The following is a 144,179-nucleotide window of genomic DNA, read 5'->3' on the forward strand; positions in this document are numbered from 1 at the left end:
GTATCTGTAGCTTAGGTCTGTCATCCTGCCCACTCAGAAAGCTGAGACCTGACGATCTGGGTTCCAAACTATCCCAGACACAAAATGTCCTAAGAGACTACTATTTCCTATTCACGACTTAAAAACATGAAGTGGAAGCTGGGTGCCAGTGACTTCCACCTGTCATTCTCACTACTCAGGAGCCTGAGAGCTGATGATCACAGCCCAAAGCCAGGCTGGGCAGGAAATTCCTTGAAAGGCTTCCCTCCAGTGAAGTACCAAAAACCTGCAGGGGTGCTGTAGCTCAAGTGATAGAGGACTTAGCTTTAGCTGAAGAGCTCAAGGACAGCACCCAGGCCTAGACATCAATTCCTCCAACTTCCAAGAGAAGAAAGAAATAAACCTGAAGTTGAGGGCCGAGAATGTGTCTGTGGGGTAGAGTGCTTTGCATGTATGAATCCCTGGGTTTGATTCCTTAGTACCACATTACCAGGAAAAAGTCTGAAGTGGCTGTGTGGCTTAAGTGGTAGAGTGCTATCCTTGTATCAGAGAAACTCAGGTACAGTGCTCAGGTCTTGAGTTCAAGTTCCAGGACAAGTGTTTGCGCGCGCACACACACACACACACACACACAGAGAGAGAGAGAGAGAGAGAGAGAGAGAGAGAGAGATACCAGAAGTGAAGCTGTGAAACCAACTGTTAAAGGACTGAGCTCCTGTTCTGAGCTCATGGTCAACCCAGACCCCGTGTTCAACCCTGAAACCTAGCCACCCAGGGCCTAACTAGGAGAGGTCAAAGGTTTCAAAACCTGATGAGTTTCACCAGGCCTAAATAACAGGAAACATTTTTATATTAAACATGTGCTTAGATTTAGCAAGCTTCCAGAAACCTAGGAATACACCATTGCAAATACTGAATCATTTTATTAGGTTCAGCACCCTTGTTGTCTGCCAGAAGACCCTTGAATGAATTGTAGCATGTTATTTCAACACTGGAACATAGTCTAACAAAAAGACAGGATGAGTGCAGGGAACTTGGCCTGCCATGGGAGGTGGCAAAAATGAAGGCTTCCTGTCAAAACAGCACTGGGGAGAAGAGATAGCTTGCGGTACAAAGAAGCCTTTTTCTCCTGGCCTTCAGAGCCCGCCCACACTCCTCCTCACTAATTAGCCTCCATGGAGTTGCTTGTTACACAACTGTACAAGAGTGAGGCCTTTTGTCTACCTGTTCCAACAATGAGGCAGACTTCCTTCAGCAGTCCCTGGTGCCGAGAAAACCTCAGGCTACAATGGGAACAGTGAGGGGAGCTCCGGAACATGCACTGTCTTGCATGTACTGTCTCTGCTATGAAATCATTCTATTCAAAGCAAATTTCCTAGCTGGGTGCCTTTCCTCTTAGGGACTCTGGACCTTCACCGATAAAAATACTTCCATACATACATGGGGAGACATGGAGTCACTTGATTTTTTTGTTTGTTTTTAAGCAGGTCCGGGGGTTGTATTATGACCCTAGGCACTGTGCCTGAGCTCCTTTTGCTCAAGGGTAGAGCTCTGCCCTCCAGCCACAGCTCCACTCATGGCGATTTTTTATTCCTTTGATCACTTCGAATAAGAGTGCTGTGGACTTCCTGTCCTGGCTGAATTCAAATTGGCATTCTCTACTTCACAGACTCCTGAAGAGCTAAGATTACAGGCAGGAACAAATGACACCTGGCTTTCTTTTCCACTTGTTCTTTTTTTCATTGTGACAAACTGAAATCTTCATAATGTCATCCTAATGGTTTGCATTTTGAAGTAAACTACCCAGGCCTGGAGTTTGATTGCCAGGCCTGCCACCTACAAATGGAGGGAGATCTTGAGAAAATATTTCCTATTCATGAGAATGCTTAATGGAATATTATAAAAATAACAATTAAATTTGCAATTAGTTCATGATTCTCTTATAGAATGCCACACGAAAAATATTTGATTATGTCTTCCATTCTAGCTCCTTTGTATGATTCTCCCAATTAAAGAATACTGACTACTTTTACCTTAATGCTACTTCATTAAATGGAGGCATAATTTAAGAATAATTCATAAAATATATAATTTAATATCCTCACATTTTCTCTCTCATATTTATTGCAAACTACACATCTATCTATCTATCTATTTACCTCTCACTCTCTATCTTTCTATCTATCTATATCCACATTTTTATCTATATCTATATCAATCAGCCATTACTATGGCTTGTTCCACAGAACTGGCTGGCAGCTCAGTTTGCCAAAGGCTTTTGTAGTACAACTGACCCTTTCATGAATTGGGCATTGTGGGCTGTGAATTCAAATGTCAGCATTGCTGGAAGTTTTTAAGTGGAATCAGAAGCCAATTTTGACACATGTTTTTCCTTCTCTGTGAAAGTCCTGGATCTCAGTATGATCTATAATCCTTATGCAAATACATTCATGTGATAAGATGTAATAAATTAAATAAATATTATATATGTAATAATACTAAATAAAATAAAAAATAAGGGTAATAAATGTCATATGGAATAAGCCTATGTATGTAAATAGTCCCAGGACTGCCAGAAAAATGGTGCAAATTCCAAGCCAGAGCCTTGATTTTTTTGGCCAGGACTGGGGCTTGAACTCAGCTCGTGACAACTCTGCCTCAGCTTCATCATCCTAGGCTGTGTTGCAGCTTCTGGACCCACAGCCCATCCTGAGATCCTAGGACCAGAGTTCAAATCTTGGGACTGGCAAAAAAGGAGAAGTGCTGGGAAGGAAGCTCAGTAATAGAGTGCTTGCCTTGCATGCATAAGGCCCTGGGTTCGATTCCTCAGCATCACATAAGCAGAAAAAAGCCAAAAGTAGCACTATGGCTTAAGTGGTAGAGTGATAACCTTGAGCTGAAGAGTTGAGGTACAACACTATAGCCAGAGTTCTGGCCCCAAACTGAAATAAAAAAAGAAAAAAACAGAGGGGGTGTGAAGGAGAAGTACAAAACTGGGAAGTTCCAGAAGGTGGTATTACATTGTTTTATCCTTTGCATTGCAACCTTCCTGGGTCTAAATGACAGGGCCCAGAAAGTTTACATGACCATGCACTGCTGAAGTTTGGTGGGATATCAGGGAAGCCATAGCCCAAACCAGCAACCTAGACCTTGGGTGCAAATCCCAGGACTACCACCTATGAATGGAGGGAGATCCTAAGAAACACATTCCAATATACATCCATACGAATGGAATGTTGTAAAGTAATAATTACATTAGTAGTTAGTGTATGATTATATTATAAAATTATTCACAATAATTATAGTACATTGACTAATTTTCAATTAATAATTTCTTATGTATTTAAACATAATATTTAAATAAATGAAGGAATAACTTATCAATAATTAGTAGTAATATATTATATATAATTAGAAAATATATAGACAACTCTGTCTTCTTTTATACATACATATATATATATATATATATATATATATATAAAACAATCTACATATCTATTACTACATTTGTCATTCCTGGGCTTAGTGGTGGAGGGTTTGCCTCATATGTATGAAGCCATAGGTTTAATTCTACACTATCACATGCACAGAAAAATCTGGAAGTCTCATGGCTGCTTGTTTTAAAACAAATAAACATTAAAACTTTTAAAATCAAATGGCAATTTATTCTTAATGCAAGAATTACAACACAATTCACCAAACAACAGAGCACCCTAATTTATGTAAGAAACACTATTTTCTTTCAAATCCCAATAGCGCCAAGGACTTGAATTGCTGGGGACGTTAACACACCACTTTCCCCACTAGATAGATAAACTCAGAAAAACTCAACAGAGAAAACACAGATCTAAACAACTGCATAGATCAACTAGATTTAACAGACATCTACCAAACATTCTACCCAGCAGCATCAGATTATACATTTTGCTCAGCAGCACAAGGAATATTTTCCAAAATAGACCACATTTTAGGCCACAAAGCAAACTTGTCCAAATTCAGAAACATTGAAGTTATACCTTGCATTCTCTCACACCCCAGGGGAAAAAAATTAGAACTCAACACCAAAAGCCACCAAAGAAAATCCTGTAACACATGGAGGCTGAACAACACATTGCTGAATCACGAGTGGGTCATGGGAGAGATCAGAAAGGAAATTCAAATGTTCATGCTATTCAACAAAAATGAACACACAAATTACCAGCTCCTCTGGGACACAGCAAAGGCAATACTCAGGGGCAAATTTATAGCTCAGAATTCCTACATCAACAAATTGGAGAGATCTGAAAACAACAATTTAATGAGACATCTGAGCCTCCTTGAAAAAGAGGAGCAAGATAAACCCCAATCCAGTAGATGGAAAGAAATAATTAAAATTAAATCAAAATTAAATGAATTAGAATACAAAAAAATATAGAAAGAATCAACAAACCAAAGAGTTCTTTCTTCAAAAAATTAATAAAATTGAGACACCCTTAGCAAATCTTATCAGAAAAAGAAGAGAACACATCCAAATAAATAAACGCAGAGATGAGAATGGAAACATCACCACAGAAACACCAAAGATATAGAACAGTATAAGGGAATACTTCACAAAATTTTATGCTAATAAGTTTGAAAACTTAGCAGAAATGGAACTTTTCTTAGCAAATACTGACATGCCAAAACTAAACCAAGATGAGTTAAACCATTTTAACAGGCCCATATCAAGCATTGAAATAGAAACAGCAATAAGAGACTTCCCATCTAAGAAAAGCCCAGGACCAGATGGTTTTACAGTGGAATTCTACAAGGCCTTCAAAACAGAGCCCACACCAATATTTCTCCAACTCTTCAATAAAATTGAAAGAGAAAGTTCACTACCGAACTGATTCTATGAAGCTATGATAACCCTCATCCCAAAACCAGGCAGGGACTCATCATAGAAAGAGGACTATAGACCCATTTCTTTGATGAACATTGATGCAAAACTTCTCAAAAAATTTTTGACCATTCGACTTCAACAATTTATCCAAAAAATCATACAACACAGTGAAACAGTTTTCATTTCAGGGATGCAAAGCTGGTTCAATATCCACAAATCAATTAATTCATCACATCAACAGGAACAAGGATAAGAAACATATGGTTATTTCAATAGATGCAAAAAAAGTATTTGACAAAATCCAACATCCATTTATGATGAAGGTTTTGGAAAAAATAGGAATCCATGGAACATTCCTCAATACAATAAAGGCTGTATTTCACAAACCTACAGCCACCATTATACTTAATAGTGAAAAACAAAAGCCAATTCCTCTTAACTCAGGAACGAGACAAGGATGTCCCCTCTCCACTTCTCTTCAATCTAGTATTAGAATGCCTAGCTACAGCAATAAGACAAGATGAAAACATAAAGGGGATCCAAATAGGGAAAGAAATAAAACTCTCCCTCTTTGCAAATGACATGAAGTGTATTTAAAAAATGACGAGGACTCTACTCCCAAATTACTATAGCTGATTCAAAACCTTGGCAAAGTAGCAGGGTATAAAATTAACCCTCAAAAATCAATGGCTTTTCTGTATGCCAACAATGAGAACAGTGTGGCTGAAATTATGAAAGCAATTCCATTCGTAATAGCGCCACAAAAAATAAAATACTAGGAATTAACTTAACCAAAGAAGTGAAGGATCTCTATGATGAAAACTTTAAAAAACTTGAAAAAGGAAATCAAAACAGAACGTAGAAGTGGCAAAAACTCCCATGCTCCTGGATAGGAAAGATCAATATCATGTAAATAACAATACTTCCCAAGACTATCTACAAATTCACCTATCAAAATTCCAACCTCATTCTTCAAAGAAATAGAAGAGGCAATCCAAAAATTCATTTGGAACAATAAAAGACCCCGAATAGCTAAAACTGTCCTCAACAGAAAGAACAGTGCTGGAGGAATATCAATACAAATTTCAAACTCGACTATAAAGCCGTAGTAATCAAAACAGCTTGCTACTGGCACAAGAACAGACCTCAGGACCCATGAAATAGCGTTGAAAACCCAGAAATGAACCTACAGAACTATAGCCATCTAATCCTCGATAAGGGAGCTAAAACAATAGAATTGAAGAAAGACAGCCTCTTCAATTAATGGTGCTGGCAAAATAGGTTAACTACTTGTAGAAAAATAAAGCTAGATCCTCATATATCATCCTGCATCAGAATCAACTCCCAAGGCATCAAAGACCTCGAAGTAAAAGCAGACACTCTGAAAACATTACAGGATGGTATAGGAGAAACCCTAGGTCTCCTTGGCTCATGCCAAAATTTTCTGAATAGAGACCCAGAAACACAACAAATCAAAGAAAGGTTGGACAAATGCGATTGGATGAAGTTGCCGAGCTTCTGCATGGCAAAAGACATAGCTAGCAAGATCAATAGAAAGCCCACGGATTGGGAGAAGAACTTCACTAGCCATACAACGGACAAGGGTCTCATATCTAAAATATACTTGGAACTCAAAAAATTAAATCCCCCAACAACAAATCCTCAAAGAAACAACTGCCCAATAAATAAGTGGGCTAAAGACTTAAAGAGAAACTTCTCTGAAGAAGAAAGAAGGATGGCCAATAGACAAATGAAGAAATGCTCAACATCCTTAGCCATAAAAGAAATGCAAGTCAAAACAACATTGAGATACCATCTCGTCCCTGGTAGAATGACTATAATCAAGAACACTAATAACAACAGATGCTGGAGGAGATGTGGACAGAAGGGAACCCTACTGCATTCTCGGTGTGAGTGTAAACTTGTTCAACCAGTTTGGAAAGTAGTATGGAGGTTCCTCAAAAGACTCCACATAGACCTCCCCTATGACCCAGCAATCCCACTTTTGGGGATTTACACAAATGTTCACAAACAAAACCACAGAAAAAGTACCAGCACAACTATGTTTATTGCAGCATTATTTACCATAGCTAAGATATGGAACCAACCCTGATACTCCTCAGTAGATGAATGGATCCAGAAAATGTGGTATATATACACAATGGAATTCTATGCGTTCGTCATAAAGAATGACATTGCCCCATTTGTTAAGAAATGGAAAGACCTGGAAAAAATTGTATTAAATGAAGTAAGCCAGACCCAAAAAAACATAGGTCCCATGGTTTTCCTTATTTCCAATAAATAGTATATGTCTGAATCAAGCAGAAAAGCTCAGATAAATTGATGTTAGGGAAATGAACCCTAAGATATGTACTCAAATGCTGTTTTCTTTCATGCGATTGTTTCTAACACATTTATAAGATGATATCTTTGTTGCTTTGTATGTCCCTTCCCCATGGTATAACCCCTGCTTTCACTGTATTTGATGTTAGTATAATTTGTGGAGGTTAAGGGAAAAAATGAATCATTTAAATAGGGACACAGGGGGACCCATTGCAACAATGAGATGTAGAAGTAGTTATGTCGAAAATGAACTTTATAGCTTTGGTGGGGGGTGATTGGAAGCTTGGGTGGGGAGATAGGGGAAGGATGGGATGGGAAGGGGAAACAAAGGAGGAGGCTACAATACTTGATAAGAAATGTACTCATTATCTTGCCCATGTAATTGTAACTCCTTTGTACAGTATTTTCAAAATAAAAACAAATACTAATCTAGAAAAAAATAATTACAATCACCATTACTATACCAAGAAGCGAGGCTTAACACCTTTACAACTTTTGAAAGCATCCTAATTGTAGGACATCATTGAAAGCAAGTTACATTATACAAATAAACTTTTTAACCATCTTTTGAAGGCTTTTTAATTTTAATTTTAACACATACAAGGGACAGTTTTAGCAATACTAATCAGATCATCGCATCACTCATTTTAATCATCATGTTTTCAGAGTCTATCTGCAGGGAAAAGGGAGAGAACAACGATGGGCCACTCAGCCCCTCCTATGGAATGGGCACGCACCCAATCTTACTCTTTAAGGTTAGTTGAACTGCGTTTCTGCCAGCTTGCCCTCTTTTACCATGTGTGGACTCCTCCCAGGGCCAGTCTCACCATCTATGAAGCCCCCCCCAGGGTCGGTCCCACCATGCATGACCAGCTTAACTGCACTTCTGCCTGCTCAGCCTCACCCCTAAATATAGATCTTTGGTAGTCTTCTAAGTTTTCCCTTTTCTTTGGGGGGGGGAGGTTTGAATAAAATACAGTTTTAGACAGACAGAATTGGTCATGATTTTTAACAGTGCTAAATTGACCTTTACATTAAAATTTTTAATATTTATCCTGAAATTTTAGCCAAGGGAACTAAATCCCTTTTAAAATAAAAGATTTTCTAATTTTTACATTAAAGAATCCTTAAAAAGCCATTTAAAACAATGTGAAAGTTTTTTTAATTCTTAGTAATGTCTAAACCTCTTAACCTTTTACATTTTAAACTTAAACTCATCCAATAGTTACAGCATGTTGACAATTTTTATCTTGAACATGTTTACAAACACTTAGAAAACACACAGATATTAAAGCGTGCAAAAATCAAATCAGTTGTACATAGATTTTTTAAAGATTTTTAACAAAAATTTAAGACAGTATTTTTTTAAACTAAGTACCTTTGTTAAGCTTCATTTTCCCAGGGCTTACTTGTTTAGCAAGGCAATTCACCAATGGATCTTTTGAATCCCTTCTGTTGGAGAAGGGCTGGTTGAGGGGGTCACCTGAAACTAAACTGGCCTGAATTTTATCCATTTTTAGACAAGAGCACTTTACAAATTGTTACATTGTCAGGACTCGCTGAAAAGTCCAAACCAGGTGCATAGCCTTCCACACCCTCCGCTCAGGCAGCCACCACAAGGGGAAAATGCAGCCCAAGGCCTGAAAGGAACCAAACTAGTCCAGCAACCTTTCAGACCTCACATGAGGGGAACATAGCAGGTCTGTGGCTGAGCCCAGCCAGAGGCTGGAACTTTTATTTCCTCAGAGATCTTCAAATAAATAACAAAAATATAAATAAACACAAAAACCAAGAATCCAGTCTTAAAACAGGTACCAATTCTAAAACAGAACTAGACAACCACCAAAGGCTGAGTTGGGGACTAATGGACCCTCAGTTCATCCCTACCAGAACGGTGCCATTCTCCCTCAGCAAGCTGAATTCAGAGTCAGCTGAGTGAGCTGGCCACCCTCACCCAGAATTTCCCCACCTCAAAAATAGAACAGAAACAACACCAAAGTAAACAAGACAAACAAGTGGCCACAAAGACAAAATCAGATCTCAGTAAATTGGGCAACATCTCACCACCAGAGGATTTCTTTCTTTCTTTCTTTTTTTTGTTTTTTTAGATTCCTGCAAATGTTGACCCAGGGGCCTTCCAAGGTGAAGGAGAACTCCCAATCATCTTGGGGCAAGGGAAAAAAGACCCTGGAAGCCATCCTCTCAGACTGACAGTCTCCCCGCCCATACTCAAACCCTCTGGGTCAAGACCCGAGGCTAAGATCTTGCTGGTGGTACTTGGTGGTCATCTTTCTGCGAGTTTTCCCTGCAGGCCTCTTTCAACGTTATTGCTAGATCCTGCAGGTTCTCCCTTCCGGCACTGCCTCCTCTTCTAGAGAATAAGTCAACCCTTGATGTCATCCTAAAATTCCAAAGTATTAACATGGGAGAGCAGCTGAGGTGAAAGGAGCCTCTGGCCACCCCTTTCGGGGGACTCCAGGATGCCCACTGATCCAAAAATGAAAGTAAAAATGAACAAGGAAAGGAAAGCAAGAGAGGCGCTGAATTAAAATGGCAACTACAAATGAGACAAAGAGAGCATGCATGTTGATCTCAAGCTCGAACCACCCCTAAGCCACGGTGGTGGAGGCCAGACGAGTTCCTGTCCCAAAGGATGGTGGAGGCCGGAGAGTCCCTACCAGGGAGGTGGATAATCTACCCTTAACCCAGAGTGGCAGAGGCGGGACAAGTCATGGTCCAAAATATGAGAGAGTCCAGTGAGGCCCCACTGGGGAGGGCTTCCCCCAAGGCCCAGGGCATGTCTTCCACCGGCCTGCTGGCTACCTTGCAGCACGTCCGCCAACGTTTCTTGCCAGCTCCCAAACCCTACTTGCAAGTCAAACACAAAACACTCAACATAAAGCAGCTGCACCCCCTCTTACTGGCTAGCTGGACGACTCACTGATCAGGTATCTGGGTGGCTTATGGGGGGGGCTATCCCGGATGAGCTCCCACATAAATTGCGCAGTTTTCGGACGCCCCCTCTCAGAATACCAGAGACCATGATCAATGCAAACAGCAAAGAGTTGTTTATTGCAAGCTGGAGCTTGGTCCTCTGTGCACTTGGTAACCGGTGATGCTAAGAGGCCCCAAGCATAAAATTGGCACAGCTTTTATAGTATCAAACAAACAAGTTTACAGGGTTTCCACACAAGCAAGTTCACAAGTTCAGGGGGTTTAAGTCCACCCTGGTTGCACTTCCCTTTTTCAGCTGGAACACCTGGGCATCTATTCTGTTCTTTTTTTTTTTTTTTTTTTTTGTCGGTCGTGGGGCTTGAACTCTGGGCCTGAACTATTCTGTTCTTTAAGGGTGGGCAGGATTGGTGGCAACCTGCGGTTTTTCTGAGAACTATTTTTCTCTTTGGCAGCCCAGCTCTCTTTGGGGGTTACTATGAGGGCAGCACAGCTCAGGGGGCTTAATCTTAAAATGGAATTACTTTAGCTCTTCAGTTAGGTCCTGAGTTCAAACACCAGGAATGGTGTATGCACACACACACACACACACACACACACACACACACAGAGCACATGGAGGCACCTTTGCCAATAATGTATCATTCCATTATGTTCAGCTCCCTAATTGTCTGCCAGAAGGACTCTTGAATTAATTGTAGCAGTTTGTTTCAACTCTGAAACATAGTCTTACAAAGACATGATGAGTGCAGGGAACTTGGCCTGCCACAGAAGGTGGCACAAATGAAGGCTTTCTGTCAAAACTGACCACTGGGGAGAGAGATAGCTTGGGGTACAAACAAGCCTTTTTCTCCTGACCTTCAGAACCTGCGCACACTCATCGTCATTAATTGGCCCGGATGACTTGTTTGTTATGCAGCTTTACAGGAGTGAAGCTTTTTGTCTGCCTGTTCCAACAATGAAGCCGACTTCCTCTGGCAGCCTGGGGTATGGAGACATCTCAGGCTATACTGGGAACACTGAGGGAGCCCCGGAACATGGATTGTCTTGAAAGCACTCTCTGTGCTATGAAATCATACTATTCAAAGCAAATTTCCTAGCTGGGTGCCTTTCTTCATAGCAACTCTGGATCTTCATTGATACAAATACATGCTTACATACACAGACACATGGAGTTACTGGCTCTTCTTTTGTGGCAGGTCCTTAAGCTTGAACTGTGAGCCTAGATATTTTCCCTGAGCTCCTTTTTCTCAAGGAAACATTTTATTGTGTCTTAAACCATGATTACCCTAGGCTGGAGTGCAGCTTTTACACCCACAGATGATCCAGGGATCCTAGGACCAGAGTTCAACATCCAGCACTGGCAAAAATGCATTAAACCAACAAAAATGGAGGAGGACAAACCAGGAAATGTTACACAACAGTTTTTACCTTTGTTTCCTTAGCACTGTGACCCTCCTGAGTCTCAATGACTTGGCTTGAAAATTGTATGTGACCTTGCATGGATGCTGGCTGGGGGGCTGTCAGTGAAGCCTGGGCCCAACCCAGACACCTAGGCCCTGAGATCGATCCTAGGACTGCCACCTACACACAGCTGAAGATCCTAGGAACCTCGTTCCTATCTATAATAACACTAATAGAATATTTGACATGTACTAATTGAATTACTAACTAGCTAGTCATTCCAATATAAGATTGCATGCAATAAATATAGGTCATTGATTAATTAATACTTTATTAATTCTTCTACCATGACAATTGGGAGCATAATTTTATACCAAATAATGGTAGTAATAGAATATATAAAAATAAGGTACAGACATCTCTCTTTATATTGGGTTATACACTAGAATCTACATAAATGTCTATCTGTCTCTCTCTGTATATGTTTATAGATGCATATACATATGTAAAAACACACACATGCGCGCGCGCGCGCACACACACACACACACACACACACACACACACACACACTGCAATCTAAACATCTACCTATTTATATATTGGCCATTCCTAGGGCTTGATCTCAGGTCCTCAAATTGGCCTGCCAACTTCACTTGCATCAGACTGGTGTGCTAACATTTAACCATTCATGAAGTGGGGCCTGCTAGGCCCTGAGTTCAAGTCAGAGAATTGCCAAAAACTTTATCCTGTAGGAAAAGCCAATTTTTCCACTTGTTTCCGTATCGGTGAAAGTCCTGGGTCTCAGGAATGATGTAGAATACATAGGCAAAGCTATGGCTTATGTAATAGGATGCAAAATGTAATATGTGTAATCATACTCACTCTTAAATACATAAGAAATAAAACACAAAATGAAATGAATACACTAACTGCAATATGCAATAAACATGTCTATGTAAATATAAATCATGTATTTCAAATATATACGAATATTATTTTTTCAAGTGCTAGGATTTGACTTCAGGCCCTGGGAACAGGCCTGACTTTCTTGTCTTCCAGCACGGTGATCTTCCCATCCCCCACAGTGCTACAGATTTACCCACATCCAGAGTTCAAATCCCAGGCCTGCAAAAACAATGGCCTGAATTCCAAGCCAAGGAGCCTCATAATATTTTAAATATTTTTAATGTATATATGTATGTATGTATATATTTTTATTTTGTCAAGCACAGGGCTTGATCTCAGGTAGTGGCAATTCTGCCTCATCATTGATCACTCTAGGCTGGGGTGCAACCACTGGTCCCACAGCCAAATCTGGGTTCCTGGGCCTCAAATGCTGACAGGAAAACAATAATAAATAATGTGACACAGAAAAATAAAAACTGGCAACTTACCAGTTTTACATTTATTTTCTTTACAAAGTGACCATCCTGGGTCTGAATGACACGGCTGCAAAATGTTGGTAACCTGACATTGCTGAAGCCTTAGGCCAACACGGCAACATAAGCCATGTGTTTGAAGCACAGTCCTGACCCCTACCAATGGAGGGAGAACCTAAGAGTCTCGTTCCTATTCATAGGATTACTGATGGAAGATTATGAATGGCAAAGTTGAATTAGTTGTTTCTGAATACTACTATACAATTAGATGGAGTGATTTTAGGAGACCAATGTATGTTAATGAATATTTTTGACACATTCAAAGAATACAATTAATTACATGGATGCAATAGTTTTGGGACAGTAGTAAGGATAAAACAAGAATATTAATTACATGGAAGTATAATAAATACTCAAGAATTGGTAGGAATGCAGTGTATATACATGAATAATGTATAGACATCACTGGCACTCTATAAAGATCTATATTTATTTGTGTCCTACCATCTGCATGTCAATCTGTACGTATTTTGTCAACCCCTGTGGCTCGATCTCAGGTGCTAGAAATGCTTGTCAGCTCAATATGCCCCTGGCTGGCGTGCTGACACTCACCCATTCATGAATTGGGACTTACAGTCTGTGAGTTCTAATGCCAGCAATCACAAAAATTGAATCGTGGAGTAAGAATCCCATGGTGACACATGTTTTCTGATTCTTTGAAAGTCCTGGGTGTAAGGTATGAGGTTTCATACATAGGCAAATCTATATCTTATGTAATATATGTAGTAAATATTTCATGTGTAATAACAGTCAATAAAATAAATGGTAAATAAATTAATAAAACAAAAAAATAAAATGAATAACTACACTGAGTGCAATATGTGGTCAACATATGGGGCTCGATCTCAGGGCCTGGGAACTGCCTGGCAGCTGAATTGGCTAGAGGATTCTGTGCTGACAGTCACCCATTCAGTAATTGAACCTTCTAGGCCCTGAATTTAGATCCCAGTACTGCAAAAAATGTAATCGAGGAGGAAGAAGCCGAGCATGACACGTTTCCTTTTTCTTTGAAAGTGCTCAGTGACAGGATGTATAATTCAGATGCAAATACATATGCTATGTAATAGGATGTCATAAATGTAAAAAAACATCATTGGTGGAAGAATTGTCACTACAATAAATGAAAAACAGATTGAATTAGTAGTGAATCATTCTAGGATAAAATTAGACACACTAATTATAGGACGTGGATTAAGTTTAATATTTTATTAAGCATTAATAGAATAAAATTGCATGGAAACATAAATACCTAATAATTGATAGTAACACATGATGCATAATTTAATTATATAGACATCTGTCGCATTCTATAAAATATGTAATTTATGTAGAGATGTATGTACATATAATTTTAATTAATGCTTTATTAATTGTTAAATGAGACACATGATTAAATGGAGACATAACTTAATACCTAAAAATTGGTAGTAATATTATCTATAAATTAATAATGTACAGACATCTTTTGTGTATATAAAATTATATACAGCAACCTCTATATATTTATAACTCTTTCACTCCTGGGGTTCGTTGGTTGATTGCTTGACTAGTAAGCATGAAGCCCTGGGTTCGAGCCCTCAGTGCCACATAAAAAGAAAACCTAGAAAATCTGCTGTCTTTCAATCAACTGAGTACTAGCCTTGAACACAAATGCTTAGGGACAGTGTCAAAGCCCTTACTCAAGTCTCAGGACTGCCAACAAAAAAAAAGGTAGAATATACTCACTGCAACTATAGAAGGACAGGACATCAAATACCTCATAACAGAGAAAGCTAGGAGTCTGGTCCTGACAGCTGTCACCTAACCTGATTTAGCCAGATGTAAACTGCTGTAACCCAGCTCCATGGGTTACCCCCATCATCCTGGCTTATCCTGGCTTACCCCGGACATCTTGGTTGCTTGGGGGCTTTAAATCCTGGCAGGAAGTCTGCTAGAATCTTTGAAATATGGCTTGAAATGGTAGAGCACTAGCCTTGAGCAAATGTTATTAGAACATTCTCCCCATGTTTTGAGCTCAAGCCCCAAAAGTAACCTCCCTCAAAATAAAAACACCCCACCAAACCATTAGATATTAAATGTTCCTCAAAGAATGTGAAACCACCTTAATTCTAATGATAGCTTGTGGAACAGAGCTTTGTGCTGAGTCTTTTAGAGGGTGATCTGTGCTGAGTCCTGCACATGCCATGGTGCTATGTGCTGAGTCCTTCACAAGGTGGAGTGTGCTGAGTCCTGCATTGGGTGCCAGCTGCTGAGACTTTCACAGGATGCTGTTTGCTGAGTCATGCAAATAGTGCCATGTGCTGTGTCTTTCACAGGGTGCATTCTTTCAACTTGTCCTTGTAAGAGCTCCGCAACTGAGATGATTATGCAGACAAGAATATTGAGGCTCAGATAGGTCCCCAATGCAGGGACAAAATTATGTATTACTAAAGACTAGTGAGTTGTCTGCTGTAGACAATTGTTTTGTTTTGTATTTTCCCAGCCATGAACCTTGAACTAGGGGCCTAGGCACTGACCCTTACCTCTTGGGTTCATGGCTAGCACTCCACCATGTGGAGCCAAGGAGCCCTTTGCACCAGAAGCCATGGCCTAGGGGTCTATAGCTGAGGTCTGTCATCCTTCCTTCTCAGGATGCTGAGATCTGAGGATCTGTGTTCCAAACTATCCCAGGCAAAAAGGTCCCATGAGACTATCTCCAATTCACCACTAAGAAATCTGAAGTGGAAGCTGTGTGCTTGACGCTCATGTTTGTCATCCTAGCTACTCAGGAGGATGAGATCTGAGGATCATGGTTCAAAGCTAGCCTGGGCAAGAAAGTCCTTGAGACACTTTGCTCCAATGCCCCACCAGAAAAGCTGAAATGGCGCTTTGACTCAAGTAGTAGAGCACAAGACTTGAGCTGAAGAGCTCAAGGACAGCACCCATGCCTAGACATCTACTTCTACAACAATAAAAAACGACAGAAAGAAACTAACAAACCTGAAATAGAAGGCTGGGAATGTGCCTTTGGGGTAGAGTGCATTGCATATATGAAACCCTGGGTTTGATTTCTCAGGACCATATCAAAAAAAAAAAAAAAAAAAAGCCTGAAGTTATTCTGTGGCTCAAGTAGGAGAGGGCTATCCTTGTATAAGAGAATCTAAGTACAGTGCTCAAGTCCGGAGTTCAACTTCCAAGAATGGTGTATGGGTACACACGCATGCGCGCTCGCGCACACACACACACACACACACACACACACACACACACACACTCATACACACAGACTAGGAGTGATGCTGTTACACAAAATGGTAAGGTACCGGGCTTCTTCACTGAGATCATGGTCAGCACCTTAGCCCCGTGTCCCCAAAAGCTAGCCACCCAGGGCCCAACTAGGAGATGTCAAATGTTTCAAAACCTGATGAGATTCACCAGCCCTAGAAGACAGGAAGCTTTGTGATATCAGATATGTGCTTGGAATTCCCAAGCTTGCGAAAACCTAGGAGAGGCATCATAGGCCCAACATTGCCCTCAATGAAACATTTCATGAGCTTCAGTGCCCTAGTGGTCTGCCAGAAGGACTTTTGAATTATATTGAGAACTTTATCTGAACACTGGTATATAGTCTCACAAAGGCAGGATAAGTGCACAGGACTTTGCCTGCCATGGGAGGTGGCACAAATGAAAGCTTCCTGTCAAAACAGAGCACTGGGGAGAGAGATAGTTGCGAGTACATAGTGACCTTTCTCTCCTGACCTTCGGAGCCCGCCTGCACTCCTCCTCACTATCTGACCCGGATGGAATTGTTTGTTACACAGCAGTACAGGAATGAGGCCTTTTTTCTGCCTGTCCAGGAAATAAGAGAGATTTCGTCCACAAGGCCTGGGATGCAGAGAAACCCACAGGTTATACTGGGACCAGTGAAGGGAGCCCTGGAACATGCAGTGTCATGAAAGCAGTCTCTGTTATGAAATCATTTTATTGAATACAAATTTCCTAGCTTGGTGCCGTTCATCATAGCTACTCTGGAGCTTCACCTATAGGAATACATCCATACATACACAAAGATATGTAGGTACAGGCTCTTTGATGGGGCAGTTCCTGGGGTTGAACTATGAGTCTAGGCATTGTCCCTGAGCTCTTTTTGCTCAAGGATAGTGCATTAACCTTGAATCACAGCCCCACTTTGTTTTTTTTCTGTGATCTCTTAGAAATAACAGTGTCATGGACTTTCCTATGCTGGCTGGATTCAAACTAAGATTCTCTACATCTCATCCTCCTAAGGAGCTGGAATTACAGTCAGCAGCCACTGGTACCTTCTTTCTTCTTCATTTTTAATTCTGGACAATCTGACTTCTTAACAGGGTCATTCCAATGGCTTGAATTTATAAGTTAACTACCCAATGATCTTTATGGCTGTTTTCACTGAGAAGGATTTTCTCGCCTCATCTTCCCCTCTGGTCACAGGTTTGAAGCCAAAAGTGAGAAATGAGTGTCACAGGAATTGGGAGAAAATATCCGCAGGACATGCCAGTTCTGTCACTTAGCATTGAGCTGCAGTGAATTTACTGTCTCAGGATGAGAGGACTGAAAGCTGCAATGATTCTCATAATGTCTGCAATGTTCCTTTTGCCAATAAAATGATCTAATAATTATGAGTGTTTTGTGTCTGCAACCTTAAGTAACTAGAACACACTAGAAGCATCTTCATGTATCTCTTTTCCTCTAGTGCCTCTCGAGATTTACAATAAGGTTTTGTGTGGAGCAGCTCCTCTGTGTATCCTTGAGAAACGCTGCTTGAAGCCTCTTTGGAAAATCGCCATTCAAAGTCAGCCTGAGCAGGAAGTCTGTGAGACTTATTTCCAAGAAACCACCAGAAAACTAGAAGTGGAGCAGTGGTCCAGAGGGAAGAGTTCCAGCTTTGAGAGAGAAAGCCAAGCAGGAAAAACAGGCTAGAACAGGCAGGAAAGTCTTGGAGGTGCTTATGTCCAATTAACGACCAGATAGCTGGAAGTGGAGCTGTGGTGGCAGTAGCACCTCAGCCTTGGGAAAAACAGCCAAGGAAAGCATCAGGCCCTGAGTTTAAGCCCTGGTATGACCACAAAATATTTTCAAAAAGAGAAGGCCAAGTTTATTTATCAACGCCCTACCTACTTATGTGTGTATATTACCTCCTTGAGTGCAAACAGAGTGTATGCAATGCTTCTTCTTTTATTTACTCATTCATTTTTTCAAATATGCTCCTAGTGCATACAGCACCATTTTCTTCATTTCAGACCCATGGCTTTTCTCTTCCAGGTTTCCAGTCCTGTGTCATTATATGATCCACACTGCAGCTCTCAGCAGCCTTTATTTACATTAATTATGAGGCCAATGCAGGACCAGTCACAAATCAGGCAGGGGAAGAGAAGATCAGGTTTTGTAGAAGTAACCAGTATTCAGAAAATTAAACTAGGGCTCTTAAAATGGTAGCATACTTATGTAAAAACTACCTTTAAAGAAAATATGAAGGGGCTGGGAATGTGGATTAGTGAGTGCTTGCCTAGCATGCAAAAAGCCCTGGGTATGATTCCTCAGTATCACATACAGAGAAAAAGCCAGAATTAGTGCTGTGGCTTAAGTAGTAGAGTGCTACAGACAGTGCCCAGACCTTGAGTTCAACCCAAAAACTCACAAAGAGATACCTAATTAGGTAGGTAGGTAGATTAGATAGATAGATAGGTAGATAGATAGATAGATAGATAGATAGATAGATAGATAGATAGATAGATAGATAGATAGATAGATAGATAGATAGATAGATAGATAGATAGATAGATAGATAGATAGATAGATAGATAGATAGATAAATCTGGTCTTGGATGTCAGGAGGAAAGAAGGGAACACTTCCCATTCATGAGGCCTTCTGCAGTGTGCTAGGCCACCAGCATCACCTTCACACAATCACAGAGCAGGAAGACTGTCTCTTTTCAACTTCTAAGGTAGCCAAAGGCCCCAGAGCCACGAGGGCAGAGCTAGGCTCTAACTCAGGGGCTTGGAGACAGAAGAGAAACAGCCTTACCTCTAGTTCATCTGGGGATTTGCATTAATTAAGTGGAGAATGAAGGAAGGAGAATGGACTGGCAGAGGTAGAAGAAGGCCTTCAAATCTGACAGATGGAGAGTCAAAAACCCACTCCCTAAGATGAGAGAGCAGGGTTTTTCTACTCTGTTCCTCCCCTCTCCCCCACTCAACTGGCTCTTTATTGGTAACCTAAAGATAGCCTGAGGCTCCCTTCACCTGAAGGAGGAAGGTTAATTAGTCGTTGTTTGAAGAGGCTGATAAAAGCCTGACCCTGGTGTAACTCTAACAAATATTTCAGGTTTCCCTTCATTTCTGGTTGTTCATGGAATGAATGAAGTGGTTTTGCAGCTCACTTCCTTGTTGAGTGTGTATATTCTGCCTCCTAATCCTGCAGGCTTAGGTCTCTGCACCTATCCTGGCTTTTGCAACTATTTTCTGTCCTTCAAATACAGCGTTGCACTGGAGTTCATCCTGCTAACAGGGCTAGCACTTGGATCCTGAGAACTTCATTTGAACCCCAGATGGGTCATTGATGATTCTTTCCTTCTTCTATAGCTCAGGAACTCTAAGAACATTTAGAGTGCAAGTAAATTCTCATCACCAAGGGAAACACAAGAAGCTCTTGAACATCTGACCTTTCAGAAGTGGAAGTCAGAGTGTCATAGACTTCCCTGCCCTGATTGGCTTCACCCTGTTTTCCTGATACCTCAGCCTCTGGAGCTAGGGTGATGGGCATGAGCTACTGGTGCTCTGGTAGGTTCAGAACTGTAATGACATTGACAATACAAGTCAAATTCTTATAGCAAAGTGTTTGGGGAGCATATTAAGCCTTTCAACAATAGACCGTTCAGAACCCTGTAGGACACAAGGTTACAATGCTAGAGTCTGAGAGGCTGGGTATATGTATCTGCTACACTTGAACCTGGAGCTCTAACTCCAATTCTGGTGTACATCAGTGTTCATTTTCCAGAGAATGTTCTCCTAATTAGTAAATAGGAAAAATACTTTGATTAACCCTCACTTTTTTCCAGGTGTCTCTCTCAAACTCAAGCCTGGGCACTGTTCCTGATCCCTTCAGCTCAAGGCTAACACTCTACCATTTTATCCACAGCGCCATATGGGGTCTTTTGGTAGCTCACTGGAGATAAGAGTCTAACAGACTTTCCTTGCCTAGGTTGTCTTTGAACTGTGGTCTTCAGCTCTCAGTCTACTGAGAAGCTAGGGTTCCAGGTGTGAGCCACTGTCATCTGGCCTATTGTTTTTGACACTTGTGGGGCTTTATCTTAGGGCCTGGATACTGTCTCTGAGCTTCTTTTTCTCAAGTCTAGCCACTTGAGCCTCTCCACAGTTTCTGCCTTTTTCTGAGTATGTGGCACTGAGGATTCAAACCCTGTCATTCATGCATGTTGAGCAAGCTCTTTACCACTAAGCCACATTTCTACCCCACCCTTCCAATTTTATCCCTCATCTGCCTATCCTCAAGAAAAGGTTTCTGAATATAAACATTATAAAGAATTCCCAATGGGAAGATGTCCAAAGATAAGACAAAGCTCATACTTGGGGCAGACTTTAAACATGTGAAGACTGTGACAAATGCTTCCATATAATTATGTACTGTGTTTCAACACTTAATAAAATATTAATGATAAATGAGTCAATATCCTAAATTATTGTGTTTAATTTTATAATATATGTGAAAAATGTAAAAAACATTATGTGTATAATAATACTAAATACAATAATCAATAAATGAATCAAAGAAAAATAAAATACAAAATCAATAATAAAAATCATAATATGAAATTAACATACATATGTAAGTATACATCATATATTACATATGTATAGAAATATTTTTTCTCTTGCAGGACCTTCATTCAGGACATGGGAATTCTAGCCTGAATTTCTTTTCCTCAAGGACAGTGAGCTCTGCCTTCACCCATGCTGCAAAAGAGTTACCTGGATGGTGAGCTCAAATCCTAGCAATGGCAGAAATACTGGGCCCAGTTCGAAGACAGTGATTTAGTTTTTTATTAATGGAAACAGTTATGTTTTTTCAGTTCCATACTGAACATTTAAAAAAAGCAGTGCAGAATTTTGTACAGCTATTCAGACATCCTTCTCTGAGTGCTTCTCTGAGAATTACATTGTTTCTCTTTTTTTGTATGTTTTTTTATTGTAAACATATTGTACAGAAGGGTTAAGTTTACAGGAGCAAGGTAATGAGTACATTTTTTGTTGAGCATTGTTACCTCCTTCTTTTTTTTCCCCCTACCATCTCTTCCCTCCCATCTCCACAGCTACCTCCCCTGCTTAGGTCAGTGACGTAGTTTTCCATTTTTGGTTGGCACAGGCTTTGAACTCATGTAGTGGCAACTCTTCCCTCACATTGCTAAAGATTTACCAAGACCCTGATTTTAAATCCCAGGCTAGGAAAGAAAACTGGCAGAAATTCCAAACCAGGGAGCTTTACTTTTTTAAAATTTAGTTAAATGATTAATTAATTAATTACTTATTTTTTGGCAAAACATGGGGCTTGAAGTCAGGTCGTGGAAACTCTGCCTCAACTTGGATCTCCCTAGGCTGGGGTGCAGTCTCCAGACCCATAGCCGATCCTGAGATCCTAGGCCCAGAGGGATTTTAGGAAGAAAAAAAAGCTGGAAAGCACAAAAGTGGTGAGGTACAGAGTGCTGAGGTTTTACAATTTTTTTCTTTGCATGTTGACCATCCTAGGTCTGAATGATATGCCTGCAAAGTAGACTTGACCTGCCATTGCTGATGGCTGGTGGGATATCAGTGAAACCATAGGCCAACCTGTCAACATGGCCCTGGATTCAAATCCCAGTCCTGACACCAATGGCAGGAGATCACAAGAGACTCATTCCTATTCATAGGAATACTGATTGAAAGTGTAGTTCATGCACTGGTCTAGTCTAAAATTGGATGCAATAATCGTAGAATGCTGATTGATCTTAATTAATAGTTTATTAATCATGAAAAGAATAATATTCCTTCAATGGTGGTATAATAAATATCTAAGATTTGGTAGGAAACTTGTAGGTATCATTTAATCATAGATAGACAGCCCTGGCACTCTTTACCAATATATATTTATATATCTGCCTATCCATGTATCACTGTTTTGGCCAAACCAGGTGGTTCCCAGCCACCTGACAGCCTCATTGGCTAGAGGCTGCCATGCTCAAACTCACTCATTCTTGAATTGAGCCTGCTAGGCACTGAGTTCAGATCCTAGCACTGCCAGGCTTGATGGTGAACACATCTAAAATCTAGATGCCTTGTGATAGGATGTAAACAATGTAATAAATGGTATATGTATCATCAGAGTCAATAAAATAAATGGTAAATATATTGAATAAAACAAGAAATAAAATGATTGACCACAGCAAACACAATATGGACTGAACATCTGTACAGAATTACAAATCCTAATTTTAAAATGTATGTAAGATGAACTTTTCCAGATCTGAGGCTTGAATTCAGCCCCCCTACAAGGAGGGAATGGCGGAATACCCTGAGATACTCGTTTCTGAACCTAGGAGGAGTCATGAAAAGCGATCGATCTCATCCCTGAATGAGTAGTTTCTGCATGATGCGAGTAGGAAATGATGGGCAAGACTCATGGAGTATTGATTATTTGTAAAGAAGAGTTGATGAAGCATGACAATTATCACCAGAGTCATGAAATGGAGGCATCCAGAAAGATCCAAGAAACTGTAGTCACACAGAATGGATTCCATTACAGGTCACCATCTCTCCTACTCTACACAAATATGTACTTATTTGCATACTACCTTCAGCTTATGAAAGGATGACTATTATGTTCCCCAGTTTCCGCCCGCTGGGGGGCCTCAATCTCAGGTCCTGGGAATGGCCTAGGTCCTTCGTGGCTCACAGGTTGTTGTGCTCATGTGGACCCATTTGCCAATTGGGCCTGCTAGGTCCCGAGTTCAGATCCCAGCCCTGCCAAAAGATTCATCTTGATGTCAAAAGCCAATCGTTGCACCTGTTTTTCTTTCCTGTGCAAGTCTTGGGTCTCAGCTAGGATGGAGAATAAATGGGCCACCCTGTGGATATGGGAATAAGTTGTTATCCATGTCAGTCCAGGTATACTTGTCATCATATACTCAAGAAAATACACAATATATCCATGAATAGCATACAAAATAAAGAGAATAACTACACTCAATGCACGATGAAGTCCACACACGGATGTGAACATACATTCCTTGTTTCAATGATGCATGGAGGACTATTGAGGCCTCCTTGGGGCTCAATCTCAGTTCCAGGGAATGACCCAGATCCTTAGTGGCTCACAGTCTGGTGTGATCAGGTGAACCCATTGGGCAGTTGGCCCTCCTAGGCTCTGAGTTCGAATCGCAGCACTGCCAAAAGTTCACCCTGATGTGAGATGCCAGTTGTTGCATCTGTTTTCCTAGGCTGTGCAAGTTCTGTGTCTCAGCTAGGATGGAGAATGTACAGGCAAGTCTATACTCATAGGAATAGGTTGTCATCCAGTTCACCAGAGTTATATCTGTCATCCTATACTCAAGAAAATGCACAATACATCAATGAATAAGACACAAAATAAAGAGAATGACTACACTGAACACAAGATGCCGTTCACCAATGTTTAGAAATATAGATCCTCTGTTTAATTATGAATTTATGGCTATATTGGCCCCCACCAGGGCTGGATCTCAGGTCCTGGGAATAGCCTAGCTCCTTAGTGGCTCACAGGCTGGTGTTCTCAACATGTCCCTTGCACTGACTGGGCCTGCTGGACCTTGAGTTCAAATCCCAGCACTGCCAAAATATTCAACCTGATGTGAGAATCCAATTGAACCACCTTTTTTCCTGTCCTGCGAAAGTCCTGGGTCTCAGGGCAGATGGAGAATGCTATATAGGCAACTCTATAGACATGGAAATAGGCTGTCATCCATGTCAACACAGTTATATCTGTCACCATACTCAATAAAATGCACAATACATCCATGAATAAGACACAAATTAAAAAGAATAACTACAATGAACTTAAGATGCATACCACTACTGTAGGTAAAGAGAGATCTTATGTTTAAAAAAGGTGGGCTTATCATTTTGTCCAGTGCTGGGCCTTCAAATCAGGCCCTGGACCAGGCCTGACATTCTAGTCTTCAAGGATGGTGAGCTTCAATCCTCCCACAGTGCAACAGAGCTACCCAGACCTGAGTTCAAATCCCAGCACTGACAAAAGATTCATTCTGATGTCAGAAGCTAGTTGTTGCACACGTTTTACTCTCCTGTGAAAGAAGAGGATAGAGAATGCATAGGCAACCCTATAACCATGGGAACAGGTTGTCGTCCATGTCAGCACAGTTATACCTGTCACTATACTTAGTAAAATAAACAATACTTCCATGAATTAGAGACAAAATAAGGAGAAGTGCACCAAACACAAGATGCTGTCCACACATGTGGACACACATGTCCACACATTGATCCTATGTTTATATTATGAACTTATGAAATTATGAACTTATAGTGGACCACCCTGGGGATCAAAGTCAGATCCTGGGAATGACCTAGCTCCTTGGTTGCTCACAGGTTGGTGTGTTCACCTTGATTTATTGGCCAATTGGTCCTTCTAGGCCTTGAGTTCAGATCCCAGCAATATTAACAAGTGGATCGTCGAGTAAGAAGCCGAGTGTGAAACTTGTTTTCCTTTTCTCTGAGAATTCTAGGTGTCAAGAATGATGCAGTACATTTCTACAAACCTAGTGCTCTGTGATAGGATGTCATCAATGTAATAAACGAAATGGGTTTCATATAGTAAAATCAATGATAAATAAATGAATAAAAAAAATACAAGGAATAACCACACCAAACATATATGGACTGAACATCTATAGGTAAGTATAAAACCTATCTTTACAATGTATTTAAATAGTATGTTTTCCAGGGATGGGGCTTGAATTCAGGACTAGTGAACAGGCTTCACTTTCTTATCCTCAAGTACCGTGATCTTCCCCTTCATCCACATTGCTGCAGATTTACCCAGATCCTTAGTTCAAATCCAACACCTGGCAGAATAAATAGCGGGAATTGCAAGCCAGGGAGCTAATTTTTTTAAAACTTTTTCTCAGCACGGGGCTTGAACTCAGGTCAGCTTCGATCACCCTAGGCTGGGGTGCAGCCACTGGACTCACAGCTCTTCCTGGGATCCTCGACCACCAGGCCTTGCAAGGAAAACAATGTACAGAAAAACTGTGGCCTTTTTAGGTTTTCTTCCTTTGCACATGACCCTCCTGAGTCTGAATTATACTGTTGCAAAGAGTACTTCACCTTGCATTGCTGAAGGCTGGCAGACTATTGGGGAAGCCATAGGCCCACGTGGCACTATAGGCCCTGACCAACCAATGGCAGGAGATACTAAGAAACAGGTTTCCAACCATAGGAATAACAATGGAATGTTGTCAATGTCACAGAATGAGTTGTTCGTGAATAGTGCTCCTATAAAATTAGACAGCATGATTTCAGGAGGCTGATTGATTTTATTTAATATTTATGAAGCATTAAAAGATTATTATTACTTACAGGAACACAATAATTTCAGGACACTGATTTCTTTTAAGAAAGAAAACAATTACATTACTTATATGTACACATAATAAATACCAAAGAATTGGTAGGAATGTAGTCTATATAACTAAATAATGTATAGACATCTCCGACACTCTATAAAGATATATATTTATTAGCTTACTGCCATCTACATGTCAATATGTTCTTATTTTGTTAACTCCTGGGCTCAATCTCAGGTCCTGGGAACAGTCTGTCAGCTCAATTTGCCCCAGGAGGGCATGCTGACACTCACCCATTCATGAATTTGGCCTTGTAGGCCATGAGTTCAGATGCCAGCATTCCCAAACAATGAATTGTTGAGTAATAAGCTGATGGTAACACATGTTTTCCTTTTCTGTGAATGTCCTGGGTGTCAGGTATGAAGGGGAGTATATATGCAGACCTATATCCTTATGTAATCAATGTTCTATGTGCCATAATAGTCAATAAAATAAACGGTCAATACATGAACAAAACAAAAAATAAAATAACTACACTGAATGCAATATAGTCAACATATGTATGTAAATATAAATCATATATGTATAGGATGTTTTCTAGTGCTGAAGATCGATATCAGGCCTAAGGAACAGACGTGAATTTCTTGACATCAAGGAGGCAAACTTCCACTTCCCACACAGTGCAACATAGTTACCAGACCATGAGTTCAAATCCCAGTCCTGGCCGAAAAATAATGGAACCTTTATAGTATGTGTGGCCCAATTCTTAGGTATTTCATTATGTCTCCATTTTATGAATGTGATTGTTTAAATGCTTAATAAAGTATTAACTAAAATTGATTAGTGTCCTATAATATAATTGTGTATAATTTTATCATTGAATCATTCAAGAACTGCCCATTCAATCATGACATACATAATATTCCATTGGGTATCATATAGATAGGAACAAGTTTCTTAGGATCTCCTGCCATTTGGAGGTGGCAGGATCAGGATTCGAACTGTGGGCTCCAGCTCCCACCACTTCACAGCGAGAATAGTGTACTCACCATTCTGTCCAAGAACATCAGCAAGACCAATGATTAGGCAGGCACCAGTGGCTCTCAGCAGTCCTCCTTGATACTTACAAGGCTGTGAAAGGAGGATTATGGTCAAAGTCACCCAAGCCAAGAAAGTCCTTGAGACCCCTTTCCAACTTCAGTGCCAACATATCAAGTGTGGAGGAAAAACCAGCCTTGAACAAAAGCAGCTCACAGACTGTGTCCAGATCTTGAGTTCAAGGTCCAGGACTGGCAACAAACACACATACAAAACAATCTGTGCAGCCATCCACCTAAAGCAGTTTACCCTCTTGACCCCAACTGCATTGGACAGAGTTCCCTGGGAAAAAGGCTAGGGGAGCCATTGTCATCTTGCTCTGCCCGTATTGCCTGCATCACAGGATTCCGGCCACACCCCCATTCTTTCATGTTCCTTTCTGACCAATGGGATACAAGAATGGTGGCCACGCCCACATTCCATGCTGCTGAGTAGCACTGGGATTCCCTCTGTTTGTTTACAACACTACCAGAAGTTGAGGAAGGTAGAGGTGGTTGAGTGATCAGCAGGAGACTCTAGGAGAGTTTGAAGTATAGTAGGAAATTGATGCTCCCACCAGCGCCACTGCTCCCTTCCCCCTTCTTGTGGTGCTGGGTTTCAAACCTCAGGCAATGGCGCACTGCCAGCAGGCATAAGGCCCCAACCAGGTCCCTGCCCCTGGTCTTCTGTTCTGGGCCCATGTGTCCACAATGCCACCTCCATCGCTGCTCTTCCCACCTGGAACAGCTGCCAACAGCTTCTCCGAGCAGCACAGGCGAGTGGCTGCCCCAACACCACCCCTGCCCCTGGTCAGACACTCAACTGGGGACACCATGACTCCCTGCTTGTTTCCCCTCCCTGGCTCTGAGGAGCCACCTTTCTGTCTTGGGCATTTCTGAGAAAGAGGCTCAATAGAGACTCAGGCTGTGCTGGATCGTGGTCCTCCTATCTGTGACAGGTATGCTCCACCAAGCATGGTCCTCTGTAGTTGGGATGGTAGACATGTAGCACCATGCTCAGTTATTGGTTTAGATAGACTATCCCAAACTTTTAGTCCATGCCAGCAGATTCTTGACCACACGTGAAACTCTGGATAGTGCCGAAAGCATCGGACCTCAGTCTCCTCACAGGACAGTTGTGAGGAAACAAGGGATTTATACAGAGGGATCTGTGGAGCATGGCTAGGCACAGAGGGAGCCTCCTTCAGATAAGGTTCTCAGCAATTCTGTGAGGATATGACAGGAAGATACCCGGAAAGCGCTCAGGTGGGGTCTGTTATTAATTGTGCAACAGGTGTGGGATTATCAAACAAAACATGGCTCTCATCATTACCCTATCCCCTTGAGGAAGGGGATCCTTTACTATGTTGAGTTTTGCAGTTGAGGAAACAGATGCACGGAGAAGCTGGGTGACCTACTTATGACCTCAAGATCACAGGAAGCACAGCCTGTCTTCTCTACCATGCTCCCTGGGACAATGGGTGCTGTTCAGTCCACTTCATGTGGTGGGAATCCACTTCTTGTCAGTTGTGGGTCTTGAACTCTAGGCCTGGGCGCTGTTCCCGAGCCCTTCAGCTCAAGGCTAGTGCTCTACCACTTGAGCTCACTTCCGGTTTTCTGGTGGTTGTTTTAAGATAAGAGTCTCACAGACGTTCCTGCCCGGACTGGCTATGAACCCTGATCCTCATATCTCAGCCTCCTGTATAGCTAGGATTAGAGTTCTGAGCCTCCGGCACCCAACTTAAGCATAATTCTGATTTTCTTTCTTCGTCTCTCTCATAGTAACTGGCTGAATGTTTTCTGGATGAGGTGGCCCAGTGTCCCTATGTGGCTGGAACCTAAGGTAGCCCTCTCATTCAGGAGGTGGGCTGTGGGTCAGAAGCTGTCTAGCTCAGACTGTTGAAACAGCTCCATGACGTAAGCCCCTCTGTGCCCTGGCTAGACCATGACGGTTATTCATTTTCCATCCAACCTTCCTGGACTTATTGTATTGTATTGTTTTTTACATCATTTTCTAGCACCTGGCCAAAATTACGATATAGCTATGGAATGAAAATGTAAAGCCATCTTAAGAAAGTCATTTAGGGCTCTGTGAATGTAGCTTCATGGTACGGTGATTGCCTAGCATGCATGAAACCCTGGGTTCAATTCCCCAGTACCACATACACAAAAAAACACTAGAAGTGATGCTGTGCCTTAAGTGGTAGAATGCTAGCCTTGAGCAAAAAAAGGAAGACAGAAAGAAAGACAGACAGACAGACAGAAAGAAAGAAAGACAGACAGACAGAAAGAAAGAAAGAAAGACAGACAGACAGACAGACAGACAGACAGACAGACAGAAAGAAAGAAAGAAAGAAAGAAAGAAAGAAAGAAAGAAAGAAAGAAAGAAAGAAAGAAAGAAAGAAAGAAAGAAAGAAAGATAGATAGATAGAAAGAAAGGAAGGAAGGAAGGAAGGAAGGAAGGAAGGAAGGAAGGAAGGAAGAAAGCCCTGGGTTTCCCTTATTTGCAATAACTAGTGTATGTCTGAGTCAAGCAGAAAAGATCAGATAAGTTGCTGTTAGGGAAATGAACCCTAAGATATGTATTTAAGTGTTTTTTTCTTTCATGTTATTGTTTCTAACACACTTATGAAATTATTTCTTTGTTGTTTTGTATGTCCCTCACCCAGAGTATAATCCTTGCTTTCACTGTACTTGATAATGGTATAATTTGTGGAGAGGAAGGGAAAAAACACATCATTTAAATAGGGATACAGGTGGACCCATTGCAACAATGCGATGTACAAGTCGTTATGTCAAAAACAAACTTTACAACTTTTGTGAGGGGGGGGTGGGAAGGAGGATTGGTTCTGGGGGCAGGTGGAGGATGGGAGGGGGTGGGAAGAGGAACCAAAGGAGGAGGATACTATGCTTGATAAGAAATGTACTCATCTTGCCCATGTAATTGTAACCCCTCTGTACAGTATTTTCACAATATAAAAAGAAAAAAATTAGTAAATGCAAAATAAAGGATACATACTTTGAATATACAATTGCTCCTTCCAAACTGACACCGGACAATAGTCCCTAATTCATGTATTTTACTTATAATACTGTGTTGAAAAAAAAGTTTTTGTCATTAGGTCACAGCAATTAATGCCAGGAATGTGCTTAGATGTCAGGTGAAGATTAATTCTGGAAATTCAAAGATTCCAGGATTTTGTGTGGTCACTGCTAATCACAAAGAGAAGGGTAATCTAAGTGACATTTGGAAAACTTTTTGGTCAGTGACCGCAACAAAAAGGCAGAGGCTAATTAACCGTTGTGACACAAGAGAAAAATAACACCAGATCAAAAGAATAAATGATAGTAACTAAGGTATACCAGAAATTGTTCTAGAAAACAATTTTGGTTATTGAAGAACTAGTTTTCAACTAGGCTTATTCCTCATTGCCTTTAGCATTCTAAATCTCTTAGGCTAGTTCTTAATCTCTGTTATAAATGTATCTATCTCTATGCTGTTCTTTCATACTCGATATCCTTTGCTTTCTAAAATCTGTCTTTCTATATTTCTCTATGAACATTTCCTGATACTAAATACACCTATATAGATGGTAGAGGATGCTAATGGAGGGTCCCATAGCTAATGAGTCATTAATGTAACAGAATGGAAAAGGAGGACATACTTATTGCTACCTCAAATTTTCTGAAAAGATGCAATGGCATCATTTGGTTCAAATTTCCATTCTTTGGCTACATAGTGTCATTCAGTGCACATAAATGCAAATATGAGCCAGGTGCTGGTGGTTCACGCCTGTAATACTAGCTACTCAGGATGTTGAGACCAGAGGATTGTGGTTGAAAGCCAGCCTGGTCAGGAAAGCCCATGAGACCCTTATCTTCAATTAAACACCAGAAGCCCGGAAGTGGTGCTGTAGCAAAAGTAGTAGAGCACTCAACTTGACCTGAAGAGCTGAGAGACAGCGCCCAGGATCAGAGTTCAAGCCCCACGACCAAAAAATAAAGTGAAATATGCCTTTTTTCCCCCCAAAGGAATGACAAGATTAATAATCTTCCTAAGCAGAAAAATAAATTCCAAAATGATTTAATGCACCTAATTTTGCTGAATTATTTACTTTATGGCTTCTTTGCTGGACATATTCTCTACTTTTAAAAATTGTCAAATATTAGCTTTACAAAAAACTTCATCAAATATTAGTTGTTTCAAAAGAGAAGTCTATTCAGTTGATGTCACTTAGCTTTCTTACTATATTAGTTCAAAGCTAACCCAGGCAAGATAGTCTGTCAAACTCATTTCTAATTAAACACCAAAAAAGCACAAGTAGAGTTTCGGCTCAAGCAGTTGAGTACTAGTTTTGGGGGCAGGTGGGCAGGAAAGAAAACTGTTCAGGGACAGGGTCCAGCATCTGGGTTCAAGCCCCAGAACCAGCACAAACTAAACAAGCAAACAAAAACCCAGATATTTCTTTGGGACCCTCCTTAAAGGAGTACTCATTTGACAAGAGGCTCCTTTTGGTGATCATACTCACTGGATCCTGCTTTTTTGGAATCATTCTTGGTCTAGAGAACTCAGGACCAGACTAAAGAAATTGATAACTGACTCCTGCAAATAGAGATTCATCTCAGGGGTGAAATATCCATCCATAAGGCACTTTAAAACCTCCCTGTCTTTGTTTCTTTGCAGTAGAACACATTTAAAACAACGTTATTTCCTTTTGTTCTATGATGGCTTTCAAATGGCACATTATTTCTTTTTGTAATACTCTCAACTATAACTTTACAGAAAAGTTTTATATGAGAAAAGAACATACTTGAAAAAGTCCAGGACAGAGTCTCCTTCAAGCCTTGTGATTCTTTTCTTGTACAGTAAAAAGGAAAGCACAAGTTAACTTGAACTTTGTCATTCCTCTATGTTCCATTCCTCTCCTGGGATCAGTTTCCATATCCAGTTACCTTTATTTCCAGTAACAATCGATGGTGCTGCTTGAGGTATAATGAATGTTTTCTGGCTTCACAGAAATAACACAAGGACACCTTTGGACCTTAGGAAACACATGTTTCAGAGAAAACTTAGTAAAGAGAACATATTTATTGCTTGTAAATATATTATCCATGAGTATATTGAGTTCAATCTTTGTAAGGTCTCTGTAAATTAAAGTGAATTTTAAATGGAAAGAAGGTTCTCAGATCATTCTTTTTGTGAGTGTATGTACAGCACATTATTTCCCAAGTGTATATGAGTTAACAGTAAGGGAAACTATAGCAATAATAGGAGAAAGAGAAATTCTGTGTTAAAGTATATGGGTTCAATACACTATAGAAGACTCTACAAATAAGACAACATTGAAACAATAAAGCCAAGTCCCGTATGTAGATTTATGGGAGTGATATAGAGAAAGCATTACTCCTAGGTGGAACACGCAGTATGAGGCCACTCTCTAAATCACGCTTGCTAATCACACAACTATGTAGAAAGTAGAATGGAAGTATAATTCTGGTTCCAATGCAAGTCAGATATAAGAGCCTGGACTTAACTGGAAAAAAATCCATCTTGAGAGAATAGGGCTTATACTAGCACTGAACTGCTGGCTAAGATGATATTTCTTTTTCTTTCCTTATATATTTATGGTTGTTGGTGGTGGTCTTGGCACTTGAACTCTGGGCCTGGGCACTGTTCCTCTGCTATTCAGCTCACGGCTAATGCTCTACCACTTGATCCACAGTGCCACTTCCAGTTTTCTTGTAGTTAATTGAAGAAAAGTGTCTCCGGAACATTCCTACCCGGGCTGGCTTTGAACCCCCATCCTCAGATCTCACCACCAATGAGCTTACGATCACATTTCTAACAGTGTACACTCAGGGTATGTAATGGGTATATTCAGCTATCTTTATATGAATTCTAGAGTTACAAACCTGGGCTACAGCATAGACTTACACTCACAAAAATGTTTATAGCTTAAAAGTTGATACTCCTGGAGAAATAAAACCTAAGAATGTAAAGGAGTCTGCATAGTTCAGTTTGCATCCAGCTAGGGTAGAGCAGTCTTTGCAACAGTACCTATAATTGAGGAGCCAAAAGCTGGATTTGAAGAATGGCTCAGGTGATGGAATACCAGTCATGAGCAAGATTGATGAATAAGAGATTGAGGATTTTGCATACATACATACAAACATACACATACACACTGAGGCACTTATATGTGCACACACAAAACACAAATGAAATGACTCTCATAATATGTAGAAAAGTTAGAAAACAATAGAAAATATGTCCTAAGTAAGACTAGAATCATCTGATAATTTTTAATATTAGAAAGTCCTCAAGTTACTTTTTTCAAAAATGTTTGAGAATATTACATAGGTAGGGACCAGAGATATTAAGAGAGTCAAGTAATCATTATTAAAGGTATCGGACACATTGAGGAATGAATCAGAGACCCCGCAGGTGCATCTGAAAATGTTCATATCCTGTGTCAAATGTTAGAAAATGTTTGAAAATAGTACAGGAACAGTCTGAGCAGTGTAGTGGGTAATATCACTGGAGAAATTCAGAATTTCTATTCTGTATATAGATTAAATAAAACAAGAAACAATGGCAGGGCAATGTAATATAAGCCTAGAATTCTAGCACTCAGACTAAAACAGAAGATTAGAGAATGGAATTACATAGTGATACCTTCCCTGGACTAGGTAGTATAACTTTGTCTTAATAAAACAAACCAAACAAGAAAGGAATACACAGTTGGATGGATGGGCTAATTTTGTCATTTTTTGAGAAGTCAAGTTACCTATTGAAATGCAACTCATATATAATCCTCACTTGTGTTTTAAATTCTCTCTCCATTACAGAATACTCTTAGATGCAAAATGACTCATGAATACCTTCCAAAATTTGAGAAAGTAAGTAATCATCATTCTGTTGGATTCCAAAGAAATGATGAAGGATTACAAAAGCTTAAGCCGGAGAAATAGCAAAGTTTGTCTAATGTAGGACTTTGTAAATGTTGCTAAATTAGAATTGAGATTTAAAATAAATATTTTGGTTTTGTTTGTAATTTCATATTCTATTGGATACTACAAAATTCTTTTCTTTTTTTGTCATTCGTGTGGCCTGAACTCTGGGGCTGCACACTGTCCCTCAGCTATTCAGCTCAAGGCTAGTGCTCTACCACTTGAGCCACAGCACCATTTGCGGGTTTTTTTCTTATGTGGTGCCAAGGAATCGAACCCAGGACCTCATGCATGTAAGGCAAGCAGTCTACCACTGAGCCACCTTCCCAGCCCCCAAATTATTTTTAAATAGAGGGTTTAATTGTCAAATTCACAAATGATTCTTGCAGTCTACTTGCCTAGAATATTCTTTCATGAGAGATATAATTAGAAACTAGTTAATAGATAATTCCAACAATTCATGTATAAAATGATAGTGTGAATAATGTAAACAGAGTTGCCAAGAAATGGATGATATTAATTTATAAATTTAGAAAAAGCAATTTTTTGAGGCTTTGGTATAACATAGTATGAGGAGAATAATTGTGTGACATCTTCTTTCTTCCACCTATGTAACACAGGAAGCAATTTCCTTAATTACGTGCCTCTGTATACAATGAGAAAAATGCTAGGTTTGGGGTTTGTTTTCATTTTTGTTTTTGTTTTATTGGTTTGTCCTAATGCTTGAACTCTGGGCCTGAACACTGTCTCTGAGCCTGTTTATGCTCAAGGCTTTTGCCCTACCACTTCAATCTCAGTGCCACTTCTGTCTGGCTTTTGCTGAGAAGTTTATTGGAGATAAACATCTAAGGAACCTTCCTGCCTGGGTGGGCTTTGAACTGTAACATTGCGCTCTTAGCATCCTGAATATCTATGGTAGTTAAAAAAGTATAAATATGAATAATATTTGCAAATGTTCTGATCTCAAGAATACCAGTGGGGGAAAATGATGCAACCCAGTTTATTGTGGTATTCTTTCGAGAACATGGAAGGCATCACATTAGCAGAGGTGTAGTATTTTTTCACAATAGACATAAGCTATTCGTGATGTAAGTTAAGGGAACTTTGAGGTGCACCCTACACCTTGGAAACTGTTGGGCTAGGATGACTTTATGGCATAAATCTTCGGATTAATGGTCATAGAAATAATAGCTTACTCTGATAAACAATTGCTTACTCTTGAAGAATTGATTATTACAGATGCCTCATAGTTTTATCCTTTACTAGAATGTGGCTATTTTTCTGTTTACTTCTCAATCTGTAGCAACCCATTGGAATATGAATCTATTGCAGAATTACATAACATGCAAACAGGTACTGTTTTGAAGCTCTCAGGTAGGAATGTTCAGAATTTGAAAATGAATAGTTATTAGTCATAGGAATTTTGAAGAACACATATATTCTGTCCTCTTAACAACTTACTTACTTTTAAAAGTTATGGGTTTCCATAGATTGAAACTGTTTTCTGTTTTAGTATGAGAAAGTTTAAATTTATTCTTTTTTCAAAATATTGGCAAGTATATTGTGAAAATATTGTCTAGTTAGATAACATTCAAGTTGATGGCCCTCTGATTCAAAAGGGGTAATTAATTCATATTTAATGCCAAAGAGTATTGATTTTTAAAAGTTACTAAAATAATAATATCTACTATACCAATACAGTGAAATTTTATTTCATGTAGCTTATTTATTTAATTTAATTTTCTTGTCAAAGTTATGTATAGTGGAGTTACAGAAATTGTAAGGTAGTGAATACATAATTTTTCAAACTTGTTATCCCCTTTCTCATTTTTCTCACAGTTTTCCTTCACCACAATACGCCTCACAAGTTGTAATGTACATTTCCATTATATTGTCTTGTGAGCATTTCTATTGCATTGGTTTGCCCTTTGTCTTGTTTCTCGCCACTTTGTTATTCCTATTCCCTTCCCTAATTAAGGTAAATGTATACCAATACACAGGGTATCAAAATCAAATACAGCAGGGAATAAACCATAGGGAAAAATGCCAAAAGAAAATAGAAATCACATAGTACATTAAAAACAACAACCGCAAATAAAAATCTCTGTTTCCATATCTTGGATTTCATTTTGCTTAGCATCAGCATATATGGTCATATATATAGCATAACAAAGGCCCTGGAAAATAATAGTTGCATGGACATGATATCATGAAAACAACATGTTAACTGTTATTGATGGTAAAGGTGGAATTAGGATTCTGTTAAAGGAATTTCAAAAGAGTTTTAAAGTTATGACAGGTAAATTTTAATTGTTCAAACTTTTTAACAAGTTAGCCTATTAAAAATTTTTTTAAATTGCCTGGGAGAATAGGCTTTCATGCAAAGAAATCCATGGAGACTTAGCTCAGAGGGAGCAATGTGGGTGAAGATGGCTCTTTTTCACACTAAACAAAAAAACCTCACAAACCTTGCTGTAAATCCTGTAGGTAACCTTGAGAATTGTCCTTACCCAAGAAATATACTCTTACTGTGTGAAACAAGGTTGTAGTGGAATTTAAATTCAAATTTCTTTAAAAAAAGACATCAAAATTGTGATTTGACCTTTACTTACCAAACAGTAATCCTCTGAAAAAGATAATTGGGGTCAAACTATTTAGGGAGAAAGTGCCCTCTACAATGAAAGAAGGTATTGGGTTTACACTTTTCTGTTTATAATACTTTCTACAATGTCTTTGCACATAAAGCACTGAAACAGAAAAAAATCTGATTGGATACTTCAAACCAATGATTTCACATTTCTAAGTGGCTCAAAAATATAATATCATTATTAACATGAGACAATGAAGACTTCTCTTATTACATGAGCCAAAAAGTTTTGGGATCAGAAAAGAAGAGCAAATGGAAAAAGTAAGAAAACAGTGTTCTTAGAAGCCCTAGCTAAGCGTATTGGCTTCGGCAGTGGAGGGAGGCCAAAACTTTTTTAAATAGATTGTCTTAATATTTTTGCTACCTAAAGTGGTTTTACAGAGCCTATTTGGCTCACTTCAATGCACACTAGATCGAATGAAGACATAAAAATAAATTCCACATCCAAATAAAACAGTTTTAAAAGAGAAACCATGAAGACGTAGCAGTGGGGGAGGCCTTATAATCCTTCCACTTCTCTAGACTTTAAGCCAAGCAGCTGTGATTAATTGGAAATCAGGTAAGAGCTAAGAGGAGGACATTGAAATAGGACATTGAAGTATTGTCCTTTGTAACAGACACTGTCATCCAAGGTATGGGTGATTTAACTCTATTCTTCTCCATACATCTTGTTTCTTTGTTTTTTGTTTTTTTGGGGGGTCTGGTCGGGGGCCTGAACTCTGGGCCTGGGTGCTGCCCCTCAGCTCTTCAGCTCAAGGCTAGCACTCTACCACTTGAGCCACAGCGCCACTTTCAGCTTTTTTTCTTATGTGGTGCTGAGGAATCGAACCCAGGGCCTCGAGCATGCAAAGCAAGTACTCTACCACTGAGCCAACTTCCCAGCCCCTCCATACATCTTGTTAAGCAAATGCAAGACCAAGAGAAAAATAATCTATTGAAGTAATGTTGCAAAGAATAACTTCACTGTTCCTGATATGGTATCTAACGAGAGTCTTAAGTGAGAAGATAAAAGTGGAGTATTCTTCGGTTTCCTCTAAGCATCTTGTTAGCAAACTATATCTTTAAGGTTAGAAGTAATTGAACCAAAAAGCGGTGGAGTACTTATTTTTGTGGGCACTTTAGACACAAGAAGACTTTCAAGGTAAAAGAACAAAAACGTATAGCTAAATATTTGTGATCACAGCTTCTTGGATTGGTTTTTTGGAGACAATGTTTTACATGAGAGTTTGTCCTCATTATCATAGATGTTGGGTTTTCGTGGCAACCAAATGCAAGAGGGAAGTTTAATGGACTCGCTTGGACAAGTAAACAGCATAATAGAAAAAATGGCAAATAATCTTTAGTGAATTACATTGACTGATTACTTTGCCAGAACAAAGAAGGAAAGACATAATTCAAAATCACTTGACTGAAAAGTATGAAAAAGAGTAGTAAAGAGAGATGAGAGAAAACATAGAGGACTGTTTTCTCTCCAATGGAGTAATGACTTTTGATCTTGTTTCTTCCATTCTATATTCACCAGCTATCAAGTGTATCTCAGGACTGGAATATCCAGTTCAGACAAAGAGATCTCCCATTAGAAAATATTTGCTGCAAATGTAGGTGATTTATAACCTTAGACAATCTATTTAAATCTGTTCAAAATTCTCCCCTACCCCAAACTGCCCTCTTTGAACAGCTGGTTTGCTTTTCCCATACTGCCTTTGATTAACTATTTAAAATTTTGAGAGGTCATATTCATACTCTCTAGAGATTGCTGTTTGGTTGTGACATTTGTGTGTTTGGTTTTTGTTGTGTTTTCAACTGAATTTCAAAAGGTTGTGGTAGTGTGTTACAATTAAATATGTCCATGTAATTGTCCAGTGCTCCTGGATCAGAGTCACTCCTTCTATCATTCTCAACCAACCCCTTCTCCAAGATTTATTTCAGATTTACCACTTCCTTTATCACATATGTACATTGAGTGTTCTAGTTGTACTTGCCACTTTTTAATTTTTCATTCATTCTATGTTTTTACTAATATTCTTCTCTGGTTTCAACTTCTTTATAGTCATTCTGTTAAACTGTCTGTTCATACTTTGACAGGTTTATATACATTCCATGGCATTTCAAACCTGCATATACTTGAACTGATATCAGCTTATATTTCCATAATTAATTCATCTGCAATAACAATTTGAAAGACTGGAGATGTGAAGGACCTAGACCTGATTTTATTCTTATCCATTTGGAAGATTAATCTTTAGTCAACAAGAAAGTTTAAAAATGGCTTAGAATGTTTGGCTAACTAGCAGTTTTTATAAATGGCTTTGTACAATGGTTTGTGATTATTTTATTTTACATGGGATAATATTTTCTACTACCTACTTACTGCTAAACCCTGTGTAATTGGGGCCCTAAATTATTATAGGAAATGAGAAGTTAAGATGAGTCTTCAATTACTTTCTGTTGGCATGTTGCATGGGCCTAGGTGAGAAGACTTGCCCTTGTTATCTGATGATGCAGATAACTGGAACCTGGGATCTAGGACGCGTGGGTCCTGTAGAATAATAATACCCTTTGGACATCATATCAGCAAAATTTGGGTATGATCAGAAATATGGAGAAAACCATTCTTGGTCCAGCGAGTTAAAACAATATACAGAGCAGCAGAGTAAAATCCCTTGCAGATTAGAGGAAAACAACATTTTTTTTTACCATGTGAATTCAGTAGACTAAGAACACTTGGAAGGTATCACAAGTTTATACCGAAGACATTGCACTGATACTTCTTATATTCTAATATATATTCTAAACCTAATTATTTATATTCCAATCTATTTATTATAATAAATATCAATTTATTTGTCAAATTATCGATTAATTCTAGTAAGTTTCATTGTGTGAAACATAAAATTAGCACATATAAATACAAAATATATAACTATATGTAATATAAGAAATGTTTTTCATTGTTCTGTTGTGGTTAAGGTATCAAAGGCAACTCTGTTTTACAGTATTATTCCATTATCTCTACCTCAGAGTTTGGTAGAGTTAGACCTAAAGCTTTACCATTTGTAGATTTACAGCCTAGAGGCAAGAGGAAACACTGTGACTAAAACATTACCAATGTAAGGCCTAATATCAAGGAGAAAAATATGGACTTCTCCTGGATCTATGGAAATATTTAGTGATAGAAATTCAGTAGTGTATGTTCCTATCTGGTTGGATGGTAGACAGGTCAGGACAATAATGCATAAAAACATTTTTTTTCACCTTCTTGGCTTTAGCTATTTTTGAAATGGTAGGTATAATAAACAACTACATTTTGATAAAATACTTTCTAGTCAGAACTGTTTATTTCTCTATGATCCCTTGTAACTAAGATTAGTTTTGTTCCAGTAAGATAATCTTTGCTGTCAGGGTAAGATATTCTGTTTGGTCTGTTACTACATGGAAGAAGGGTAAAGGGTCAGTAGACATTTGTGCCAGTAAGACCTCATTTGGGAAATTTTAAGCTGCAAAAGTTTAGAAGTAGCTCTTCAGCAAGGCTTACTTTGAATCCATTAGCTCCACAAAGCTAACTCAGTTGATAAATAAGTACTTGAAAAGCCATCTCTTTGAACCTAGCTATAAAGGCTTCAAAGTATGATCAAATTTAAAATGAAAAAGACTTAAAATAGTCATTGGCAAAAAATGCAAGTTTGAGCTATCTACCGAACAATATGTTTTTTCCACTATACACAGAATTTCAGAGAAATAAGATCAATAGCATTGTTAGTAACAATAAGGTTTCCTTGTTACAAATAGACAACCAAGGATATATGCCTGTATAGAGACTGCATCATTAACTACTTAAATTTACAGGATACTACATGCTTCGGCAGCACATATACATAAATTACAACAATATAGAGATTAACATGCCACTTGGACAAGGATGATATGAAAATATGCGAATTATTCCATATTTTTCATTCTTCAGTTGGTAGAAATGACAAACAGTTATTAAAAAGTTGATTACAAAAATATAAGTTTAACAACATATGTGATTCATATAATTAAAAGTTAGTTTGATATCAGTGTATTAAATCTTCACCTTAGAAAGGTCTTTACATAGCATAACCTTTACAAAATTTTTGAAATTAGATAACATTTTAATTTTATCCCAAAGAAATAAAATACTATAAGGACCTAGGAGAAAAAAGAATCTTAAACTGTTTTTATATGGAAAGCAATCTGTAAGGACACATTTATTTATGAATTTATATAATATATAACAATGTAGTATTCAAAGTATTATATCTAGGAGAGAATGAAATAGATTTGGACATTTTACAAACAGAATACAGAATATGTTAAAATATACTTTCTTCAGACAAGCACCAGAAATATCTTCAGGTTCTGTACTACTCATTTCAACAGATATGGTAAAATTATTTCTGATTTTAAAAATCACAAGCTCTACAGAAATCATTATAGATGTATACAAACAACTCTTGAATATATTTTGACATCAAAGTCAGGCAATTCATTTGGAAGAATACCATGGAATCCATGAATTTTTAAAGTAAGATATTGCTGTTGCTTTGTATTGTGAAAATATTTTGTACAGAGACAAAGGATGGACTGGCATTTTTTAAATTTAAGTAACTTAACCAAATCATTAAGACATAGGAGAACAATTTGTACAGCCTTTCATAACTTCAAAGAGGTAGTCATACATACTTATCTTTTGGCAGTATCAAATGCAGTTTCTTCCAAGTTGTTCTTCAGACCTGGTTTAAAATAATGGTTCAAAAGAAGGAGATCAAACGTATCTTTGCTGTTTCTATTCCCAGCAGCAAGATGCAAGGAGGTCAAGAGGCCTTTCGTTTAGACATTGGTATCTGCATCATGATGAAGTAAGAAAGAAGCCACACTGGTATTATTCCACGTATAAGCACTGTGCAGGGGTGTCCAGCCATTCACAGTTATTGCATGAATATCTGCCTCGAGCCACCAACTCATGGACAATGTCTCAGTGTCAACTGTAGGTTTCCTGATGAAGAGCAGTGTACTCATCGTCATCCCTAGTATTCACACGAGTGGCCTTTTTGGAAAGTTTTCGCCACACTGTAGAAAGCCGATTAATTTCAGCAGCCCAAAGAAGAAATTTGCTTGGATCCTTCTGCATTTTTTTCTTACAAATGATACCATTCCTCACTTTTTCATCTTCTTCCTTGTCTTCATCAGAATTGCCTAACCAGAGACTTTGAGTACCAGTTGGAATGAGATGTCCATGTATTTCCCCAGTAGTTGACGTTGGTTTAATAATTAAACTTCAGTAGAGAAGCAAAAAGTTTAAAAACTGTTACAAAGTAAAGTAATTAATCAGAATATGTTACTATTCATAATAATCATAAGCTGAATTTATAGTGATATTCAAATATGTAAGAAATGAGACAATTTGCCATACATTTGCACTTAATAAGTGAGAAAGAATTTTCTAGGTCTTTTAAAATATATCTTAAGTTTAATAAAGAACCTATTCTGTCACATCATATGATAATCAGATAAAGCTGATATTAGAGCAAAGAACAGATTCTACTAAGTTTTTGTATGTTAATGTATATACTTATTTTGGTTGTGGGAAACTGTGGGGATTTCGACTTGAGTTATTGCTCTTGCTAGGCAGGCATCATATCAGTGGTTAATTTTAGGATAGGGGTTTCCTTTCCACAAGAACATGCACCTGATCTGTCCTTTTAGCCTTCCCATCATCAATGGCATCAGAGTTGCAGACCAACTTGTCTAACTTCCTACCTTGGCTGGCCTGGATTCCACAGTCCTTCCAATCTTAGCCTGTAGATAGTGCAGTGTGGTAGAAATGATCCAATACACCCAGCTATAGATTGAGAAGGAGGTCCACTAAACTTTCGGCCTGGTTCTATTCTTAAGCCTCCTCAGTAGTTACGAGTAGAGGTGGGAGCCCCTGGTGCCAAGTAGTAAGAGTATTTTTTAAAGTAACTAGACATATATATGACTTGTGATTACCTCAGGAAAAAAATTCAAAAAAATAATGTTTAAATATTCACATTATAAATATTTTAAAAACAAAATATATGTGTCTGAATAATTTACATGTGTAAAAATCATGCAAAATTATATTAACTAGTCCTACAACTCTGAAAAAAGAATTACCCTAAAGAAACAGAAGAAAATATTTAAGTTCAAAATTTGAAATTTAGAAAATTAAATGAAGTGTACTCTTTAGATGACTTAAGTAACTGTAAACCCTCTGCATATAAATTTTCTTATAAAAATGCATGAACAAAGAAAGCAAAAGTACCCATTGATCAATAGCAACAGCAAAAGCATCAGTAGTTCTTTTTTTGAGCATACAAAAAAAAATCGATGGAAGAGATAACAATGTTCCTTCCATAAGAAATGTACTTATTTATGTAACTGTAACCCCTCTGTACATTACCTTTACAATAAAATTAAATTGAAATTAAAAATAAACCAAACAAGGGATCTTCAATCATATTATGACAAATTTCTAATCAGACACTAGATTAAATATTAGACAGCAAGGGCAACACATTTAAGGTGTTAAAAGGACATATCTAATACCAACCTTTCTATCAAACATATATACTTCCCCCAAGTGTGAGAGATGAGCTAAGTACCTAACGATGGCTCAGGCATATAATCTTAACTACTCAGGAAGGTGAATTGTGAGGATTGTGGCTCAAAGACAGCCTGGGCCTTCTCCCATCAGAAGCAAATTGTAGGAGAGCTGTCCTTGAGAAGGACAGAGGTCTTCTTGCCATGTCATTGCTGGAAAAAATATAGGATAAGGTGGCCATCAAGCATGGAGGCTATTGGAAAGTGTCTCCACAGAAGCAATTTATGAGATTCAGGAGTCCTCTACAAGAACAGAGGACTTTGACCACTGTCCTAATAGTTTCAGGAATGGCATAACAATGACCAGAGCAACCTCAACCCACATGGAGTCCTTAGCAACAGTCTTTGAAGCTTATGGGCTAGAGTATCAATGCTGGCAAGCTATGATTGGTCCACTTTTTCTCTGACTTCACTGGCCCAGACTCTGTTTGGTCCATTTCTTCTATGATGTCATTATGATGGGCTGTGATAGCTCCGTTTTGAGAGGTCATGCAGTCTATATAGGAAGCCACTGTGCTCCAACCTATGTCAGTTAACACCTCTAGGAACTCTTGATTGGTGTCACGCTGGACTGACTCAAAGCAAAATTCATGATTTTTCTGATTTGGGGAGGGGGTGTGAGTTGTCGTTTGGTTTTGGTATTTCTTTTTATTTTTTCTGTGTTTCCATTATTTTATTTAGTTAATTTTAGGTAGACTTGCTACCTGCCATCATAGCAGAAGGATGGAAGAATACAAAGAATCATCCTCCGTATCCTTGAATGAAGAGATCATCAATCAATACCAGATGAAAGAGCTCATTGACCATGGTACCAAGGAACAAGTGAAGCTGGCTATCCCCACCTCACACACATGGAAGTGGCAGTTAAAATACTCCTGAAGGGATGCAAGGTTAAGGTTTGAGGCAGTGACCACTTGTTGCTTGTTTCTGTCTAGCAAAGCAACACGTGGTGGTAATCCAAACACCTGGTTGATTGTGTGCCTTTATAAGACCTGCAAATCCTTAGCTCAGGGTTCTCCTCCTAGGCTCCGCTGTACCGAAATGTAGGACGAGGCCCAAGCTGCAGCACTTTTAAATAAAACAGCTGTAGAGTCTGACTTTCGGTGGTCTTTTTGCGGGGGGGAAGGGGGTTCCTGCAACCATGGCATAACATATTATTGGGGGCTGGTCCGGGATACCCCCCAAAGACCCCTCAGACCTCAGACTCCAAAGGTAAAACAGCACTGTCATTGTTCATTTGTCTTGTCCTCTCATTTGTCTGTTTTACTTTCATTTTCTCTTGTGAGGATGGCCCCTCCAATTCGTAAAGGGTTGTCAAAGTGGACCCACTTGCACGACAACACTGGAGGAACTGGGAGACGTCCCATATCCTCTTGTGGGGAGGGGATAACCCTGCTGTGTGGAGCAGGGGTTCTTGGAACCCCACCATGTGGAGGGGGGGTCCTTGGAACCCCACCGTCTGGGGCGGGGGGTACTTGGAATCCCACCGTGTGGGGCAGGGGTCCTTGGAACCCTGCTGTGTGGGGCGGGGGGGGGGGGGGGGTCCTTGGAACCCCACCGTGTGAATTGTGGGGCGAGTGTTGGTTTGGTGTTGGGCCGGAACTGACCAAGAGAGCCTTCTAACCGAGGCCCAACTCGCCCACTGTGGGTCTGCTCCTTCTGCTGTGGGGCATGGGTATGGAAGCCGCCATGACAGGAGTCAGTGGACCAATTTGGGAGATCTCCACTTTGTAAGCATTTTTTTTGTAACTGTCAGGCCTGCATGTGTTTTGTTTGTACTGTTTATTGTTTTTTGTACTGTATGACTGACAGGACTGGAAACCATGGGCAACACTCCCTCTAGCCCCCTAGACTTGCAAAAAGATACTAAGAAAGAGGAAAAGAAAGTGTACCCCTGGTTTTTCAGGGAGATAACTTGGAAGAAGAAATGTTTCCTCCCCCATACTCCACTTCCCAGATTCCTTTTGCAGAACCTGAGAATGATCAAGAGGAGGGGGGAGCTATAGAACACTTGGCACCTGCCCTTCAAGTTTCTGAGGGGCCAGGCAACCCCGCAGTGGGATCAACCCCCCATCTAATGCAGCTGTTTTTATCCCTACGTGCCATAGGTACTGTGGATGTGGTTGTCAACAGCAACCCAATAGTGCCCATTTTCTACCAGTGCTCTATACAATTGGTGCATACAAAATGCCCCCTTTTCTGAGAAACCCCAGGATTTAATTCATTTGCTTGAAACTATTCTCTTTACTCATCAGCCCACTTGGGATGATTGCAGTCAGCTTTTGCAAGTTCTTTTTACCACTGAAGAGAGAGACCATATCTGAGAGGCGGCCCAGAAACATATCCGTGGCCCCACAGGAATGCCCATCATGGATCCTTCCCTGATCGCTGCCTATTTTCCTGAGATCCGACCAACATGGGACTACAAGACAGTTGAAGGTAGGGACCGTCTCCTCATGTACCACCAGGCTCTGTTGGCAGGTCTCAAGGCTGCGGCTTGCCCACCTACTAACATGGCCAAGGTGTATGATGTAAGACAGGGAGTAAGTGAAAGTCCAGCAGCATATCTTGAGTGGCTCTTGGAAGCTTTTAGTCAATATACTCCATATGATCTTGAGACCCAGGAGTCGGCTCAGATGATTGTGTTTGCCTATATAAATCAAGCTGCACCAGACATAAAGTTGCAGGCTCTAGACAGCCTTGGTGAAAAGTCTATAATTAGGGATCTAGTAGCCACGGCAGGAAAGGTTTACAATAAGAGAGACAGAGGAGCAAAGACAGGAAAGGAAGGAAAGAGAACGTAAAATGGAGCATGAAAAGAGAAACCGGGCCAAGGAAAAGAGGCCAGATTTGTTGGACTCACCACTATCTCATGCTGAGCATACCTGGTTCACAGATGGCAGCAGTTTCATTTGAGATGGAAAAAGGTACACGGGCCCAGCAGTCACCATGGACACTGTGATAGTGTGGGTAGAAGCACTCCACCAGAGAACATCTGCACAAAGAGCAGAGCTAGTGGCACTAACAAAAGCCCTACATATGGGAAAAGGGAAGAGACTAAACATTTACATAGACAGTCAGTATGCTTTTGCCACCGTGCATGTCCATGGAGCCATGAGAGGGGGCTGTTGACAGCTGAGGGAAAGACTATTAAAAACAAATAAGAAATTTTAAGCCTCATCCAGGCCTTATGGGAAACAGCAAATATTGCCATTATGTACTACCCTGGCTATCAAAAGGGAACTGATTCAATAACCAAAGGAAATAACTTGGCTGATCAGGCAGCTAAGGAGGTGGCCCTCCAGCCCAGAGCATAAGTACTGACTCTAGTAGACCCATGGTCATGAGTTTGCCTCCTGAGCCTCAGTACTCCCAAGAAGACTTGGAGTGGATAAAGAAAATTCCCAAGGCCTATAAACCCCCTGGAAGAGAAGGAAACAAAGACTGGTGGAAAACTGGTGAGGGGAAACTTACCTTGCCACAAAGATTGGGCAAGGGGATTCTTAAGAGAATCCATCGGGTCTCTCACATGGGAACCTGTAGAATGCAGGACTTGCTCTGACACTCAGAAGTAAAAATTAGGCAAGGGAATCAACTCTTGAGGACATTGTTAAAAATTGTAAAGCCTGTCAGCTCACCAATGCCTCCAATCAGCCAGTTACAAAAGGAGCTCGCCTCCATGGAGATAGGCCAGGTGTGTATTGGGAAATAGACTTCACAGAAATTAAAAGTGGAAAATTTGGATATAAAAATTTGCTAGTTTTTGTAGAAACCTTTTCAGTATGGGTTGAAGCCTACCCAACAAATCATGAGAACACAAATGTCGTGGCTAAGAAGAAATTCTATCCAGGTATGGCTTCCCATCACCCAATGGGCCAGACAATGGACCAGCCTTTGTCTCAAAATTAAGTCAGCGAATAGCTCCGGCATTGGGGACAGATTGGAAACTGTACTGTGCTTATAGACCCCAGAGTTCAGGGCAGGTATGAATCAGACTCTATAAGAGACCTTAACTAAATTGGCCTTGGAGACTGGTGTAGACTGGGTATTGCTCCTTCCTTTTGCCTTGTTTAGCATAAGAAATTCACCCTATCGGCTTGTCCTTAATTGCTTGCTGATTTGGATGATACTGAAATTCTGTGTAAGCTTGACTATTTACAGCTGGTGCATAAGAGTATGTGGCCCCAACTTAGAGCATTATATGATTCTGCTTCTATTCCTATCCCACATTTGTTTAAACCAGGGGACTGGGTGTTTGTTCGAAGGCACAATTTGCGATCTCAGGAAACACAATTGAAGGGACCTTACATGGTGCTACTGGCTACACCCACTGCCCTTAAGGTGGACAGCATTGCTGCTTGTATCCACTGCTCCCATGCCAGACCAGCTGACCCCTTTGCCCTGGATGACCATCAGGAAACATGGGAAGTCTCCAAGCATCCTACCCAACCACTCCGCATATGCCTCAAGAAAAGATAAATGGACTGATTGTTATTGGTATACTCGTTCAAGATCAAGAGCTGTTGAAGTTTAGTTTAGGGCCAGAGCCACAAGATTGTGGCTCAGGACCATAAATCAAGCGTGGGGGGGGGGGGGGTTTGAAAGGCTAAAGTTTCAGACAGTGAACACTTGTTGCTTGTTTCTGTCTAGCAAAGCAATATGTGATGGTAATCCAAACACTTGGTTGATTGTGTGCCTTTATAAGACCTGCAAATCCTTAGCTCAGGGCTCTCCTCCTAGGCTCCCCTGTGTCAGAGTGTAGGACGATGCCCAAGCTGCAGCCCGATTAAATAAAACAGCTGTAGAGTCTGACTCTCGGTGGTCTTCTTGCGGGGCGGGGGGGGGGGGGCGGGAGGAGGTCCTGCAACCATGGCATTACAGCGAGAGTCCTCCAGTCATCAGTTAAAGAATGAAGTGGACATTTTTAAGAAGGTATGGCACAAACACACCATCAGATTATACCAGGTGATGGAGAAGGAAGAGTATATGTATCTCATCAATGGAACTGGCCACTAGGGGATACCTTCTGTGGGGATCTCAAAATCCTGCCGCCTATAAGAGGATGAAACCAAGAGGCTCTTCACACAAATTGTAAGTGCTGTTCACTACCCACACCAGAACAGAATCACACTGAGACCTTAATTCCAACAATATCCTGTTGGATACCGAAGGCAATATCAAAGTCAGTGGTTTTATCTGAGATTCTGGTTCACCCTGGGGCAATTGCTATCAAATGTATGTGCTGCTGTGCTATTCCACCCCCCCTAAATTTTCCTGGAAGAAAGAAATGGTGGCCTTGTGCCAGTAGCTCACTCCTGTGATCCTAACTATTCAAGAGGCTGAGGTCTGAGGATCATGGTTCAAAGCCAGCCCAGGCTGGCTCTATCCTCTGACCAGACTCATACTGATACCAAAGACTAATTTGAGGTGGAGATGGCAATGGATAGAGATGGCTAGCATATAGTTACAACTCTTCTCAGAATAAGCTGCTGAATGTGGGCCCAGGAACAGAGCAGTTCCAGACAAAGGGGAGGAGAACCCTAAGAGATATCAAAGATAATTTAACTTGAAAGCCAGAAGGCCCTGTTATTGAGATGGGAGAGATTTGTAAGTGGTGTACTAAAAAAAAGAGTTGTAAGTGGGAACCACGAATTGAGATCAAAACACTGTTTGCCTAGAAACCCTCAGTCCAGCCAAGAATAGAAGTGCATCAACTGCCATAGATTTCCTCAGGAGGGATTCCAGCCACTGAGCACCTTGTTCTGCAGTGTAAACTGAAAGTTGTAGTTATCAAAGCATGTAATTTTTGTGCATACAAAACTACTTTAATTACACCTAAACTACACACTAGTCATTAAAATTTTTGTTTGATTTATTTTATTCTATGTTATTTAAGATGCAGTCTCATTATGTAGCCAAATCTGATCTTAATTTCATAATTCTACTGCTTAGTCTCCCAAGTTTTGTGATTACAGGTGTGTCCCTCTTTGTTGTCCATCATATTTTATCTGCATGTTTCCTTAACTTTCAATACTTTATTTTATCCCTTGGCAATACTGCGGTTTTGATTCAGAGGCTGGTGCTGGGCAACCTAGTGCTCTACCACTTGACCTCTGTGCCTGGCCTTACTCTTCATTTTACTTTAGATGAGCTCTTATTGTATTATTTTTTGTATTGAATTTTATGTGCTTGGGTCAGAATTAGATTGTGATTGTAATGTATTTTCTGCTGAGAAGCTTTTTTGTCCTTTTATATTTCTTATAAATATAATTTTTCTTCTTAATAAAAAGAAGGTACACAGCGGTGTTACATTTATATAAGTCATTTTAAAATCCAAACCTTATTTTAGAAGAGTAAAATTGCATATAATCACTAAATTTTATCTCTAGAGAAAATGGCTACTAGATTAAATGTTTTTGGAGGCTAGGTCAGTGGCATTTGGAATTGTTCTCACTTCAGCTCTGGACAATGCTACATAGCTACAGGCCTGCATGGCCTAAATAACAGCAAGTAAAAAGTAAAAAAAAAAAAAATGATTTTTAAGGGCACATCTGTGGAAGGTTTGAAATACATTTGAAATACATTTTATTGACCTTTTGTACATTTCTGTGCTGATGAAAAGTGATATAGCAATTATGGTACAATATGACACATTCTTCTAACATAACATAGCATTACCACATTACCCAGCAATTCCATTGCTCATTGTGTAACCGAAAGAACTGAAAAGAAAAAACTAATAGCTCATATGCCAATAATAACAGCAAAGTTCACAATAGTCAGAAGCTGGAATTACCTGGATTGTCTATCATATATACAGGTTTACAAAATATTAGGTAAGCATTAATGGATTATGACATCCACAAAAATGCTGCAATTAATATATATCTGTCACGGATGGACACAAAAAATAATCTACTATTTATGTGAAACATTGACTAAACCATTTTATAAGAGAAAATGGAAGATTAAAATTTCTGGGGCAGGTCATTGGGGTGATTATTACTCAATGATTGTGTGGATTCCATCAGTATCAACAAGATAGTTCACAAATAGAGGTAATGGTGTGGATATAATTAATGTCACTGAATTTTATACGTGCCTAGCAAGCATGAGGCCCTGTGTTCATCCCCAGCACATCCAAAAAATGCTAAATCTTCTTTCTGTTACCTACCTTGTGTGGTAGGTGCTTTTCTAATATTTTGATTGTATCCCTCAGAGGATCTCTGGTGCATCTCTGATGTTTAGTTTAATCATGCTTTACAGACAATCCATTATTTTAATATTAATTTTAAATTTTAAAGGAAACCTCATATATTAAAATGAGGGCAATGCCTGCAGATCTAATTCAAGAGGCTAAAACAGGAAGACCCTTACACAGTATAGGCTGCATAGAGAGGTCATGTCTAAATTTCCATGGTTGCTGCTGAAACTGGAGGGAAAATTATTTGTAAGTAATTGCAAGTGATAGATAACTGAGAGATAAGTTTCTGATCACATTATATTTTGGTCATGTCAGCTTGTATTTAATATTTACATGAATTTTTAAATTTTTCCTTTTTCCCTTACTCTCAGCATGTCATTTTGAAACTTTATACTATGTTCTCATTTGCTACATTTAAAAAGAAACAGTTTTCCTTTGTATCATATTAAACATAGTTTTTGATTTTTTTCTATATTATACAACTACTATTATTTACTTTTGAAAATGTTAGGGAAATGAACACGAAGATATGTATTCAAATGTTTTTTTCATGCGATTGTTTCTAACACATTTATACGATTATTTCTTTGTTGCTTTGTATGTCCCTCCCCCACAGTATAACTCCTGCTTTCACTGCATTTGATGTCGGTATAATTTGTGGAGGGGAAGAGGAAAAACAAATCGTTTAAATAGGGATATAGGTGGACCCATTGCAACAATGAGATATACAAGTCGTTATATCGAAAAATGAAATTTACAACTTTGGTTCGGGGAAGGGGGGGTAGCAGGGAGGATTAGGTGGGGGAGTGGGGGAGGATGGGAAGGGATAGGAAGGGGAAACAAAGGAGGAGACAACAATGCTTGATAAGAAATGTACTCATTATCTTGCCCATGTAATTGTAACCACTCTGTACAGTATGTTCACAATAAAAAATTAAAAATTAAGAAAAAAGAAAAATTTTATGTTTTTTTCTGCATGTAAGGACTGGCCACTGTCTCAGAGATTTTTCTCAGTTCTGCCAATTGAGCAACAGATAAACTTCCAGCTTCATTCTTTTGAAAAGTCTCATGCAAAGCCCAGCACAACTAAGGAGGCTGAAATCTGATCTTGATTTGAAGCCAGTCTGAGCAGCAAAGTCTGAGATTCTTATCTCCAATTAATCACCAAAAAGCTGGGGGTAGTAGAACGGTATCTAGCCTTGTGTAAAACAGGGCAAGTTCAAGCCCTAGTATTGTAATTACATTAACAAGTCTCATGGACTTTCTTGCTTGGGTTGGATTTGAACTACAACCCTTAGATTTCAGCCTCCTGGGTAGTTAGGATTTAAAGGCATGAGCAATCAACCGCAGACATTTTAATTTTTTTTTTTTTTGGTCATTCGTGGGGCTTAAATTCTGTGTTAGTTGCTGTCTCTGTGCTCTTCAGCTCAAGGCAAACAGTCTATCACTTGAGCCATAGAACCACTTCCAGTTTTCTGGTGCTTTATTAAAGATAAGAGTTTCACAGAATTTGCTGACTGGGCTGGCTTGGAATTGTGATCCTCAGATCTCAGCCTCCTGAGTAGCTAGGATTGCAAGCATGAGCCACTGGTGTCCAGCTTATTTTAATATTTTTAACCAGCTCTTTCTTGCCTTTAACCTCAGTACATTTTATTTTGTCCAGTAGACCTGATCTTTGGGCCACATTGCTGTTCCTTAGTTATTTTGAAGGGGGGTAGGGGTTGAACACTTGGCATGGGTGCTTTCTTTATGGTCTTCAACTGAAGGCAAATGCTCTACCAGTTGACCTACAGAGCCACTTCAGGTTATCTGGTGGTTAATTGGAGTACAAGAGTCTCATGAACTTTCCTGACAAGGCTGGATTTACACCATGGTCTTCATATCTCAGCCTCCTGAGATTACAGTGTAGAGCCAGCAGTGCCCTTCTGTTCCTTAGCTTTTTGACTCAAGGACGATGTTTTACAAATTCAACCACAGCTTCACTTCTAGCTTTTTTTTTTGTTTATTTGACATAAGTTTCTAATGTACTTTTCTGGGTAGTCTGGCTTCAAACCGTGATCCTCAGATTTCAGCTTCCTGAGGTGCTCTGATTACACACATGAACCACAAACCCATTGTTCATTTAAAAATATTAATATGTTTTTTTCCACTTTATCTTGTTAAAATTTTCCTTGTTTTTTTTTTTTTTTTTTTTTTTACTTTTGTATATGTTTTGGTCCTGGGGCTATATATCAAGGCGCGGATGCAATGCCAGAGCATTTTCTTCAAGAGTAGTGGCTTTGCACATAAGCCAAATTATAGCTCATGGCAATATTTGTTTTGTCTTTGTGCTTGAACTAAAACCCTGGGTGCTGTACTAGAATGTGACTGCCCAGTTTGCATCTTGGGCCACAGCTCAACTCCAGGTTTTTTTTTAACTCTTGGTAGTTAATAGGAGATGAGTCTTATGCAAAGCCCAGCATGAATAAGTTGTCTGAAATCTGAAGATCACGGTTCAAAGCCAACCAAAGCAGGAAATACCATGAGACACTTAGCTCTAATTAATCACTGAAAAAGTCAGAGTGGTAAAGCTCTATCCTTGAAAAAAAACAGCATAAATTTAAGCCAAACATAGCACACAGATGCATACACAGAGAAAGCCTCATGGACTTTCTTGCATGGGGTAGCTTTGAACAATGATTCTCAGATTCAGCCTACCTTCATCCTCTCTCCTTTGAAAATTTTATGGTTCCTGTGGCTTGACATCTGTCATTGGGGCCTATATCTTAGCTTTTACACTGAAGATTGGTGCTTTACCACCTCAGCCACAGCTCAAGGCTTTGTGCTGTGTAGCTGGGGATAAGAATCTCAAGCATGTTCCTTTCTAGACTGACTTGACTCTGCAATTGTCAGTTGTCAGCCTCTTGTGTAAAAAGAATTACACATATAACCATCAACATTTGGGTCATTTTAAAACATTAATATGTGCTTGCTTCCACCTTTTTTCTTTTTTTTTTCTTTTTTACTTTTCCTTGGAGAGGAAATTGAAGCTCAGATGTTGTCTCAGGGCATACACGGGACCAACCATAACATTTGGTTTTTGTGGGGAGGTTAATTGGAGAGAAAATAATCATGTATAGCTAAGCCAGATTCAGGAGGCTGAAAATTGAGGAGAGTCCATGACACTCTTTTCTCCAATGAACCACTAAAATCTGGGAGTTGTAGATTATTGAGCAAAATAGTGCAAGTTCAAGCACCAGGACTGCCAAACACACACACACACACACACACACACACACACACACACACACACACACACACACACACACACACACACACACACACACGTCTTATGAACACCTATACTTGAGCTGAGCTTTAAACAGTATCCTCAAATTTTAGCCTAAGTAGCTAGAATTACAAATATGAGTCCCCAATGAAACTTCTGTTACTTGATCTTTCTTGTCTTCTTCCCACCTTCTTTTCATTTATTTCATTCTTTTTGTTTGTGTTGGGCCTGGAGCTCGAACTCATGCAAGTATTGGCCTGACTCAGGAAGCTGAAATTTGGCCATCATGGTTTGAAAGCAGCCTGGACAGGAAAATCCATGAAATTCTTATCTCCAATCAATCAACAAAAACCTATCCCCAGTGTGGCCACCACACACAAAACAGTCTCCTGGAATTTCTTGATTGGGTGTGCCTTTACATAAGACTTATATTTCAGCCTCCTGCATTTCTAGAATTACAGACATGAACCAAGAGTCCTGGGTTCTCTACTTCCAACCATTTAATTTTCTTATTGTGATGCTGAGGCTGGATCTCTGAGCCAGGGCATGGTTTCAATTGGCTTTTCATTCAAGGCTGTTGCTTTACAACTACAACCACAGTTTTATTTCTGGTGTTTTTTGCTGGTTAGTTGCAGACTTAAGCACTTCCCTGTCCAGGCTGGCTATGAACAACAACCTTCAGATTTCAGCCTTCTGACTCACTAGGATTACACATATTGACCAAAATTTTGAAACTTTAACTGGATTTTCTCACAACATTTTTATTCTTTTTCATAATCCTGAGGCTTGAATTCAGGGCTTGAGCACTGTCCCTGAACTTCTGTTACTCAAGGTGAGAACTCTACTACTTGGGCCACAGTGCCACTTTCAGTCTTTTTTATTTATGAGGTACTGAGGAAACAAACCCAGGGATTCAAACATGGTAAGCAAGCACTCTGTTACTAAGCCACATTCCCCGCCATTCTTATACCTATTTATTTGTATTTTTATTTCCTTGTGTATGCTGGTCCTGGGTCTAAAAATCAAGTGCAGGCCCAGAAGTTTTTATTCAAGATTAGAACACTAAGACACGAGCCACCACATAACTTGTGGCTAGTACTTTTTTTTTCTTTTAAGTAGCTACTTAGATTTGAGTCCATGAATTCTACCAGGGCTGGCTTTCAAATGTGATCCTCAGATTTTAATCTCCCAAGTGGCTACCATCAGAGGTGTGTGCCACCTATGCTTAGTTCATTTTAATCTCTGAAATTGTCTTTTTCTTATCCTACCTTCTCTACATTTATTTATTTTATACTTTGTGTGTGTGTGTTGGTGTATATGAAGGTCTGGATGCTGTCCCAGAAAATATTTTCTCATTTCTGCCATTGGAGCCACAGTTCAATCACCAGGTTTTATTTTTCTTCCTTTTGGTGGTTAATTGGACATAAGAGTCTCATGTAAAGCCAAGCAAGACATAGGAGGCTGAAATCTGAGGATTGTAGTTGAAGCCATCCTTGGCAGGAAAGTCCATGAGACTATTTTCATCAACTAAATACCAAGATGTTGGGAGTGGTAGTGCTCCTACATGAATTCAAGCACAAGGTTGGCACACACAGATAAAAAGCCCCATAGACTTTCCTGTTTGGACTGGCTTTTAACTGGTATCTTCAGACTTCAGCCTCCTGAATAGCTAAAATAATAAGCAAGAACCACCAGTCCCAGGCTTAAATCTCAAATGGTAATTTCTTCTCTTCTTTCAGTTTTGTTTTTGGTCGACTTAGGGCTAAATTGGGAATTGTTTCCCAGGTTTTCATGGAATTTCAGTACTTTACAACTATTATCACACCTTCATTTCCAGCTTTTACTGGGTACTTAGAGATAAAAATTTCAGTCACTCTCCTGCCCAGGCTGGCTTTGAGCTATGATGCTCAATTTCAACATTCTTAATAGCTAGGAATACACACATAAACTAAAAACCCATGGCTCATTTTGAAATTATAATTTTCGCTTTCTCCCATATTTTATAATTTGTGGTCTTTTTTCTTTCTTTTTTAAGTGTCTTTTTTTTTACAGTGAATAACTAGGAATAAACATCAACCAAAACCCATGATCATTTTGAAACTTTATGTTTCTCTTTTCCCATCATTTTTAGCTTCTGCTTTTTTGTTTCGGTTTTTGTTTTTGTTTTGAAATGTGTGTCTAGGATTTCAACTTAGGGCTTAGGTGCTGTTCCAAGCTTTCTGTTTAAGACTACCACTCAACCGAATGAACCAAAGCACAGCTTGTAACTTATTTTTTGTGCAAATTAGATATATGAGTCTCATGGACTTTCCTGCCTGGGCTGGTCATGAAAAGTGATCCTTAGATTTCATCCTCCTGACTACCTCGTATAACATGTGTGAACAACAAATGTTTGATTCATTTCAACTACTCTCACGGACTCTTCCTTTTGTACTTCTGTTCTCCTTTTATTTCTTCCGTGTTTGTCCTGTGGCTTGAACTCAGGGTCTGGGTGCTGTCCCGGAAACATTTTCCCAGTTTTGCCAGGAGAACTACAGCTCAATTCCTGTTTTTTTTTTTCTGTTTTGATGGTTAATTAGAAATGATTATCATGTAGAGCCAGACCTGATTCATGAGGATGCAATCTGAGGATCAAATTTTGTACCAGCATGGGTAGGAAAGTCCATGATATCTCCAATTATAACCACTAAAAAGCTGAGATTAGTAGAGCCTTAAGCAAAACAGTACAAGTTCAAGCAACAGGTCTCACACACAGACATACACACACATACACACACACACACACACACACACACACACACACACACACACACACACACACACACGTCTTATGAACTTTCCTACTTGGCCTGGCCTTTAAATATTATCCTCAGATTTTAGCTTCCTTTGTAACTAGAATTAGAGTTATTATGAGCCATCAATGATTGGCTGATTGGCTCATTGAAGCCTCGGTTATTGGTTCTTTTCTTCTTCTACCCTTCTTTACATTTATTAATTTCATTGTTTTGGGTGTGCTGCTCCTGGAGCAGGAACTCATGCAATTCCTGGACTGTTTCTGGAGGCTGTGGTCTGACCTTCATGGTTCAAAGCCATGTTGAGCAGGAAAGTCTAAGATCCTTACCTCCAATTAACTTCCAAAAACCTGGGAGTAGTACAGTACTAGCCCCAGGATGGCCCACAAACAACTGTCTTCTGGACTATCCTGCTTGGATTGGCCTTTATACTCGATTCCCATATTTCTGCCTCCTGAGGTTTTAGAATTACAGGCGTGAGTCACCAGCACCAGGTTCTCTTCTTATGACTATTTTTGTGATCCTGAAGCTGGATCTCTGTGCCAGGGCACTGTTTCATAGCTTTCTCACTCAAGACTGGTGCTTTACAACTCCAATCACAGCTTCACTTCTGTTTTCTTGTTTGTTTGTTTTGCTGGTGATTTGATGATGAGACACCATAACCCTCAGATTTTATCTATCTTTGTATCTAGGATTACACACATGAAACAAAAACTCATGCTCATTTTGAAAATTTAGTTGGATTTTCCAATACATTTTTTAATTTCTATCTTTTTTATTTCCACATGTATGCTGGGCTTGGGGCTATAAGTCAGAGCCTATGTATTGTCCCAGTAATTTTTTTTCTCATCTATTTTTTCGTTTATTTATTTTTCTTTTTGTTGTGAAAATGCCATACAGAGGGTTTACAATTACATGAGCAAGGTAATGAGTACATTTCTTATCAAGCATTGTTGCCTCCCCCTTTGTTTCCCCTTCCCATCCCTAGCCATCTTCCCACCACACCCTCATCGCCCTGACAACCACCCTCCTGAGCCAATGTTGTAAATTTGTTTTTAAACATAACATCTTGTACATCTCATTGTTGCAATGGGTACACCTGTATCCCTATTTTATTTTGCCCATCATGGGGCCTGAACTCTGGTCCTGGGCACTGTCCTTCAGCTCTTCAGCTTGAGGCTAGAGCCCTACCATTTGTGCTACAGGGCCACTTCTGGATTTTTCTGCTTATGTGTTGCTGAGGAATTGAACCCAGGGCATCATGCATGCAAGGCAAGCACTCGACCACTGAGTCAGCTTCCCAGTTCAGTCCCACTATATTTTTAATGCTAGACCTCTAATATGTGAGCCACAGCTCAATTCGGGGCTTTGTTTTTAAACCATATTTGCCTAATTAGAGTTGAGTCCATGGACTCCCCTGCCTTGGCTGGCCTTGAACACTGATCCTCAGATGTGAGACCCTTGAGTAACTACAAAAACAAGTGTAAACTATTTCAGTTTTGCTCATTTTAACCTCTGAAATTGGCTCTCTCTTTTCTTCTTCCACCTTTCTTTTCATTTATTTATTTTATTCTTGTGTATACTGTTCCTGGAGATTGATCTAAAGGTGTTGGTAATATCCCCGAAATCATTGTCTCATTTCTGCCATTGGAGCCACACGTCAAGCTCCAGCTGTTTTCTTTCTTCTTTTGGGGGGATCATTGGACATAGCAGTCTAATGGAAATTACAGAATAATTCAAGGAGCTGAAATCTGAGGATCAAAGTTTGAAGCCAGCCTGCATAGGAAATTCCATGATACTCTTTATCTCCAATTAGCTGGTAGTGATTCCACTAATGAGATTGATAAAACTCCAGCCTAGAGTAAAGTAGAACAAATTCAACCCCCATGACTAGCACACACAGAAAAATGGCCAATGGAATTTCCTGTTTGGGCTTACCTTTAAATGTTATTTTCTGACTTCATCCTCCTATGTAGTTAATACAACATGTGTAAGCCACCAATAATTGATTAGTTTATTTTTTTTTAATTTTAATTTTTGTGACCATAATGTACAGAGGGGTTAAAATTAGATTGGCAAGATGTCAAGCATTGCAGCCTCCTCCTTTGTTTACCCTTCACATCCCTTCCTGGCCTCCCCCAGCCACTCCAACCAATCCCCCCCCAATCCCCGCACTGAAGTTGTAAAGTTTGTTTTCGACATGACAACTTGTACTTCTCATTGCTGCAAAGGTTCACCTGTGTCCTTATTTAAACAAGTTATTTTTCCCCTTCCCCTCCACAAATAATACCGACATCAAATATAGTGAAGGCAGGGGTTATACTGTGGGGGAGGGACATACAAAGCAAGGAAGAAATAATCTTATAAATGCGTTAGAAACAAATGCATGAAAGAAAAAAACATTAAAATACATATCTAAGGTTTCATTTTCATAACATCACATTATCTGACCTTTTCTGCTTGACTCCTACATATACTAGATATTGCAAATAAGGAAATCATGGGACCTATGTTGCTTTGGGCTTGGCTTACTTCACTTAATATAATTTTTTCCAAGCTTTTCCATTTCCTAACAAATGGAGAAATGTCATTCTTTCTGATGGAGGCATAGAATTCCATTGTGTATATATACCATATTTTCTTGATCCATTCATCTACTTAGGGGCATCTGGGTTGGTTCCATATCTCAGCTATGATAAATAATGCTGGAATAAACATAGTTGTGCTGGTAGCTTTAGTGTGGTCTTGTTTGTAAACATTTAGGTCAATGCCCAAAAGTGGGATTGCTAGGTCATAGGGGAGCTCTTTGTGAAGTCTTTTGAGGAACATCCATACTGCTTTCCAAAGTGGTTGAACAAGTTTACACTCCCACCAACAATGAAGTAAGGTTCCCTTCTGTCCACATCCCCTCCAGCATCTGTTGTTGTTAGAGTTTTTGATTATAGCCATCCTAACTGGGGTGAGGTGGTTTCTCAATGTTGTTTTGATTTGCATTTCTTTTATGGCTAGGGAGGTTGAGAATTTCTTCGTGTGTCTATTGGCCATCCTACTTTCTTCTTCAGAGAAGTTTCTCTTTAAGTCTTTCGCCCACTTATTTATTGGGCAGTTGTTTCTTTGAGGATTTGTTGTTGGGGGATTTAATTTTTTGAGTTCCAAGTATATTTTAGATATGAGACCCTTGTCCGTTGTATGGCTAGTGAAGATCTTTTCCCAATCCATAAGCTTTCTATAATTCTTGCTAGCTATGTCTATTAAGAAAATTTCGGCCTGAGCCAAGGAGATCTAGGGTTCCTTCTATTCCAACCTGTAATGTTTTCAGAGTGTCTGTTTGACTCCGAGGTCTTTGATCCATTTGGAGTTGATTCTGGTGCAGGGTGATATATAAGGATCTAGGTTTAGTTTTCTACAAGCAGTTAACCTATTTTGCCAGCATCATTTACTGAAGAGGCTATCTTTCTTCCATTCTATTATTTTAGCTCCCTTATCGAAGATTAGTTGGCTATAGTTCTGTAGGTTCATTTCTGGGTTTTCAATTCTATTCCATTGGTCCTGAGGTCTGTTCTTATGGCAATAACAAGCTGTTTTGATTACTATGGCTTTATAGCAGAGTTTGAAATTTGGTATTGATATTCCTCCAGCAGTGTTCTTTCCATTGAGGAGCATTTTTGCTATTGGGGGTCTTTTATTGTTCCATATGAATTTTTGGATTTCCTCTTACATTTCCTTGAAGAAAGACGTTGTAATTTTGATAGGTACCACAGTGAATTTGTAGATAGCCTTGGGAAGTATTGCCATTTTCACGATGTTAATCTTTCCAGTCCAGGAGCATGGGAGGTTTTGCCCTTTTCTAAGTTCTGTTTTGATTTCCTTTTTCAAGATTTTAAAGTTTTCATCATAGAGATCCTTCAATTCTTTGGTTAAGTTAATTCCTAGGTATTTTATTTTTGTGGGGCTATTACAAATGGAGTTGCTTTCCTAATTTCAGCCACACTTTTCTCATTGTTGGCATACAGAAAAGCCATTGATTTTGAGGGTTAATTTTATACCCTGCTACATTGCAAAATTTTGTGATTGATTAATTTAAAAGTCTGTCACTGACGATTTCTTCTCTTCTTCTACACTTCTTTATTTCTTTTGTGCTGTTCCTGAAGCTTGAAGTCGGGGCCTTCGTGTTTGTCTTTTAATGTCTTTTATATAACTTGTTTCAGTTTTGTTGTTCTAATGTTTTGTTTGTTTGTGTTGCTTTATATATCTTATTTTTATATTTCACAAAAGTAAATTTTAGCTTGGTACTGGTGGCTCATGCCTGTAATCCTCCTCAGGAGGCTGACATCGAGGATCACAGTTTGAAACCAGAACAGGCAGAAAACTGTGGGAAATACTTATTTCCACAACACTACCAAATATACAAGAAGTGGAGCTTTGACTCAAGTAGTAAATTGTTGGCCTTGAGCAAGAGAACTCAGAGCTCTGAGTGCAAGTTCAAACCCCTGGACTGGCACAAAAATAAAACTTTCATTACCTTATATTATATTAGGATTACTGCTGTCAGAATCCAATCCTAGTTTTAAGTACCAACTTTTGTAGCAGAAGCAACTTTTGATTTTTTTCCGGAGGAAATTTTATGCTTGTTTTATTCCTTGCCTTGTATTTACATTCCACTAATGGCATTCTTATTTTTTTGTTTGGAGGGACATTTCCATAATTCAATGACATAAAAAATCATGCCTTGAAATTTTCTTTATTTTAAATAGGAAAGGGAAATGCTGAGTCTGAATCCAGCAGAGAGCGAATGATGGTTTGATTGCAGAGCTGTTAAATCTATCCCTGGATGTGGAATGCTACGATTTGCAGTGATTTGGTGGATGAGTCTTCATGCAGCTTCACAATAAACTTCTGTGATGTCACAGTTAACTTTGCCATTACAACAGATAGGTGTCAGCCACTGATCTCACCCTTACGTGGACTTTAGATACACAAAGAAGAAAAAAATAATTAGAAGAATTAACTATTAACCACAAGATCACAGCGTGATGAGCTTTCCTGACTGAATTCTGAGATTACATGAGCAGGGCAGTTTCATCTACACAAGGTTACTAAGCACTAAGGACCAGGCAATGTTGTAGGCAACTTGAGAAACAGATGTGAATTCAGCTGCAAGTGGCCTGCTCCATGAACCTTTCATGCTGGAGGAGAAAACCAGAAATTTCAATGATAATGTCAATATTTCAGAAGGATGGAAATGTGGGGAGACAGCTTCACATTGAGGATGGGAGGAAGGCACATATGATCTAACAGCAGGGGACATCATCCATGCAATTATTGCTTTTCCATGCTGGCTCCAATCTCAATCCCAGATCTCATCCTTCTGAGTAACAAATTATAGGTGTGAGGCACCTGCAGTGAGCTCTTTGATATAAATACCTATAACCAATTTTTGCTAAGTTTATTGGAAGTTTCTTGAGAGGAAGGTTCAAAATTAAATATATTATGTGTCTTAAACATTCTTTTCATTATCTTCTAATTATTTGAATATGAGCTGTCTTCCTCAGTTTTGGGAAAATGTTTTTCATTTTTCAAATCCTGGGGAGGGAAGGAAAACCACAGTTTCTTTGTCAAACTTGAAAAAAAAATAGTCATTTCAACTTACCAGTTTTGCCAAATAGTATGTCATGTCCTTGATGGATTTTTCATCTTCAACAATGTTAGATGAATGAAATTATAAATGGGAGAAAATCAACCACATAGTAACAAGCTTATCACAATGACAGATATAAGCTGTCCACTTTCTACCGGATAAATCATTTGCCATAAGCATTAAAAATCTTGAATAAAAACTTGGAGATTCTTCCACTTTATATAAAGTTGGATTTTTGCTTTGTATTGTTTTGTTTTTGGTTGGTCATGGGGCTTGATCGTGGGGCCTGGGGGAAGTCCCTCAGCTATTCAGCTCAAGGAAAGCACTCTACCACTTGAGCCACAGCACTACTTCTATTTTTCTGGTGATTATTTAGAGATGAGCCTCACAGAGTTTGCTGCTCAGGCTGACTTTGAACTGCAATCCTCAGATGTCAGCCTCCTGAGTAGCTAGAAATACAGACATGAGCCACCAGCACCTGGTCAAAGCTGTATTTTATCAGTTTTGTTGGCTTGAATGATTACCAAGGAAAAAATAGAAACTAAAATTGTTAGCTTATGCTAAAATTTGCAATAGTTTTACCATGAATAATAATGAAATATTTAGAATTACATATTTTGAGAGTATATAACTGATTAAATTTTATTGTTTTAAAATAATAAAATATATCTCTTTTTTTATAGACCTTGAAGTCTGAGTTCAGAACTTGTAGTTGTTGGCAGGCACTCTCCTGTGCGAGCCACATCCTTCTGATCATTTTTAATCAATCATCTATTAAATAATTTGAAGCTCACAAGTCATCTTTTGCTAAGAATAAGTAAAATAAGCCTAAACTCCTGCCTTTTGAGTTACAGAAGAAATCCTAATATCTAGATGTATAGACTCAAAAAAATGAAACAACCTAAGAACAACATTATCAATAAATAGGCAAATGAATTGACTAGATCATTCCCCAAAACAGATATAGGTGTCTAAGGAATACATGAAAATATTCAACATCTTTAATAATCAAGGAAATGCAAATCAAATCTATGTTGAAATTTCATGTCTGCCTAAGCAGAATGCCTATTAATACTACATATACAAATGAAGAATTGTAAGTCAGCCTTATAGTAGAGCTATCTGCACACACATATTTTATAGCAGGATTCAAATAATCACATTCCAGAATCGGCCTCCACAGGCAGAAAAGTGTTTAAAACTGTTATCTCCAAATAAGAATTCAAAAGATCTGGGAGTAGAGCTGTGGACCAAGTGGCAGAGTACCAGCCTTAATGGAAAAAAATCCAATCAAGAGATTAAGGCCCCAGGTTCAAGCCTCAGGACTGGCAAACACACACACACACACACACACACACACACACACACACACACACACACACACACACACACACACACACAATGCTGCCTATATTTTTAGCTAAGTTTCTTAATACCCTAAAATTCATGTACCTATGACAGAGCTTAATATAATGGGAAAGTGATATTTATAATGATAAACTCCTACTGAAGAACCCAGGTTTTTTTTCTTGATTTGTTTCGTTTTTGTGCTCATTGGACTTGAACTCACGGCCTAAGTGCTGTCCCTGAGCGTTTTTGTTCAAGGTTGGTGCTCTACCACTTAGTTACAGTGCCACTTTCCGGGTTTGTGGTAGTTTGTTGGAGATAAAGTCTCAAGGACTCTGTCCTCCACACACTGATTTCAAACTGCAATTCTCAGATTTCACATTCCTGAATCTGTAGAATTAGAGGCCTGATCCACCAATGCCAGGCTAGAACCTGAGTATTTTCACCACTGCTCATTTGAAGAGTTCAAATCTTTTTACTCCAGAACACTTACCAAGCACAATTCTCTCTGGATGGCAATCAAGCAAATAGAGGTGCCCATAGTTCACACCTGTAAGTCCTAGCTACTGGAAAGTCTGAGATCCGAGGATAGTGTTCAAAGCCAGTCCAGACAGGAAAATCTGGGAGAATTTTAGTCCCAATTAACCACAAAAATGCAATATGTTGAGCTGTGGCTCAAGCAGTAGAGCTCTACCTTAATCAAATATCTCAGATTCACTTCAGACCCTGAGTTCAAGACCCAAGACCAGTGCACATGCGCACACACATGCACAATTTTATAACATAGTTCTTAAACCTAGCAAGGTGCCATCTTAATCCCTTAATGTGATGCTTTGCTATGAGAATTGGAAAAGTCTAACCTCTGGCGTGGGCTGCAGTCCATGATGGTTAACAGCATCTGAAGAGAGTAATTACCTCAGAGCCAATCGGACAGACCCAGACAAGTGAGGTGGTGCAGACACATGGCCCCTACTTCCCTATTCACCCAGACCAAAAGCAGGAGGATGGTGACACAGGCACGCAATCCCCACTCACTCAGACCTGAAGCAGGAGTGAGGAAACATAGGTACATGGCCCCCACTCACCCAGAATTGAAGCGGGAGTGAGGTGAAAAGGGCATTATCCCAGACTTATCCAGCCAGGAAGCAGTAGTGAGGTGGTGCAGGCACATGGCTCCTACCCACCCAGACCAGAATCAGCAGTGAGGTGACACAGGCACCATGACCCCTACTCCCCTACTCATGCACACCAGAAGCAGGAGTGTGGTGACACAAGCACACAACCCCCCACTCACCTAGACTGGAAGTAGGAGTGAGGTGACATGGGCATGAGCCCCCAAGCAGCCAGACCAGAAGCGAGAGTGAGGTGGTACAGGCACACAGCATCTACCCACCCAGACCAGAATCAGGAGTGAAGTGACACAGGCACGCAGCCCCAACTTATCCAGCCAGGAAACAGAAGTGAGGTGATGGTCTCATGACACACCATAAGAGCCTACCATTCTATGGTGGCCCCCTTCTCTCTCGGCTTTTGTGAAGGGTGGCTGGGTTTCATGATGCACTTCAGAGTTTAAGGGGCTGGAGCTAAGGATGCTGCTGCCATCCCCAAACTGGTACTGCACCTGCTGCAGCTATGGTAGCAAACTTAATTAGTTCTAATTCACAGAACATATACTATGAACTATGAGTTTCTTCAGGTACTGTGCGCCACTTGCTAGTCACTTAATATTATAGTTGCCAATGTCTAAGTGCTCACTGACCTGTGAATATGCTGGAATGGAAATCCTACTATCACTGCTGCCTTGTCATTTCTAGGAATGATGATTTTGAAATGGCCATTCTGGAGAGAAGAAGAGGGGACATAGACCCAACTATTCAATAGTGCCTTTGGGTGACACTATATTGGCCCAAGAATGAGTCGACACAACTGGTATCCAGGTGTTTTGGGTTAGTCTTTTGGGTCATGCTTTCTGTTTGGCCTTGGAGAGTCTTAAGCTTCTCATTGTAGACACAGAAGATGGGAAAGTAACTGCCAAGGCTTATATATTCAGGAGCCATTTACTTTCTGCCCTTCTGAGATGGATTCTTACTACATAGCCAAAATGGTCTTGAACTTACCAGGCTTCTGCTTAAGCCTCCCAAGTGATGGAATTACAAGCTTACCATACCACACCCAACTATGTGTCATGGGCCATTTGAAATAGAAAATTCATGACATTTGTGCTGTATCTACTAACAAAATTGTGCAAAAATCAAATAACTTACAACCCAGTTGTTAAGAATATAGACTCAGATTCAACTGAATTTCAAATTCAATTTTGGTTATTTACCTGCTTTTGGTTAAAGAGGAAGACACTTTATCACTGAGCTTTATTTACTTGTATAAAAATGTGGGTGGAGCCATGGAGAGATGGCTCATGCCTATAATTTTACTCAGGAAGTTGAGATGGAAAGATTATGTTTTAAACCCAGCCCGGGCAGAAAAGTCCCTATGAGATACTTAGGTCCAGTGAATCACTCAAAAACCAGAAGTGGGGGGCTAAGAAGTTGGCTCAGTGGTAGAGTGCTTGCTTTACAAGCATGAGGCCCTGAGTTCAATTCCTCAGCACCACATAAGCAGAAAAAGCTGGAAGTGGTGCTAAGGCTCAATTGGTAGAGTGCTAGCTATAAGCTGAAGAGCTGAGAGACAGCGCCCAGACCCAGATATCAGGCCCCATGAACAACAACAACAAAAAATCAACACAGAAGTGGGGTTGTGGCTCAAGTGGTAGAGTGCTAGAAAATGGATCAGGGACTGTACCCAGACCCTGAGTTCTAGTACCACAATGAACAACAAAAAAATGTGATTGGATAGTAGTATTTTCCATCTCCTAGGTTTATGATTATTCCATAATCAGAATTTATTGAGCATTTCCTATGGAAAAGAGGTATTTTTCCTCACCAGCAAGTGATTTATGATGCTGAAGAGCATGCAATGGATACCCTCTACTTCAGTGGAGAATTGAATGTGAATTTTGTGGGGTCCTATTAGAATAGCAGGTCAGGAGCAAAACTGATAAGGATTCAAGCTCTCTGTTAAACCATACTGTAGCCATTTTGATTTTTGTTAAAGGAATAATTGATTTAGACATTGGTGGCTCATGCTTATAATCCTCACAGCTTAGGAGGCTGAGATCTGAGAAGCATGATTTCAGGCCAGCCCAAGCAGGAAAGTCCATGAGACTTGTCTCCAATTAATCAGTGATAAACCCAGAAAAAGAAGTATGGCTTAATAGAGTATTATTCCTAAGGAAAAAGCTCTATTTAAGCTGCCCTAACCCCTCAAGTCCTATGTTGGGACATTACCACCTACAATGCTGCTGGACCATGCCTTCCCTTGTATGTTTACCTACAGCCTATAGGCTGTTTAGCCCTCGACTTTCATGGTGGCATGATTCGTGTATGGAATATACTGCCCAGAAAAAAACAACTATGATGTAAGCAATGTTTGACAACGTGTTAAATCCAAAGTTGCAATGGTAAGGATGTTTTTTGTTTAACTTTTTTCTTTAGTTAATTGCTTTTAAAAGTTTGGGCTGGGAAGGTAGCTCAGTGGTAGAGTGCTTGCCTTGCATGCCTGAGGCCCTGGGTTCAATTCCTCAGGACCACATAAGCAAAAAGAAAAAATCCAGAAGTGGTGCTGTGGCTCAAGTGGTAGAGAGCGCTAGCTTTGAGCTGAAGAGCTGAGGGACAGCACCCAGGTCCAGAGTTCAGGCCCCACTACCGGACCCAAAAAAAATAAAATAAAAGTTTGTCTTCTTATTTAATTTACCTGAGGAAATCAAAAGTTAATATTTGGGACTTTTGGTGAAATTTGAAACGAGGCAAGTACGAGCACCCATTGTCCCCAAATTCATCATTTGAAATTATTAAAACTTTATTCATATGTTTTAGTCGTCATAAATTTGAGCCAAGCATGGGAGCTCACACTTGTAATGCTATCTGCTGTGTGTTGACTAATGCAGAGAGGACTATGATTTGATGCCCAGGCAAAACATTCACAATATTGGATCTCAATCAATATCTGAAACCAATGCATTGTGCTTTTCATTTCATCTACTCAGAAAGGGTAAAAAGAAGGATTGTGGTCCATGATGGCCTGGTCATAAACATAAAACCATACCACAAAAATGTCTTAAGCAGAGCTGGGTGCAGGTGACTCATGCCTGTAGTCTTAGCTACTCAGGAGGCTGAGATCTGTAAATCACAGTTCAAAGCCATCCCAGGCAGGAAAGTCCGTGAGACTCATCTCCAACAAACAATTAGAAAACCAGAAGTGGTGCTGTGGCTCAAGCAGGAAAGCATTCGCCTTGAGCTGAAGAGCTCAGGGACAGCACCCAGGCACAGAGTTTAAGACACATGACCAACAAAAACAAAAATGACTAATGCAAAAATAGCAGGTGTATGGCTGAACTGGTAGAGCACCTACCTAAAGTACATGAGGCCCTGAGTTTAAGTTCTAGGATAAAAACGAGGGAAGGATGTGAACATATGGAAGGAAGAAAAGAAGGAAGGGAGGAGTTATTCTGTATATTGTACTTGTCTAGTTATTTCATTAAGGTGGCTTCTCATTCCTTTTTCTTTTTTTTCTGTCAGTTGTGGGGCTTGAACTCAGGTCCTGGATCTTGCCCCTGAACTTTTGTGCTCAAAGCTAGTGCTTTACCACTTTGAGTTACATGGTCACTTATGAGTTTCAGTGGTTAAATGAAAATAAGAATCTCATAGATTTTCCTGACCAAGCTGGTGTTGAACCTTGATCCTTAGTTCTCAGCCTTCTGACTAACTAGACTTACAGGTATGAGCCACTGGCTCTGGGCACTCACTTGTTTTCTTTCTTTCTATTTTTTATCAGTCATGGGACTTGCACTCTGGGTGCTGTCCCTGAGCTCTTAAACTGAAGTGAAGCACTCCACCAGAGTCCACTTCTAGTTTTCTGATTGCTAATTGGAGATAAGAATCTCATTAGAGATGTTCAGAGGCAGATGGCAAAGGAGAAGCTGGAGGCTAAACAAGCTCCAGCATAGAAAGCAGTTTTAGTGTTCTAAAACACTGTTTAGTGAACAGTCCTAGGCTACAGAATCACCCCAAGTGTGCCATCAGGTACAGAGAGTTTGGCCAGAGAGGGAAAATCCACACAAGGAGGCAAAACTGAGCACTTGCCGGTAGCCAAGGCTGAAAAGGATGCAGCGGCAGTGACAGTGGCCGTAGTGGCCATACCTATAACAGAGAGAAACAGCACCAGACACAGCGGGTGAGCAGATTCTACTCATCACCAGCAAGAACTGACAAAGAGCAGATATCTTCATCCTGCAGATCACACACCAGAGACAACTCAGGAAACAACACTCTGGAATGAGTAGAAACCTGACATCCTCACTCCTTCTCAGGGAGCAGAGAAGGGAAAGCCATCCCTCCCCAACCACCAGAGATCTCCATCTTCCATAATGGCAAAGGCCCCTCTGAGCAACTAGCTACAACTCAGGCCTTGGAAGAAAAGAAAAGAGTCATTTAGCGTGTCACAAGAACCTGACCTAACCTGCCAGGCTCAGCTCCACCCAGGAGAAAATCACCCAGCCCAGACAGAGGAAGATGCGCCTCCCACCTTAGGAGAGACTTTCTTCACTGTGTAAACAGAACCAGAGGCTGCCCCTCCCTACAGCAGCCTAGAAAATCAACTAAAATTCAGTAAACACAAACCCTGAGAATGGATCCAGGCTGGGCTCTCTGAGTGTCTCTGGAGCTAGCCCCTCAGGGAAAAGCTAGTTTGCTGAAAAGCCTCAACCCTACCCAGAACCTATCCTCATCACAGCATCTCGAAACTAGAGGAAACAGCCATCTCCCTGTTTTGTGATACTCAAAGCAGATCTCCCTCCCATTAAACTAGCCTGGAAAGAAGATCACAAAATCCTGGGTAAATCATAGCACTTCTCTGCCTGCTCAAACAAACTGACTTAAGAATCCAATCAAGCCACAGGAAAACCAAACAACACAAGCAGAACTGAGACTGCACCAAGAGACTGGTTATGGACACAGTGGAGATAAAGGATCTTCGCATCCCCTCTCCAAAAAAGAACTCTTTTTGTACCTTTTTTAAAATTGTTTTCTATTAATCTTTCTTTTCCTCTCATAATTTTTATTTTAGGTGTATGTCTGTGTGTGCTTTTTTTATATCTTCTGATCTTTTGGTACTTTTTTATTTTCTGTTTTTTCTCTTTCTTTCTTTTTTGAGTGACTTAATTGATATTCTGCTCATCCCCATATATATACCCGTCGTCAATTATTAGACCTTATACCCCATGGTATATACACTTAATCCAGAAATTTATTACTCAATTCATAAGCTCTTAGGCTTAAATTCTTTAGTAGCAATATTATATCTTTATACCTATATAATTTCCTGTTTGTCTGTTTGTTTTTTGCTGGTCATGGGGCCTGAACTCTGGGCCTGGGCACTGTCCCTCAGCTCTTCACCTCAAGAATAGTGCTCTACCACTTTGAGCCACAGTGCTACTTCCAGCTTTTTCTGCTTATGTGGTGCTGAGGAATCGAACCCAGAGCCTCATGCATGCAAGGCAAGCACTCTACCACTGAGCCACTTTCCCAGCCCTAATTTTTTAATAACTAATTTTAAGCACTTTTATTTTTTAGTTTTTCATGTCTCCTATCCCTCACCTCCTCTCATTCTATCCTTCATTCAATACCATTTCTTTAAACTTACATAATTTTTAAGTGTTTCACTGTTTAAATTTAAATTTTTCTTTCCATTTTTCTTCTTTTCTTTTAAATCACTCTCCTATCATTCTGTCTAATCTATTTCTCTCTCTCTGAGATAAGAACTTGGTTTAATTCACTCTCCTTTTACCTCTCCATAGCCCTCTAATCAGTGGTATTGCTCTGAGGAGTTACTGTCAATGTTGCCACAGTGCCTAGTCCAAGGCCTCTCACAAAGGCTCTTACCCAACCTATCTGAGCCTCTGTGTGAGTAAACCTCATTGAACAACTGCGTTCCATGGTATGTGAGACATTCACTTCTGTGATCATATGCACATGAGGGCCCAAGAAGAGAGTTCCCTGGAAGGAATGTCCTAAAATGCAAAACGTCTACTAGGGCAATGGAAACCCATGGTTGGGCATGCTTAATTTTTTAACCTGTGCACTGAACTAACAGGAACACATTAATACACACTAAGAAACCCTGATGTAAAGGATCAGAAGGGCTGAGGGGAAGGGAGCCGCATGCTCAGGAATATAAATGGAGCTTACAAGCCACTGCAGGCTCTGACTTTCTATGTTGAAGTTAAGATTAACAGGCAGCCCAAGTTTCTAAGAACTCATTGACTAAGCTATATGCCTCTTTCAGAACTTCTTTCCCTCCTCCTGTGTTTTGAGAACAACAGTTAGTTCTGTGTTTCTGTGCCCTAGGGGCAATTTTTCTCTTCACACAATGCTTAAAGTAGATAATAGGAACCTGAAATTAAAGTTAACAAGTATGAAATAGCACACCGTGCTTGCCCTGAATTCCTGGACCTAAAAAGTTCCCAATTCTGAGCACAAAGTTATCATGGGTGTATCCTAACAACCTCCATTGAATGGACAAATTTGAACAATTTTCCCAAGGCAGGTATTGTCCAGTACAGTAGTTACCACCTATAACCCTTGTTATTAGGATGGTTGTGATCTACTAGAACAATGAACTTGAAACTGGGCCAAGATGAGACAACTTATCATTGCTAGAAACGGGGGAAGACAAGTAGGAGAATGTTTCTCTGGCACAGACATGGATATAATTACAACAAAGTTCTAAATTGTGGCTCATCAGCAAAGACTATCAAGTCATACCTCAATAAAGGTAATAACTGAACATAAAAATTAAAAAAACTATTTGGGTTTCAGTACTAACATCTTTTTAAAGGTGTGTGTGTGGTGTCTGAGATTTTGTATGGGGCAGCATTGGTTCTTAAAAATCAGCCTATTGGCACTATCTTTAGGTTTCCCATTCAAGTCTGGTGGAATTCTAGCTGTACAACTTGAATCACACAATTCTTGACTTCTGTTGGTTAACGAGATAAACATGTAAGGTATATGTCAACCTTGGTTGGTTTCAAATTATGATCTTCAGATCTCACTCTCAGTGGCTCTCTCTCTGAGCCACTATGCTCAGCCCAGTATTTCCAGTAAGTTACTTAATCTTTCTGAATCTCAGCTTCTTCTTGTGTGGAAAGTGAACAGAATTATTTTGTGGATCTTAGAATCTGGTGCGAGTTATGACTGGGTATAGGAAGTATAAGTGTTCGGGATGTGCAGATAGAGCCTGACAATCTCATAAAACTACTGATGTTTATATTGAAATGAATTAAAGGAATTGGAAACGATGGATTTTTCTTTTTTTGTTTATCCATTTCTGGGCAGTGAGGGAGCCACAGAAATTCAAGGAGAACAAGGAAACAAATGCAGCAGTGACACTCTGTAGATATTATGTTGACAATCAACTATACCACTTGTGGGCAGGGAAAGGAGGGAAAAACAGAGAGAGAGCAAAGAAATGATGAGATTTTCGAACATGAAATGAACTCATTATATAAATTACAAAATGGTGACCCGTATGTCCACTGCATTAACAAAAAAAATTTTTAAAAGTCCAGGTTGATGATTCTCTCCTCCAGTTTTAGTTAGAGGCCCTTGAGACTCAGGCCCACCTATAGAGTTTTTGAAGGTCAATTGATATGATAATTAATATAGAGGCAAAATCTCTTATCAAATGTTATAAAAAGTATTTCATTCGTAGTACTTCTTTCTGTTTGAATGGAGATTCTATATGTTATTGGCAGAGCTATGTTTTTTGCTTTTTGTTTTCAATATTTGTGAACTGTTGAAATCCTTCTTGAAGCTTTGGGACAGAGGTCTGCTATATCTTGGCACCCTGCCCCTAACTAAAATAGTAATCAACCTTTGAAATTAATTTACTTGTGTATGAGTTTGTTTTATTTTTTATTCATTTATATATTTATTTGTTTATTTATTTATTTTTGTCGCTGGTGGTGAGCTCTGGGCCTGGTTGCTGCCCTCAGCTCTTCAGCTCAAGGGTAGTGCTCTACCACTCGAGCCACAGTACCACTTCTGGCTTTTTCTGCTTACGTGGTGAGGAGGAATCAAACCCAGGGCCTCATGCATGCAAGGTAATCTACAACTGATCTACCTTCTCAGCACCTATGAGGGGAATTTTTGTGCACGGGTCTATCAAGGAAATCTATTCAGCAAATGTATTCATTTGCCACTAGACATTAATTATGAATTATCTGATGGTTAAAGGATAAATTGTTATCATTTTTACTAGGAATTGTTTGTCTTCCCATGCTAAAAACATGGAGGAGGGTATTTTAAACTAAAACTACAAAAGAAATTTAAGATCTTTGTGCTAACAAATGTGTCCAGTTATTACATTAAACAGAAAATTCAAACTTCATGAATACAGAGCTCAAATTTCTTATACTACTTATTTCAAAATGCAAATTAAAGGGAAAATCACACAGGGGTTAAAATTTATATTTTATGTTAATTTTTAAAGAGGAAAATAAGATCCTAGATGGCATATTAAAGGCAAAGCAATATCAGAGCCCTATCTGCTCAATAAGAAATACGAAGCTTATTTGAAAAAAAAAACTGCAAAGTGCACATCAGGCAAAGGCAAGCAGTCAGAGCCTACCACAAGCACAGAAATACCATATATCTCAGAAAAAGGAAGCAAGTTCAGACCAGTGCTCATCCTTATCCCTGATTTCAATAATAAATATACACTCCCTACACACACACACACACACACACACACACACACACACAATGAATGTATGCAACAGCTCAACCTACTCACATCCACTCAACATGAATAAAAGATCTTCCTGTAATATTTGAAACTTTAAGTTTCAAGTCATGTAAATAATTGATAATAGATGCATAAATAATTATTTTCTGAGTAGCACTCTGCTATGAAAGTGAGAATTTATGATGATTATAACTACTTAAAACATCTCTGAATCTCAAAAAAAATTAAACAACACACAATCGGAATTTTGGGACTGCATTTCTACCAGCTATTCTGCAAAGGCTTAATAAGAAGATACTTATGAGATTTTGTGTACCAAAAATTAAATACTAAATTCAATTAATACCTGAGTAAGTGAAGAGAAAGATGATCAGAGAGACCTATGCTGCCTCCAGTTCTCAGCCAGCTGTACACTGTGGCATCTTTGCTGCTGCTGGACCTTAGTTGTCTTCTCCAGTGCAGTGGCCACACTGGGGTTGGATGGGCGTGGTAGGGAGATGAGTGTAGGCCACATGGGAGGCCACACTGTGGTTGGGGTTTGGTGTGGTGTGGAGGGGAGAGGAGGCCTTGGCAGAAGCTGGTGAAGCGAGGAAAGAGGCAGGAAGCCAGAGGCTCAGAAAGCAGTGTGCCCAAAGGCTGCCTGATTCTGGAGAGTGTCTGTGAGGTGGGGTGGTTGTGGTGGATCCCATGGGGCCTGGTGGCCTGGTGAGAAGAGGAAGGAGTCTCAAGTATTGCAAAGGAGAACAATGAAAATTAAGATCACAGTGGCTGAACAATTTCAACAACAAAGGTGGGGACATGGAGGTAAACTCGGGGGATGGAGAGGACGGCAGCACTGGGCCAGTGGCGTTCAGTCCTTTCTGGACATACCTGGAAGTGTGTGAGGACTGGCTCCACCACAGCTTTGGCCTCACTCGACTTGAACGGGCACCCGGAATGGTGACCTCAGCCTCAGCCTGCCCCAGAGAGCCAGACTGGCATAGATGCTGAAGACCAGGCAGTGGCTGGGAGGCTATGCGCAACAGGTGGAGGAAGCATGGCTGGTGGGTGCAGCTCCAGCCTAGCCAGGTCCAGGGCCACCGGAGAAGTTCAGACTGTAGACCTAGAACAGGCAGTGTGCCCCAGACCAGTGGGACTTCCAGGGACTTGCGTGGTGGCCAACACGTGCATGTTGGGAACTTCATAAGCATGGCCCAGGCGTCTCCACGGAAAGGTGCATTCATTCCTGTGCCTCTCCTGTCTTCTGGACTCTCGCTGTGCTCCTGCTTCCTGCTGATGTACCAGGCCACAGACACCCCCAAAGGCCAGCAGAGAGCCGTTGCCAATGTAAATGCAGGAGGGTCGTTTATTACAGCTCGAGCTGGACTCACAAATCTTCCCTGACACAGCAGGTCAGAAATTGTGAGTCCCAATCTCTTGTTCAGCAAGGATTTTTTATTGTGTATGAAGCAGGTGGAAGGATCATTACAACACTGATTTTGTGATAGGTCGGTGGTTCGGAGTAAATCTAGTCTTAAGTTTATTGGTTGGGGAATGATCATTTCCAGTAAGGGCAGGGACTTTCTAGCTTAGCAGTTACAGGATAGGTTAAATCATACATAGCAAGCATATTATAAGTTGGGGTAGGTGGGGCCAATCACAGGAATGCTGTGGGCACTATTCCTGGATTATTTCCCGACCTAAATTGCTTCCTGATAGAGTTGGGAAATAATCGGTCAGGGCAGTCTGAGATTCCTGGACAGATGAGGGCTGTCTGATTTCATAGTTATTTTTACTATTACATTTTCTTAGAACATGAACTGACACTCTTTTTCCAGTAGCAGATATTTTCCTTAGAGTTTCTGAAATTACTGCCAACTTATTTGTCCTCTCACTGACACGTCCAACTACAGGAGTCAACTTCTCCACGCCGATGACAGGCCATCCTTACTAAAAACTTTTTAGTTGTTTCTAGTGAGGAAGAAAAGTAAGGCCTAGTTGCAGCCATGGAACCAAGAATTGAGGGCCATGGCTGGAGCAAATTGCCCTGAGAAAAGATGGATTCATTTTTGTCAAAGACACAAGTCTCTATGGGAACTCTCATTCTAACTGATTTTCTTCCTAGTAATATATTCACAGAATATGTAGACTATGTAATGAATGAACAATGACATATGCATAATATTTGCGAATATGGAGGGAATTAAGAAAAAACTTCAATGGCCAGAAGTAACTGGTTCCTTGAAAGAGAGCTGGTAGGTTCTTTGTTTGGCCTCTAAGCCTTTTAGCACAGTATTTTGTATTGCATTCAAACATATGAAGTTCTTAAAATGTAAAATCAGGACAAATAGTTAAAAATAAGGAATTTTTCCTAATAAAGTATCACAAACTGCATCTTTAAATTCAGAGGTACTTAACTTGAAATTTTTCTCACGTTAAATTGCCTTTTGTTCTACCGAAGAGTTGATATTCGAAAATTCCTAAAGAGAATTTTTTTTTCTTTTCTTCCTTTTTAAGGAACCATAGTGAGGTCCACCTGTTTCTGCTGTGAGCTCTTTCTTCCACTTACTGTCCAGTTGCTGTCAATACTCATCCCCATAGGAGACAAGCAGCTCACATCCTGCCTTGATGACATGACAGGTTTGGTAGAAGATCTACCTGTGGTACTGAAAGGCCCTCAGATTCTGTTTCTCAGCATACCTGCCACAGTTCATATACCTAAAGTTGAAGCAGGCACAGGAAGGAAACATAAGAGGGTAAGTTTCTGCTCCCTTTGGATCTACTCCTAATACTCATCCACTCTAGAACTCTAAGTGCACTGTTTTCAAAGCCCCGTTCCAGACTTCTTTTAATCCTTATTTGTCAAAAATAGATTGATTTCCAGATTCTCTAAATTGAGTTAAAGTTTATGTCATAGATTTGGGTGGGGACATGTACTCTGTTTCTAGATTAGCACACATCATTTGACATTTGGCCCAAGTAATTTTCCTTAGATTGGACTCACTCATGCACCTGTCTCCACTATGTTCCCATAGAAATTCTTTGTCTTATAAAGACAATAGAGGGAAATTTGTTTATTCATGATGTCGCTTCATGATAAGACAATGGTTCCCCATGGCACAGGGCTGCAGGACATATCACAGACCCACTGCTTTCTGAACCTCACTACTGCTCCAACTCTGCTTCTACGTGTTTGAGTGTACCCTAATAGACTAAAGTTCTTTCTTGTAGGTTGTTAGGGCACTATGTACTTTGCAAAAACTAGGAAGAAAAATTATAGTTAAATACTCCTACAATGAAATTGTCATTTCTGTCTCCACATGTGTTTCGCAATTACTCAGGGAATATGATTTATTCAACTACTGAGGGTAATTCTTTGACTCGTATACAGTATGTGCTTTTTAGATGCAGGATCTATGAATGAAGTTAGGCCCTTTGGTTTTTCTTCTAATGTCTTAATTTTGTCTCTCATGGAAATCTTTATTTTGATACAGTACACATATATATGCATACATACATACATACATACATACATACATACATACATACATACATAGCAGAGCTAATGATTGAACTCAGTAACTAAACTTAACTCTTGCAATACAATACTCTACCACTTGAACCACTAGCCCTTTTTGTGTTGTTTATTTTTGAGGTATTTTTTGTCTGTCCAGGGGCTTAAACTCTGTGCCTGAATGTTGTCCTTCAGCTCTTCAACTCAAGGCAAGCGCTCTACCACTTGAGCCACAGCGCCGCTTTTGATTTTCTCGTGGATTATTGGAGGTAAGAGTTTCACAGCCTTTCTTCCATGGGCTGGATTTGAACCATGATATTCATATCTGAGCTTTCTGAGTAGCTACTTACAGGTTTGAGCCACCAATGTGCAGTTTATTTTTGAGGTTTTATTTCCCCTGCTGTCCTGGGTTGCCATCCTGCTTGTGCTTGCCTGGGTTGCTGAAGATACTTCACTTTATCCAGCCATTGTACTTCCACTGTAGCTGGGATAACAAATGTGCACCAACGTGCTCAGCCATTGGTAGTAATTGGGGTCTTATAATCTTTTATGCTAGGACTGGCATCAGACTGAGATCTCATCATCTCTATCTCAAAAGTCCAAATTAAAGGTTGAGCTATGGAACCCAGCTATACTATTTATATTTTTATTTCTTTTCCCTCAAATATTCATAATTTTGAAAGCACCAAGTACAGCAAAAGAAAAATGGAGATATGGGAATCCATTGAGAAAGGTGTGATGATCACGGTGCAAGTCTTGTGAGGAGAATATCTTCTTAGGAACCATGAAAATGACTGCTGGACTCACTCCAGATGGCCGGGGATTTATCTTTTTCATCTACACATAGCAGTTTCTCCTTTTTGTGATCTGAGTTTCAGAAAGACAAGCTAAAGGCTTTTGAGTAATAATCGGCAAAATCACATTACTTGAGTCCAGTGATTCTCTTTGAGCCTGCATGGATTCAGCAGTTGTGAACACATAGGATGCCGTCTACACATCTGAGGGGATTTGTCATAGTCCTAACAGAGGCTCCTTAAGCGTGGATGCACTTTGCCTCTAACACACTCTGTTTATATGCACTATACTTTGATCCTAAATCAGAATGTCCACGTTTATGCAGATTCCACAAACACATACAACTATTTTGTCCATGTCCTAGCAATGTTTCATTGGAGGCACAGGGGGATACATGGAGTTAGAGAAAGGGGGGAAAGGGAGAGCATTTCTTACCATCCAGGAGTACCTATTGTCTGCATCTTCATCTTCTATGATCAAGCCCTCATAGGGACTAAAGTGCAAACCCAATGGCAGATCAGATTCCTCATTCCATACTCTAAGCCCAGCCTCAGGAATACTGTACTGACGAATTCTCAGCCCAGTGGGCAGACTGAGGACTGAATGGTCATAATGCCCCTTGTCCACCACATTGTTTCTTACAAATATAGGTGGCCCATTAACAGTGTAGCTGTTGATGAATGAGTTCTGACACTGCTCACAATCTGAGGCAAGAGCAGCAAAAATTAGTAAAGAAATATGTACATTCGGGGGCTGGAAAGGTGGCTCAGTGGTAGAGCGCATGCCTTGCATGCCAGAGGCCCTGTGTTCGATTCCTCAGCACCACATAAGAAAAAAGAAAAAAAGCTGTAAGTGGTGCTGTGGCTCAAGTGGTAGAGCACTAGCCTTGAGCTGAAGAGCTGAGGGACAGTGCTCAGGCCCAGAGTTCAGGCCACATGACCGGACCCAAAAAAATAAAGAAATATGTACATTCTCAGATTTAACAATCATGAGAAAGAGCACAGAATGCATATCATTGTCACTTAGTTCTTCATGTGAAGTTACTAGAGTTAACCAGTAATTGGGGGCCAAATGACCTGATGAATTATTATAAAAGCACATTTGCCTTCTGTTTGAACAAGCACAGAGGGTTACTTACACAGGTAATCATCATCCTGGGGTTTACGGATATCTCCATAAGCATAACACTTTCTTTCCTGTAGGCTGTATATGCTCATTTTTACCTCCTTTTTCCTACGTCCATGTTGAAAATCAATGGTTAGTTAAGTTGGGGATCAACAATGTTTGTCCCTATTTCTTCAGAAAAGTAAAATCTCTTACTACCAAATTATCATCTATTCTTCTCACATACTCTGGTCCCCCATTAACCTTTGACTCAGAGATACAAAGACTTCACTTTAACATTAACTACAGGTTTCTAATTCAATTTTAAGTTTTGACCATTCCCATTTTCAGGTTTAATTTCTACTTCATTAAATTTCTTATAAAGTGGTCATTGATGAATTTATTCATTCAGAATATTTGTTGAGGGTATGTTAAGTATTGAGCAAAGACCTGGACATACAGGATTGAAAATGTGGGGTCACAGATTTATTAGACAGTTTGCGTGTATCTGTTATTTTACCTTTTACTTATCGTTTTCAGACAACATTCAGGCTGTACACATTTTTCTTGCCAGTCCTGGGGCTTGAACTCATGGCCTGGGCACTCTCCCTGTGCTTCTTTTGCTCAAGGCTAGCACTCAACAACTTGAGCCACATTGCCACCTCTGGCATTTCTGTTCATGTGGTTCTAAGGAATAGAACCAAGGGCTTCATTCGTACAAGACACATACGCTACAACAAGCCACATTCCCAGTGCAGTCTGTGCATCTTTATCCATGTTCTTCAGATTAACATTCAGAAGTTCAGGGAGATTGTAAAATGTGTCATGGCCTAAGTGCCTCCATGTAGATAATAACCCAAGTGTGTAACTTCATTGTCAAATTCTTATGTGCTGCTCATTGGAAACCTAATTACTAGTTCCACAGCTTAGTTCAGCCTATGTTTGAACTTTCCAAAGTCCACCTCACATAGTCAGATTACCCTCATCAACCTTGCTAGAATTTCCAAAATTAGTAAATTTCCCAAGTTATTTTCTCTTACCCAATTTTTGTTTGCAGTATTGTCCTTGTGTATTTGCTTCTCCAGGAGGGAACACTGGTTTCTGGGCCTCTTCTAATCCACTTGACTTTGAGAAATTTATAATTCCTGAGAACTTCTTCAAACTAGGTTCCTTACCTAAGGTTGTCTTGGGCATTCCCTTCATTGAAAGTCACATATAGAATTAGAATCTATTTCCTAAGGCTTTCATCTCCTATCAGTTTTCTCTCAAATCCATATAAGTTAGACTGAGGGAGGGAGAGCACTTGAGAATACAAACCGAAGAGCAAACAAGGTCTGTGAATGAAGGAAATGAAGCTTGGAAGAAGACATGTCTAATGGAGACATTTAATGAAAGAGAACACGGGGAAAGTGGAGAATTACAAAACTTGGCTGGCAAAAGATATGACAGAGCAGTGAAAATAGGAAGAAATTATTGGCAGAAATCTATATGGACAATTAAGTACATTCAAATTGCAACTAGGTATAACAGATGACTTTGAAATTAGTTTGACTTTTTTCTATGTAATTTTGCCTGAAAAAGTATGTACCACCTAATAATTGTATAAATTGGTATACATGTCTGTTTTTGATGTGATAAGTTAAAAAAAAATGTGATAGGGTAAAAAAAGGAAATGTTCATCAGGCAGACTATAGTGACTCGTGATTGTAATCCTAGCTATTCAGTAGGCTGAGATCTGAGGATTAAGGTTGGAAACCAGTCCAAGCAGTAGTAAGACTCATATCCACTTAACCACCATAAAAGCCAGGAGTGGTATTGTTGTTCAAGTTGTTGAGTGCTAGCCTTGCTAGCACAATAGGAAGGATCTGGAACAGTGATTAGGTCCTGATTGTAAGTCTCAGGCCCAGCACCAAAAAAATTTCACCAAAGAATCTTGTGAATTATTAAAATACAGCATCAATGGGACTAAGCATGTCTTTCTGCTTTTTTTTTCCAGTCCACGGCCTGGGCCCTTTCTCTGAGCATCTTTGGCTTGAGGCTAGCACTTTACCACTTGAGCCACAGCACCATTTTCAGCTTGCTTTTCCTGTTTATGTGGTACTAAGGAATCAAACTGAGGGCTTCATGCAACCATGCAACCATTAAGCTACATTCCAAGCCCCTAATCATTTGTTTTTGAGCTCTGATATAAATTTACTTTCTGTGACATCTCTAGTTGAAATAAATTAGTTGAAATTGAATTTGAAGATGTTAACTTCAGTATTTCTCAAGCCTGTTACTTTTACTTAAATTTCAAAACTGATTAATTATTTCATATATTGATTATAACTTACTGTTTATCCTGAAAATACTGAGGGGGGTTCAGTTGAGACCTCAGACATATGAAGAAAGATCAGTTATTGTCCAACCACTCAAAAGATTCACATGTAAAGGCTACAAATAAACAAACAACTATGGAAAATTCCAGAATCAGCTATCTAAAGCTCAGAAGAGGGGACCAATCCTCCTCTTCCTCACAGAATTGAGATTTGAAATTAGCCTCAGAAGGATATGTATCTATGTGAAATATTAAGTCACTTTTTTTAGTTGTCACTTCTAAAACATCAAATTTGAAACTCGTTAGGGCTGGGGGCTGCTTCTTAACAGAAGCATCCTTTTTCAATAGAAGGAATTTTCTGGGTATCAGTAAACTTTTCCTTAAAACTTACAAATAGTGTGGATTTATTGGTGCATCTATCACTTTGGTAAAACAAAATGAAGAGAGGTTGGAACAGAGATTGGAACAATCATTCAGTGAATGGTGTGAAGGTGTATGTCTAAGATAGCTAAGATTTTATAATGCTGTGTAAGTATTTATGAACTTGTAAGTGAATTTAGAGAAAATGTATTGGTAGACTTCACCACCACTAGGTGTTATCTCAGACACAATACATTTTTAGGTTTCAGTTTTCTCATCACGTAAGTGATTATAGTTTACTATTTGCCTCATTATGTTGTTGTCGTATTCAAATATATTTGTTCATGGGACATTTAAAATAAAGTCTAAAATATTGTGAAAATAAAATAAGTGGTAGCAATTATTGTGGATATGAATTGAATCTTAGAATGAATGGCTCCTGAGCTCGCCCGCCACCGCCACAGCCTCCGCTGCCGTGCCGGCTGCTGGCAAGAGCTCAGAAGTGTTTTCTTGCCTGGGTTTCCCTCTCTGGCCTAACTCTCTGTCCTGTGATGGTATAATAGGTGTAATTCTCTGGCTTAGGACTGTTCACTGGAACTCTAAAACTGCTTTCTATGCGAGAGCTTACTTAGACTCCAGCTTCTCCTCCGCCATCTTCCCGGAACCTCAAGTTCTCTCTTTTGTATGAGTTCTCTTATGCTGAAAGTTGACTTCTGGGTGGAAACTGTCCAATCCTCATATTTATAAGGCTTGTCTTCTGTGGGCATTTGAGGTGGGAAAGTGATGTCTGACTTCCGAGAGATATAATTTTTTTCATTTTATATACTCATTGGAGTTCTCCTCTGTATATTTGCTCTGGAATTTTATAAGGTGAATTTCCCTACTGATAAGTTTTTCACATTCATTACCTGAAAAGGATTCTCTCTTTTGAATATTATCTGATGAGTAGTGACTGTACTTCTTATGTAGAATGTTTTTCCTTATTCAAGGCATTCGGATGTTTTCCTCTGTCCCTTAAGTATTTCTTGGGCAAAGAGAGGACACTTACCATAGTCTTCCCTATATTCATCATGGTTATAAGAAAGCTGTCCCACATAAGCCCAACTATGTCTCAAGAATATTGTCTGTGACTGAAAAAAAAAATCTCCTTTTTTATATCACATTCAAAATGTTGCTACTCATCATTTTGATCAAAATGCTCCAAATATCTCAGGGATTGTTCAACTATGGGAGACAGAGCAGGCCTATATGCACCGTGCCTCTCATCAGGTTTAATATAGAGAAGCGTGTTCTGGCACTCAATGAACTCCATAATTTTCATCCCTAGAGAGTTTCCATTACTCCCAATCAGCTCTGGGTTAGGTTTTGAACTCATATGAAAAGTTCTTACTAATTTGTGACAGGTACTTCACATAGATAGTCATGTGGACTTTCCTGGCAGGTCTTAATCATGTACTCTACTTCTTGAACATCTAAAATGAGACATAGAGCCAGGTGCTGGGGTCTCAAGCTTATAATCTTAGCTACTCAGGAGGCTGAAATATGAGGATCATAGTTCAAAACCAGCCAGGCAGGAAAGTCCTTAAGACTTTGGCAATGTTGGGATTTGAACTGATAACCTAGCAGGCCCAATTGTTGAAAGAGTCAAGGTGAGGACACGAGCATGTGAACAACTGAGGAGCTAGGCCATTCCTAGGACCTGACAATTAGCCCCAGGGATGGCCAGGATAGGCATAAATTCATACTTGAAACATAGGATCTGTATTGACATATATGTGTGGGCAGCATCTTGCATTTGGTGCATTTCTTCTCCTTAATTTATGTCTAATTCATTATGGTATTGTGAACTTTACTGAGTATGGTGACAGATATAACTGTACTGACATGGATGACGACCTGTTCCCATGGTTATAAGGTTGCCTATGCATTCATTCTCCATCCTAGCTGAGACCCAGGACTTCCACATTAGAGGAAATCAGGCGCAATGACTGGCTTCTGACATCAGGATGAATCTTTTGTCAGGCCTGGGATTTGAACTCAGGTCTGGGTAATCCTGTTGCACTGTGGGGGAAGGGGAAGCGCATCATCCCTGAAGACTAGAATGTCAGGTCTGGTCCAGGGCCTGATTTGAAGTTCCAGCAGTGGACAAAATAACAAGCTTACCTTTTTTAAACATAGGATCTCTAGTTACATACAGTTGTGGTATGCATCTTGCTTTCAATGGAGTTATTTTTTTTTAATTTTGAATCTTATTCATGGATGTATTGTGTATTTTATTGAGTATGGGGACAGGTATATCTGTGCTGCCGTGGATGACAACCTATTCCCATGGCTATAGAGTTGCTTATATAGCATTCTCCATCCTCGATGAGGCCCAGGACCTTCACAGGACAGGAAATCATGTGGATCCATTGGTTTCTCACATCAGGAAGTATCTTTAGGTTGTGCTGGGGTTTGAACTCAGAGCTTAGCAGGCAGAATTGGGGAATGGGTCAAGGTGAGCACACCAGCCTGTGAGCCACTAAGGTGCTAGGCCATTCATAGGACCTGAGCTTGTGCCCAGTTAGGGTCAATATACGCATGAAATCATAATTTAAAGACAGGAGCTATATTTCCATACATGGGTGGGAGGCATCTTGCATTCAGTGTACTCATTCTCTTGATTTCGTGTCTTATTCATGTATGCAATATGTATATTACTGAGTCTAATAATAGTTATAACTATGCTGACATTGCTGGCAACCAATTCCCATAAGTACAGAGTTGCCTACTTAGCATACTCCATTCTAGCTGAGACCCAGGACTTTCACAGCATAGGAAAACTGGTGCAACCATTGGCTTCTCATATCAGGATAAATCTTTTGGTAGTACTGAGATTTGAACTCAAGGCCTAGCAGGCTCAAGTGGTGGATGAGTCATGGTGAGCACACCAGCACGTGAACCACTAAGCATCTAGGTCTTTCCTGGAACCAGAGATCAAGCCCCAGTGGGCGCTATAGTAGTCATAAATTCAGAATTTAAACAGAGGATCTCTATTTCCATACATGGGTGGGCGGCATTTTGGGTTCAGTGTAGTTATTGTCTTTATCTGGTGTCTTACTCATTGATGTATTGTGTATTTTCTTGAGCATAGGATGACAGATATAACTTTGGTGACCTGGATGACAAGCTATTCCCATGAGTATAGAGTTGCCTATGCATTTTCCATCCTAGCTGTGACCCAGAACTTGCACAGCACAGAACATGTGCAACGAATGGTTTCTCACATCAGGGTGAATTTTTGGAAGTTCTGTGATTCGAATTCAGGGCCTAGGAGGCCCAACTGCCCAATGGGTAAACATGAGCAAACCAGCCTGTGAGCCACTAAGGAGCTGGGCTGTTCCCAGGAGCTGAGATCAAGCCCCAGGGAGGCCACAAGAGTCCTAAATCCATCATTGAAACATGGAATGTATATTCACATACGTGTGTGGACTGCCTCATGCATTGAACGTAGTTATCCTCTCTATTTTGTATGCTATTCATGGATGTATTATGTATGGTCTTGAGTATATATGACAGGTGTAACTGGGCTGACATGGATGACAACCTTTTCCCATGGCCACAGGGTTGCCCATGCATTCTCCATCCTAGCTGAACCCCAGGACTCACACAGGAAAACAGGTGCAATGTCTGGCTTCTGACAGGATGAATATTTTGGCAGCTGGGATCTGAACTCAGCACCTAGCAGGCCCAATAGGCGAATGGGTCCACATAAGCACACCCGCCTGTGAGCCACTAAGGAGCTAGGCTATTCCCAGGACCTGAGATCGAGTCCGAGGGGTAAGGCAGGGGGAGCACAATAGTCATCCATTCATAAGCTGAAGGTAGTAAGCAAATAAGTACATATCTGTATAGAGTAGGAGAGATGGAGACCTGTGATTGAATCCAATCTACCCTGTGACTACCGATTCTTGGATCTTCCCCAATGCCTCCATTTAATGACTGTGATGATTATGGTCACACTTCATCAACTCTTCACTAAAAATAATCGATACCCCATGAGTCTTGACTATCATTTCCTACTCAAATCCTTAGGAACTACTCATTCAAGGAAGAGATTGATCGTATTTCACGGCTCTTCTTAGGTCCGGAATTGAGTATCTCAGGAACTCCTGCCATTCCCTCAATGTAGGATGGCTGACCAGGATTCGACCTCGGGGCCTCCATGGCCAGGTCATCCTGTGGCTCCCCCGACAGCCAGCAGGCCTTCAGCCACACCAGGTCACCTTCAATCTGCAGTCCACAGGGTTCGGTCTTACCATGGTCAACATTCAAATGAAAATAAACCTAAAAACGCCAGTTGGAACTTCCCACCACTTTTTTCTCCTCCGGCTTTTTATTTTTTCCTACAAACCCTGGGGTCCTAGGATCCGAGGATGTGCTGTGGGTCCAGAGGCTGCAGCCTAGATGATCGGACCTGAGGCAGGTTTGCCACCACTTGAGTTCAAGCCCCAGGTCTGGCAAAAAATATTAAAAAATTGAAAAATTATGAATGAAGCACCCTAGCTCAGAATTCGCGCCATTTTACTGCCAGAGCTGGGATGTGAAATCAGGTCTAGGTTACTCTTTTGCACTGTGGGGGAAGGAAAAGCTCACTATGGTTGAAGACTACAAGGTCAGGCCTGGTCCCAGGGCCTGAATTGAAGCCCCAGCTCAGGGAAAAATCATATGCCCACCTATGTTACACATAGAATCTCTATTTACATACATGTGTGGAATGCATCATGTTTTCAGTGTAGTTTTTCTTTTTATTGTGTGTCTAAGTCAGAGATGCATTTTGTATTTTATTGCATATGATGACAGATATAACTGTGCTGACTTGGATGGCAACCTATGCCCATTTCCATAGACTTTCCTACTCCTTCTCTATTCTAGCTGAGACTCAAGACATTCTCGAGACAGGAAAACAGGTGAATCAATGGGCTTCTCACACCAGGATTCATGTTTTGGCAGTGTTGGGATTTGAACTGAGAGCCTAGCAGGCCCAATTGGCAACAAAAGAGTCAAGGTGAGGACACCGGCCTGTGAGCAACTAAGGAGCTAAGTCATTCTCAGGATCTGAGGTTGTGCTCCAGTGAGGGCCAAGATAGGCATAAATTCATAATTGAAAAATAGGATATGTATTGATATAAATGTGTGGATAGCATCTTGCGTTCCGTGCACCCCTTCTCCTTATTTTGTGTCTAATACATGGAGGTATTGTGTATTTTACTGAGTATGGTGACAGGTATAACTCTGTTGACATGGATGATGCCCTGTTCCCATTGTTATGAGGTTGCTTATGCGTTCATTCTCCATCCTAGCTGAGTCCCAGGACTTCCATAGGAAAGGAAAACAGGTGTAAAGACTGGTTTCTAACATCAGGATGAATCTTTTGTCAGGCCTGGGATTTGAACTCAGATCTGGGTAACCCTGTTGCACTGTGGGGGAAGGGAAAGCTTATCATCCCTGAAGACTAGAATGTCAGGCCTGGTCCAGGGCCTGATTTGAAGTTCCAGCAGTGGACAAAATAACAAGCTTACCTTTTTTAAACATAGGATCTCTAGTTACATACAGGTGTGGTAAGCATCTTGCTTTCAATGTAGTTATTATTTAATTTTGAGTCTTATTCATGGATGTATTGTGTATTTTATTGAGTATGGTGACAGGTATATCTGTGTTGCCGTGGATGACAACCTATTCCCATGTTTATAGAGTTGCCTATATAGCATTCTCCATCCTCGATGAGGCCCAGGACTTTCACAAGACAGGAAAACAGCTGTAAGGATTAGTTTCTCACATCAGGATGAACCTTTTGGCATTGCTGGGAGTTGAACTCTGGGCCTAGCAGGCGCAACTTTCTAATGGGTCCATATGAGCACAACAGCTTTTGAGCTACTATGGTTCTAGGCCCTACCAAGGACCTGAGATTGAGCTGCGGGCTGGGATTTGTGCACCATATTCAACCATTCATAAGCTGAAGCTAGTATGCTAATAAATACCTATTTGTATAGAGAAGATGTGTCAAGCTGTGTTGGAATCCTATCTACCATGTGACTACCAATTCTTGGATCTTTCAAAATGACTCAATTTCCTGAATGTAATTATTATTGTCACATTTTGTGAAGTCTTAATTAAAATTAATTGTTGTGCCAGAGGTCTTGCCTATCATTTCCTATGTGAATCATGCATGAATTTCTCAACTCTTCCCTAGGACTGAATTCAAGCACCAGCCTGAAAAATGTAACATTTATAGACATTTTAAATATGTGATTTATATTTACATCTATATATTAAGTCTGTATCATGTTTGTTGGAGTGATTCATTTTATATTATTATTGATTGATTGAATTAACATTTATTTTATGGACTGTGAGTGCACCTATATCATTTATTACATTTATTCCAATCTATTCTGTAGCATGTAGCTTTGCATACATATTATGTACATCATACCTGACACCCAGCACGTGCACAGAAATGGAAAACAGGTGTCTCACTTGGAATCTTACTCCAAGATGAAATATTTGGCAATGCTGGTACCTGAACTGAGAGCCTAGAAGTCCCAATTCATGAATGGGTGAGTGTCAGCCTCTAGCCCATTCAGCTGCCAAGTGGATCCCAGGACCTAGGATGGAGCCACAGGTTTGGCCAAAATAGCAGTACCTTTCTATCTGGTATATATAACAGATATTTATATATTTATCTGGTATAAAGATAAACATATATTTAGATATTTTGATACTGCCAGTGATGTCTATGTGGAATTAAATGACATACACTACATTCGTACAGGTTCTCTGGTCTTTAGTGAGGACTCCATATAATGAATAGTATTCTTTTAATGCATAATAGACTATGAATTAAAATCAATCTGTGTTCTGTGATTATTGGGTCTAAATTTATACTAGACTGATTGATGAACTACTCATCCAACCATGACATTGATCATATTTCTCTGGCGTTCCTATGGACAAACAATAGTTTCTTAGGCTCTCCAACCTTTTTTATGTAGCATGACTGGGATTCAAACTCAGGGCCTAGGTGTCCAGGTTGGCCTATGGCTTCGCTGACAGCATGTCAGCCTTCAGCAATGCCAAGTGATCAACAGGTTGCAGCAGTGTTATTTGGACCCGGGATGGTCACCATGCAAGCAAAGAAAACCAAGAAACTGCCATCTGTAGGTGGTTCCTGGCTTTTTTTTTTGTTCTTGTTTTCATTTTGTTTTCCTGTCAGCCCCCGAGGCCTAGTATCCCAGGATGGGCTGTGGGTCCAGAGGCTGCACCATCCAAGCCTAGGTTGATGTTAGCTGAGGCAGAGTTGCCACGATATGAGTTCAAGCACAGTGCTGGGCAAATAATAATAATAATAATAAAATAAATAAATAAATAAATAAAAATATTAAAAATAGCCTGGGGTCTGCTATGGTTTACGCCTGTAATCTTAGCTACTCAGGACCCTGAGATCTGAACATCATGGTTCAGAGCCAGCCAGGGCAGGAATGTCTGTGAGACACTTATCTCCAATAAACCACTAGAAAACCAGAAGTGGTGCTGGGGCTCAAGCATTATAGCACTAGCCTTGAGCTGAAGAGCACAAGGACAGCTCCCAAGGCCAGAGTTCAAGTCCCATACATACATACATACATATATACATACATACAATAATAATGAAGCTCCCTGGCTTGGAATTCATGCCCGTTTTTTTCTACCAGGCCTGGCAATGGAACTCAGAGTCTGGGTAACTCTAATTTACTGGGGGGATGGGGAAACTCACCCTCTTTGAAGACAAGCAATTCAGGCCTGTTCCCTAGGCCTGAATTCAATCCCCAGCCCTGTTAATGTAATATTCATCCACATTTGAAATAATGATTAATATCTACATACTTATGTTTATTGCAATTTGCTTTGTGTGTATTTATTTTATTTTTTGTATTATTCATTCATTATTTTATTGACTATTATTACATTTATAACATGTATTAAATTGATTACATCTTATGAGATATATCCAGATTTGCATATGTATTATATATTTTACTTCAGACCCAGGACATGCATTGAAATTCTATAGTAGATCATCCCATGCTTAGAAAAACAGAAAGACTACATCAACCAAATTAATTCATCCCTAGGCACCCCAGTGGCTTACATCTGTAATCCTAGCTACTCAGGAGGTGAGAACTGGAAGATGAAGTTTCAAAGCCAGTCCAGGCAGCAAAGCCTGAGAGATATCATCTCCAATTAACTGGCAAAAAGCCAATCTACAGGTATGGCTGAAGTGGTAGAAAATTAGCTACGAACAAACAAGCCAAGAAAGAGCAAGCTGAGTTCAAGTGCGTGGAGAGGGGGGTAGGGGGATAAAGGGGAGAGAAATCCTCCAAAAACAAACAACAAAACAACAGTACACAAATCCCATCTAATTTATGGTAACAACAAACTGAAAAAAAGATCAAGCTTGTGCATTTGTACAATTTTACATGAGCCCATATGTTCTTAGGTACACTTCAAAGCTATGTTTTTAATAATATGTGTATATATAAATTAATAATGTGTATATATATATATATATATATATATATATATATATAAACTAAGAAACCAGCCAATGAAAAAATACTTCTGAATTAGTGCCTTAATCATGGCATTATAAATTATTTGTACAAAAAGTACGTTCGAGGTTTCTTTCTTTAGAATCAATCTTAAAATGTTTATTCATGTACCAGGCGTCAGTGGCTCACACCTACAATCCTAGTTACTCAGGAGGCTGAGAGCTGAGGATGGCATTCAAGGCAAGCCCCGGGAGAAAACCGGAACCAGTAAAAAACCCGTAGAAAACCGGAAGTGGTGATGTGGTTCAAGCTGTAGAGTGCTCTCAAACAGCTGAAGAGCGCAGGGATAATGCCCAATTCCAGAGTTCAAGCCCCACCACCGACAAAAAAAAAAGGAAAGAAGTTTGTTCATACAAAATTCTAACATTCTGAGCCTTAGGAAACTTTTCTTCCAGGGTCTTAGGCTCTTTAGGCAACTATTCCACAACTGAGCTACATCTTAGTACCGATGTTTTTGTTTTTCATTTTAGAATCTAGTTTATTCCCAAAATGCTTACAAGTACCTACTGTCTTCACAGAAGTGAGTGTTTATTCAGAAACTCAACCTTTGGTGGTATGAGGACTCCCTTAGTCTATTTCATGGTAGGCACTGAGGAAAACTCACAAGACACAATTGCAGACATTTTATAATTATAAAAATAACTCTAAATAGAAATAACATCAACTGCATGGCACGGGTGGCTCATGCCTATAATCCTAGCTACTCAGGAGGCTGAGATTTGAGGAAGGCTACTCATCCAGCCAGGGAGGAAAGCCTGTGAGACTCTTATCTCCAATAAACCTCTAGAAAACTGGAAGTGGTGCTGTGGCTCAAGTGCTTAAGCGTTTGCGTTGAGCACAGGGATAGCACCCAAGCCCAGAGTTCAAGCCCCACGACAGACAAATAAAAAAAATAGAAAAAATAAGAAATAACATCAACTGTCCCAAACTTCTAGGGAGAAATGATATCCTCATTTTCATTCTCACTCTTCATGGCAGATGGTCAAAATAAAATAAAAATAAAATAAAAAAATATTTCAAAATATTTCAAATAAAGTCAAAGTGAACTTTAAAAAATATTTAAAATGCTAATGAAACTCCTTGTCTTGGAATGTGTGATTTTTTTATCTGCAAGGCCTGGGATTTGAACTTAGGGACTGGGTAACTATGTTGCACTGTGGGGGAAGGGGAACCTCACTATGTTTGAAGACCAGAAATTCAGGCTTGTTCCCTAAGCCTGAATTCATGCCCCAGTCATATTCCTTATATATATATTAAAGATAGGATTGGGCTTCCATATACATGTTCAGTCTATATCATGTTTGGTGTGTTTATTCATTGTATTTGTTGTTTTATTCATTTATTTACCGTTTATTTTACCGACTGTGAGGACACCAAAACATATATGACATTGTTTACATACTATCAAATTGCATCTAGATTTGTAGACTTGTTCTCCATCATGTCTCACACCCAGCACTCTCTCAGAAAAGGAAAACAGGTGTCACACTTGGCTTCTTACTCTAGGATGAAATTCTTGGCAGGCTCTGAGATCAAGCCTAGAGGTGGCCAAAATAGCCATACATGGATAGGCAGGTGGTAGTATGCCAATAAATGCGTATTAGTAGAGAGTGCCAGAACTGTGTATCTAGTATTCAATAATATCTACTATGTTCTTACGAAGTCTTAGGCATTGAGACAGCCTAGATATTATGGAGAAAGAACATACAACCATCCAAGAAAAGTCCAAGAAATATGATAGATCTATTTAACATTTGGAAGACACCATCAGAAGGCCTAATCTGAGGATAATGGGTGTAGAGGAGCACCTAGAAACAGAAGTTAATGGTCTAGGAAATTTGTTTAACAGGATCCTAGCAGAGAACTTCCCAAACATGCAAAAAGATAGGCCTATTCAGATACAAGAAGCTTTTAGAACTCTAAATAGACCGGACCAGAACAGGACAAAATAGCATCACATTATAATCTTCACAGGATCAATTCAGACCAAGGAAAAGAACCTTAAAACTGTCAAGGAGAAAAGATCAATCACCTATAAAGGGAAAACAGTTAGAACCACCTCAGAATTCTCAGCAGTGACAATCAAAGCAAGAAGAGCCTGGAATGATGTAGGCCATGCAGTAAAGACAAACAACAATCAACCAAGAAAACTGTACTCAGCTAAACTCTCCTTCATAAACGAAGGTCAAAAACAACCTTCCATAGCAAAGAAAAAATGAAACAATATATCTCCACCAAACCAGCCCTACAAAAGATTCTTAAAGATGTCCTATATATAGAAAACCAACAAGACCACAAAAAGGCCAAGAAACCGCAGCCAAATGAGAATCCAAGAACCATAGAAAGAACCCAGTTGCCACAGCCCCCAAGAAAGTGGATAAAATGGCAGAAACTCCCAAATACTTCTCAGTTCTATCTCTCAACATTAATGGACTTAACTCTCCAATTAAGAGACATAGACTGTCTAGTTGGATTAAAAAGCAAGAACCTTCTATCTGCTGACTTCAAGAGTCACATCTTGCCCATAAAAACAAACACATTTTCAATGTTAAAGGCTGGAAAAAATCTACCAAGTAAACGGCCCCCATAAACAGGCAGGAGTTGCAATCCTAATATCAGATAAAATAGAATTCAATTTAAAATTAGTGAGAAGAGTTAAAGAAGGTTGCTACATACTAATTAATGTATCACTCCTTCAGGAGGATATTACAATTATAAATATCTATTCACCAAATGGAGCACCCAAATTTATCCAAGAAACCCAACTTTCCCTCAAATCCCACGTACATCCAAAGACATTAATTGTTTGGGACTTTAACACACCACTATCCCCACTAGAGAGATCAACTTGGCAAAAACTCAACAAAGAACCTGCATATCTAAACAACTGCATAGATCAACTCGATTTACCAGATATCTACCGAAGATTTCACCCAGCAATATCAGAAAACACGTTTTTTTCAGCAGCATATGGAACATTTTCCAATAGACCACATTTCAGGCCACAAAGCAAACTTGTCAAAAATCAGAAACATTGAACTTATACCTTGCATTCTCTGAGACCACAAGGGATTAAAAGTAGGACTCCGCACCAAAAGCCGCTAAACAAAGTCCTGTAACACATGGAGGCTGAACAACACACTGCTGAATCAGGAGTGCATAATGGAAGATATGAGAAATGAAATTCAAATGTTCATGATATTCAACAAAAATAAGCACACAAATTACCAACTCCTCTGGGACACAGCAAAGGTAGTACTGAGAGGCATTTTTATAGCTCTGAGTTCCTACACCAACATATTGGAGAGATCTGAAACCAACAATTTAATGAGACATCTGAGCCTCCTTGAAAAAGAGCAGCAGGATAAACCCCAACCCAATGGACAGAAAGAAATAATTAAAATTAAATCAGAATTAAATGAATTAGAAGTCAAAAAAGCCATATAAAGAATCAACAAAACAAAGAGTAAGTTATTCGAAAAAAATAACAAAATTGACAGGCCCTTAGCCAGTCTTATGAGAAAAACAAAAGAACATGCCCAAATAAATGAACTCAGAGATGAGAATGGAAACATCACCAGAGAAACAACCAAGATTCACAATATTATAAGGAAATACTTCTCAAAATTTTTGCTAATAAGATTGAGAACTTGGCAGAAATGGACCTTTTCCTAGCAAATACTGACATGCCAAAATTAAACCAAGATGAGTTAAATCACATTAACAGGCCCAAATCAAGCACTGAAATATAAACAGTAATAAGAGATCTCTCATCTAAGAAAAGCCCAGGTCCAGATGGTTTCACAGCGGAATTCAACAAGGTCTTCAAAGCAGAGCTCACATTAATACCCCTCCAACTCTTCAATGAAATTGAAAGAGAAACTTCACTATGGAACTCATTCTATGAAGCCATCATAAACCTCATCACAAAACCAGGCAGGGTCTTATCAAAGAAAGAGAACAATAGACCCATTTCTTGGATGAACATTCATGAGAAACTTCTCAACAAAATTTTGGCCAATCGACTTCAACAATTCATCCAAAAAATCATATACCAAGATCAAATAGGCTTCATTTCAGGGATGCAAAGCTGGTTCAATGTACGCAAATCAATTGGTATAATTCATCACATCAACAGGAGTAGGGATAAGAACCACGTGGTTATATCAATAGATGCAGAAAAAGCATTAGACAAGATCCAAAACCCCTTTATGATGAAGGTTCTGGAAAAATTAGGTATCCATGGAACATTCCTCAATACAATAAAGGCTGTATATGAAAAAGCTACAGCCAGCATTACAGTTAATGATGAAAAACTTAAGCTATTTCCTTTTAACTCAGGAACGAGACAAGGACGTACACTCTCTCCAATTCTCCTCAATCTAGAATTAGAATGCCTAGCTACAAATAAGACTGGATGCAAACATAAAGGGTATCCAAATAGGGAAAGAAGAAGTAAAACTCTCCCTCTTTGCAGATGACATGATCTTGTGTTTAAAGAATCCCACAGACCCCACTCCCAAATTTCTCAAGCTGATTCAAAACTTTGGAAAAGTAGCAGGGTATAAAATTAACGCTCAAAAATCAATGGCTTTTCTGTATGCCAACAATGAAAAAAGTGTGGCTGAAATTAGGAAAGCAACTCCATTTGTAATAGCCCCACAAAAAATAAAATATCCAGGAATTAACTTAACCAAAGAAGTGAAGGACATCTATGAAGAAAACTTTGAAAACATGAAAAAGGAAATCAAAACAGAACTTAGAAAGTGGCAAAAACTCCCATGCTCCTGGATTTGAAAGATCAACATCGTGAAAATGGCAATACTTCCGAAGGCTATCTCCAAATTCAATGCAATACCAATCAATATTCCAACCTCATTCTTCAAGGAATTAGAAGAGGCAATCCAAAAATATATATGGTACAGTAAAAGACCCCGAATAGCAAAAAACAATCCTCAACAGAAAGAACAGGGCTAGAGGAATATCAATACCAAATTTTAAACTCTACTACAAAGCCATAGTAATCAAAACGACATTGTACCTGCATAAGAACAGACCTCAGGACCAATGGAACAGAATTGAAAACCCAGAAATAAACACACAGACCTATAGCCAACTAACCTTCGATAAAAAAGCTCAAAAATAGAATGGAATAAAGACAGCCTCTTCAGCAAATGGTGCTGGCAAAATTGGTTAACTACTTGTAGAAAATGAAAGCTAGATTCTTATATATCATTCTGCACCAGAATCAACTCCAAATGGATCAAAGACCTCAGAGTCAAAGCAGACAATATGAAAACATTACAGGATAGAATAGGAGAAACCCTAGGTCTCCTTGGAGAAGGCCGAAATTTTCTTAATAGAGACCCAGAAACACAACAATCAAAGAAAGGTTGAATAAATGGGATTGAACAAAAATTGCAGAGCTACTGCATGGCCATGCACATAGCTAGCAAGATCAATAGAAAGTCCAGAGATTGGGATAAGTTCTTCACTAGCCATACAACCGACAAGGATCTCATATCTAAAATAAACGTGGAACTCAAAAAATTAAATCCCCCCATAACAAGTCTCCAAAGAAACAACTGTCCAATAAATAAGTGGGTTAAATACTTACAGAGAAACTTCTCTGAAGAGGAAAGAAGGATTGCCAAGAGACACATGAAGAAATGCTCAACCTCTCTAGCCATAAAAGAAATGCAAATCAAACCATAGAGATACAACCTCACCACAGTTAGAATGGGAATAATCAAGAACTCTAATAACAAAAGATGCTTGTGGGGATGCAGAGAGAAGTGAACAATACTACATTGTTGGTGGGAGTGTAAACTTGTTCAGCCACTTTGGAAAGCAATATGGAGGTTCCTCAAAATATTCCACATAGAGCTCCCCTATTTCCCTGCAATCCCACTTTTGGGCATTTACCCAAATGATCACAAACAAGACCACACTAAAGCTGGCAGCACGACTATGTTTATTATTGCAGCATTATTTACCATAAGTAAGATATGGAACCATATCTTACTTATATGATGCCTCTCAGTAGATGAATGGATCAAAAAATGTGGTATATATACCCAATGGAATTCTATGCCTCCATCAAAAATAATGACATTGCTCCATTTGTTAGGAAATGAACAGGCTTGAAAAAAATTATATTAAGTGTACTTGTTAGATTGTTAGTTAAACAAATGATATTAATGCTAATATTAATTTTAATGCAATTTCAGGGAACTCTCCTGTCTCTGACATCCTAACACTTGTATTTTGGGATTTGTCCCTGCAAATCTGGGATTTAGCAGGACTCAAAATAAACCAAGATCTTGCCCATGTATTTGTAACTCCTTTGTGTGGTATTCTCACAATTTAAAAAAATACGCCAAGAGTATTTGAATTGTACTATTAATGTTTAATTATAAATCTCTACTGATCTTTCTCTTAAGTGTTTTGGAGAAACCAAAGCTGAAATTAACTTGGACTTTTGTGGTGGTTGTAAATGTCTTAACTACCATCTCTGGTAGTAGGTACCATTAAATTTCAATTAGCCATCACAGGCTCAAGCCTGTAATCCTAGCTACTCAGGAGGCTGAGATCTGAGGAAAATCCATAGGACTCTTACTCCAATTGACTTCCAAAAAGACTAGAGGTGGAGATGTGTCTCAAGTTGTAGAGTGCTAGCCTTGAGGTTCTGAGTTCAAGCCTATATACTGACCATCAATTAACAAATTCAGAGGTTCCACTGTGAGTGCTATATTTTTTAGAGACTGAAGAATTTTTTTTCGCATAGTCTTTCAAACATCAGCATCTCTAATGGAGAATCATTCTAGATCCTTATTTTCCACTTGAATAATTGTTATTCTCCAGGAGTAGAGTGGCCAAGAGGCTTTCAGATCAAGAGCTCGGACATTAAATTGGCTAAAAAGAGATCAAATTAAAATTTATTCTTTGGTTGCAAATACCACATTTTTGGTATGTGTTTGCTAGCCCTGGCACTTGAACTGAAGGCCTGGGTGCTGTTCCTGCACTTTTGTGTCAAAGACTATTGCTCTACCACTTGAACCACAACTCTACTTCGGGCTTATTGGTGGTTAATTGGAGATAAAAGTCTCACAGACATTCTGGACCTGGGTGGCTTCAAACTAGAATGCTGAGTAGCCAGGATGACAGGTATATGCCACCAGCATCTGGCTCAAATACCACCTATAACGTTAAAAGTCAAGGATATCTGTTAACATCTATCTCTGACAGATGTACAATGTTTTACTCCTCACTGAATGAATGTTCCTTTGAACAGTATTGCATCAAATGGAGTGGACTCAAGTTAGGTCTTGAACACCAACAATCTGGTTTGGTGGAAGTGGCCTTGTTTTTCTACACCCTATTTGGCCATTGGTGTGGATTGTAAAAAACAAAAAAAAAAAAAGAGACAATTCAGTAAAAACAAATTCAAAGAGTCTGAGACACTTACACAAGTTCTGGACATCACTTCCTCGTGGGCTGCTGTTGTGCAGGCCCAGTATTTGATCTGAAGAGAAACTTGGAATTACAAATGTTAAAACCCAAAGTCTAGTAACCTCTAAAAGGCCTGTGTAACTCCTTGATCCTCATACCTGATACTGTGACTTAGTGGGAAAAGCAAAGGGCAGATTTCTAGCTATTGCAGACTTCTCCCTTAGTGAACAATAAGTTACCATGTTCAGTCCTGGTTCCAGCACAGACTTGGCTCAGGTCTGTGAACCTGAGTGTAGACGTTTGAAGCTCCATACTGTGAATGGAAATTTGGCCTCCTACTAAGACAGCAGTTTGAGGGACTTGCATAGCTGTGGGAAAGTCTCTTTTTAATAGCCTGTTCTTTGTGCACATGTGGTTTAGATGCAGGGATGCATAACTAACTAGTCTCAGTGGTCACCCCAGGGTAGAGCAAGAGAGACAGAGTAGAGGGACAGTGATCAAGCTCACGCCACCTGCCATTTTATGCTGTTTTGACATGTTCTTCATGTATTTTAGTAATTCAAGAATAAAAATTAACATTACATACAGATTTTTAATTGCCTCTTTGTTTCTGACAAAAATTAAAAATAAAAATGAATTTAAATAGAAAGGCAGTATGCTAAGAGCAGGGAAAAGGAATGGAAAAATGATCATAGGCAGCTCCTGAAGTCCAACCTGGAGGTTTTATTTACCAACATCAGGGAATAAAATGAAACTATGTAACAAGATAGGCCAGCCTGCTTTTTCTCAGCAACAAGGCAGCCCTGTCTGCTTTCTTAGCAACAGAACAGCTCTGCCTGTGTTCCCTCATTTATGCCACAGTCAAAGCGGTCAATATACCATGAGTAAGGGAGGAAATTAAAGCTGTCATTGAAAGATCAAAGAGAAAAAGCCCTGGATATGTCTGGAAACCTATAAAGCATCTGAAGCCTTAAACACTTAGGCCTTTCAGAGAGAAAGCCAAGATGTGCTCCTGAGGTCTGTAGATTCCCTTAATCAGAGAACACACAGACCTCCCAATGACAGAATCATCCCTGACAACAATAGAACTTCCTAGTGAGACTCAGAGAATAAAAGACACATTAAACTTTTCTCACTGCTAGAAACCAGCACACACTCAGAGGGCACCAGGACAATACAGGAGGGAGGGCTCAGCCCTATTGCAAACAATGGATGAAACTCAGAGGTCCACACCTAATTGCATGATGTAATCAGACCTCCTAAAGGTCCAACAGCTTCCAGATGCTGTCCGCAGCTCTTCAAAAAGATCAATCTGTGATGCCCAGCTCTAAAGCTCATCCTGTGTTTAGGGGCCCCCTGAGCTCAGCTTCTGCTCCTGAACCTGCCCATGTATTCTGTAAAGAGCCCAGAGAAACCCTTGGCATTTGTTGTACCCCAGAAGTCAGGCCACAGTGAGGCTTCTGCAGCCCCCACCCTTGCTCCAAGCATAGCCACCAACAAGGGAACACCCCCAGGTTACACTGCAGACCTCTGATGTGTAATAAAAAGAGGCTGTGCTTGTGCTGGCACAGTCACCAGTCAGCAGTCCAGGCAAAGGGGCATCTGCTAAGGCCACCCCAAGTAGCTGTGGGGCTCTGACATCAAGACAGAGGCAAGCAGGTGCACCCATGCAGGCTGCCTTTGAGAAAATCCTCTTCCAAGTGCAGGCCTGCATGGTGGCCTATGAAGCAGAATATGACACTGCAAAATTTCACAGCACACTAGAAGAATCAGACAAGCAATGGCCCTATGCTCAGAGACCTAACCAAGGTAGGAAATGAGAGAAAGAGAGAGAGAGAGAGGCTATCTGTGCTTAATACCTATATCAATATCCTTGATGAGTAATGGATAATTTTTATCAAGAAATAAATAGGAAAACTTCAAACTCTAACTCTGATGGAGTAGCTAGGATCAATTTAATCTTCCTACCATAAACAATCACAAAAGTGGAAGCTATGTGAAACTATATATGTATATAAATGTATATATAATATAAACATGTAGGCATATATATGTATATTCACATATACAATGTGAATATATAATGTATAATATAGATATGTATAGAGAGGGAAAAATAGAAATATATAGTACTTGAAGGAATAAAAACCAATAACTTCCAGTTTTGATTGAAAGCATGAACCCTTCCATGCAGTAATCTATTAGCTCAAAAATCTCAATTAACTTAATTATGCAGATCCACATTAAGACACATTCTAATTAAACAAAAACAGAAAACCTCTCAAAGCACAAAGACACAACTCATCGCACACAAGTAATCTTCAATGATATTAAGACAAATTTCTCATCAGAAACTAGATTCACTATTAGACAGCAAGGGCAATAAATTTAAAGTGTTGAAAGGACAGATCTAAAACCCACCTTTCTAACAAATATACTTGCTCCAAATGTAAGAGATGAGCTAAGTACCTACCGATGGCTCAGGTATATAATCCTAACTACTCAGGAAGGTGAATTGTGAGGGTGGTGGCTCAAAGCCACCCTGGAACTTGTCCCCTCAGGAGGAAGTTGTAGGACACACCTTTCCTTGAGAAGGACGGAGGCCTTTGTGCAGTGCTATTGCTGGAAAAAGACATTGGATAAGGTGGCCATCAAGAATGGAGGTTATTAGCTAGTGTCTCCAGAGAAGCAATTTATAAGATTCAGTAGTCTTCTAGAAAATAAGAGTATTTTGACCACTGTCCTAGTGGTTTCAGAAATGCCACGAGAATGACCAGAGCAACCTCAAGCCACATGGATTCCTTAGCAACAGTCTTTGAGGTCTAAGAGCTAGAGTGTCAATGCTGGCAGGCTGTGATTGTTCCGCTATTTCTCTGACGTCACTGGCCCCAACTCTGATTGGTCCATTTCTTCTATGACATCACTATGCCTGGTTGTGATTGCTCCATTGTGTGAGGTCATGAAGGATATATAGGAAGCCACTGTGCTCCAACCTATGTCAGTTAACAGAGCTTGGAGCTCTTGCTTGATGACTCGCTGGACTGAATCAAAATTAAATGATATTTTTGGTAGTGGGGACGGGCTGTTATTTGGATTTTGGTATTTCTTTTTACTCTTTCTGGGTTTTCCTTTATTTAATTTAATTTATTTAGGTAGACTTGCTACCTGCCATTGTAGCAGAAGGATGGAAGTACAGAAAGAATCAATCTCAAACTCCTTGAAGGAGGAGATCATCAAACAATACCGGAAGAAAGAGATCTTTGACATAGGTACCTATGGAAAAGTGAAGTTGGCCCATTCCCTCCTCACAGACAAGGACATAGCATTTAAGATACTCTGGAAGTGAGAGTCCTCATCATTGGATAAAGAATGAGGTGGACATTTTTAAGAAGGTATGGCACAAACACATCATCAGGTTGTACCAGGTAATGGAGAAGGAAGAGTATGTGTATCTCATCATGGAACTGGCCACTAGGGGGTACCTCCTGGGGTGGATCTGAAAATTCTGCCGCCTATATGAGGATGAAGCCAGGAGGCTTGTCACACATGTTGTAAGTGCTGTTCACTACTTACACCAAACAAAATCATACACGAAGACCTTAAGTCCAACAATATCCTTTTGGACACCAAAGACAGTATCAAGTTCAGTGGATTTGGTCTGAGTATCTGGCTCACCCTGGGGCAGTTGCTAATGAATATATGTGGTACAGTGCTATTCCATCCGCCTGAAATGTTCTAGGAAGAAATGATGGCCTGGTGCAGGTGTCTCACACCTGTAATCCTAGCTATTTAGGAGACCGAGATCTGAGGATCATGGTTCAAAGCCAGCCCTTATGGCTCTACCCTCTGAGCAGACTCATACTGATACCAAAGACTAATTTGAGTAGGAAACGGCAGAGGATAGAGGTGGCTAGCAAAATAGCTATCATTCTTCTCAGAACAAGCTGCTGAATGTGGGCCCAGATGAATAGGTTTATAAAATGTGAGGTGTGCATAAATTATGACTCATCCAAAAAAGGCTGCAATTAATATATGTCTGTCATGGATGGACACAAAATAATCTATTTATGTGAAATATATTGACTAAGCAATTTCATAATGGAAAAAGGGAAGATTAAAGGTTTCTGTGGCTGGGGGATGGCCTGTAATCCTAACTACCCAGGAGGCTGAGATCTGAGGATCACAGTTGAAAGCCAGCCAGGGCAGAAAAGTATGTGAAAATATTATCTCCAATAAAACACTAGAAAACTGGAAGTGGCGCTGTAGCTCAAGTGGTAGAGAACACGCCTTGAGCTGAAGAGCACAGAGACAGTGCCCAACCCAGAGGTCAAGCCCCATGACTGATCAAAAACAAAACAAAAGTTTCTGGTGCAGGTCATTGTGTGGATTCCATCAGTATTGAAAAGAAAGTTCACAAGCAGAGGTAATGGTTAAAAAGTAGTGTGGATATAATTAATGTCACTGAATTTTATACCTAACAAGCATGAGGCCCTGTGTTCAGATCCCTGCACTTCCAAAAAAATGTAAAATCTTCCTTCTGTTACCTACCTTAAGTGGTAGATAATCTTCTACTGTTATGATTGTATTGCTCAGAGCTTCTCTGGTGAATGTTTATTCATGCTTTTACACATAATCCATTATTTGAATATTGATGTTGAGTTTTAAAGTGTAATTTTTTGTATTAAAATAAGGGCAAAGCCTGTATTTCTAACTCAAGAGGTTAAAGCAGGAAGATCCCTATTCAGTCAAGGCTGCATAGAGAGGTCCTTCCTAAATCCCCATGCTAGTGCTGAAACTGGAGGGACAATTGTTTGTAAGAAATTACAAGTGATAGATAAGGTTCTGATCATATTAGGTTTTGTTCATGTCAGTTTGGATTTAATATTTACATAAATTTAAAAATTTTTCCTTTTCCCCTTACTCTCAGTATGTTATTTTGAAACTTTGTAGTACGTTTTTGTTTGCTGCACTTAAAAAAAAACCAGTTTTCCTTTGTATCATATTAAACATGTTTTTTTCTGTATTACAATTTACTATTTATTTTTGAAATTTTTTATGTTTTTTTTCTCCATCTAGGGACTGGCCACTGTCTCAGAGATTTTGCTCAGTTCTGCCAATTGAGCTACAGCTCAACTTCCAGCTTCTTTCTTTTTGAAGTCTCATGCGAACCCCAGCACTACTAAGGAGGCTGAAATCTGAGGATCTTGGTTAGAACCCAGTCTGAGCAGCAAAGTCTGATGTTTTTTTTTATTATTATTTTGCCATTGGTTATGGGCCTGAAAACTAGGCTTTGGCGCTGTCCATCAACATTCTAGCTTAAGGTTAGTGCTCTATCAACTGAGCTGCAGCAACATTTTCAGCTTTTCCTGCTTATGTGGTTCTGAGGACTCAAACCCAGGTCCTCATACATGCAAGGCTAGCACCACTGAGCCAACTTCCCAGATGAAGTCTCAGTTTCTTATCTCCAATTAATCTCCAAAAAGCTGGGGGTTGTAGTACTCTAGACTTGAGTAAAACAGGGCAAGTTCAACCCCTAGTACTGGTAATTACATACACAAATCTCATGGACTTCCTTGCTAGTTCTGGCTTTTAACTGTGGCATGGGTAGCTAGAATCTACAGGCATAAACAACCAGCCTCTGACATTTTAATATTTTTACTCAGCTCTTTCTTGACTTCAACCTCAATGCTTTTTAATTGCGGTCAGTAGACCTGATACCTGGGCCTCATTGCTGTTTCTTGCCTATTTTTAAGGAGGGTGGAGTTGAACCCTCGGCCTGAGTGCTGTCTTTGAGCCCTTCAGCTTAAGGCGAATGCTCTACCATTTCAGCCACAGAGCCACTTCAGGATTTCTGGTGGTTATTTGGAGATAAGTTCTCATTAACTTTCCTTCGCAGGTTGGTTTTGAACCATGATTTTCATAACTCAAACCCCTCAATATCTAGGATTACAGGCTAGAGTCTCAGTGCCCTTATGTTTATTAGTTTTAGACTCAAGGATTATGTTTTACAACTCAACCATAACTCCACTCCTAGCTTTTTGCTGGCTAATTGAACATAAGATTTTATTGTACTTTTCTGGATAGTCTGGTTTCAAACCATGATCCTCAGATTTCAGCTTCCTGAAGTGCTCTGATTATACACATGAACCACACACCGATTGTACATTTAAAACCGTTAATGTTATCTTTTTCCAATTTTTCTTTTCAAAATTTTCCTTGTTTGTTATTTTTGCTTATGTGCTTGTCCTGGGGCTACAAATCAGGGCCTGGATACAATACCAGAGCTTTTTCTTCAAGACTAGTGGCTTACCACATGAGCCAAAATATAACTTGTGGCTATACTTGTTTTGTCTTGGTGCTTGAAATACGGCCCTGAGTGCTGTCCTAGAAAGTGATTGCCCCGTTTGCCACTTGACTCACAGCTCAACTCCAGTTTTTTTTAATTCTTGGTACTAATAGGAGATAAGAGTCTTATGCAAAGCCCAGCATGGATCAGTTTTTTGAAATCTGAGAATCATGGTTCAAAGCCAACCAAGGCAGGAAAGTCAAGGAGAATCTTAGCTCCCATTAATCAATGAAAAGCTGGGAGTGGTGGAGCTCTATCCTTGAACAAAACAGCACAAGTTCAAGCCATAGGACAGCACACTGTTGCACACACAGAGAAAGCCTCATGGGCTGGCTTAGAACCATGATCCTCAGATTTCAGCCTCTCTTCATCTTCTCTTCTTTGAAAATTTTATTGGTCTTGTGGCTTGACCTCTAACTCTGGGGCCTATATCTTACCTTTTACACTCAAGGCTGATGCTTTTACAACCTCAGCCACAGCTCAAGGTTTTGGGCTGTGTAGATGAAGATGAGTCTCAAGCACATTCCTGCCCAGGCTGATTTGACATTGCAATCCTCAGAAGTCAGCCTCTTGTATAGTAAGGATTACACACATGACCAGCAACATTTGGGTCATTTTAAAACTTTAATATGTGCTTGCTTCCACGTTCTTATTTTCTTCATTTTTGCTTGTGCTAGGAGTAGAAATTGAAGCTCAGATGCTGTCTCAGTGCATATATGGGACTAACCATAACATTTGGCTTTTGGGGGGAAATTAATTGGAGACAAGAGACTCATGTAGAGGTAGGCCAGATTCGGGAAGCTGAAAATTGAGGAAAGTCCTTAACACTCTTTTCTCCAATTAACCACTAAAAATCAGAAAGTAAGTAGGTCATTGAAGAAAAGATTGCAAGTTCAAACACAAGGATTGGCACACAGAGAGAGATGCAGAGAGAGACAAAGAGAGAGATACAGAGAGAGAGAGATCTTATGAGCTCATATAACTGAGCTGAGCTTTAAACAGTATCCTCAAATTTCAACCTGAGTAGCTAGAATCACAGATATGAGCCACCAATGATTAGTTCATTGAAACCTCTGGTATTGCCTCTTTCTTCTCTTCTTCTACCCTTCATTTATTTATTTTTGTGTTTGTTGGTCCTGGAGCTTGAACTCATGCAAGGCCTGGCCTGATACACGAGCTTGAAATCCGCCTATCATAGTTTGAAAGCAGCCTGAGCAAGAAAGTCCATGAAACTCTTATTTCCATTCAATCAAAAAAAAATCCTATCTCCAGTGTGGCTACCACACACAAAACAGTCTCCTGGAATTTCTTTTTTTTCCCTTTTTTTAATTGTGAAAACACTGTACATAGGGGTTACAATTACATGGGCAAGATAATGAGTATATTTCTTATCAAGAATTGTAGCCTCCTCCTTTGTTTCCTCTTCCCATTCCTTCCCATCATCCCCCTGCCCCCCACCCAAACGTCCCCGCTCCACCTCCCCCCCACCCCCGCCCCGCACCAAAGTTGTAAAGTTCGTTTTCGACATAATGACTTGTACATCTCATGGTTGTAATGGGTCCACGTGTATCCCTGTTTAAACGATTTGTTTTTCCCCTTCCCCTCCACAAATTATACCGACATCAAATACAGTGTAAGCAGGGGTTAAACTGTAGGGGAGGGACATATACAGCAACAAAGAAATAATCTTATAAATGTGATAGAAACAATCGCATGAAAGAAAAAAAAACATTTGAATACATATCTTAGGGTTCATTTCCATAACATCACCTTATCTGACCTTTTCTGCTTGACTCAGTACACAATGGAATTCTATGCCTCCATCAGAAAGAATGACATTGCCCCATTTGTTAGGAAATGGAAAGACTTGGAAAAAATTATATTCAGTGAAGTAAGCCAGGCCCAAAGAAACATAGGTCCCATGGTTTCCTGGAATTTCTTGACTGGGTTTGCCTTTACACTGGATCTTATATTTCAGCCTCCTGCTTTTCTAGAATTACAGACAGGAGCCAACAGTCCAAGGTTCTCTACTTCAATCATTTAATTCTCTTATTGTGATCCTGAGGCTGGATCTCTGAGCCAGGGCACTGTTTCAGGTTTTTCCTCAGGGCTGGTGCTTTCCAACTACAAGCACATCCTCATTTTTGGATTTTGTTGCTGATTAGTTGGAGATTTAGGCACTTCCCTGCCCAGGTTGGCTATGAACAACAACCTTTAGATTTTAGCCTTCTGAATCACTAGGATTAAACACACCAACCAAAAATTCGTGGATAATTTTGAAACTTTAATTGGATTTTCTCACACCTTTTTTCCCCTAGTCTTGAGGCTTGAAATCAGGGCTTGGGCACTGTTCCTGAGCTTCTTTTACTGAAGGTGAGGACTCTATTACTTGAGCCACAGTACCACTTCCAGCCTTTGCTATTCATGAGGTACTGAGGAAACAGACCCAGGAATTCAAACATGCTAGAAAAGCACTCTATCACTAAGGCATATTTCCTGCCATTCTTACACCTTTTTTTGTATTTTTATTTCCTTGTCTATGTGGTCCTGGGTCTACAAATCAACCCAGGTGCTGTCCCCGAGGGGTTTATTAAGACATGAGCCACCACACAACTTGTGCTATTTTTTGATGTTGTTTGGTTTTAAGAATTCTCCTATCTGGGCTGGCTTTCAACTGTGAGCCTCAGATTTGAGCCTCCTGAGTAGCTACCATCTCAGGTGTTTGCCACCTATGCTTGGCTCATTTTAAACTGTGAAATTGGCTCTTTCTTCTCCCACTCTTCTCCACATTTATTTTATTCTTTGTATGTGTGTTGGCCCTGAAGTTACTATCAAGGTCTGGGTGCTGTTTCAGAAATTATTTTCTCATTTCTGCCATTGGAGCCACAGCTCAATCGCCAGGGTTTATTTTTCTTCCTTTTGGAGATAAGTCTCATGTAAAGTCCAGCAAGACTCAGGAGGCTGAAATCTGAGTATCACAGTTTGGAGCCAGCCTGAACAGGAAAGTTCATGAGATTCTTTTCATCAACTACCAAGATGCTGGGAGTGGTAGAGCTCCTACAGAAATTCAAGCCCTAGGTTGGCACAAAGCAAAAAAGCCCCATGGTCTTTCCTGTTTGGACTGGCCTTTCAATACTATCTTCAAACTTCAGCCTCCTGAAATCTAAAATTATAAGCATGAACCACCAGCGCTAAGCTTATTTTTAAATCTCAAATGGTCATTTCTTCTCTTCTTTCAGTTTTGTTTTTGGTCGACTTTGGGCTGAATTATGGACCAGGAATCCGTTTTCCATATTTTTGCCATATTTCAGTACTTTACAACTACTATCACACCTTCATTTCCAGCTTTTGCTGGGTAGTTGAAGATAAGAATTTCAATCACTTTCCTACCCAGGCTGGCTTTGAGTTGTTATCCTCATATTTCAACTTCCTCAGTAGCTAGGAATACACAAACCAACAACCCATGGCTCATTTTGAAATGATAATTTTCTCTTTCTCTCATCTTTAATAATTTGTGCTCTTTTTTCTTTGTTTTTGTATACCACATGAACCAGAGCACAGCTAGTGTCATAATTTGGTGACAAATGAGACATAAGGGTCTCATGGATTCTCCTACCTGGGCTGGCCTTCAATGGTGATCCTCAGATTTCATCTTCCTGAGTAGCTGATAGAACATCGGTGAGCTACCAATGCTTGATTCATTTAAACCTCTGTCATTGGATCTTCCTTCTGCACTTCTAGCCTCTTTCTTTAATCTTTCTGTTATTGTCCTGGGGCTTGAACTCAGGGCCTGGTTGCTGTCCCAGAAACTGATTGCCCAATCCTGCCACTTGAGCCATAACTCAATTCCCAGGCTTTTTTTTCTTTTTGACAATTAATTGGAGATAAGAGTCTGAGGAAAGCCTACCATGAATCAAGCCAGGCTGAGAAGGAAAGTCCATGAGACCATGACCTCCAATTAACCACTGAAAATCTTGGAGTGGTAGAGCTCTGTCCTTGAACAAACCAACACAAGTACAAGGAGGCACACACAAGCTGCAAGATGGCACACAGATGCACACATATCAGAATGTCTCATGGATTTTCTTCCATGCATTAACTTTGAATTGTGCATCCTCAGATTTCAGTCTCTCTTCTTCCACTCTCCTTTGATTGTTTGTTATTTGTAATTTTTAGTGGCCCTGCAGCTTGACCTCTGGCTCTGGGGACTGTTTCTTAGCTTTTTAACTGAAGGCTGTAGCTTTACCACCTCAGCTCCAGCTCAGGGCTTTGTGCTAGGTAGCTGGGATAAGCATCTCAAGCACGTTCCTACCCAGGCTGACTTGATACCACAATCCTCAGATGTTAGGCTCTTGGGTAGTTAGGATTATCCACATGACCCACAACCCTTGTGTCATTTTCAAACTTTAATATGTGCTTGACACTTCCTTCTTTTGTTTACTTTTTATTTTTTGCATGTGTGTGCTGTTCTTGGGTCTACAAATTGGGGCTCATATTCTGTCCTAAAAGTTTTTATTCAAGGATATCCTCTATTACATGAGAAACATCATAACTTTTTGGTACTTTTTGAGGGGGGCTGATTAATTAGAGACAAGAGTCATGGACTCTCCTGCCTAGGCTGGCCATGAACCATCATCCTCAGATTCAGGCTCTTGAATAGCTAGTAAAACATGTATGAGCCACTGATGCTTGTTTGATTTAAGCCTTTGTCACTCGCTCTTCCTTGGTTACTTGTACTCTTCTTTCTTTCTTCTGTGCATGTCCTGGGGCTTGAACTCAGGATCTGCCTGCAGTTCCAGAAAATAGTTGCCCAGTTTGCCACTTAATCCACAGCTCAACTTCCAGCTAAATAAGGTAGCTGAAATCTGAGGACCATGTTTCAAAGCCAGCCTGGGCAGAAAAGTCCATGACATTCTTATCTCTAATTCACCACCCAAAAGCTGGGAATGCTAGGGTACTAGGCAAAGGATAATACAGAGACACACACATCACACATAGAAACACACACACACACACACACACACACACACACACACACACAAACATTCACACATACACACACAAAGTCTCCTGGACTTTGTTTTTTGGGTTGACCTTGAAACTTGATCCCAAGATTTTTGTAGCCAGGGATCAACTATAGCCATGATCAACAAACACCAGGCTTATATTTAAATTTACAATTGGCCTTTATTCACTTCTCCTACAATTTTTTAGCACTAAGAATTGAACTCTGGGTCAGCAGTTTTTTTTAATTAGCTTTTGCACCAAATACAGTGCTTTACATCTACAGTCATATCTGCACTTCCAGCTTTTGGCTGGGTAGTTGGGGTTAACAGTTTCATGTACTTTGCTGCCCAGTCTAGCTTTGAACATAGAATGGATAGGAATACATACATGAACCAACTTAAACCTTAGTTTTCTTTTCCCATGATTTTTTTAAGTCTTGGGGATATTTGTTTGTTAGTTTTGAAATGTATGTCTAGGACTTCAAGTCAGGGCCTAGGTTTTGTCCCAAAGTTTCTATTTGAGACTAGCACTCAACCGAATGAGCAAAGTACAAACTGTAGCTTATTTTTGGTGGCAAATTAGATATATGAGTCTCATAGACTATCCTGCCTGGGCTGACCATGAACCGTGAATCTTAGATTTAATTCTCCTGAGTACCTTGTACAACATGTGTGAGAAACCAATGTTTGATTCATTTCAACCTCTGTCACTGACTCTTCCTTTTGTATTTCTATCCTCTTTTTATTTCTTCTGTGTTTGTCCTCCAGCTTGAACTCAGGGTCTGGGTGCTGTCCCAGAAATTTTCCCAGTTCTGACAATTGAACCACAGCTTAACTCCAGGATTCTTTTTCTGTTTTGGTGTTTAATTAGAATGAGTATAATGCAGAGCCAAACCAGATTTATGAGGCTGAAATCCGAGAATCAAAGTTGGTGCCAGCCTGGGCAGAAAAGTACATGATATCTCCAATTATAACCACTAAAATGCTGAGATTAGTAGAGCTTTGAGCAAAACAGTGCAAGTTCAAGCAACAGGACTCACACACAGACATACTTACACAAACACAAGTCTTATGGACTTTCCTACTCGTTCTGGCCTTTAAATATTATCCACACATTTTAGCCTCTTGAGTAAACAATTACAGTTATGAGCCACCAGTGATGAGCTGATTAGCTCATTGCAGCCTCAGTTATTGGTTCTTCTTTCTCTTCTAGTCTTCTTTGCATGTACTCATTTCATTTTTTGTAAGTGTGCTAGTGCTGGAGCCAAAACTCATGCAAGGCCTGTCCTGTTTCAAGAGGCTGAAATTTGACCATCATGGTACAAAGCCAGGCTGAGTAGGAAAGTCTCAGATCCTTACCTCCAATTAACTGCCAAAAATCTGGGAGTACTACATTTCTAGGCCCAGGATGGCCCACAAGCAACTGTCTTCTGGACTTTCCTGCTAGAATTGGCCTTTACACTGCATACCCATATTTCTGCCTCCTGGAGAATTACAGGCATGAGTCACCAGCCCCAGGTTCTCTTCTTATTTACATTTTTGTGATCCTAAGGCTGGATCTCTGAGCAAGGGCACTGTTTCATAGCTTTCTCACTCAAGCCTGGTGCTTTACAACTCAATCACTGATTCACTACTATTTTCTTGTTTATTTGTTTTGCTGGTGATTTGAAGATGAGAGACCATAGCCCTCAGATTTAATCTATCTTAGTATTCAGGATTACAGCAAAAGGAAGTGGCACTGTAGCTCAAGTGGTAGAGCACTAGCCTTGAACTGAAAAGCTGAGGGACAGCCCTCAGGTCCAGAGTTCAAGCCTTACAACCGACCAAAAAAAGAGGATTACACACAAAAACCAAAAACTCATGACTCATTCTAAAATTTTAATTGGATTTTCTTATACATTTTTAAATTTCTACTTTCTATTTCCATATGTATGCTGGGCTTGGAGCTATAAATCAGAGCCTAGGTATTGTCTCAGTTCTTTTGTTTTTTTTTTTGCCTGTCATGGAGCCTGAACTCTGGTCCTGGGCGCAGTCCCTCAGCTTTTCAGCTTGAGGCTAGAGCCGTACCACTTGTGCTACTGCGCCACTTCTAATTTTTCCTGCTTATGTGTTGGTGAGGAATTGAGCCCAGGGCCTCATGCATGCAAGGCAAGCATTCTCCCACTGAGTCACCTTCCCAGCCCCCTCCCAGTACATTTTTAATACTAGCCCTCTAATATGTGAACCACAGCACAATTCAGAGCTTTTAAAAAATAACTGTAGTTGGCTAATTAGAGTAGAGTTCATGGACTCCCCTGCTTTGGCTGGCCTTGAGTACTGATCCTCAGATGTGAGACCCTTGAGTAAGTACAGTAACAAGTGTAAGCTAAATCAATTTTGCTCATTTTAACCTCTGAAATCGGCTCTCCCTTTTCTTCTTCCACCTTTCTTTTCATTTATTTATTTTATTCTTGTGTGTGCTGGTCCTGGAGCTTGATCTCAAGGTGTGGGTGCTGTCCCAGAAATCATTGTCTCATTTCTGCCATTTTAGCCACATCTCAAAACCAGGTGTTATTTTTTTTCTTCTTTTTGGTGGTTCATTGGAGATAAGTGTCTCATGCAAAGCACAGAATGTCTCAGGAAGCTGAAATCTGATTATCAGTTTGAAGTCAGCCTGCACAGAGAATTCCATGAGACTCTTTACCTCCAATTAGCTGGTAGTCAGCCCACCAATTAGCTGAGAGTAATAGAACACCAGCCTTGAATAAAGTAGAACAAATTCAACCCCCATGACTGGCACACACAGAAAAAATGCCCCATGTACTTTCCTGCATGGGCTTGCCTTTAAATGTTATTTTCTGATGAGTTTTGGGAAGATGGCGGAGGAGAAGCTGGAGGTTAAACAAGCTCTCGCATACAAACAATTTTAGTGTTCCAATAAACAGCCCTAAGCCAAAGAATCACACCAAGTGTGCCATCACAGGACAGAGAGTTAGGCCTGAGAGGGAAAATCCAGGCAAGGAGACAGATATGAGCACTTGCCAGTGGCCACGGATGTGGCGGCAGTGGCAGCAGCCATAGCCGCCATTCCTGCAACAAAGAGAGTCCAGGACTTAAGCGCCAGACGCGGCAAGTGAGCGGTTTCTACTCAACACCAGCAAGAACTGACAAGGAGCACACATCTTCATCCTGAAGTTCGCAGACCAGAGATGAGCCAGGAACCACGACTCTGGCGTGAGTAGAAGCCTGACATCCTCACTCCTTCTCAGGGAGCAGAGGAGGGAAGGCCAACCCTCCCCCCCCATGACGGGAGATCTCCATCTTGGATACTGACAAAGCCAGGCTGTGCAGCTAGCTCCAACTCAGGCCTTGGAAGAAAACAAGAGTCATTTAGCAGGTCACAGGTTCCTAACCTGACCTGCCAGGCTCAGCTCCTCCCTGGGAAATGTCACCCAGCTTGGGCAGCCAGGCCCAGGAGTGGGCTTTCTTCACTGGGTAAACAAAGCTAGAGGTTGCCCTTCCCTACAGTAGCCTTGACAATCAATTGAAATTCAGTAAACATAAACCCTGAGAATGGCTCCAGGCTGGGCTCTGTGAGTTTCTCAGAAGCTAACTCCTCAGGGAAAAGCTGCTGTTTGCTGAAAGACCTCAACTTTACCCAGAACCTAGCCTCATCACAGCATCTCCAAACTAGAGGAAACAGCCATCTCCCTCTTTTGTGAAACCCAAAGTAGATCTCTGTCCAATTGAACTAGCCTGGGAGGAGGATCACAAAATCCTTGGTAAAGCAGAGCATTTTTCTGCATACTCAAACAAATTGACTAAAGAAACCAACCAAGCCGCAGGAAAATCAAACACCAAAAGCAGACCAGATAATCCAAAAAGAGACTGGATATGGACACAAGGGAGATTCAAGATCGTCCCATCCCCCCAAAAAATCAAAGATCTCTTTTTTTGTACCTTTTATAATTTTTTTCTGAACCTTTTTTATTAATTTTTAACTTAAAATTTTTTTATCTATTAACTTTTTCTTCTTACTCATAATTTTTATTTTGGGGTTATATGTGCGTGTATTTTTTAACAAAATATTTTATTTTGTTCTTTTTTTATTGTGAACATACAGTACAGAGGGGTTACAATTACATGGGCAAGATAATGAGTACATTTCTATCAAGCATTGTAGCCTCTTCCTTTGTTTACCCTTCACATCCCTTCCCAGCTTCCCCCGTCTCCCACCCAAACACCCTCCCACCCCCACCAAAGTTGTGAAGTTCGTTTTCGACATGACAACTTGTACTTCTCATTGCTGCAAAGGTCCACCTGTGTCCTTATTTAAACAATTTATTTTTCCCCTTCCCCTCCACAAATTATATCGACATCAAATACAGTGAAAGCAGGGGTTATACTGTGGGGGAGGGACATCAAAGCAACAAAGAAATAATCTTATAAATGCGTTAGAAACAAATGCATGAAAGAAAACAAAACATTTAAATACATATCTTAGGGTTCATTTTCCTAACTTCACCTAATCTGACTTTTTCTGCTTGACTCATACATGTACTAGATATTGCAAAAAAGGGAAACTATGGGACCTATGTTTCTTTGGGCTTGGCTTACTTCACTTAATATAATTTTTTCCAAGTCTTTCCATTTCCTAACAAAAGGAGAAATGTCATTCTTTCTGATGGAGGCATAGAATTCCATTGTGTATGTATACCACATTTTCTTAATCCATTCATCTACTGAGGGGCATCTGGGTTGGTTCCATATATTAGCTATGGTAAATAATGCTGCAATAAACATAGTTGTGCTGGTAGCTTTAGTGTGGTCTTGTTTTTAAGCATTTGGGTAAATGCCCCAAAGTGGGATTGCTGGGTTTTAGGGGAGCTGTATGTGGAGTCTTTTGAGGAATCTCCATACTACTTTCCAAAGTGGTTGAACAAGTTTATACTCCCAGCAACAATGAAGTAAGTTTCCCTTCTGTCCACATGCCCTCCAGCATCTGTTGTTATTAGAGTTCTTGAATCTAGCCATTCTAACTGGGGTGAGATGGTATCTCATTGTTGTTTTGATTTGCATTTATTTTATGGCTAGGGAGGTTGAGCATTTCTTCATGTGTCTATTGGCCATCCTTCTTTCTTCTTCAGAGCAGTTTCTGTTTAAGTCTTTAGCCCACTTATTTATTGGGCAGTTGTTTCTTTGAGGATTTGTTGTTGGGGAATTTAATATTTTGAGTTCCAAGTATATTGTAGATATGAGCCATTTGTCCGTTGTATGGCTAGAGTAGATCTTCTCCCAATCCGTAGGATTTCTATAGATCTTGCTAGCTATGTCCTTTGCCATGCAGAAGCTCTGATACTTCATGCAATCCCATTTGTCCAGCCTTTCTTTGATTTGTTGTGTTTCAGGGTCTCTACTAAGAAAATTTCGGCCTGAGCCAAGGAGACCTAGGGTTTCTCCTATTCCAAACTGTAATGTTTTCAGAGTGTTTGCTTTGACTCCAAGGTCTTTGATCCATTTGGAATTGATTCTGGTGCAGGGTGATAGATAAGGATCTAGCTTTCGTTTTCTACAAGCAGTTAACCTATTTTGCCAGCATCATTTACTGAAGGGGTTGTCTTTCTTCCATTATATTTTTTTGAGCTCCCTTATCGAAGATCAGATTGCTATAGGTCTGTAGGTTCATTCCTGGGTTTTCAGGACCTATTCCATTGGTCCTGAGGTCTATTCTTGTGCCAGTACCAAGCTGTTTTGATTACTATGGCTACATACTTGAGTTTGAAATTTGGTTTTGACATTCCTCCAGCAGCCTTCTTTCCGTGGAGGAGCGTTTTTGCAATTCAGGGTCTTTTATTGTTCCATATGAATTTTTGGATTGCCTCTTCTATTTCCCCGAAGAATGAGGTTGGAATTTTGATAGGTTTTGCATTGAATTTGTAGATAGCCTTGGGAAGTATTGCCATTTTCATGATGTTAATCTTTCTAATCCAGGAGCACGGGAGTTGTTTGCCATTTTCTAAATCTGTTTTTATATGCTTTTTCAAGTTTTTAAAGTTTTGATCATAGAGGTCCTTCGCTTCTTGGGTTAAGTTAATTTCTATGTATTTATTTTTTGTGGGGCTATTACAAATGAAGTTGCTTTTCTAATTTTAGCCACACTTTTCTCATTGTTGGCATACAGAAAATCAATGATTTTGGGGGATTAATTTTATACTTTGCTATTTGCCAAAGTTTTGAATCAGCTTGAGTAATTTGGGAGTAGAGTCTATGGGGTTCTTTAAATACAAGATCATGTCATCTGCATAGAGGGAGAGTTTCATTTCTTCTTTCCCTATTTGGACCCCTTTATGTTTTCATCTTGTCTTATTGCTGTAGCTAGGCATTCTAATACGAGATTGAAGAGAAGTGGAGAGAGTGGACATCCTTGTCTTGTTCCTGAGTTAAGAGGAAATGGCTTTAGTTTTTCACCATTAAGTATCTTGCTGGCTATAGGTTTGTCATATACAGCCTTTATCGTATTGAGGAATGTCCCATGGATTCTTAATTTTTCCAAAACCTTCAACATATAGGGGTGTTGGATCTTGTCGAATGCTTTTTCTACATCTACTGAGATAATCATGTGGTTCTTATCCTTGCTCCTGTTGATGTGATGAATAATATTAATTGATTTGCGTATATTGAACCAGCTTTGCATTCCTGATATGAATCTTGTTTGATCGTGGTGTATGATTTTTTGGATGAATTGTTGAATTAGATTGGCCAAAATTTTGTTGAGAAGTTTTGCATCAATGTTCATCAAAAAATGGGTCTATAGTTCTCTTTCTTTGATGAGTCCCTGCCTGGTTTTGGGAAGAGGGTTATGATGGCTTCATAGCATGTGTTCGGTAGTGAACTTTCTCTTTCACTTTCATTGAAGATTTGGAGGAGTATTGGTGTGAGCTCTGCTTTGAAGGCCTTGTAGAATTAGGCTGTAAAACCATCTGGTCCTGGACTTTTCTTAGCTGAGAGGTCTCTTATTGCTGTTTCTATTTCAATGCTTCATATGTGCCTGTTAAGATGGTTTAACTCATCTTGGTTTAGTTTTGGCATGTCAATGTTTGCTAGGAAAAGGTCCATTTCTGCCAAGTTCTCAAACTTATTAGCATAAAGTTTTGAGAAGTATTCCCTTATAATGTTCTGAATCTTGGTTGTTTCCGTGGTGATGTTTCCATTCTCATCTCTGAGTTTATTTATTTGGATGTGTTCTCTTCTTTTTCTGATAAGATTTGCTAAGGGTTTGTCAATTTTGTTAATTTTTTCGAAGAACCAACTCTTTGTTTTGTTGATTCTTTCTATAGTTTTTTTTATTCTAATTCATTTAATTCTGATTTAATTTTAATTATTTCTTTCTGTCTACTGGATTGGGGTTTATTTGCAGCTCATTTTCAAGGGGGTTCAGATGTCTCATTAAATTTTTGATTTCAGATCTCTCCAATATGTTCATGTAGGAATTCAGAGCTAAAAACTTGCCTCTGAGTATTGCCTTTGCTTTGTCCCAGAGAAGCTGGTAATTTATGTGCTCATTTTTGTTGAATAGCATGAATATATGAATTTCCTTTCTAATCTCTTCCATGACTCACTCGTGATTCAACAGAGTGTTGTTCAACCTCCATGTGTTACCAGACTTTCTTTGGTGGCTTTTGGTGTTGAGTTCAAATTTTATTCCCTTGTTGTCAGAGACAATTCAAGGTATAAATTCAAAGTTTCTGAATTTGGACAAGTTGGCTTTGTGGCCTAAAATATGGTCTATTTTAGGAGATGTTCCATGTGCTGCTGGGATATACGTGTATTCTGATGTTGCTGGGTGAAATATTCGATCGATGTCTGTTAAATCTAGTTGATCTATGCAGCTGTTTGGATCTGCAGTTTCTCTGTTGAGTTTTTGCTGAGTTGATCTATCTAGTGGGGAGAGTGGTGTGTTAAAATCTCCTACAATTAATGTCTTTGGATCTATGTGGGATTTGGGGGAAAGTAGTGTTTCTTGATAAATTTGGGTGCTCCATTGTTTGGCGAATGGATATTTAGAATTGTAATATCCTCCTGAAGGAGAGACACCTTAATATGTATGTAGCGACCTTCTTTATTTCTTCTGACGAATTTTAATTTGAAGTCTATTTTATCTGATATTAGGATTTTAACTCCAGCTTGTTTATGTAGGCCATTTGCTTGGTAGATTTTCTTCTAACCTTTCACATTGAAAATGTGTTTGTTTTTATGTGCAAAATTTCTGAAGGCAGCAGAAAGAATGATCGTGCTTTTTAATCCAGCTAGACAGTCTATGTTGCTTAATTAGAGAGTTAATCCTGTTAATGTTAAGAAATAGGACAGAGAAGTTTTTGGGAGTTCCTGTCATTTTGTCCACATTCATGGCAGCTGAGGCAACTGGGTTCTTCCTATGGTTCTTGGATTATCAGTTTGGGTGCATTTTCTTGGCCTCTATTGTGGTCTTGTTGGTTTTGTATGTGAAGGACATCTTTAAGAATCTTTTATAGGGCATGTTTGGTGGAGATGTATTGTTTCAATTTTTCTTTGCTATGGAAGATTTTTATTTGGCTTTCAGTTATGAAGGAGAGTTTAGCTGGGTACAGTATTCTTGGTTGATAGTTGTTTGTTTTTAGGGCATGGCATTCATCATTCCAGGCTCTTCTTGCTTTGATTGTCTCTGCTGAGAAATCTGAGCTGATTCTAATTGGTTTCCATTTATAGGTGATTAATCTTTTCTCCTTATCAGCTTCAGGATCATTTCCTTGGTATGAATTGATCCTGTGTGGATTATATAATGTGACTGTGGGATGTCCTATTCTGGTCTGGTCTATTTGGAATTCTAAAAGCTTCTTGTATCTGAATAGGCTTAACCTTTTGCATGTTTGGGAAGTTCTCTGCTAGGATCCTGTTAAACAAATTTCCTAGGCCATTAACTTCTTTTTCTAGGTGCTCCTCTATACCCATTATCCTTAGATTAGGCCTTCTGATGGTGTCTTCCAAGTGTTGGATAGATCTCTCATATTTCCTGGATTTCTCTTGGATGGTTGTTATGTTCTTTCTCTATAATGTCTAGGCTATCTTCAGTCCCCGAGATTTGATCTTCTGCATGGTTTAACCTGCTGTAGAGACTTTCTACTCTGTTTTTTATTTCTTCTCCTTCTAGTTGCTCAGCTTTGATGGCTTCAAATTCTTTGTTGAAGCTCTGTTTTAGATCTTGAATGAACTTCTTTACTTCCTTAATTTGGTGTTCAGTGTTTATTCTCAGATTGGTTATGGTTTCCTTGGACTCCCATTCCTTCTGTTGGGTTCCATTCAGCATTCCCTTTGTGGTCTCCCTGACTTCCTTCAGCTCTTTGTTAACGGATTCCATGAATGCCTTTAGTGATATTTTTGTATTCTCATCCTGCTCTCCCAATTCCTGTATTACTCTTTGATTAGCTTACTCGAGTTCATGCCATTCTTGTAGTTCTCTTTGAGTGTTCATAAGCTGCTGTGGATTAAGTGTGTACACAATGGGGGATAGGGTCTAATAATTAACTACGGGTTTATCTGAGGATGTGCAGAACAATAATTAAGTCACATAAAGAAGAACGAAAGAGAAGAAAAGGTGAAAAGGATAAGAGCATAAGAAAAAAGATCAGAAGTTCAGTAGAGCTAAACAAAAAACAAATTTTTTTTAAAAAAAGAAAGAAAGAGAAATGCATACACACATGTACTCCTAAAATAAAAATTATAAGAGGAAAAAAAGTTACTAGAGGACAATTTTTTTTTCAAAAAAGGTAAAAATTAAAAAAAGTTTTAGAAAAGAAAAAAAATTATAAAAGGAATAGAAAAAGGAATAAGGGAAAAAAAAGTTCTTCGATTTTTTTGGGAGGGTTGGGAAAAATTCTGTATCTCCCTTGTGTCTGTAACTAGTCTCTTGTCTGCTTGTGGTCCTGTGGCTTGGTTGGTTTCTTAAGTCAGTTTGTTTGAACACGCAGTAAAATGCTCTGCTTTACCAAGGATTTTGTGAACTTCCTCCCAGATTAGTTCAATGGGAGGGAGATCTGCTTTGAGTATCACAAAAGAGGGAGATGGCTTTTTCCTCAAATTTGGAGAAGCTATGAGGAGGCTAGGATCTGGGTAGAGTTGAGGCCTTTCAGCAAACAGTAGCTTTTCCAGGGGGCTAGTTTTTGACAAACTCACATAGCCCAGCCTGGAGCCGTTCTCAGGGTTTATGCTTACTGAATTTCAATTGATTGTCAAGGCTGCTAAAGGGAGGAGCAGCCTGTGGCTCTGATGACCCAGTGAAGAAAGCCACTCCTAGGGCTGGCTCCCAAGCATGGTGACTTTTCCTGGGTGGAGCTGAGTCTGGCAGGTCAGATAAGGTTCTTGTGACCTGCTAAATTACTCTAGTTTTCTTCCAGGGCCTGAGTTGGAACTAGTAGCTCTGCTGAGCTTTGTCGGTATCCAAGATGGAGATTTCCAGTACTGGGGGGGGGGGGGGGCGATCGGCCTTCTCTCCTCTGCTCCCTGAGAAGGAGTGAGGACGTCAGGCTTCTACTCATGCCAAGTCTTGGTTCCTGGGTTGTCTCTGGTCTTCGAACTGCAGAGTGAAGATGTCTGTTCCTTGAAGATCGAATTTCAGGGATTGAAGTTAGCTTAGTTATTATAGAGAAAGGACATACAACCATCCAAGACAAATCCAAAAAATATGAGAGAGCTATTCGACACTTGGAAAACAACATCAGAAATCCTTATCTGAGGTAATGGGTATAGAGACAGAAGTTAATGTTCTAGGAAATTTGTTTAACAAGATCCTAGAAGAGAACTTTCCAACATGCAAAAAAAAAGGTCGATTCAGACACAAGAAGCTTTTAGAACACCAAATAGATGAGACCAGGATAGGACATGCCCCATCAGATTATAATCTACACACGATCAATTCAGACCAAAGAAAAATTCTTTAAAGCTGTCAAGGAGAAAAGCTCAATCACCGATAAAGGGAAACCAATTGGAATCACCTCAGATTCCTCAGCAGAAACAATTAATGCCAGAAGAGCCTAGAATGATGTATGCCATGCCTTAAAGTCAAACAACTATAAACCAAGAATACTGTACCCAGATAAACTCTGCTTCATAACCAACTAGATCACAATAAAGGCCAAGCAACTGCACCCAAACTGAGAATCCAAAAACCATAGGAAGAACCAAGTTGCCACAGCCCCCAAGAAGGTGGATAAAATGAAAGCAACTCCCAAATACCTCAGTCCTATCTCTCAACGTTAACGGACTTAACTCTCTAATTCAAGGACATAGACTGTCAACTTGGATTAAAAAGCAACATCTTTCTATCTGCTTCTTTCAGGAGTCACATCTTGACCGTAAAAACAAACACATTTTCAATGTGAAAGGTTGAAACAAAATCTACCAAGCAAATGGCCCCCATAACCAGGCGGGAGTTGCAATCCTAATACTGGATAAAATAGATTTTAAATTAAAATTAGTGAGAAAAGATAAAGAAGGTCGCCACATACTCATTAAAGGATCTCTCCTTCAGGAGGATATTACAATTCTAAATATCTATTCACCAAACAATGGAACACCCAAATTTATCCAAGAAACACTACTTTCCCTCAAATCCCACATAGATCCAAAGACATAGGCCGAAATTTTCTTAATAGAGACCAGAAGCACAACAAATATAAGAAGGGTTGAACAAATGGAATTGCATGAAATTGCATAGCTTCTGCATGGCAAAGGACACAGCTTGCAAGATCAATAGAGAGCCCACGGATTGGGAGAAGGTCTTCACTAGCCATAAAACAGACAAGGGTCTCATATCTAAAATAGACCTGCAACTCAAAAAATTAAACCCCCCAACAAGAAACCTTCAAAGAAAAAACTGCCCAATAAATAAGTGAGCTAAAGACTAAAAGAGAAACTTCTCTGAAGAGGAAAGAAGGATGACCAATAGACACATGAAGAAATGCTCAACCTCCCTAGCCATAAAATAAATGCAAATCAAAACAGCATTGAGATACCACCTTACCCCAGTTAGAGTGGCTAGAATAAAGAACTCTAATAACAACAGATGCTGGAGGGCATGTGAACAGAAAGGAACCTTACTTCATTGTTTTTGGGAGTGTAAACTTGTTCAACCACTTTGAAAAGTAGTATGGAGTTTCCTCAAAAGACTCCACATAGAGCTCTCCTATGACCCAGCAATCACATTTTGGGGCATTTAATCAAAAGTTCACAAACAAAACTATAAGAAAGTTACCAGCACAACTATGTTTTTTGCTGCCTTATTTACAATAGCTAAGATATGGAACCAACCCAGATGCCCCTCAGTAGATGAATGGATCAAGAAAATGTTGTATATATACACAATGAAATTCTATGCCTCCATCAGAAAGAATGACATTGCCCCTTTTGTTAGGAAATGGAAAGACTTGGAAAAGATTATATTAAGTAAAGTAAGCCAAGCCAAAGAAACATAGGTCCCATGGTTTCCCTTATTTGCAATATCTAGTATATATATGAGTCAAGCAGAAAAGGTCAGATAAGGTGAAGTTAGGAAAATGAACCCTAAGATATGTATTTAAATGTTGTTTTTCTTTCATGCATTTGTTTCTAAATCATTTATAAGATTATTTCTTTGTTGCTTTGTATGTCCCTCCTCCACAGTAAAACCCCTGCTTTCACTGTATTTGATGTCGGTATAATTTGTGGAGGGGAAGGGGAAAAACAAGTTGTTTAAATAAGGATACAAGTGAACCCGTTGCACCAATGAGAAGTATAAGTTGTCAGGTCGAAAATGAACTTTACAACTTTGGTGGGGGGGAGGATTGGGTGGGGGGACAGGGGGAGGCTGGGAAGGGATGGGAAAGGTAAACAAAGGAGGAGGCTACAATGCTTGATAAGAAATGTACTCACTATCTTGCCCATGTAATTGTAACCCCTCCGTACTGTATTTTCACAATAATAAAAAGAAAATTTCAGGACATGCTTTTATGATTTGTCATTGAATAACTGAAACAGAGTATATAATTTTATGTATTTGTAAGTCTTGTCCATCTCTCTTGAGCCTTTGCCCTATTTCTATGTGTTTGCAGCTTGGAAGGAAATAATGTTAAATTCAGTATAGTCAGAGACTGTAGTTCAGAAGGCTCTTTTTAGACCCTTTTGGAGGGAATGCCAAGTTTCCATCTGATGTTCTACAGATGGCCATCTTTGTACTGGGACTGAGCAGACTGTTATAAGATAAGAGGCTGATTTATACTGATTTCCTCTGCGGTAATGGAGTGTGATCCCACTACATATGTGTCTCTTTGCTACACTAATGCCATAGGGGTAAGAGAGACTAAAACTCAGAACCCTTCTTTCCACATCCCTAGGATTACAGGCCTGAGTCTCATGGACTCAACTCATAGGTGCTTTTTTATACATAGTGTAGTCAGTTTCATAATATTCACTCAATATACAGATATATACAAATATATGTATATGTTTATTCTTCTATTTATAATTAGTGTTAGGTCTAAAAACACACAAATATATATTCATATAATTATAATCAGATTATATCACTACTTTCCCCTATAGCATTTTACACTAATGTTTTGTGTAATAAATACTCAAGACTAAAAATATAAATGCCTTTGTCGTTTGAAAAATCATATTCAATCTCTTATATTATATATTATACCATATATAACCTAAAGAATATAACATGTATTTACATATAACTGATTTAATTGTGTTATTTTTCTTCCTGATTTTGCATTTGTTCACCTATGTAAGCCTTCTTTCTTCTATTGATGATGGCTTTTACTTTCCAGTATACATATTTCCTATACATTTTGTCAAATATTTTCAGCCCTAAGTAGATTTTTTTATATTATTGGAGCCAAATTTTTCTTCCATATTTACCCAAAGCACAATAAATATGCATACAGATTTGAACTCACTGTTGGAAGAGTGTCGCACATACCAATATAAGAATTGTAGCATATGTCCCAATTGAAAGAATAGCTTTCTAGGATATCTTATCTGCTGCCCTAGACCTTTTCTAGCCACCTTATCACCCCATGCAGGCATGGCCTGGCTTCTTTTCAGTTCCCTGTACATTTAACAGTTCGCTTTATATGCAGTAGGATCTCTAGTACACCACCTTGTCACTCTGTGTTTTCCCCCAACAGAACACATATGCACGATGCTCCAGATTGTAGGCTTAAAAAGAAACATATTTAGGATTCATGAATCTAGAATAAATAAAAAACATTGACATTTTAATAAAGTTAGAAAAATAAATAGAATGAACATTTTACAAAAATCAGAACAAAAAAGAAAAATATTTTCCCAGGAAGGGGGAAACGAATCTCTAAATCTAGATTGGCCTCTAGGTTGCCCACAGGCAGAAATTCTGCCTCAGAGTCCTCAAAGGGATTTACTTTCTCATTACAGACAGGATTTTCTTCCTGAGTCCAGGGAGGAACAGATTTTAATTTCTCAATTGGAAATTAGATCTCCTACAGGAGTACAGAAGGGTCTGAGTATTCTGTGAGGAAAGATTCCCTTTCCTCAACTGACTCTGGATTTTAAACCTCACTTATTGGTTTTCCTGAACATAGACTGGGGTCATTTTCCATTAGCACACGTTTACCCTGCACACCAAGACGTGTCTTTTTGACTGGTTTGGAGACGATCTAGGTAGATTTTGAGTATGAATGGAAGATATTCTGGATCTTCTTCTTTGGTGGTATATGGAGGTGAGCCTGCATCATATGTGGGGTTCAGAACCAGTGGGATGCTCACAGGACTCAAAACCTGCTTTGGTCTTTCTACAAATTCAAAAAAATCCCTCTATATTCAAATGTTTTCTGGAGATCAGTGATGGCTTCCAATCTCTATCAGTCACCTTAGGTGACATCGTTGATGGGTTCTTTATCTGGAGTTCTGCAGAAGATGCTTTACTGTGAGGCAAACCTGAGTATGGAAATAGGTACAGGAGTCTTAGAACTCTAGAAGTTAAGGTGTGACTAAACTTTCTTGAGGATCTAATGGTGGAAGCTGTAGAACTTTAGTTTGGAATGAACACTGATGAGAAGGTAGGATGTTTCTAATGAGTGGCTACTTCCAAGTTCTTTCAAAAGGAGAACAGATATTACCCAGCAAACACGATCCATAACAGGACATTTTGCCAAGCTGGGGCATACTAAGGGCTCTTGACCAATCAGGCCCATCCCTAGGGACCCAGGTTCCATCCCTACTCACCAGCTCTGAGGCATCTAAACAAGGACTTCTTCCCCATTTTCTTGGTCTCATGGGTCATGCATTCCTCCAGCTGGTCTAGAAGAATATGGAAGCAGAAGAGCAAGTCTGAAGAGGGTATCTTGAGCTTGACATACTGTGTAAGTTCTTTCAGGGTGTCATAGTTTTTGTGCTCATACAAATCATCAGGGTAGAAGCCCATCCACATAGGGTAGATGGAACAAACCATGCTGTGGGCAGATAGGTGACAAGGAAAATGTGAGCTTGCCCTCCCTATCTTGAGCCTTATACTATAGCGTTTTTCTGGCGGGAGGTGCAAGTTCGGAAGTGGGAAGAGACTCCTGTAAGCAGGATGCTCTTCACAACCCACTTCTAGGAATTTCTCAAATGCAATCCTCTAAAGTTCCACATGTGATAGGAGGAGAATGTTGTTTCCCCACTGGATCTGACTTGTTATACACAGCCCTCCTTGTCATCCATGAGAGTCCAAAACTACAACCACATCCACAACTGTGTAATCTGCTATCCACTAATGTGCCAAGACTCAACCCCGTGGTGAACATCAAAAGTGGTGTGCAAAGAAGGAAGTTGACTTTGCTTCAGAAACCTCAAAGATACCCAGTTGCAAGGACAGAAGTTCTCTTTTTTTTGCCAACATCCACTTCTTCAGGAATATCTTTCTTGTTCCTGAACCACAGGCCATGTGAGCTGGCTTGAGTTGACTGTCAGTTACAGTTGCCTGGCTCTCAGAGTTCCATATTCTATTTTATTTTGAGGGAAGTAGTGTCATCTCTCAGACACAATGATCTAAACTGATTGCTCACATAAGACCATCCCAAAGACAAACTGGAGGCTGAAATATCCCCTCCCACATCACTCTAAACACATGTGGACATTGTCAAATCCCAACATCCTCAACTAGGTCTAGGAACCAGCATGGTCTCAGCCTCAAGGAACACTTCCTAGTTCAGATCCATGCCTTATTTGTCATTATTCCTCTCATCCTGCCCAAATCATTTTGCTCTCAGGGCCCTTTCAGCCTGCAATGTGCTTCTTGCATCCATTTTTGACATCTACTTCTTGCATCCATTTTTGACATCTACTTCCTAGGACATTGTTAGGTGTTTGTTTCCTAATCTTCTGTTTGCTCTTAAAGCCCCTGTGTGAAGTCATGTGGAAAAAAAGCAAGTACATGTACATCTCATTGTTGCAATGGGTCCACCTGTATCCCTAGTTAAACGATTTTTTTTGCCCTTTCTATCCACAAATTATACCCACATCAAATACAGTGAAAGCAGGGTTAAACAGTGCGGGAGGGACATACAAAGCAACATAGAAATTATGATATAAATATGTTAGAAACAATTGAATGAAAGAAAAAAAAACATCAACTTATCTGACCTTTTCTGCTTGACTCAGACATATACTAGTCATTGCAAATAAGGAAAACCATGGGACCTAAGTTTCTTTTGGCCTGGCTTACTTCACTTAATATATTTTTTTCCAAGTCTTTCCATTTCCTAACAAATTGGGCAATGTCATTCTTTCTGAGGGAGGCATAGAATTCCATAGTATATATATACCCGAACTTCACAACTTTGTTGTGTGTGGGGGAGAGAGGATCTAGTGGGGAGAGGTGGGGGGAGTATGGGTACGTATGGGAAGGGGAATCCAAGAGAGGTAACAATGCTTGATAAGAACTGTACTCCTTATCTTGCCCATGTAATTGTAATTCCTCCATATGATATTCTCACAATAAAAAGGAGAAAGAAAGAAAGAAAGAAAGAAAGAAAGAAAGAAAGAAAGAAAGAAAGAAAGAAAGAAAGAAAGAAAGAAAGAAAGAAAGAAAGAAAGAAAGAAAGAAAGAAAGAAGGAAAGAAGGAAAGAAAGAAAGAAAGAACGAAAGAAAAGAAGGAAGGAAGGAAGGAAGGAAAGAAGGAAAGAAGGAAAGAAAGAAAGAAAGAACGAAAGAAAAGAAGGAAGGAAGGAAGGAAGGAAGGAAGGAAGGGAGGAAGGAAGGAAGGAAGGAAGGAAGGAAGGAAGGAAGGAAGGAAGGTGGGAAATTCATACAAGTATTGAAAAACAAAACTTACACATATAGTCAGACATTTTTACAGGTGTACATTCTTGTAAAAGATAATTTTTGATACGTTTGTCATATTTTATGACAGAGGAGAAGGGGAGAAGGGAAAACGTGCTTCATTGTCTTCTCATAATTCAATAATTATTGTTTAAAAATATTATAGTTGAAGGAATGTAAGATTTAAAGATAAAAACTGTGCTCCTGTCCTTTTAATAAGCTAGTTGCTTATAAAGTATTCCTCAATAAAGTCTTGTCATCTGTGTCCCATAAACTATCCTCCTCCTTCAAAATACAGGAAAAACCTTCACAAATAAGTGGGCTGTTGTCCAATCTCTGGATAAGAATTTAAGATACAACATTGCCTGAGATTCTGTGTATGGGAGTGTGTGTGGGAGTGTGTGTGTATGTGTGTGAATGTGTGTCTGTGCATATGTGTGTTTTAGGACTTGAACTCAGGGGCTCTATGACAATCCTTATGTATCTTTCTCTTGACTGTAATGCTATATCACTTGTAGCACAGTTCCACTGCAAGTTTTTTGTAGTGAACTAGAGAAGCTCATAAAATTTCCTGGTCAGTCTATCTGAACTAAATCTCAGGTCTCAACCTCCTGATTGGCTAGAGTTATAATTATGACCCTCCAGAACCTTGTTACTGGAGGCAATGGGGTTGCAAGTTTCATTCCAGATTCACAACACTGTACATCTTAAAACAGCAACAGCAAAATCCTATATCAAAACACAATAATAAGATGTAATTATAATACAATTGAGTGATATAGTCTGCTAGAATAACTTTCAGGAAACCTTGGAGTTAATGATTTAGAATCACAAAATCAAAAAGATAATTTTAGTAGACTCTACAAGATTTTTAATTCCATCCTATAATAATTTCAAAATGTTATAAGAAACAGGAAAACATTCAAACTTATAAGGAGAATGTAAAAAAAGATAACAGATGGCAGATTATGAAATGGAAAATTCTACACTCACGAAAATTATTGTCATGTGTATATATGGTGGTATTTTCATGGTGAATATATGATAATGTTCTTCAGAGCAGCAATAGATAAACATATATTTAGTACACATAATCTAACTTGTCTCTATATCAGCTTCCAATCTTCTAGTGCACATTATCAATGTATTCATGTTTATGGTATGTTCCCAAATTACTAGCAGAGTCAGGAGGTTACCACAATACATTAGCTTCTATTTTTTAGGAGATAAACGTGCTAATTATATTGACTATTCTATATACTAATCATCTAGTGTGTTATCATTGTACTCTGTAAGTATGTACATACACTACTTCAAAGTGAAATGGAATACAACAAGATTTTGCCTGCAAAGCTAGCTATTTGGGACATCAGTTCCAGACCAGTGTAGTTTTACCTGCAATGCTCCCCAACCCTAGCTATGCGTGATGGAATATGTCCATCATCGCAGGTCCATGGGGAGCTGAGAGCAGGAGGATTTCAATCCCATGCAATTCTAGGCAAGAACTTCCACTTGGCTCCATCTCAACCAAAAAATGTTCAACACTGGCTAGCACCTATCACCCCTACCTAGGTGAAAATAAAAATGAGAGCATAAGTAGTAGTATAAGAAACAATATTAAAACATGCCAACACAAACCATCACGAAGAACACACACCTCGTGTTTGTTTCTCATACCTGTAATCCTAACTGTAGCTAGGATTATATTTTTGTGAGCCAGAGGTACCAAGCAGTTCATCATTTTAAAAATGACTATTTGAAGCCATGTACCATTGTCTTTTGCTTGTAATCCCAGCTACTCACGAGGCTGAGATCTGTTCAAAGCCAGACCAGGAAGAAAAGTCCCCATAAGACTCTTATCTCCAATTAACAACTCACAAAACTGAAGTGGCTCTGTGGCTCTATTGGTAGAGTGCTAACTCACTCGAGCACAAGTCTCAGGGATAGTGCCCAGACCCTGAGTTCAAGCCCCACCCTTGACAAAAAAAATAAACATTTTAATGCCTGAATTTCTTGTGAATTAAAATGACAACTGTGGAATACAATTCTACAGACTACTACAGATTTCATTATATTTGTAGTAAGAAAAAGTAGCAGCACTTGAATAAAGGACATTTTTTCATAAACTAAGGAAGATTGGTCTTTAATTAGAGGAAATTGCTGGACTCATACACAATATTCTTTTCCAATAGTATCTATGGGAGGGAGAAGATGAAGGATCATTCTGTTACTTTGGGAGCTTCTATTATTCATCACTGCAATAAACATTATGAAAATGATACTCAGAATTTATTTAGAGAGATAAGTTCAATGTTACCTTTCTCTACACTCATGCTACTTCCTCAACTAAATCAGAACTTAGAATAAGTAACATTTTTGCTGGGTGCCATTGGCTCATGCCTGTAATCCTAGCTACTGAGGAACTGAGATCTGAGGATGATGGTTCAAAGCTAGCCCTGGCAGAAAATCCATGACAGGCTTAACACCAATTAACCACCAGAAAACCGGAAGAGGCACTGTGGCTCAAGTGGTAAAGTGCTAGCACTGATCTAAAGAGCTTAGAGACAGTGCCCAGGCCCGTAGTTCAAGCCCCATGACCAAGAAAAATAAAAGAGGGGGTCTGGGAAGGTGGCTCATGGTAGAGCGTTTGCCTTGCATGCATGAGCCCCTGGGTTCGATTCCTCAGCACCACATATGCAAAAAGAGAAAAGCTGGAAGTGGCGCTGTGGCTCAAAGTGGTAGAGTGCTACACTTGAGCTGAAGAACTGAGGGACAGCGCCCAGGCCCAGAGTTCAGGCCCCACAACCGGACTCCCCGCCCAAAAAAAAAGAAAGAAAAAGAAAAGAGGAAAAAATGGGGAGAAAAGCAATATTTTAAAGCTAATGTGCACATATATACAAAAGTTGTCTAGAAATAAAATTATAACAGCCCTGGACCGGCAAAAAAGATTAAAGTGAAGTTGCTTTCAATCATTCATTTAGACAATCTATACTGAAGGCAGGCTATTGGAGCTCACATCACTAACTAAAGGGGTAGAATTTGAGAGGATCACAGCTCAGGACGAGTGTGCAAGGAAAGCAGTAAGATTTTCATATCATCCTAAAGCCTGACATATTGGAATGTATTTGTGATTCCAGCTACTTGGCAGACAGAGGTGAGGAACTTAGACTCTGTTGAGCCCTCAGCAAAATTGATAACCTATGAGCAAAGTAACTAAATTGAAAAAGGATTGTTCTAATGGTAGAATACTTGTTCAGCAAACAAAATATCTAAATTCATACTCCTTTCCTAAAAGAGGAAAGAAAAGTTAAGGAAGGAAGGATGGAAGGAAGGGAGAAAGAAAGAGAGAGAGAAGAAAGAAATAAAAGAAAGTAGATAAGTTGGGGGAGAGAAGGGAAGGAAGGAAGGAAGGAAGGAAGGAAGGAAGGAAGGAAGGAAGGAAAGAAGGAAAGAAGGAAGGAAGGAAGGAAGGAAGGAGGGAGGAAGGAAGGAAAGAAGTGAGGGAGGGAGGGAGGGAGGAAGGGAGGAAGGGAGGGAGAGAGGGAGGGAGGGAGGGAGGAAGGGAGGAAAGAACAAAAGAAAGAAAGAAAGAAAGAAAGAAAGAAAGAAAGAAAGAAAGAAAGAAAGAAAGAAAGAAAGAAAGAAAGGAAGAAAGAAAGAAAGGGAAGAAGGAAGAAAGGGAGAAAGAGAGGTATAAATAAAAACCTCAGCATGTTTTAGATGTTAATAATGACCCAAAATAAGTTTAGCTATAAATGCAATCATTTAATTCTCTGGACAGAGACATTTTGTATAAAGCCCTGTTGTATGGTCTTGGGACCCACAAAAGACCACCAGAGGCCACGACCAATGCGAACAGCAAAAGAGTCCTTTGTTTGCAAGTTCAAGCTTGTTCCTCCGTGAACTCGGTAACCAGTGATGGTAAGAGAACCCAAGCACAAAACCAGCACAGTTTTTATAGAAGTTTAGGGAATTTCCACACAAGCAGTTACATGATTGTTTTGAGGCCACCCTAACTGCACTGTCTTTTTTGTGAACTATTGGTATGTTCTGTTCCTGGAACAGTTGGGCAACTGTTGTGCTTTCTTAAGAGTGGGCAGGGTTGGTGGCAACCTGTGTTTCTTTCCTCTCTCTTGGGATTAAACTGAGGGCAGCCTACACAAGATATTGGGGTTAATTACAAATTGGAGTTACATTGGCTCTTCATTCTCTCCTCTTCTAGAGCATTGGGGACCAATCATACTCCCCTAATTGGCACACTCTTCTATATATACAGTTTGATATTGGGATTTCAGAACTAACAAATGGACTGTGCTGATTCTCTTTTACAAAGGACACCAGTCTACAAGGTCCGATTGTGAGTAACAAAATTTACAGTACCAAAGGCCCTTACATTTTCTTCCAGCAATCCCAACTCCGTATGTCACAGCTAACATAATTTTATACCAACTGTACTCATAAGTTCCAATTTTAAGACATACTCATACCATTTTCTACATCCTTAAACTTTCTGAAGTTTGTCTTCTTTACAAACATTTTAAGACAATCCTTACTTTTTAAAACCTTTCTTATCCAGAGGATATCAATTTTTCCCCAATTCCTTTCCTCAGGCTTTCTTAACTACCCACCTCGTCCTCAGAATTCCTTGAGCTTCTTTGTGGCTAGAGTTTAAAACTGCCCATTTTTCCTTTGACTTGTTTAACCAAGTTATCTCAGAAAGCTTCAAGGCACCAGTGGGATGAAAATCTTGCTAGTTTTAAGGCTAAGATTAGGTCTGGGTCTCATTCCTCTTACTACCTCCATTGATTTCAAAAAAAATCTCTCCTTTATTTTTAAAACACACCCAGGAGGAAGCAGGTTATTATCATACCAGAACCAAACTAGAATGTGACCCTGAAGTGCCTAAGGCAAGCCAGTGATATCCTTGCTCACAATATCTACTATGAATTAGAGAGTATTACTGGATATCACCAAAAGAATGTCCCAGAAGATCTTAGTTTTAGCAGCTTTTAACCAGGAAGCAGTCTCAAGTGATGGAATCAGGCAGGAGTTCAGAAGAATTTTACCACAGGGGAGGTGGTCCGGGTGATGATGTAGATTTCCTCCAGGTGACTGTCAGGCTGTCATTGAACTTTATCCACTAGGGTGTGCAGCAGCAGCAGCAGCAGCAACATGGTCTCTTAGTGGCTCCAAGAGACTGTCACACCTGATGATGGGCTGCAAATTCCTACACAGACTGGTTAAGGATTTATTGCATAGGCTTGGCAGGCTGTGGCCCCACTAGTTTTTAAGACTATTTAGACAATAGCCCAGGAAAATTTACCAAGATGACAACTTTTTAAACTATAGTTATTTAATAAGGCTAGGATTTTCTAGGCAGATATAGAGAGCTCAGGCTTGTACTATTATTTCCCATGCTTTTTCCTTCTATTTTGCCACATTTTTAAAAAAGTGCCTCTGTTCCCTTGTTCTTCAAAGGGGAAGATGGGAGAAGATACATATTCTGTCACTTCTTCAAGCTGACTCAGGGGTGTTGATCCTACCTAGCCAGGAACCTATAACTTTAGCCCATTTTACAAAGTGGTTACCACGTTTAAATGTCATTAAGCACAATATTTTAACTTTTGACAAATACACAGACTCTTTGTTCTGACCACAGCAGAACTTATTTAGCCTTCTGGTTTGCAAAAGGATCTTTCTGGATGGCTTTGGAATGTTATCTCTAGTAATCCTAACAATGCCTCAGTTACCTATGCAGGCCTGCAGACAGATATCAATAGAAACACACTCTCAGGTTTACAAACATTTTTCCTGAGCAGTTGAATTTCATGTAGCTGGTGTCAGCTCAAAATTTACTGCCAATTGGAGCTTTTGGCACATACATGGGTTGGGATCTAAACTATCCTCCAAATTTTATAACCTTAACTTTTTAGTACTATCACAGATTACTGACAAGTTCCTGTCACTTACAACGTAGATAGTCATAGACATTAGGCAAGCTTACAACCTATCTTCCTATGACCTCCTGGCTCTGACCAATAATTTTTGTTTTTTTATTTTTTAATTTTATTTATTTATTTATTTTTATTGTGAAAATACTGTACAGAGAGGTTACAATTACATGGGCAAGATAATGAGTACATTTCTTATCAAGCATTGTAGCTTCCTCCTTTATTTACCCTTCACATCCCTTCCCAGCCTCCCCCGGCCCCCTCACAAAATCCTCCCCTCCTACCAAAGTTGTACAGTTAGTTTTTGACAAGACAACTTATACTGCTCATTGTTGCAAGATCTCCATCTGTATCCTTAGTTAAACAACTTGTTTTTCCCCTTCCCCTCCACAAATTATACCGACATCAAATACAGTGAAAGCACGGATTATATTGTGGGGGAGGGACATACAAAGCAACAAAGAAATAATATTATAAATGCGTTAGAAACAAATGCATGAAAGAAAAAAAAACATTTAAACACATATCTTAGAGTTTTTTCCCTTCCATTTCCTCACAAATGGGGCAATGTCATTCTTTCTGATGGAAGCATAGAATTGCATTGTGTATATATACCACATTTTCTTGGTCCATTCATCTACTGAGGGGCGTCTGGGTTGGTTCTATATCTTAGCTATAGTAAATAATGCTGCAATAAACATAGATGTGTTGGTAGCTTTACTGTGGTCTTCTTTGTAAACATTTGGGAAAATGTCCAAAAGTGGGATTGCTCGGTCATAGGGGAGCTCTATGTAGAGTCTTTTGATGAACCTCCATAATACTTTCCAAAGTAGTTGAACAAGTTTACACTCCCAGCAACAATGCAGTAAGATTCCCTTCTGTCCACATGCTCTCCAGCATCTGCTGTTATTAGACTTCTTGATTTTTGCCATTTTAACTGGGGTGAGGTTGTTTTGATTTGCATTTCTTTTATAGCTAGGGATGTTGAGCATTTCTTCATATGTCTATTGGCCATCCTTCTTTCTTCTTCAGAGAAGTTTCTCTTTAAGTAATTTGCCCACTTATTTATTGGGCAGTTGTTTCTTTGAGGATTTGTTTGTGGGGGATTTAATTTTTCGAGTTCCAAGTATATTTTAGATATGAGACCCTTGTCAGTTGTATGGCTAGTGAAGATCTTCTCCCAATCCATAGGCTTGCTATCGATCTTGCTAGCTATGTACTTTGCTATGCAGAAGCTCTGCAACTTCATGCAATCCCATTTGTCCAACGTTTCTTTGATTTGTTGTGTTCCCGGGTCTCTATTCAGAAAATTTCGGCCTGCACAAAGGAGACTTGGGTTTCTACTGTTCCATCCTGTAATATTTTCAGAGTGTCTGCTTTGACTCCAAGGTCTTTGATCCATTTGGAGTTGATTCTGGTGCAGGGTGATATATAAGGATAAGGATCTAGCTTTAGCTTTCTACAAGTAGTTAACCATTTTGACAGCACCATTTACTGAAGAGGCTGTCTTCCTTCCATTCTATTTTTTTAGCTCCCTTATCGAAGCTTAGATGGCTATAGGTCTGTAGGTTCATTTCTGGGTTTTCAATTCTATTCCATTTGACCTTAAGTCTGTTCTTCTGCCAGTACCAAGCTGTTTTGATTACTATGGATTTATAGAAGAGTTTGAAATTTGGTATTGATATTCCTCCAGCAGTGTGCTTTGCATTGAGGAGCATTTTTGCTATTCGGAGTCTTTTATTGTTTCATATAAATTTTTGGATTGCGTATTCTATTTCGTTGAAGAATGACGTTGTAATTTTGATAGGTATCGCAGTGAATTTGTAGATAGCCTTGGCAAGTATTGCAATTTTCACGATGCTAATCTTTCTAATCCTGGAGTATGGGAGGTTGTGCCATTTTCTAAGTTCTGTGTTGATTTCCTTTTTCGAGTTTTTAAAGTTTTCATCATAGATGTCCTTAACTTCTTTGGTTATGTTAATTACTAGGAATTTTATTTTTTGTGGGGCTATTCCAAATGGATTTGCTTTCCTAATTTCAGCCACACTTTTCTCATTGTTGGAATATAGAAAAACCATTGATTTTGGGGGTTAAGTTTATACCCTGCTACTTTGTCAAAGTTTTGAATCAGCATTGGTAATTTGGCAGTGGAATCTATGGGATTCTTTAAATACAGGATCATGTCATCTGCAAAAAGGGAGAGTCTTATTTCTTTTTTCCCTATTTGGATCCCCTTTATGTTTGCATCTTGTCTTATTGCTGTACCTGGGCATTCTAATACTAGATTGAAGGGAAGTGGAGAGAGTGGACATCCTTGTCTTGTTCCTGAGTTAAGAGGAAATGGCTTTAGTTTTTCAACATTGAGTATAATGCTGGCTGTAGGTTTGTCATATACAGCCTTTATTGTATTGAGGAATGTTCCATGGATTCCTAATTTTTCCAAAACTTTCATCATAAAGGGGTATTGGATCTTGTCGAATGCCTTTTCTGCATCTATTGAGATAAGCATTTGGTTCTTATCCTTGCTTCTGTTGATGTGATGAATAATATGAATTGATTTGCGTATATTGAACCAGCTTTGTATCCCTGGAATGAATCCTGTTTGATCATGGTGTATAATTTTTTGGATAAATTGTTGAAGTTGATTGGCCAAAATTTTGTTGAGAAGTTTTGCATCAATGTTCATCAAAGAAATGGGTCCATAGTTCTCTTCTTTGATGAGTCCCTGCCTGGTTTTGGGATGAGGGTTATGATGGCTTCATAGAATGACTTCATTAGTGAACTTTCTCTTTCAATTTCATTGAAGAGTTGGAGGAGTATTGGTGTGAGCTCTGCTTTGAAGGCCTTGTAGAATTCCGTGGTAAAACCATCTGGTCCTGGACTTTTCTTAGATAGGAGGTCTCTTATTGCTGTTTCTATTTCAATGCTTGGTATGGGCCTGTTAAGATGGTTTAACTCATCTTGGTTTAGTTTTGGCATGTCAATGTTTGCTAGGAAAAGGTCCATTTCTGCCAAGTTCTCAAACTTATTAGCATAAAGTTTTGAGAAGTATTCCCTTATAATGTTCTGAATCTTGGTTGTTTCTGTGGTGATGTTTCCATTCTCCTCTCTGAGTTTATTTATTTGGGTGTGTTCTCTTCTTTTTCTGATAAGATTTGCTAAGGGTTTGTCAATTTTGTTATTTTTTTCGAAGAACCAACTCTTTATTTTGTTGATTTTTTCTATATTTTTTGGATTCTAATTCATTTAATTCAGATTTAATTTTAATTATTTATTTCCATCATAATGGATTAGGGTTTATCTTGCTGCTCTTTTGCAAGGAGGCTCAGATGTCTCATTAAATTTTTGGTTTCAGATCTCTCCAATTTGTTTATGTAGGAACTCAGAGCTATAAATTTGCCTCTTAGTACTGCCTTTGTTGTATCCCAGAGGAGCTGGTAATTTGTGTGCTCATTTTTGTTGAACTGCATGAACATTTGAATTTCCTTTCTAATCTCTTCCATGACCCACCCGTGATTCAGCAGAGTGTTGTTCAGCCCCCATATGTTACCAGACTTTCTTTGATGTCTTTTGGTGTTGAGTTCTAATTTTTCTCCCATGTGTTCACAGAGAATGCAAGGTATAACTTCAATGTTTCTGAATTTGGGCAAGTTTGCTGTGTGGCCTAAAATGTGGTCTATTTTAGAAAATGTTCCATGTGCCGCTGAGAAAAACATGTATTCTGGTGCTGCTGGGTGAATAATCGGTAGGTGTCTGTTAAATTTAGTTGATCTATGCAGCTGTTTAGATCTGCAGTTTCTCTGTTGAGTTTTTGCCAAGTTGATCTATCTAGTTGGGAGAGTGGTGTGTTAAAATCTCCAACAATTAATGTCTTTGTATCAATGTGGGATTTGAGGGAAAGTAGTGTTTCTTGCATAAATTTGGGTGCTCCATTGTTTGGGGAATAGATATTAAGAATTGTAATATTCTCCTGAAGGAGCGATCCCTTAATTAATATGTAGCGACCTTCTTTATCTCTTCTCATGAATTTTAAGTTGAAGTCTATTTTATCTGATATTAGGATTGCAACTCTCGCCTGTTTATGGGGGCCGTTTGCTTGGTAGATTTTGTTCCAGCCTTTAACATTGAAAATGTGTTTGTTTTTACGGGCAAGATGTGACTCCTGAAGGCAGCAGATAGAAGGCTCTTGCTTTTTAATCCAACTAGAGAGTCTATGTCGCTTAACTGGAGAGTTAAGTCCGTTAATGTTGAGAAATAGGACTGAGAGGTATTTGGGAGGTCCTGCCATATTATCCACCTTCTTGGGTGCTGTGAAAACTGGGTTCTTCCTATGATTCTTGGATTCTCAGTTTGTGTTCAGTTTCTTTGCCTTTAATGTGGTCTTGTTGGTTTTCTATGTGTAGGACATCTTTAAGAATCTTTTGTAGGGCTGATTTTCTGGAGATGTATTGTTTCAATTTTTCTTTGCTATGTAAGATTTTTATTTGGCCTTCAGCATTTTTTAAAAGGCCAAGCACAAATGACTCTAGATCTGACATTATTTCTGCCATCCAAGAAGTGATTTACGGTCTCTGGATGCTCCTCCATTTCTTTCGTCCCAGGAGTTTCTTCTCCACACTGGGAAAAATGCCTCATTGGCATTTCCCTTAGTTGGTTGCTGGACTTGAACTCAGGGCCTGAGTTTTGTTCCTTAGCTCTACAGCTCAAGGCTAGCCCTCTACTAGTTTGAATCCTACAGCAACTCTGCTTGCTCTTTCAGCCTTCTGCTGGCTGAGTAAAGGTGAGAGTCTCACATGGACCTTTTTCTACTCGGGCTGGCTTTGCACGTTTGCAGATCAATTAGTCTCATAAAAGGCCACTTTACTACAATTAAAAGCAACAAGGTGGTCCACATAGATAGAAGTAGCTTTTAAGCATGTTCTTACCTGAAACTTATTAAGAGCCAAAGTTACATGTGACAAACTTTCAAGAATCCTCACTCCTTTCTGTGGGGCTGCTTGGAAATGTTACAAAAAAAAAAAAAAAACCTGTGAGAGCAAACTGAAATAAGAATTAAGCAATTATTTTGGAAATCCTAATTTTTACTTTTTGCACTTTGAGGCAAATTTTTAGAACAATTTTACTTTTAAACTTTATATATAGAAATCCATTCCTAATTTGAAAGCCTCCTATTTATCTCTGTTTTAATATTCTATACTTCAGTTTTTGGTTGCATTATGAAAAAATCCCTTGACCTCTCGAGGCTAGGTGTCATTCATTCCCTCTTGGATACACATTAAAACTTTTAAACTCAAATAACAATCTTTTCTTAATGCAAAAATTATAATCACCATTACTGTATCAAGAAGCTAGACTTTACACCTTTATGCCTAAAAAATACATATCGGATGGCAGAATATCATTAAGAGCAAATCACATTATACAAATAAACTTTTTAACCCTCTTTTTAAGGCCTTCTTAATTTTAATTTTAACATGTCCAAGGGGCAGTTTTAGCAATGCTAATCAGATCTTCACATCAGTCATTTTTACCACCAGTTTCAAGTGTCTATCTGCAGGGAAAAGTGATAGAATAAAGATGGACACTTGGCCCTTCCTTTGGAATGGGCATGCAATGAGTCCGACTCTTTAGTGTTAGATCAACTGCGTTTGTGCCAGCTTGCCCTCTTTCACCGTGCATGGACTCCTCCCAGGGCCTCTTCCACCATGCATGACCAGCTGAACTGCACTTCTGCCTGTTCACCCTTCATTCCTAAAGATAGGTCTTCTGTTGGCTTGTAAGTTTCTCCTTTTTGTTAAGCCAAATATCTTGATTACAGTGTAAACAGTCTTATACATTCTAAAATACCAGATTTTCTAATTTTCAAGTTAAAGAATCCTTAACAAGCCATTTAAAACAATGTGTAAATTCTTAAAAAAATTTTTTTGGTAATGTTCAAACCTCATAACCTTTGAATTTTAAACTTAAACCCACCCAATTGTTAGAGCATGCTGATACTTTCTATCATGAACATGTTCACAAACACATACAAAATACACTCACGCAGATCTTTGAGCATGCAAAAATAAGGATCAGTTGTATGTACATTTTCTGAAGTTTTCAAACAAAAATTTAAGACAATATTTCTTTCAAACTAAGCAACTTTGTGGAGCTTCATTTTCCCAGTTCTTGCTTGTTTAGTAAGGCATTTCACCAATTGGTCTTTTGAATCCCTTCTGTTAGAGGATGGCTGGGGGTGGTGTTGCAGGGGTCACCTGAATCTGAACTGGCCTGATTTTTATCCAATTTTAGATAAGAGCACTTTACATTTTCGGGACTAGCAGAAAAGTCAAAACCATCCACACAGCCTTCTCTGTGACTGAGCCCAGCTGGAGGTTGGAACTTTTATTTCCCCAGAGATGTTCAAATAAATTACCAAAACACAAAAACCAAAAACCCACACTTAAAAATAATACTAATTCTGAAACAGAACTAGACAAGACAACAACAAAAGGCTGAGTTTGTCTCTACCAGAACTCTGTGCCATTCTCACTCAGCAAGCTGAATTCAAAGTTTCCTTAGTGAGCCTGCCACTCTCACCGAGAATTTCCCTATCTCAGGAAATGTAGAACAGAGAAAAATCAGGTCTCAGTGAATGGGGTGACATCTCACCAACATTTGTTGACCCAGGGGCCTTCCAAGGTGGAAGGGAAGTCCCTGTCACTTTGGAGCAAAGGAAATAAGTCCCTAGAGGCTATCCCCTCAGACTGGCAGATTCTCCCCCATACTCAGACCTCCCTGGGCAAGGCTTAAGGTTAAGATAAACCTCAAATGACAAACAGAATACTCAACACTAACACACACCTTACAAAGGCATGCTGAAGCATAGTAAATTGCCAACCAGAAAGTGCCAGGCTACTGATGGAGAGTTTCCCAAAAAACGGAAAACTTCCCAGTACAGACAGAAAACTTCGCAAAACATGTCTGCATGAAAGTGTGAGACTACGATGGAACATTTCCCCCCAAAAAAAGTCTGTACTAAACAGCAATCTTCCTAGAGGGGTCTGGGGACGTCACCTCACAGACCACGTTGGCAATCTTATATCGCATCTGCCAAGACTCCTTGCCAACCAGAATGCAGACCCCGTGGGAAACCAGAATTACAGATACAGAACCTGCAGGCAACCAAATATACAGAACAGCAATGCCTTGACATAACAGCTGGATTTTTGGGGACTCTGTGGTAGGGCATCTGCAAGGTCTCATAAGGGGAATTGCAGGTGAGCCCCCAGAAATGTTGTATGGACTTGGAACCTCGGAAAGACCACCAGGGACCACGACCAATGCTAACAGCAAAAGAGTCCTTTATTTGCAAGCTCAAGTTTGTTCCTCCGTGCACTCGGTAACCAGTAACAGTAAGAGACACCAAGCACAAAATCAGCACAGCTTTTATAGTATTGAAAAAAGAAGTTTAGGGAATTTCTACATAAGCAGTTACATGATTGGTTTGAGGCCACCCTAACTACACTGCCCTTTTTATTAACTATTGGTATGTTCTGTTCCTGGAACACTTGTGCAACTGGTCTGCTTTCTTAAGAGTGGGCAGGGTTGGTGGCAACCTGTGTTTTTTTCTCTCTCTTGGGGTTAATCTGAGGGCAACCTACACAAGATGGTGGGGTTAATCTCAAATTGGAGTTACTTTGGCTCTTCAGCCTGAATAAACCATAGCATACCACATACAAAGCTTTGGTAAAACACAAGTCTGGCTTACATTGTTGGACCAATAGGAGTTTATGTCTACTGCTGTTGCAGGTGTGTCATAAGGTGTGTGGAGTTTTTCATCCTGATGATCTACAATGATGAAATTGACTAACTACACAATTACCTGGGCAGATGCCTGCTGAGACCTATATTAAGTCACAGCTTAACAAAGAACAATATTTACAATGAAATATATTGAACAACCAGACATTGTGACCAAAATTATTTTTACCTGATTCAGTGTATTTTTTACACTCTATATCACATGTACAACTTCCTCATTCCCTTCTGTCTCATTATGTTGTCTTTCTTTGTTTTGTTTTTGTTTTCAGAACCATGTTATAACAGGGCAAGTGGTAGAGTGCTAGCCTTGAGCTGAAGAGCTGAAGGACAGCGTCCAGGCCCAGAGTTCAGGCCCCACAACCGGACCCCCCCCCCAAAAAAAAAAAAACAGGGCATTTCTTATATTTTTGTATTCTAGTCTTCAGAAAGTCTGCAGTTAAATAGGCTTAAGTTCCTTTTGTTAAAAATTTAAACACAATTGGGTGGGGTCTTCATCATAATTTTGTTATGATCTCAATACATTTTTATTTCTAGCATTTTACTTGTATAATCTCACTTCAATCTTTTCCAAAGGTCATTTAAGTGGAAGGAGGAAATTCAAAGTGGATTCTGGTAGAGAATTTCTGCTACTAAAAACGCTGGTACACAGTAATTTAAGCAACTCCAAAATTATTCATTAGAGAGATTAGTTGAAAGTCATCTTTTTACACACTGATACTCTTTCCTCAATGAAGCCAGAGGATTTAAAATAACTAATATTTTTGAGGTTAATGGGAACAAATGTGCACGAATTTTCTAGAAATAAAATGGTCACTAATGAAACCTTACTGATACTTCAAAGAATGCTTTCCAATAAGAGGAATCATCTTCCCAAATCTTCACACAATGTATATCTGCCTGATTACAGAACCCCAAACTTGACTAAGACATCTAATAGCTATCTAATTTTTGTTGCCTTTTTACAATACTGCTTTCTTCTCTTATTGGTTAGTATGTACTCTATGTCCAGTATTAAATCACATTTGTAATAAAAGTTATTAGATGGGATTTTCATGGATGAGATGATGTTTGGTTTCTGGTGGAGCATTGTCTGGTTCAAAGGAGGAGTTGGTATTGGCACAGCCTCTATGGTGGAGCGGGGCAGAGCTTTGAGGGTGAAGACCAGACTGTGTAGGGCTTTGAGATAGCAGGGAGGGGACAGAAAGGACTACACTTGTTAGGGATGTGATCTCTTGTGGAGTAGGCAGGATTTTTGATTGAGGCAGGCAGGTGGACAAGTTTTCATTGGAAGAAGGTGGGGTCACTGGGGAAGAGGCTGTTTGGGGCAGAACAAGGCTACAAAAGAGGAGGTTACTTGGAGGAGGGGTGCTGGTAGAGCACTGTGAGTCCTTGTGGGGTATGTAGGGTGAGGATTCCATAAGGCAGAGCAGGGAATGGAGGCAAGAGGCTGACAGAAGGTGGGGATTCTGGTGCAGAAATGAGGAACTATGAGGGAGAGGCTTTTCAGGATTTGAGAGGACAGGATGGAACTAGGAAGAGATAGGCTTGTAAAAGGCAGGGTTTTGGTGGACAATGGCAGGCCTTTGGGAAGTGTGTTAGGGTGGAGGTGGGGTTTCCTGCAGAGCAGGATGTAGTTACAATGTATGTAGGATTTTTTTAGGACCAGGGCTTTGTGAGAGCAGTGACAGGATCCAGTGCTCTACTAGTTAGGATGTGGATTCTGGAGTAGCCAGTCACAACTTCAAAAAGAGAAGTAAGGTTGGGCCGGGATCTCAGTCTTGCAAAGCAGGACATTGACTTTGGACAGGGTTTCCAGTAGGGCAAAGCAACCTTCAAGAAGGACTATGGAGGGACAGGGATTTACAGTTGAGCCTGATGAGGCTTCCAGAGGGAGGCCAACTGGTGCAGTGGTTTCCAGTGAAGCAATGTGTATGTCGAGAGATGGGATCGTGTGGTGGGGGTTTTCTAGTGGGGTGTTTCTGGACCAGGGCAGTGCTTGGAGTTATGGGGCTAGTTGAAATAGAGGCTTTGAGAAGGAGTAGAAGGGCTATAATGGTGTAGGATAATTGTGGGCAGGGTATCTGGTGGAGTAGGGTGTGGATCTTAGGGAAGAACCAATAGGGGGTGGGTTTATCTGGCGAGCACAGCAGGGAATTGAGAGAGTAGATGTGGGAGGTGGAGAGGCTTGTGGTGGAGCAGGGCTGGCTTTCCAGGCAGGAGATGGGCTGTGTGAGAATCTTCTGGCCGAGGAAGGTGGGGCTTCAAGGGCAGTTATAGGGAGGTGAAGGGTTTTTGGTATAGCATGATGGGCTTTGTGGGAAGAGCTAGGTTCAGGGCTGTGTTTGAGAGATTAGGCCACTTAGCAATAGGCTAGTTATGGGCCGAGTTTCTAATAAAACCAGAAGGGGCTCAAGGGAGAAGGCTGGTTGGGGGTGGGTATGAAAGGGAAGGGAGAGCTTGGAGAAACAAGGATATGGGAGCAATGGGACTATGAGGTAATGGAGTAGTTAGGGGCGGGTATCTGGTGGATTCGAGGGAGGAGCCTGACGTAGGCACTGTTCTTGTTGCAGCAAGGCATGACAGAGAAGGAGATAATGATATGGCCTGGTTTCTGTTGGTGCAGGACAGGGATTACAGGAAGGGGTGGAGTGGAAGAGAAGTTTCCCTATTGCAAAGGAGGGCTTTCAGGAAGGAGTCTGTTTGCAGTCAAGACTTTGAAAGCTTATAGCAGAGCTACCAGGGGGTAGGCTAGTTAAGATTGGACATTTTAAGGAGGAGAATGACTGGAAGTGGGTTTCCAGTGGATCCAGTCAAGCTTTATGGGAAGGGGAAATAGTAAGGGGTAAGACTTAGTGAAGAGTGGGGCTACAAAATGGGCAAGGGAACTAAAGAAAGACTTCTCAGAAGAAGAGATAAAAATGGCAAAGAAACACATGAGGAAATGTTCACCATCCCTGGTTGTGAGGGAAATGCAAGTAAAGACAGCCCTAATATACCATTTTACCCTAGTGAGAATGGCCCTCATCCTCAAGTCAACTAGTGACAAATGCTGTGGGAGGGGGATGTGGAGAAAGAGGAACCCTATTGCACTGCTGGTGGGAATGTACACTTATACATCCACTTTGGAAAGCACTCTGGAGGGTCCTCAGAAAGCTAAATATTGACCTCCTTTATGACCCAGTCATACTACTTCTAGGCATCTATCCTGAAAAACAGGAACCAGTATAAAAGGGCACACGCACCTCCATGTTTATTGTAGCACTGTTCACAATAACCAGGATATGGAAACAACCCAGATGTCCCACCACAGATGAATGGATCCAAAAACTGTTGTATCTATACACAATGGAATATTATGCATCCATTAGAAACGACAAAATAATGGCATTTGCAGGGAAATGAATGGAACTAGAAGAAATCATGATGAGCGAGGTAAGTGAAGTGCAGAGACAAACAGCACATGGTCTCCCTGATAAGTGGATGTTAAATCCAAAATGTTAGGTGATTCGACAAAATAAACAGGACTTAAGAAACAAAGGACTTCCATTCACCTGGTCGAATCACTACTAAATAACCCCCATGCTACTGATCACATGTATGGTATATATGTGCACACCAGAAGAAAACCAGGAGGACGACACAGAACTAGATGGAATCAGGGAAATACACAACAGCAGGACCCATCAACTGCACTGGACATTGACCAAAATGAAGTAAGCAACACAATGGACAAGTGGGAAAGAAGGAACAGCCGATGCTATGCAAAACAAAATAAATATACATATCACCCAATGTGGAAGAAATAACTGTATTGCAAAGCTCATAAATGTTATACACCATGATAGACAATTTGTCCTACGAATGTTAGAATGTGTTTGTGACTTTAAGCTTCACTATCCCACAATACTGTGAAATTTGGGATGCTCTGTAACCTTTTAATCAAAATAAAGATTTGAAAAAAGAAAGAAGGGGCTGTGTCATTCTTTCTGATAGAAGCATAAAATTCCATTATGTATATATACCACATTTTCTTGATCCACATCTATTGAGTGGCACCTTGATTTGTTCCATATCTTAGCTATGCTAATAATCCTGCCAAAAACATAGTGGTAGATTTATTTTAGTGTGTTTTAGCTTGAGATCATTTCCACAAATACCCAGGAGCAGGATTGCTGGTTCCAGACTACGTACATTTGAACTTACAAAATGATGCTAATTGAAATGAACTCCAGGACATGGAAAAAACACGTCTTTTTTTGGGGTGGGGGATCTGGTCGTGGGGCCTGAAATCTGGGCCTGGGCGCTGTCCCTCAGCTCTTCAGCTCAAGGGTAGCACTCTACCACTTGAGCCAAAGCACCACTTCCGTCTTTTCTTCTTTTTGCTTATATGGTGCTGAGGAATCGCACCCAGGTCCTCATGCATGCAAGGCAAGCATTCTACCACTGAGCCACCTTCCCAGCCACAATAAGCATTTTTTTCAGATGTCAACATTAAGTTCTGTAAAATAGTGTATCTAGATTTTATTTTATTTCATTTGTCTT

General features: G+C 39.7%; 1 pseudogene; it reads left to right on the plus strand.

Annotated features, from left to right (window-relative positions):
* The first annotated feature begins 40,141 nt into the window (after window positions 1-40,141).
* Window positions 40,142-40,241, plus strand: LOC122118405 (annotated as a pseudogene).
* Window positions 40,242-144,179: the final 103,938 nt, after the last annotated feature.

Source organism: Dipodomys spectabilis, unplaced genomic scaffold, assembly GCF_019054845.1.
Source record: "Dipodomys spectabilis isolate Male_0828 unplaced genomic scaffold, ASM1905484v1 ptg000149l, whole genome shotgun sequence".
In the NCBI taxonomy this organism is placed as follows: domain Eukaryota; kingdom Metazoa; phylum Chordata; class Mammalia; order Rodentia; family Heteromyidae; genus Dipodomys; species Dipodomys spectabilis.